We start from the raw sequence: 122,873 nt of genomic DNA on the forward strand, positions 1-122,873 counted from the left end.
TCTCTGGGGTGAAATGAATCGGAAAGAGGTCATGGACCAAAAACATTGCGCCGATGGGTCAGTGGTTCGTCCCGCCATCGGAGAACCATAAGTCCGCCTCGTGCGGCAGAAATACATATGTGGCCATTTCTTTACTCGAGCCACTTTTGCAGGTTGCAGTGTTCAATACTCGTTTTGCCCCCGAAAGGGCGCGGCGGGTTTTACGGAGCTTCCAACCGCACATCCCTGTGAGAGCCGGGTGCCGGGCTGGGGGACGCTGTACCCATTTTTACCGGTGGTTGTCTGACGGTGGGATTTGAACCAACCATCTCGAGCAGCCGAGACGGGTGCCCAAGCCACTAGGCCACTGCTGTGCAGCTCAAATGATATCATTACTTAGTGCGTTGCCACGAAACGTCTCGTATGCAAAAATCTCTGGTTTACCATAGTTAAAATGCGATAGCAACGGCGTTAGCTTCTTTTGCCTGCTACATTATTCCCCTATCACGCCCTATCAGTGTAAGGTGATACATTATTGGGGACACTTAAGCTCATCCTTTAAGAGTATGACGCGCGAGCATAAGATACCAGCCCACATATAAATGACAAGGGTTCAATGCTGCTGAACTGAATGTGAAGAGAAAGCATTAGCTGCCCTTGACCGAGCGTTCTTCTCCTTCCTCTTCGCGGCTGTTCAAGGTCCAACATCGCCCTTTCCGGTACGACGCAATGGGCCGAAACCTGACGCAGTATTGCTATCGCAATAAAAGCCATTATGTCCGTATAAAGCCCTTGGATAATAGTACTTAGCAGGTGACATGGCCAGACACTTTGGTCTGCGGGTTTTGTGACGTCACAACACCACATGACATGAGCTAGTCGTAGCTGACCACTAGGACAGTTCGTTCAGTCTGGAGGGAGAGATAAACCTCCGAGACCCCTGTATCCCAAGTCAGAGCGTCCCAACCGAGCACGTGACAAGGCCCTCCCCTCTTCTCTAGCAGCGAACGCCACGACTGCGGATGATGGACGAAAGGCCAGCAAAAGGAAACATTATCCTATAAACGACTTGGCTATGCATGGGTAGACTGTTGTTATGGCATACTAGTCAATGCCAACCTCAAGATCGTTGAGCCACAGCATTCTTGACTGAGTTTGAATGTGTAAAGTAATGCTATGGCTCTAAAATGGCAGGCATGCCTCTGGCCGTTGGTAGATGGCGGTGACATGACCGGGCACTTAATGGTGGACGGGTTGTGTGACGTCACAAGACAACGTGACATGGATGAGTTGACAAGAGCTACCAACTCGATATCTCTTGAGGCGGGAGGGTGAGGTAGGAATCTAATTCTTTGGGACATTTCCATTCACAGTCTAACACGCTAACTCTACGCCAGGCAGGTGCATTGCATTTGGCTTCGTTCCAATGGAGCTCTATATCTATGTCTGGTTGTCTTTCACTTATGTGACTATTTACAGCAGCATGCTGAAGAAAATCGTTTTGATAAAAGAGGTACAATTCAGTAGATTAGTGATTAAGCGAGTAGCAGAAAACACGTACTCGAACGAGTATCCGCAAGGGAGGCCGTAGACTTAAAAGGCGAAAAAGCTAAACAAAGATAAACAAAGCCAAACAAGATCAAAACATGCTAGTAAATGTAAGTCCTTTTAGAGTAGCTATAGTGGTTTAGAAGAATTATAGAGCACTGTAGCATAGCCATACAAATCGAGAACCATACTTCAAAGCAAAAGCTAAGCTCTCAGTAGCTTGGTCGGCGTGTTTAATATGGCCTTGAAGATGCCTAGCGGCACGCGGCCTTCATGCCACCAGCTTCTTCAAGCGTGTGGCGCGCGAAGCCGGTAGCCCCGTTTGCTTTTTCTTCTACTGCTACTTCGCTGCCTCTCCTACATCGCATACCTGCCTCTTCTTCGCAGACCTGGCAAACTTCATTCGTCCCGGTACGTACTCGTATCTCCACAAATATACAGCATTGCCTGACGCAATGCCACATAGCTTTCCAGTCACCTGTCTATCCTTTCCCTCCACCGCTGTCCATTTTGCTCGCCTCCTGGACCTCCCCCTTCGAAATTCCCTCGACACCTTAGGGTCGTCTAGAATTGTAAGGACAGCTTACTCAAGGCAAAAGTTCCGTTATATCCGCCCGTTAGTAGGCGTCGTTACCGCCTAGAGTGCCACTTTTGAACGATGTCGCTGAATTGGTCAATATATTACACATAGCCCCACCCTTCAAAATGCCCTCGACAGCTCAGTGTCGTCTAGAACTCGGTGTGGTGTCCGTGAGAAGTCGCGCGATTGTACCGACTGTGTTGCAAATCCAGGCTGTCATTTTCGCGTATTTCACGTGGTAGCTTTCGTTTTCTGCAGTCCTCATACTTGAAAAAAAAAAAGGAACCACACGTGCGTGACTCGTAGCAGAACAATATATGTGTTCAGGAAATTAAAAAATTTTGATGTCCACGAAAAGAAAATTGGACAAAAAAATAAGCTTTGCAAATACTTCACCTTTCTCAATTTCGATGGTGTAGTTCTCGTACGTTAACTCTTCGAGGTTGAAGTCCTGCATCTGGATTGGACGTTCCAGGTACACCGGGTCAATTTCCCTCCAAACAAACTCCACTTGACTCAGCGTGTTGATATCTGGTCGCTCAAACGAGTTGTTTCCGAGAGTGGAACGAAACAAGGAATTATTACGGAGGCTAGCATCTTCGAGCTTGCGAAAGAAAAGGGATATGAAATATCGACTTACATGGACGAAGCTGCGCGAAACACTTTTGCTGGTCAAAAGGGAAGTAGTAGAAGTACATCAGGCAGGAGAGCTTCAGGCTCAACCTGCGTAACACCACAGATATCTCGTAGTATAGTCAACTTAAAGTCAGCCCGAAGCATGTTCAGACTTCTATTCACTATTTTTGCTTTTGTATCACTGGCATAAATATGCGCCACTGTGCGTATCCTCCAGGCATCACAAATCATCGGCCCAATGCTGTAGTGTGATGACAATGTAGTGGTTTTATGCCGAGCCGGACACTGCCAACATATTTCAACATTGGGCTGACAATGTATACTGCCTGGACCAATGGCTGCGCACCTGATGCTGAGCAGCACGTCGCCGTCCGGGGAAAGCCGCAGCAGCTGGTTTGGCATGGTAACGCTGTGGGTGCGCACTTCCTTGGCGTTGACAAAGTACAGGTCGGGTTTCCACATTCGCCCCAGCAGCGCGGCACCATTCACCGTCAGGTTTTCGGTGTGGCCGAAGCGGCGCAGTGATATCCTCGGATCACGCCAGGCTTGACGAAAGTACATGTCCATTTCGTAGTCCTGCGCAGTATCGGAGTCACACACGCCCCCGCATAATTTATAAGCAAGAGATGTCATGTTTTTGCAATCGTTTTTGGTATTCACTTACCTTTTGTTATGTTAGAATGTGTTTCCACGAGATACCAGTAGCTTAGTTATGGACTTTGCTCGTAGTTAACAATGTACCAATATATCAGTAGCGTGGCTGTAGACTGTGTTCTAATACCTCGGAGGCACATTCTCTTTATGACTACTTTATTAATGCAAAAACATTTATTGGCTTATGAGTGCCATGGGCAGGATTTGAGGTATATGACGTGCCCGCACGAATTGTCAATAAGGAAAGAAACCTTGTCGTCGCTGGGTTTCGAAACCGCTCCAGAATGAACAGATCATGCTCAAGAGCACTATATACTATCGCCGCAGTCGACCACGCCTCCTCTTTTTTTATTTTCAGACATGGTATTTATTACACGCGGTTATGTACAGAAAGGGCTATGTACAAAGACCATGAAGTTCCATCTGCGCTGCTCTTTCATTTCCCGGTAAATTCGCCATACACATAAGCCATCTCGCCGAGTGCGGTCGAGGTTCGCTAGCGTAATATCGGGCGAATCCACTAAGCACCGTGCCAGAACTAGAATGGTTCCGCATTACTGCACCTAAACAGACTTAAGTGCACCCCTGGAATTTTAGTTTTCGCAGAGCCGTATAGTATTTCGAGAGAATGGGGAGCATAACAGCTAAAAAGTCAAGTAAAGAGCAAGCAAGCACGCAATAAAATCTGCAACCATTGAATAAGCGGCACCTTGGTTATAATGCATATCCCGTGAAAGCAAACAAATTACATACTTAGGAGTAACACTATAGCAATATCTTGGAGCATTAAATAAATTTGCTAATTTGCTATTTTTTACACAAAGATTAAAGTTCGGCTCGCACCTTATACTTTTGATTTTATATGCATGATCAACGCGGGGTGGGAGGTAGAACCTCATAGATGCATGCCTTGCTACGTAATATTCTCTGAGGAAATTCTAGCTTCAATGATTTCTGACAGTTCTGAAGTGGTTCCCATCCAAGTTTTTGATGTCCGCTGGATCAACTAAAATTTTAGGGACATGCATATGCATAGGAGCTGTGCTTAAATTTGTCGGTAAAGCAAATTCTACAGTAACCATCGTCACACAAAAACGCAAGCAAGGAAGCCTGTGTTGAATAGAATAAATACCTGTAAATGCGTGGGACATATGCTTTGAATTCGCTCGAAAACGCTAAATGATGTACTAAGAAAATCGCTTGGAGATGGGAGAACTTCTATTGGGGTAAAAAAAAGCATGCATGCAAAAGATGTTTTAGGTTTTACATTTTACAGCTGCTAACAATGTAGCAGCCATCATGCAGACCTCATTTGTGGCAACACAAAAGAGGCTTATGAAATATCACCTTTTAATTTTTGTTTCATTAGTGCGAAAGCATTGCTTCGCTATGTTCACATATCTCTGTCCGCAGACCGCGTTCGCAAACTGCGTCCGCAAATTCGTACCCATGGCAGTTGGTGTCAATCGATAGAGGGTGAAGTGATGTTGTGTCCAAAAAAATAATTATGCAAATAAGTTATTAGATAACTAATTACAGGCAGAAATGTAAACGTTGTCCGCAGCAGTTGAGTAATTGAGAAGTGGTAGAGGTTAATGAGTGGTGTCAATCGATAGAAAGTGACGTAATGTGTCCGAAAAATTAATTAGGCCAATAATCAATTAGGTGAATAACTAGAGCCATAAAAATTTTAAAGTAAAGGCGAAAATTGTCTCATTGCCCAATGGGTTGGCGTCACATTTGAAATGCTAAAATAGTTAATTAAGTTAGTCAATTAGGGTGACGTCAAAATGTATCAAATACTAAATAGTTAATTAAATCAGTCAATTAAGATGACGTCCAGGATGTGACGTCACGCAACCTGAATTCGAGCCAAAAAAGGGCGTAGGAAGGGATTGAGGCGCAATTTGAACGTACCAAAGACTAAAATGGGTAAACAAGAAGTGAATTAAGCAAATACAAACAACCAGAAGCAACCAACAGCAGCATCCGTGCTTTTGCATTACTCCAATGCTGATTCTGCAGTGCTCTATTTTTTTTACATCGAGGGCAAAGCATGGCTCGTTACTCATTGGTACTCATGCTAACAGAGGTAGATGATCACGTGAGCTATGTCCCCCAGAGTAGCGAGGAGAGCGGTAGTCTGCTTAAAATGCAGTCAACTGGCCTCAGGTTTTTGTGTGTGTGTGTGTGTGTGTGTGTGTGTGTGTGTGTGTGTGTGTGTGTGTGTGTGTGTGTGTGTGTGTGTGTGTGTGTGTGTGTGTGTGTGTGTGTGTGTGTGTGTGTGTGTGTGTGTGTGTGTGTGTGTGTGTGTGTGTGTGTGTGTGTGTGTGTGTGTGTGTGTGACTGAGTGAGTGAGTGAGTGAGTGATTATGTGCGAATATGTGTGTGTGTGTGTGTGCTTACGTGCGTGCGCGCGCGTGGGTGGGTGGGTCGATGGTTGGGAAAGTGTGTGCACGTATGCGCGTGTCGTCTGCATTAAATAATTCGAAGGATATCAAAGCTGAGTTCATACATGCCTACGTAGAACCAAAAAAAAAAATATGTCGGTAGCAGAAAAAACGCCTATAATAAGGAAAAGCTATAGCAACCAGAAGATTGTTTTTCAACATTGCATTGATGGGACTTTCATTTTTTAGTTCACTGTCTGACCGCAGAAAGAAGGGGAGGGGGAGTTTCAGGTAAGTGCTATTTTTCTAACTGCAACCGTATGACCCACCCCACGAAGTTTGGCTAAAAGGTTCGTTGCACCTCATTGATTTATTTCGTACCGCCAGGCTTCGCGAAGGCACGTGGATAAGTGTGGGTGCCACCTAATCTGTGCGGCACTGAAACACTTTTATGGAAGCGGGTGCCGCAGGCGGCCTGAGCCGACGTGGCAGTTCAGGTGTAGCTTAAATATTAAACAACAGTCATGCAGCTAGTACCTGCACAGGCGATGACCTTCAATGAGAGGTGGCAGCAGACAGCATGTCAAAAGGATGTTACAAAGTGCACGCGCAGATGTATCTTCAAACAAAAAACACATTATACGGGAAACTTAAGTAGAATGATTTACCCAAATCAGTAAAAGTGCAGTTTTCATAAGAAGAGACGGTTAGGGCAAAAAACGATCCTTCATAACGCAGAAACTGCTCATGAACTACCACGGCTAATTTGTACAGCGCGAAGCTGTTCTGGCCCGCTTCAGGCGTCGTCGGCGTCATACGTGTAACACATCACGTGATCAATGGCAGTTCACGCGACCATGAACCTGTCATATGATTTCTTCTGATTATGACGCCACCACTCAGGCTTCTAATCCTACGGCGACTGAAACGTCGCCAGTGTAACATCATCGGTCACGGGATTGTGAGCTATAGGGTTTCCAGGAAGATGCAGCCATCCGAGCGCCCTCTCCGCTCACTGATCATGCGAGTACACAATGCATGCTTCTCATCGCGAAATCTGTGACAAGTGCTAAACAATGAGTTGCCGTTAAATTATTCAACGAAACCTAACTGGCATTTCAAGAATTTTCGCGCTACGATATACACAGATACACAAGAAAGCAGGAACACACGTACACAGGACAAGCGCTTGTCCTGTGTACGTGGTTCCTGCTTTCTTGTGTATCTGTGTATATCGTAGCGCGAAAATTCTCCTGTGTACGTGTGTTCCTGCTTTCTTGTGTATCTGTGTATATCGTAGCGCGAAAATTCTTGAAATGGTAAACCAACTAGCCCCCATTGCTGCTTTGCTAACTGGCATGCAGGCCGAGATTTCTGGAGTGGAAGTCTTCGATCTGTATTCCGTGTTTGCGTCGTCTTCAAAAGTGTTGTTCCCGCCCTGACCTCGACTCATGTGTGATTGGCGGAAACGCCAGAACTGGTAGTGGCAACCGAACTGGCATCTGGTTCCGGCGTCTCCACCAATCAGATTACTCGAGGTCAGGGCGAAAAGACGCTTCTAAAAACGGCGCAAACTCGGAATACGGACCCTGTTTTGACGTTTCACGGGCGCGTGGCCACTCACAGGTCCATTTTGCCTCTCTGCATTTACGTGCTTATTGAGCCCTCTTCTTTTTTTTTTTTCTCGGCGGTGTATACGGTTGAGCGCGATCCCGGCACATATCACAAACTCCAGGCTTAAGCGCTGTCGTCACTGCGACGCCGCACTGTCACATTCCAGTGCAGAATTCATGGCAAACCGACTGCAACACGCCAATGAACCGATCGCTGCAACACGGTATCAAAGCAGGCCGCGGGCTCTCTGTCACGCCGGCTACAAATCGCTTCTTCGGTGCTGCGATAAGATGTCAAACACGTGACTGCACGGCATTTCACTCATGTTTCCACCTCCTAGTGATTCCTTCGTCCCACCATTCTGCCTCAGCGGCGCCGATGGCGCTTCTGCGCCACCATAACCATGGCAACAGTGCGCCGCCGAGGCGAGCTGACGGGAGGGCGTTATTTTGCGGCCCGTGAGTAACATAAGAAGCGAGACTATTACAGCTTTTCGCTGCAAAGAAAACAACCTACACGTACTACAGAGCAGAACACATAGATAGGCCGGTGCGTTCCACATGGTCCCGAAATATGCCCGAAACAGATACTTCTGAAGGCGGAAACTTGGGCGAGTGGGAAAGCATTCGACATCGTAATTCCTAGCCCTTATTAAGGCTTCTGTGTTTATATGTGTTCTTTCTGTCCCTTGTGCCCCTCTCGGGACTCTGAATGACAGCCCAGGGGCTTCGTCTGCGAAGGAGGAAATGTCAGGCAGCGCTGAAGAGAAAACAAAAAGGAAATGTGAGGAGAGGAAGAAGCTCGCCATGTTTTCATTAACGCAGCAGGCTAAGTTAGTGTCACACCCTGTAAATAAACTTTAGCAATATAACTCGTACCACACTAGCTGTTCAAATTCTTTGAATAACGCAACATGCATTACTTAGCTTATACTTCTTAGAATTTCAGTATTTTTTTTTTAATTTGTGCTACTTGGTAGCTCATTCCAAGCTGCTTTTTGAAGGAATGCACCGGTTAGAACAGCACGAATCATATATAGTTCTACAAATCCACGAGCTTTCACTGAAGTGCGTATGCTAAGAAGTTGAAAAGTGCTAAATAGTGCTGTCATGTAGAAATAGTATTTACCACGCGCAACGGCTACATTTATTCCAACACTCAGAACCAAGAAGCTTCTTTTTATTCGAACACTGAGAACCAAGAAGTTTCTTTTCCTAGATTGCATTTTTTTAATATAATGTTACGGTGCCAATTCCGCAATACCTGTTGACATAATAAAAGTTGAGATGTCAGAATAGTAATAATTATATTTCTGACCTAAAACACGCTAATTCACGAAGTGATTAGAGTGAGTTGTTAAGTATTTTTCGCCTCGGCATCTTAAAACGGCATGTGCTAGGAACTCACCATGTCTTCAGCGTTCATCGGACCCAAGGTGTTGATTCGCATGTACACCTCAACTTTTGTAGGTTCCCCTGCAAAAATTATCCAGGGCATAGCTCAGCTTAAACCGATTCAGATAGGTGAAAGCACTGTTTTACACAGTTTGGCATGGTATTGCTTGACGGTTTAGCGTTGAGAAACTGGCACGGAGTATGGTAAAGTCTTCACCATCTTTAGTTGTTTTGTTCTTTGAGAATGAAAAGGCACAATATCTGCCTTACTTCTCAGTGGACTCCTTGCCTTATAGGCAACCTGCAGTGGCCAGGCGGCGCTAGTGGAGCGCAGCGTTCAGCGCCGCCAACGGCGGCGCCGAGTAATCTGAGTAGGCCGGCGCGGTCGGGTTGCGTTCGCGTTGTACGGCTGGAAGCATCTCGGCTCTCATTTTCTGCGGTTTTAAGGCAGTCGAATGTCTTCAGAGCTACTTCCGAAAACCAATACTGGCGAAAGGACACCGCCTGTTCGAGAATGGTCATGTTTAAAATGTGAACGGATGTCGACGTCACCGCGAAGTGCGCGTCGCTCGCGACGGAACACCCGCGCGCACAGCTTTGAATTTCGCGTGAGTAGACGGAATTTTTTTTAACGAAATTTATTCTCTCAGGGCATCAGTCAGATATGTGATGATTAATTAAGAACTAATTAAATGAATGAAAAATGTTGTAAACGTAGCTTTTCATTTACCTATTGCGTTCACACCTCATACCCAAACATTGAAAGTGCAGAGAGAACCTGATAAGAGATTGATCGCCGTTTCTTCTTTTTTTTGTTCTTGTTGTTTGATTACAGCAGCATAATAATTTCCTCGCGGTTTTGCTTTACAATTTAATACCATGACGAACACTTTTGTTCGTGGTGCATCTTTCGACAGTGCCACGGAGGTTACAGGAGACATGGTGCGGTACCCGCTACGGATGTCGTGGCGATTGCAAGCACTGTGCGGTTGTAGCGTGCGTCATCAACGAAAACTGGGCGTTCCGGGGGCGGGGAGTAGGGGGCCTCCTACACCGTTGGAAAAATAAAGCTCTTAACAACAACAACTGGCATGCATTTTGTACCTCCGTACCTCAAGCTTGGGGAAAGCCGGCGGGGAATGCTGGCACTCAACGGCAAAGCTTTCGTAAAGGAGGTCGTTAAGAGTTACAATTTTTGCTGTTGCTACTAATGATGAAATAGTCTATCGTCTGGGACAAGAGACTCTTTAGTAGCTTGAGCAGTCGGTGAAGGAAATATTTGGCGCGGAACGATAGAATGAAGTTCCATTTTCAGCGTACACAGTATCACGGGCCTCTACACTCCGCCACTTCGACTTTTTCAGCACCTTAAGAACTAATTTACAGATAAATATGCTTATTGAAATCTGTAATTGGAAGTTTTGAAGATATCGATACGGGGCCTTCCACCCCGCACCTCCACCAAGATGATACGGGGCAGAAGGCTAGCACAGGAAACCACAGCAGGTGATGGGCAAGTGTTCACAGCACAGTAGAGCAGAACACAGCAAGTGTTCAGGCAAGTCCCAACGGTTTCTTCAGCTTCGTCTTCCTTTCGCGTCACTACTGTTCATCGTCCTTTTCAACATCCAGCGACGCAGGGCATATATGTAACAATATTTTGGCTTTGTGGTTCCGAATAGACACCGCATTAGAAATCCGGTTCACAGATCCACGAACATTTTTTTTTTTCGCCTCCGTTGAAATGCGGCTGGAATACGATGCTGCGGCTGCACGGCTTTGTTGCTTTTCTGGACGTGTGCCACTCGATCGTGCACAGCATATACTAGTACACGCCAGATTTTACAGCGCGGAGCGCGTACTTAGTAGTGTGCCCCAACCAGCGTGCGACTCCCCGAGTCAGAAGTTTATACAGTTTCCTCCGCTCACGGGCAATCGTCTTATTTTAGCTTCTTGGCGTCTGTACGCCAATGGCCCCATAACAAAACGAATTTCAGTTACATTACTATCTAGCAGCCAATATCTGCTTCTCTCATCATTCTCCCCAGGTTCTCCCAGCAAGCGGTACGCTTAGGCTTCCTTCGTGATTGTGGCAGTCTTTCTCGCCACCCTTGCGCTTATTATCATTATTGTTCACATCCGTAGTAGTCGACGCATCGCACGAGACCACTGAAGTCACTAAATGAGTAAATCACACTCACAGGGATAACAAAACGCGAACGCAGAAGGAACACAGCGGCCGCAGCATACACGGCGTCAGCTTCTGCGCCGCCTCAGTATTAGCTCCCGTCGGCCGCCAGGTGGCGCCACATGTCTCAGCAAACTCCATTGCAGGTTGCCTATAAATAGCGGCATTCGATTAAAAGTACACCCCAGTCAAAAAAAACTACAAAAAATTTTCTGATGTTACGACAGAATTTCTGTGCGGTTTTTGACGGGAAAGCTGTTGTGACAACAGCTGTAGTAACCTTATAAATTTCTGTAGTTACAACAAAAAAGTGCTACAGAGCTACAGACAACAGAAATATACTACAGAAAAACTACAAAACTGCAGAAAAGCACTACAGAACCACAGAAAAATCTGATGGTTACGACAGAACTACAGGATATTTTGTCGTATTTTTGACACAGTTCTGTAGTTTTTTTCGACTGGGACGTCTCGTCGCTTCGAATACCAAGCGAGAACTACAGCCTCCAGCTTAACTAATGTGAAGCGAAACGATATACATCTCTGGACACTGCGCAAAATATGAGTGTCACCATTTTGACAAGGACTCGTGGTATCTTTGTCAAAATGCAAGCGTTAGATGATTTTTTTTCTGGGCTCTTAACCCTCTTTTAGTTCACACTGATAATAGCTTCTTAATTATCCTATTACTGCACGTGAAGTTATGCAAACGACTGTACTCTCATTTTAGAGACCCCTGTCTGAAATGCCGACAGCAGCACCTTATTTTGCAACTGATAATCACGTTCAGGTGCACTGACTAAAAGGGAATCGAAGTCGGCGTTTGAGACAGGCCCTATTCTGTCCACTTCTGTGTAATATATGGCACGCGACTACTCATCCCCAGTGCGAAATGTGGCATAGGTGACATAAATAAAAGTTCTCTGACCCGTGCCATACGTAGGCCAAGCTCGCTTGTCGTATCCCTCGAATAGTTCTTCCAAGTCTGGCAAGTGATGGAATCTTGGAGAGTAGGGAAAATTCGGGACTGGCTTTGCGATGTTGGAAAACGCAGCAATGCTGAAAAAGAAAACTGAATAGCATGAAGCTTCTTCGCGGAAGTCCACTCAAGCACTCGGCTCACAATCAGGTGTGCCTTAGTTTTTGTCTGCGCGATGCTTGCATACTGAATATTTCAGGAAATCTTTCTAAACAAAAGATCTACTCAGTAAAATATGAGCACAAAACGACAGACGGCACAGGCGCTAACATAAACGGTTTATTACTTACCCCTATCGATAGGACGTTATCAAAGCTAACAATGCTAGCACGGATGATCCTCTTTCCGTCTGTGCCGCCTGTGAATGTTGTCCCCATGTGTTCCCAAACTAGCGCAATTGATTGGAAAGATTGGCCAACGGCCGACCACCAATTTTTCAAAGCAGGCTTCTCGGTGTAACAATATGATGTTTACGGCATAGTAATACCAGTGACTGGTCATAACAGAATAAGTGGATAACGTTCAGGTAGCTAGTTAACTATTTATCACTTCAAATACTTCTTAGCTTTATTTAAAACTATCAGAGATTTGCGGCGAGCTTGCAATGATAAATTTGTGATTGATCCCGGATAGTGACATCAATTTTCTGAATTTAGAAAACACAGATAATTTTGGCATTGTGATTCAACTAATTATGGCCATTTCTGGCATGTTGTGTATGCTAACCTAAGCACAGCCGCTTCAACACAGACCAGCAGGGGTCACCTACTGCCCACGACGACGCGCGGGTATGGGACCATAGCGCGAGCCAGTGAAACCTGAGCCGTACGGTTCCATGGAAGACGACCATTCCCCGAATTGTGAGTGCGACCAAGGCACCAGAAGCAGTGCTTCATAAGCGCTCACGTTTCTATATTCCTCTCCCTTCTCCTCTCTAGCAAACGTTGCAATGAACCCTAGTCTCTACCCAGCAACCGAGTTGAGAAGTTCGTCCATCTCGGGGCTCCCACACCCCGAATATAACATGACACAATTTGTAAACCGCGGACCAGTGAGCATAGTAGGCGACGTCCATAAAAGTCTGATCTGTATAGATGGAATTTACGAAATGCGCCCAAAATGGCTCAAATTGGTTGGGCCACAATGACAAGGGCGAATGCACTTTCGAAGATATATACACTTATTGAGCCATTAATAATAACCACCAAAACTTCTCTAATTGCAATTAGACGCGTATCTTTAACATGTAAAGAGGTAACTATTCAAATTCAGTTAACTATTTACATTATTCACGTGCTTCCTGAAGTCGATCAAAACTCGTGTCACAATCGCGCAAACGTCATCTTATTACACTCTTAATCAAAGCTCCGCTCCAACCAAGCCGTATGAACGATGCCTAGGGGCAACGAGAAGGCAAGGGTCTTCTGATTATGATATCACCCTCCCTTGTGAAAGGAGCGGCCCGAATTGGCAGCTCCTGCCATACGTAACTTCAGGCAAACCTCCGTCCAGTTAGCGCTCGACCATGTCAGCTTCCAGCTACCGCCTGGCAGCGCCATCGCCGTGATTTTTTGCTCACAAAGCCAGCGTCGCAGACAGCCAGCCGCCGACGCCGGCCGCAGATATCGGATTTTCGTGTGGACGGGACCATTAATGTTATCGTGCGAAAAAAAGTTTGTAATCGCACTTTATTGCGAAACTTTCTTGTTTAAAGCATTGCAGAGCTAGAGCGCAAAAAACCAACCACACAAAAACATGACTAACGACACACAGCACAAGAGCTCACTACAAACTGCATTATTGCCGGAAGGTAACACCTTATATGTGCCGAAAAGAGCATGAAAAGGGTAGGGAAAAGCAACATACCAAAAATTGATAACACTACCGAAAAAGTAGTACGCATGCGCAGGCAAGAAGCAAATCAAAAATCTTTTTCTTTCTCAACAATTAGCAGCTTCCAGATAGTGAAACTCAGCGTCAAAAGGAGTACGGACGGGGTGCTAATACACTCATTGTCAAGCTTCCTGGTGTGATAGGCTTCTAAACTAACACAGGCCGTCTGGTCTGAACTTCTGCCCAGAATCTTCTTCAGATCAAACCCTGCCACGCATCCTTTCCATGCAGTTACGGGAGCAACTAAATGTGCGTACCTGTCATCAAGTTTGTTTAGTTTTAGGACATGTTCTCCTAATCGATCATTGACGCAACGGCCGGTCTGGCCGACATAAAACTTTCTACAGAGCATTGTAGGCTACTATTTTCCTCGGGTCTTTTTCGCTCTGTTCCTTCTTTTGTATTTGTCATACTGCAAACATGAGATTGTATTAACATAGAGAAATCACCGCGCTGATCTTGCGCTATGCATCTTTAAGGTAAATACACATTCAACCTATACATAGTTCTTACTCAGCCTCGAAATCCTTCGAATAATCTCAAAACGTCATGGGCAATAACGTCCCAAAATGCTACTTGTAAGCTGTCGAAAATATTTTGTTGGCAGGCCGATCTTGCCCCTTGGTGCTACTTAACTACTGGCGAGTTAAATGTACTCAGGTATACGTACTCACCTGGTTCCGATAAAGAAAACGAGAATAAAAAATTGCAAAGGTTTGACTGACGAACATCTCATGTTGGGCTTAACAGTGTTCCAAGGTAAGAAAACAAGGATGATTGAAGTTTTTCTCACTGGTGTTAGCAAATGTGAACTGGCACACAACTGGCGTACGACTCGCGTTGACCGATTCGCGAACTTCTCGTTTCTCCATTGTGTTCACGCGATGGAATGAACCCTTTCCACCCCGCTGAAACCGACAGTGCGATGCGCCCTCGTTTGCTTTGAGCGGTGGAGCGTAGTAAAATCGGAAGTATTGTGAGATCGAAGCAGCGGTTGAAAAATGGCACAGCGGGATGTCATTGCGTTTGCGGTAGAGGGCGTGAACTCATTACGCAGACAGTCACATTGCGCCGTTCCCGTATACAGTATAGCATAATCGCAACCTTAAAGGTGCATTTCTGCGTCTGTAACTCACACCTTCCAGAAATTATGAAAGAACACTAACAAGAGGGGGAGCCAGCCTCAGTGTCGTAAGCCGAGTCAACGTTTCGACAAGTGGACTTTTCGTCTGGGCAGCCCGATTATCACTGCCATGTGCTTAAATACGTTTTTGCTTCCGAAGAAGAAAAACTAGGGAGAGGGAGGAGGATAGAGGATAAAAAGTAGGGAAAGGGCGCCACCATCCTCCCTCTCTCCATCCCTAGCTTTTCGTCTTCCGAAGAGTAATGATGGCACAGTCCAGACGTCCACTTGTCAAAACGTTGGTTCGGCTAGCGAACTGAGACTCTCCCCTTCAATTTTTTTTCGGTGCTATTCCATACTGTCTATAGCCATCTTCTTTCTGTCGCTCTACTCTGGACGTTCAAAAAAAAGTGCATGAATACCTGATTGCTCCCTTCATTAAGGGCGTCAGTTATAAAAATGGAAAGGGAGTAATTCTATTTACAGTGTAAAGTGCAGAAACGCAGTACAGCGTAGTAAGCTCCTCTCTTTTACGAGTATGGCTCAAGCAAGGCCTTGTAGAGCATACTCAGAGCGTGCTAGAGTTATGATGTTAAAACCTACATCACACCCGCTATGCCATTGATATTGTCATAAATGCACAGCACAATGCGCCGCTAATGAGCTATAGATATGTTTGTGAACAAATGTACACCCGTGAGCAAAAGTGGAGAGACCACGCGAACCGCTACGACTGCTCTTTTTTTTTTGTGTGTGTGCGAAAAATGACCCGAGACATAACTGCTTGTGTAAGATCGCAAGTATATTTAGGAGAGTATACCTTATGCCTACCTCAGAAATAACAGCTTCATCATGAGAAAAAGCTGGCATGCAGTTTTGTCAAAGCGCGTGATCTTTCCACTTCGAGGGACGCAGCAGTAGAAGGCTCCGGATAATTTCGACCATGAGGAGCTTCTTTGGCCCACAATGACATCGCGCAGTACACGGCGGCCTGGCGTTTCTCCTCCGTCAAAATGTGGCTGTCATTTTAGGTATTTAAACCGGTTCTCTCATCGTGCGCTCAAACGGAGTCATTGCAGCGAGACCTGTGAGTCTGTAAAAACAAAAAAGCAGGCGTAAGCAGTTTTTGCATTCAGACGTTGTCGTCATAATGTTCCCATTAAATTATAGGTGATTTTCAGGTCATCGACACCACACTGCGGCTGCGCCGTGATCCGATCGACGGAGAACTCAGAGAACAGATTCGCGCTGCGTGCTGCATATATTAACTACACTTTCCAAAGTATTCCAGGGAGCGTCGCGGCCAAAACGAAGCAGCGCTGCTAATGAATTTTTGCATGTGAACGAGATGTGAAAGTTGAGAGATTTTCTACTGCGGTTGCCAGCAGCGCAGATAGATTGCAGAGATGGGAAATTGCGCATTGGTAAACTAGTCGAAGCGCTGTTGATCGTGTGTTCACGTTATTTTCAGACAGGCAATTAACCTCTTAGTAGACTCTGTGCGATCGCGTTGTCTTCTTTTAAATAATCGACCTGGTCGATTTAATTGCACGCTCAACGCCACCATAACGCTCGCATAATTGCACCTCGTCGTAACTAAACTAAAGTGTAGTAAGTTTTTATGCGGTAGCGTTAAAAGCCCCATTAACAAAAAATCCGCCGTTGGCGACGACCATGGCGCTTGGCAGCCGGTAGCTGGCAGCTGACATGGCCGACAACTGACTGGACGTAGGGTTGCCCGACATTACGTTCGGCAAGGAGCTGCCCAATCAGGCCTCTCCTTTCATATGGGAGGGTGATATCAGAATCAGCCTGCTAGCTGGACCCTTGCATTCACGTTACCTCTATAGGCCACACAGGTAGGTCCATACGGCTTGGTTAAAGCGCGAGCTTTATACATTGGTTGGTAGCCTACGCTATCGAGTCATTCCCGTAAATGTGGAGCTTAAATGTCCCCCATAATTTTAATTTAATTATTTGCATTGGAAAGTATAAAACGTTTGCTTTTCGCAACGAAACATCGAAGTGAAGGGACCGGAGCAGCGATACACAAGCGCTTTTTACAGGTTCCTGCGGGCGGGCAGCAAGCAAAGGGGCGAGCGAAGTTTTGTTAACTCGCCGGCGAACAGTAAGTTTACACACCAGACCGCATTAGTAAGTTTCCTTTTAACTGTTTCAAGCCTAGAAATTGGATGACAGGCAACTGAAACCAGGAACAGAAGCAGCTAGAGTTCGGCGTTGCGATCTTTTTTGTTCTTGAGACTCGCATGCGGATGAGCCATATATGACACACCACCATGCCGAACCCCTCTTTAATCGACGAAGTCTCACTTCCGCGAGCAGTGTGCCCTCGCGCAGGGAGTCCACGAGCATATGTACAGGTTACAAGTTAGGTCAACGATTCAGCGGCACTTTAACATGCAACCTTTACTTTTATTGCTTGCCTTTAAAGACGTCGTCTGAAAGAGTAGTTTTTCGTTTCGAAGGCCTTATTTCAGGTTACAGTCACATAGAGCCTTATCACACTATGGACCACACGCGGTAGTGATGGCGACATAGAGGGTACCTTGCAAAGCGCCGCATCCCTTACACAAGAACACGCCTAGAGCATCGGACTCTCATGCTCCCCAGAGACGTCCGAGCTACTTATACTCCGCCCCACGACCCGCGGATGCCCCACCACACCGATGTCATCGAAGTCGATGGCCGTCCCGTCCCAGAGGTGAATACGCTCCGGGTTCTGGGATTTCACATCCAGAACAATGGCAAAAACACCTTAACTCTCAAGAAACTAAAGCGGGTGACAGGCGCGATATCGCACCTCATCCGACGAGTTTCGGGCCATCACAGAGGCATGAAGGAGAACGACCTATGTCGTCTAATTCACGCCTTCGTCCTCAGCCGTTTCTTATACACAGTCCCCTATCTCCGACTCAACAGGCAGGAAAGGGACGCCTTGGACGTCATGTTGCGCATGGCGTTCAAGACGGCCCTACATCTCCCAATTAATACTTCCACAGAACGCCTTCTACAGCTTGGCCTCCACAACACAATTGGGGAGCTTGTGGAGGCCCATCGCCAAGCCCAATACTTGCGTCTCACCAAAACCTCCACCGGTCTCCATATCCTGGAGACTTTAGACATTCGTGTCCCAGCGAATGACCCTACCCTCCTTCCCATACCTCGCCCCCTCCACCAAGACCTTCTCATCAAGCCTCTCCCTCGCAACATGCACCCCCAGTATCACGAGAAACGCCGCCGAGCCCGAGCAGCGGCGCTCAACAAATACTACGGCTCGAAACGGACGCCGTATGGGTGGACGCCGCATGCACGAATGAGGGAGCGGTATTGGCCGTCACAAATTCCTTCCTGCAGCCTGTTGCTACTGTTCCCCAACCCTCGGTCACCTTCTCGGAGGCAGCCGAGGAATCAGCCATCGCCTACGCGCTTGCACACACGGAAGCACGCTACATAATTTCAGACTCGAAAACTGCGCTACTAAATTTTGCGCGTGGTAGAGTTCACATTTCTGCGTTCAGCATACTGAGCTCGCCCGCCGCTAACCCACCCCGCTATGTGGAGCTGATATGGGTGCCTGCGCACTCCGGGAATCCCGGTAACGAGGCCGCCAATGCGTTAGCCCGAGGTTCTTTAAACCGGGCGCCGGCGGCCTCCGATCCGGGATTCACGCGCGATCGCATGCACTCCTTCAGTGAGCTAACGCAGGCCTATCGGGCCGAGCGACTACTCTATCCTCTACCTCACCCATCTTTAGACAACTACCACCAGACGCTCTGGCGACGACTACAAACGCGCAGCCTCCCGTCCCCTTATAGTGCGCCTCGCTACCACCACACCCTCACCAATCCCTCCTGCACCCTTTGCAACAACCCCATCGCCACCCTCGCCCACATCCTGTTCCAATGCCCGGCGGATCCTCCCCCGCGGGGTCTAGAGCACCTTACCACCTGGGAGGACTGGGAGACCCTGCTGCACTCTGAGGACCCGGTTCGGCAGAAGATCGCCACAGACTGGGCTGCCGACGTCATGAACCATAGGAACATGAGCGTTTGAGTGTAGTGGGGCCGTGCGGGGGACCAGGGGCATGCATGCCCCAAACTCCTCTGTTTTAATAAAGTTATTACCACCACCACCACGGTGGCCTTAGCTGTCTATGCGACAAATAAACCAACACAACACAACGCGTTTATAATAATTAAAAAGATCGTTTTGACTAAGCTTGGTAGGTAATAGCACAGTAGGTTTGCTTTTTTAGTCTTTTTTCCCCAATGAACCATTTTTTTTATCAAATGTTTGCCATTAGAGAGAGCAAGAAAATAATGAGGGGAGGGGGGGGGGGGGGGCAGAATGTGAGGGAAATAAAAGAGGTGTTAACTAGTGTTGCATAGAAATTAGCAAAAGTACCCGATGAAATGATTATTCATTGTCCACTTGCGATGGCCGCATGCGAGGTCCCACCGCAGCCCCAGTTTCCTGAGGAGGAATTGTCTCACAGAAGCCGTAATTGGTGAGAGGGCTTGTCAGTGAGTGGCAAACGTTTGTCACGCCACCATTGGCACACAGATAGGGTCAGAGCAACTTTTGCACGAATCCGATGCACAGGAACGTCCTACTCCCGAGTGAGACTACGGGGGAGAAGGTACGAACACGGAGAAATTGCAGCTTGTTTTTCCGAAACATGGGACAGGAATGGACCTATGGGAAGAGGAGAAGTTGTAGGTTGCTTGATGTGTCACGGGTTTGGAGCATTAGCTGTACCGCTTCTATTGCTTCTATTCATGAAGGTTGTCTGACACTTGGATTTGGCCTCAGGTGCGGCACGAGAAGCCGGCTTCGCTCGCTTCTTCTACTCCGCACATCTGCTGCCGCTTCTTCACACACACGGCAAACTTTATTCGTACCCGTAAATATATCCGAAAATCTACACCATTGCCTTACATAATGCGATCAGCGGCCCGGTTCGGAGGCGCCTGGCTGTTGCTTCACATGGCCACTTGCATCCAGTGCGTCGCCCGTGCTGTGTCCCCACCTTAATATTCTTCGACCGTGGTCCAATAAAGAGTGGCTTTCAGCGCTATTAAGATGTCCTATTTTTTTGCCTGCGGCCTTGTCACGTGACATATGGTGCTCGCCTTTGATCCCTGATCTACCCCTTCAAGCGAAGACCTTAGCCTTGTTCCTATCGCCCTGGGGGACCAGCCAACAAATCATCGAGCCAGTCACCGACTTCAAAGGCTCCAACCCGAATACGGTCTGCAGCCTGACCTTGTTCGACCCCAGAAGGCCCCAACATACGTAATGGCCCAGTCTATGGTACCAGTCGTGATCCAGCAGCCTCGACAGCCTCCCATTTTCAGTGGCACTGTGGGTCAAGCTCCCGAGGACTGGCTAGAGCAGTACGAGAGAGTTACCGCATTTCATGACGTCTTGGAGCTTCAAAACGTATTCTTTGCTCTTTACGGAACAGCGAGGACGTGGTATGAAAACCACGAGTCTTCGCTAACGACGTGGGAGAACTCACGACCTGTTGAAACAGTTCGCCAGCATGGTAAGGAAAGAAAGGGCATAACTACTTCTTCAGTCCAAAGCCCAGCTCCCTAGAGTCTGTCCTCACTTACCACGAGAAAATGAAGAGCTTTTTCCGGCGCGCTAACCCAAAGATGACAGATGATGAGAAAATTCAACCTCTAATGCCAGGTGTGAAAGAATCGCTTTTTTCAGGCCTTGCCAGAAGTCTGCTGACAACAGTGGCCGAATTCGAAAAAGAAGCCTCGTTCATCGAGAGGACTATGGAGGCTCGCATGCGCCAATACAGTCGACCACTTGAAGCGGTGTAGGCAAGCCCATACAACGGATCCCCTATGCGGAGGCAGCCTGCGAGACCTTATCCGGCAGGGCTGGGCAAGATACTTCAAAAATGTATCTTCCATACGATACTCGATACCCTGAAAAATTGTATTTTCGATGTCGATACAAGATGCAGAATCGAAATCGAGTTTCGGTACAGATACTCGATACTGTATCGTCGATACGTCACTGAAATCTCAAAATAATAAACGGGGTAATGCGATCCGCGACATCAGGAAATTTAACCGCGCTGCTGGAATCGTTATAGTATTTCTATATCGTAGCTTTTCTGAAAGGGCTTGAACGATCGAATACGCCAGCACAGAGTTATTGAAGCTCCTCTATTTGGGCAGCTGTCCTTGTCAGAACTTCACAATGAAGCCACAGTTGCAATGAAGCTATTGCTTCCACTAGCACCCTAGCGAAATATTTCTTTAAACTAATGCTGCTCATGCAAACCGACCTGTGAGCACTTGGCTATGCATACAAATACATCTGAATTTTTTTTCTTCTGATTATTCTGTTACTTTTCATTTCATACTATATATACGTTACTTACCCCGTGACCCCTGCGTAAATTTATTTGTGCTAAAAGATGCAACCTGCGTGCGTTTGGAGAACTTAGCAGTTATATTGCCATTAGTGCGATAACAAACTGTTGACGCTCCGCAGATTGTTAGAAGTTAGAATGAAAACAAGAAACATAAAATGGCTGAACGTTATTTAGTCCGGAAAGAACCCGATGAGGGCGCGCTAAAAGCGACGCAAATGAGAAAAGCTACATACGCACAGGAGCAGACTGCAATGCTGTATTGGATGAAGATGCCTTTTATGAGCGTGCAAGAGTGAACCATAGCCACGTTGACTCAAGCATCCTGGAGGTAGTTAGGAAACTCGAGGTTCACTAGCGTCGCTGGAAAACTACGGCTGGCTGTAGATAAAAGATAGAAGTTATTTTTTATCAGAAAATGGCTAATATGGTATCAATCAATTCGCACATTTCAAAAAGTTTTTTTAAGATAGAAATATCTATACAAGTTTTAATCAAGGTTTGCTGAAATGTTTTTCGCAAAAACAAAAGTTGTTTGACAACGCATAATTTGTTATTCGAACTGTGCTGCAAAATCGCATTCATAGCTTTCATGTCGTGCATTTCATAAAATTTTAGACGTAATATTTTTTCCAGAAAAAAATGTCTAGTGGAAGCCTCTTCCCTGTGCAGTTACAAAGAATTGTATTGTGATAGTCAGCACTTCAGCCATCGACATGCACCAGTGCGTTGTGCGACGAAGACAAAGAAGTACGCTGGGCTCGCCGTTGCAAGGTCCTCTCCTCACAGCTCTCCATCTGAGCGTCAATAAACGCCCTATTACAATTGGCGGAGGTGCCGGAAACGATCCCATCCAAACTGGAACTGCGAAGCCGTACGCTGCCCTCTACGACCGCCATGCAAGACGAGTCCACTTCGACGCTGCCGGCCGTTCCACCCACGATCATGTGTTCTGGCGTCGTGCGCCAGCGTGACCCTTGCCTCTTCAGTAGGACGGCCGATCAAGATGTCGACGACTGGCTGTCATCGTATGAAAGAGTAAGCAGCTACAACAAGTGGGATGACTCATACAAGCTCAGTAACGTCATATTCTATCTGACGGACGTGGCGAACCTCTGGTTTCGCAACCATGAGGCTAACCTGTCATCTTGGTCGGAATTTAAAAAGAATTTCGCGGAAGTGTTCGGCCGCCCGGCAGTGCGTAAGCTTCGTGCCGAACAACGTTTACACGATCGTGTTCAGCGCGCTGATGAGACCTTTACCAGCTACATAGAAGACATCGTTGATCTCTGCAAACGAGTCAACCCGGCCATGCCGGAAGCGAACAAAATCCGCTACATCCTCGAGGGCATTACTGAGGACGCCTTCCAGATGCTGGTAGCGAAAGATCCCACCAGCGTTAGTGAAATCATGAAGCTTTGCCAGAGCTACGACGAGCTCCGCAAGCGGCGCGCTTCTAGGCGCCGTTCCAGTGTGTGCGACGAAGGCGTATCCGCATTAGCCCTGGGTGGTTCGCCAACTTCTGAAGGGAGCCCGCTGAATCAATAGATCAAAGATTTTATTCGTGAAGAGGTCGCACGTCAACTCTCACTCCTTCCCCATTTTCAAGACTAGGGCCGCCTCGTTCCTGAACTGGCTCCATCTTTGGCCCCTACTATACGCCGTGTCGTGCAAGAACACGTCGCTGATGTCTTGCTGTCCAACCCCGTGCTGCCGCCTGTGACGGCACCTCTCACGTATGCCCAAGTAACGGCTAGGCCACCACCTTCGCCCACGTCTGGCTCCTATGTGCAGGTCCCTGCCTACCGTTCACCGCCGCATGCTGAGCCTTCGTTCCAAGCCCCACCTTCAAGGTTCCGCCCACATCCTATGCAACCTTGGCGTACTATGGACAACCTTCCGATTTGCTATGCCTGCGGTCGGCCGGGCCATGTTGCACGCCTTTGTCGCCAGCGCCTCCAACCTTCACAGCCTGACATTCGACTTTACCCGTACGATACCGACTCACGCTCGCAAATGATTCCGCCCGGTTCTCAATTTGTCTCACAAGATCGCCAAACCTATGCCACTCGTCGATCACATTCTCCTCGGCGCCGATCGCTTTCTCCAATGCTGCGACGTCCTACCAGCACCGTTGAGGGAAACTAACAGTCGCAGTTCCGGGGGCAAGAACTGCGCTTGCTTCGGATTCCTCAAGTCCTCCGTGTCGTCCCGCTAATGTTATCAAAGTTTCTGTAGAAGGCGCCACAGTTCTCGCTCTCGTCGATACCAGTGCAGCCGTCTCCGTCATCAGTGAAGCACTCTGCCTTCGAATTCGCAAAGTGACCACTCCGATTTCCGACTTTTCGCTCCGCACCGCCTCATCACAGCACATTTACCCCTCCGCATCTTGCACAGCCCGTGTGCTCATTCAAGACGTCTTGTACCCCATCGAGTTTATTGTTCTGCCGAACTGCTCGCATGATATCATCCTCGGATACGATTTTCTATCGACTCATCAGGCCGTTATTGACTGTGCTCGCGCGCAAATTGCCTTCGCCCCCCTCTGTGATGCCCCCTTCTGTGATACCCCTCCCCGCACTGCAAAACTTCTCGTCACCCATGACACCGACATTCCTCCGTTTTCTGTGCCCTCGTACCACTGTCTTGTGAGTGTGTAACTCCTTTGACTGCGATTTTTACACCTTCTGAGGCCGCCTCCCATCATCCCTGCCTCCTTTTTCCGCTCGCAGTTCTCGAAATTCATGACGGCAAGAGTGCACTTAACGCCTCGAACCCATTTTCTTGCCCAGCAGTCCTGCTCCGTGGCGAATGCATTGGACGTCTTGAAGAGCTTGATCCCGGTCATATCACCACTCTTGCTGACTCAACCCCCTCCTTCGACGTTAGTCTGTGCTCTTGCGATGTTGCGACCGCTTCGACGCCCTCCGACGTTTTCCAACATGCTATTGATGCTGATCTTCCACTTGCACAACGTCATCAACTTGTCGCCCTCTTGCAGAACTTCGCTTCTACATTCGACCTTCCTCAAACTGACTTAGGCCGCACGTCTGTCGTAGAGCACACCATCGACACCGGTAAAACCGCACCTTTGCGCCAGGGCCCCTATCGCGTGTCGGCTTCGGAGCGCCAAGTAATTGCTGATCATGTGGACGACATGCTCCATCGTGGTATCATTCGGCCATCCCACAGTCTCTGGGCGTCTCCAGTTGTGTTGGTACCTAAGAAAGATGGCTCCTTCCGGTTTTGTGTCGACTACCGCCGGCTCAACAAGATCACGCGCAAGGACGTCTATCCTCTGCCACGCATCGATGACGCACTGGACTGCTTGCAGGGCGCCGAGTTTTTCTCCTCGTTGCATTTAAGATCTGGCTACTAGCAGGTGCCAGTGGATGACGTTGACCGCTCTAAAACTGCCTTCATCACACCAGATGGATTATATGAATTCAACGTCATGCCCTTTGGGCTTCGCAACGCCCCGGCCACATTTGAACGCCTCATGGACACTGTGCTTCGTGGATTCAAGTGGCGAACCTGTCTTTGCTATCTCGATGATATCGTAGTCTTTTCTACCGATTTTCGATCCCACCTGCTCCGACTGAAGGACGTTCTCACTTGTCTCGCTACCGCCGGCCTCCAACTGAATCTGAAGAAGTGCCGCTTTGCTGCTCGCCGACTAACTATTCTAGGTCATGTCGTTTCTAAGGATGGCATTCTTCCCGATCCCACCAAACTTCGTGCAATTGCCGAATTCCCACGCCCAAAATCACTGAAGCAGCTACGAAGTTTCATCGGCCTGTGCTCCTACTTTCGCCGCTTCATCTTAAATTTCGCCTCTATTATTGCTCCTCTCATCCAGCTCCTCTCCGGCAGCTCCGACCTCTCCGCATGGGCACCTGCTTGCGATGACGCCTTCAACACTTTACGCCGTCTTTTGGTTTCGCCTCCCATCCTCCGCCACTTTGACCCGAATGCGCCAACTGATATTCACACTGACGCTAGCGGTATTGGGATAGGCGCCGTTCTCACCCAACGCAAACCTGGTATCCGAGACTATGTGGTGGCGTACGCAAGCCGCACCTTGACCAAGGCAGAGTCCAATTATTCTGTTACGGAAAGAGAATGCTTGGCCATTATTTGGGCCATCGGCAAATTCCGTCCGTATGTTTATGGCCGACCATTTTATGTGGTCACTCACCATCACGCTCTGTGCTGGCTGGCGTCCCTCAAGGACCCGTCCGGCCGCCTTGCTCGCTGGGCTCTTCGCCTCCAAGAGTATGACATTCGTGTCATATATCGCTCAGGCCTCAAGCATACTGACGCGGATGCTCTTTCGCGCTCACCGCTGCCTCCCTCTTCGTTGTCTGATGAGATCTGCGCCTACGATTTGTCTTCGCTTGCCACTATCGACATGGCCACGGAACAGCGGCGCGACCCGTGGATATCTACACTTCTGGACTTTCTTTCAAGTCACTCTCCAGGTCGTTTGTCTAGGGCGCTTGCCCGCTAAGCTCACCATTTTTCAATTCGTGACGGGCTGCTCTATCGCCGCAATTATCTTCACGACGGAAGGAAGTGGCTTTTAGTCATCCCCCGTCATCTCCGCGCCGAAATTTGTGTTGCTTTCCATACTGATCCCCAGTGCGCCCACGGCGGAGTGTTGAAAACCTACACGCGCTTGCGTCTACGCTTCTTCTGGCGTGGAATGTACCGCTTTGTCCGCCATTTTGTCCGCTCTTGCCAGTCTTGCCAACGCCGAAAAACTCCTCTCAAGTCTCCTGCTTCGTTGCAGCCGTTGCCCTGTCCTGCCCGTCCGTTTGATCGTGTCGGCATAGATCTATACGGACCCCTTCCTACAACTTCAGCTGGCAACCGCTGGATTATCGTGGCAGTGGATCATCTGATCCGCTACACTGAGACATCAGCATTGCCCTCTGCTTCCGCACGCGACGTGGCTGCCTTTATTCTGAAAACCTGGTTCTTCGCCATGGTGCCCCTCGCGAACTGCTCAGTGACCGCGGACGCGTTTTCTTATCAGACGCTCTGGAGGCTCTCCTGAAAGAATGCCGCATCATACACCGCACCGCTACCTCGTACCACCCTCAGACGAATGGACTGACAGAACGTTTCAACCGCACTCTCGGTGACATGCTGGCTATGTACGTGAACACCGACCATTCCAATTGGGACCAAGTTCTACCGTTTGTAACTTACGCATATAACACCGTGACACAGACCACTACTGGATTCTCTCCATTCTTTCTCCTTTACGGGCGCGAGCCACCCTGTACTATGGACACACTTTTTCCCTACCGCCCTGACGTTTCCGAATCTTCCACGCTATCCGATGCCGTCACGTACGCAGAAGAATGCCGTCAGCTCGCCCGCTCTCTCAACAGAAAATCAGTGGCAACAAAAATACCTCCGTGATACCGGCGAAGCTTCGTCATATCTCCCGAACTCTCTGGTGTGGCTCTGGGTGCCCTCCACAACCCCTGGCCTTTCAAAGAAGTTTCTTGCTCGCTACCACGGGCCATATAGGGTCCTCCAGCAAACATCTGCAGTCAACTACGTAGTTGAGCCCGTCACGCCCTCTGCGGACTTGCGTCGCCGTGGTCGTGAAACAGTTCACGTGAACCGATTGAAGCCATTCTATGACCCCGCTGTGCTTTCCGCGCCATAAGTCGCCAGGATGGCTCCTTTTTTACCCGGGGGAAAATGTACTGTGATAGTCAGCACTTCAGCCATCGACATGCACCAGCGCGTTGTGCGACGAAGACAAAGAAGTACGCTGGGCTCGCCGTTGCAAGGTCCTCTCCTCACAGCTCTCCATCTGAGCGTCAATAAACGCCCTATTACAGAATGGATTTGTTTTCAGTCAACCGCAGTAACTGCAAGAACGGCGCTTATCCGACTGCATCGTGGTGGACAGATGCCTTAGAAGCTTGTGTTCTTGCCGCTAAGTAGAGCCGGCACGCGTAGTCCAGGGGTTTCGGGAAGGGTCGTGCATAAGTAACTGCGTTTGACAGCACACTGAGGACGCTGCTTAACGAGAGTGAGATGCCGCAGAGGTAGACAGGGAGAATGGGGGGGGGGCAAAGGGGGGGGGAGATAGGTTAGGGGTACAGACGTGTGTGTGATTCCTACTTTCGCCTTGCGTTTCCGCTTTGTTCATATCTTTCTGTGTATCTGTTAAAGACTTAGCAGCTTCGTGGTACGCACTCGGTGCTCAAAAGTACAGCACCTCGTGAGTGCCTACTTACAATTGCCTCCTTCAGTCTTAAAGAAAGGGAATCTGGAAATGTGGTTGACGCTGAGGGGCCGGGGCATTTGTAGGGAACTCACGCGGTACTACAGGCCGAGCTGCCTCAGGGCCTGTACTACCGTCTGAGCGAGCGCCGTCAACCCGAACTCTCACAGCGGTTTCAATGTTTGAAGTTTTCTTTAGTATCGAGTATCTTTAAAATACACGATGCTTTAAAATGTATTTTCGATACCGATACTCCGATACTTTCATTTTCAGCACACATACCTAATACCGATACACAAACTGTATCTAAAGATAGTATCTTCGATGCATGTATCTTCGATTATCTTTAGATACAGTATCTTCGATACTGCCCATGACTGTTATCCGGGAGGTCATTCAGGAAGAGCTGCGCTGACTGCTGCCATCATTCCGACAGCCCCAGGCGGCCACGCTCGCGGACCTTGTCCGCGAAGTTCAGCAGGCTCTTGGTGCAATTCCTACAATGACTTCCGCTCCCGAACAACTACCGTCCGTGACCTACGTCGGCGTGCTACGTAGCTCGCCTCCATGACGTGCGACGCTAAGCCAACGTCGCTTCCATCTTGTTCCCGAACGCCTCCCCTTGGTTTCCGTCCGCCAAGTCTACAAGCAACGCCAAAGCACCAGGAAATATGATGCCTGGAGGACTTCCAACAACCGCCGACTATGCTCTCATTGCGGTGAGGCTGGACACATCTTCCGTCTCTGTCCGTACAAAAGTATCGGCCTGCGCGGTTTCGCCATCGACGCCCCACGACTCGTCCTGGCGAGCGACCACAGGAAATCGACGACTTCCTGCGGAGGGGAGAGCACGCATAGCTAAGTTGTCTATCACGCTCTCCATCACCGTTCAGGCCCCACTTTTGCGTCGCCGGGCAGAAGCTACGCTCAAGAAAGGTCTCCTGCCCACGCAGGGCAAACTAAATAGAGCAGCCTTTGGAGGTTAGGTTGCTTCACGGCGGAAACACGAGGATTTTCCACCGCCGAAGACGAGAGACGACGACGCCGCGCCGACGTTTCTTATGAAGACGTCCAAGACATTTACGAGCCCAGAAATCAGACTTCGGCTCACGGCGAAGCCTAGATCGAACACCGAAGCCTACATTCCAATACGAGGACACGAGCAAGTGACCTCGAAGTTGCTGTCGATGGTCGCATGGTTACCGCCTTAGTGGACACCGGAGCCGACTATTCTGTGATCAATGGAGCGCTCGCCGCCCCGGTCAAGAAAGTGACGACCACTTATGATGGCCCGCTAATCCGCACCGCTGGTTGTAACCTTATTACGCCATCCGACAGTGACAGTGAATGGGTGTGTACTTATCCTAAAAGCTTAGTAGTCCTACAGTACTGCTCGCGAGACGTTATCCTGGGTATGGATTTTCTCAGTGAACCCCGCGCAATCATCGACCTGCGCTCAAAGTTCTGGTAAGCATACAGCTTACCACGTCTTTGTTTTCTCCTCAAGCTTTGCAGATGATCTGAGAAAGCTTTGGACAGTGCTGGATGGAAGCAGTCAAATCATCAGGGCTATAACACTCAAACCAGAGAAATGCCACTTTGCCTACGAGGAGCCATATTGTAAGTAAAGGAGGAGTTCGCACAGACCCACAGAAAGCAAATTCGACCACCCAGTTTCCAAAGCCTGCCGAAAAAGGCTGTGCGCAGATTCTTTGGACTATGCGCTTGCTAAAAATAGGACAAGCTGTCGGGCTAGTTGGTGTAGGTCCATGGTTGACAGCGCTTAAACACGCGGACAGAGAAAGAGCACAGAAAAGACGACGACACAGGAGCTGCAACTTCAACTTTATTCTAGTACCGCCGTATCGGCGGTACTAGTGGCTGCTTATATAGCCACAAAAGTACCGAGTGGCGATTTTTGACACTCGTGGCAACAAACAGTAACATGACAAATTTGCCTTGCCGTAAGGCATATATCGGCCAAACAGGCCGATGCATCAATGAAAGGCTAATAATAGAGCATAAAAATGACTTCGCAGGCCCTTCCTCAATCTGCCAGTCCACTGTCGGAACTGTGGTCGAAAGAAGCTACGCCACCCAATCTTCGAAAAAAAAAAAAAAAAGCAGTGTTAAAAACGCATCAGATAAAGCTGACACATGAAATAATGGAAGCCGCCAGAATTTAGCGCCTCGGGGATGATTGTGCAAACACGCCCTCCGTTTCACTCTTGGAAAAAAAGATTGCATTTCTGGATTTGTTTTAACTAGCCTGGTTTTAGCTTTCATACTATCGTTGAATTCATTTGTTGATATTTTATCTCTCCTGGTCGATTTTATGCACCTCATTTTCATCATTTATCTATGTTAATTGTTGGCTTTATCCCCGTTGCTCGTGCGCGTTTCCTTCATTTTCTTTTAGTTTAGTGCTCATCTTCTGCGTTTAGCGATGTTAATATTTGGCTTCATCATTGCTGTTCATGCGCCTTTTGTTTTTAGTGCGCTTCATGTCACGCGCTTAACTGTGTTAATTGCGTCGTTCTTAAAAATGTTGGTTAATTGTTAGCTTCACCTATGTTACCCATTTTTTGTTCCCATTGCGCATCATTTGTCATGCAACTACGTATTGCTTTATTATACGTGCTTGATTTGTGTTTGCATGATTTTATTATATGTTCCCGGATCAGTTCATGAAAATTATTTCGTTCATATTACTGAACAGTTCCATGTACTGGCGGCTTAAAAATGACTTGCCTATTTTTTTCTCACCTTGTTCGGGTTTTGTTCCTTTCGGTTCTTTCTTTTGGTTTTTATTTGTCATGTTACTCTTTGTTGCCACGAGTGTCCAAAACCGCCACTAGTCGGCGCTTTTGTGGGTATTATCGGCGGTTCTAGAATAAAATTGAAGTTCAGCGCCTGTGTCATTTTCTCTGTCCGCGTGTTTAAGCGCTGTCAACCATGGATCATGCGCTTGCTAGCGGCGATTTGTCAGGAACTTTTCGCTCATCGCCGAACCGTTGATTTAACTTACAAAGGCTGACGTAGCTTTTAAATGGGAAGCGCCGCAAGCAGTATCCTTCAACGAGCTTAAACACCGCCTACAATCCCCTCCTGTCCTAGGCGACTTTGATAAAACGACGAGAGTGAAATTCACACCGACGCAAGTAGTGTGGGCCTAGGCGCAGTTCTCATTCAGATAACTGAAGGGCAGGAAAGAGTTACCGCGTACGCCAGCCGTTCGCTATCGAAAGCCGAAGCGAATTGCTAGACGACCGAGAAAGTGCCTCGCGATCATCTGGGCAACTTCAAAGTTCCGTCTATACTTATACGGCCGACCATTCAAGGTTGTGAGTGACCACCACGTGCTTTGTTGCTGGCCATTTTGAGACCCCTCCTGCCGCATTGCCCAATGGAGCTTGCGTCTTGACTAATTCGATATCACTGTGGTCTACAAGTCTGGTCGCAAGCGTTCCGACGCAGACTGCTTATTCCGAGCCCCCGTCGACGCTTCCCCGAGAGAAGGGGACGACGACGCCTTCTTGGGGCCGTTAAGAGCCAGCAATTTCGCAGAACAGCGAACAGACCCGTAGTTGAAAGCACTAGCCGATTACCTGGAAGGCAAGACCGCTTTCCCTCCTGCTTTGTTCGAGCGTCATTTGCCGTCGTTCGCGTTAAGCAATGACATCTTCGTGAAGAACTTCGCACCCAACAGGACTGCGCAGCTTCTTCTTGTGCCTAAATACCTCCGGCAGGAAATTCTGCAGGCATTACACGTTGAGCCGACAGCATGACATCTCAGGTTTGCGCGCACGTTGGAGTGAATTCAGAACTACTGGCCGCGGTTGCCTGCCGATGTTGTCCATTGCGTGAAAACATGCTGTGTCAGCGACACAAGACGCCCCCTATCAAACCTGCCGGGTTACTGATCCCCTTACCACCCACAAATAGGCCATTTCAGCTAATCGCGATAAATCTCCCCGGCCCATTTCACACTTCATTTGTGGGTATATACAAGTGGATCATCGTGGCCACTAATCTACCTTACCCGCTACGCCGAAACCAAAGCCCTGCCAATTGGTACCGCGGCAGGAGTCGCAAAGTTCTTCGTAGAACGCATTCTCTTGTGACACGGCGCCCCCGAAGTGCTCATCGCGGACAGGGAAACATCATTTGGGGCGGAGTTCACGCAAGACATCTTAATCTAGTCATACAAGCCATCGACGTACAACAGCGTACCATCCCCAGGTCAGTTAGTACTTACGGAGCGCCTTGACAAAACGATTGCGGATATGATTAATTGTTACGTAAACCGACGCCGAAGACCGAACCTGGGGCGCCATCCTGTCGTACGTGCTCTTCGCGTATAGGAACGTCCCCGTTCAAGCTTGTGACCGGCAAGGAGCGCACGACAACGCTCGATGCTCGGTGCCTCGATGTAGCGCGCCCGAAGCCCCCTACTGGATGAGATGCTGCCACACGTGACAGAAGACAACCTCGATGCAGAGGAAGCCCGACGACTCGCCCGGCTGCGCATTAAAGACCAACAACGCACCGACGCCTGACGATAACTTGCGACGATGCGACGCAGAGTACAAGCCGGGAAACCAAGTCTGAGTATGGACGCCGATTCGCCGTCGCTAAGTGAAACGTTGTTACATCGGTACTTTGCGCCATACAATATCCTTCGCCGCGTCGGACAACTGGACTATGAAGTCTTTCCCGACGGTGCGACAGCATCCCAACGGCGACGCGTGCGCCCAGAAGTCGTACATGTTGTACGTCTGAAGCCATATTACGCGCGTTGAAGAATCCGTGATGCTACACTTTCTAATGTTCACGTTTACCTTTTTCTGTTTATTTCTGGAACATCGAGGTGATGTTTTCAACTGGGGAGTAATGCCACATACCATTAAAAGCTGTTACAGCCGCTGGCATGCGGCCTTATCACTGTTACTGTAGCGCAGAGCTCTATTTTGTACTCTTTGTTCATGCTCATTGTCGCAAGACGCAGCTTTACTATTTTATTTGTCGCGCAAGATGTGCCGAGATGTGTTTCGAAGATTCCGGCCACCTGCGTGTGTTTCTACACTGCTCCAGGTTATGTTGTTAGCGGCTTTATCTAGGCTTCTTCGCCTCCTTTATATTGAGCGCTGACGAGTGAAACGGCCATTCTTGTTCGATAACCGACGAGCACATTTGGTGTTATCGCCGCAGAGTTGCCAAGTTCTTTTGCGGGTGCAAGTCAGCCCAAAGAGTGTTGATTTAAGCGCTAGGTATTGCAAAAACGCGCTCTCTTCTCTTTTGTGCCTGCGGCCTTGTCACTACCACGTGACAATATGGACGGCTCGAATTATGGAAATCTATCTCGGGAACAACTTTTCTCGTGCATTTACTCCTCGTTATTACTGAAATTTGCTGTTCAAAGATTGCACAAGGGAAAACATTCAGAGGCCGTTTAACGTGATAATCCTCGTTCTGGAGGAAATTTGGCATTGTGATCAGTGAGAAATCACAGACACGTGTAGTTGTAGGCATTTGTAGTAAGGCAAGCGGTAGTTGGCATGGTGACATGGTCAAGCATCTGAACCATCGATGGGTTCTGTCACGTAACGAGACCACAATATGACAGAGTTGGGAGGAGCTGCCAACTTCAGTTTCTCCTTTGAATTTGAGGATGGGACAGGAATCAACCTTCCACTACAGAGCTCTTGGATACACTACTCCCAAGCCATGCTAGCACATATGAATGTGGACTTCATATCTGTGTAGGGAAGTCGCAATTACTACCGGTAGCTCGGCAATGTAGTTCAGGACTCTGTGCATAAAATAGTTAAGGAAATGGTAATTGACGAGCATAAACATGTACCCGAACGAGAAACAGCAAGCAAAAGAAGCACCGCCCATAATTTCTATAGCGCAAATTCGAAAAATGAGAAAAAATCTCTACTGCCTTAACCGTGTTTTTTCCTCCGTATTTTCACTGCACTACAGTCAAACCTCGATATGACAAATACGCACATTACGAATGATTTGCTATATCGAACTGTCAAATATTTTGACAAATACATTGAATGTCTACTTTAAATATTGAGCGCGGTTCGGCACGAAATGGATGCATCGAACTCCCCCGCTAAGCGGTGCTCGCTCGTATCACAGGCGGCAAGCTTCGCCGCAGTACGCAAGTGACTGGTTGTCACAAACATCCGATTTTACGGTCAAAAGAGACGCGGGATTCCCTTTACGGTTACCCGTCGTCCCTCTATGAGGTTTGAGAACACATTTAAAAGTTAGGCCGGTCAACCCGTGAAGTACGTGTGTCGGTGTGTGATTGAGATATCAGTTCAAATAGGTCATTTTTTTTTACAAACGATGGAATGTTTATAAATAGTAGTACAAATTACACTGCATAATAATAGAGTACAATGAAAAAAAAAAAATAAAACGCCACGACAAGATACTGATAAAAGACGACTAGCTAAATGACAAGAGGAAAACCCGACAATGAACAAAATGCATAAAAGAAGACTATAAAGATAACAAAGCAAGTATTCTAGATATACGTATGGTCAAAAGTCACATAGAAAACACAGCGTAAAATATTGCTAAGTCAGGTAAAGGTTAACAAAAGCGAAAATAATGTTCGATTAAACAGTCTGTGGCAAAAGGGGTTCCCACGGCTTTCTTGTTAGTTGAGGCGTCGAAGGCTGAGTTGATCGGTAGCGGCGGCCGTACAGGTGAGAACGATGCGTCGATCGCGGGCCCGAGGAAACACAATACGCTTTCCATCGCTTTTACAAAGGATGGAATGTTTATAAATAGCAGTACAAATTACACTGCATAATAATAGAGTACAATGAAAAAAAAAAATAAAACGCCACGACAAGATACTGCTAAAGACGACTAGCTAAATGACAAGAGAAAAACCCGACAATGAACAAAATGCATAAAAGAAGACTATAAAGATAACAAAGCAAGTATTCTAGATATACGTATGGTCAAAAGTCACATAGAAAACACAGCGTAAAATATTGCTAAGTCAGGTAAAGGTTAACAAAAGCGAAAATAATGTTCGATTAAACAGTCTGTGGAAAAGGGGTTCCCACGGCTTTCTTGTTAGTTGAGGCGTCGAAGGCTGAGTTGATCGGTAGCGGCGGCCGTACAGGTGAGAACGATGCGTCGATCGCGGGCCCGAGGAAACACAATACGCTTTCCCGGAGCGGCCGCGAGAGTGGCCCGGAAGTCTGGATCTTGCCAGAGCGCACTGGCGCGGGCGTGTTGCTGTATGCGTTTTTATGCTCTCGGCTGTCAACGCAGCGCCCGTGTCAAGGACGCGCGGTGGCTGCCCCATCGGCTTGCCGAATCCTGCTCTGGGGAGCGGCGGGGTCCTGTCAGTTTCACTCTAAGGTAGACGGTCCCGCAGCTTCCGCTGTATAGGTGATGCAGCTTGTGACACTGGTGGTGGAGCGGCGAGCGGTTGTGCAAATGTTCGTGTTTTGTAGTGACATCCCGTATTTGCCAACAGCGCCGCGTAAGATCTCGGCATGGATAGTTGGCAACCCGGCTGTCGGCACACCTTTCGAAATCGTCTTCAGCACCACGGAAGCAGTGGTGTGGACGGTTGTAGCTTTGTAGCCATCATGCGTTTCGTAGGCTGTCACGGATGTGGCAAAAACGGCGACAGCTTACGCTCTGGCATGCCGTTTTCGCGACTGTGATGCAGAAAAGAAACCATACTTGGCACTTGACCTGTCGTACGATGGCTTCATTGCGGGTTAGCAGTGTTCGGTGTTGGGCGCGGAAGCCAAACAATCTGGCGCTCGGATTTCTGAGTCTCGCCGCGATGGTCCAGGAAAACGTTGGAAAGTTGGCAAAAAGACTTCCCATTTTTCTAGCAGCGGCTCCATGAGTTTCCATCCCTTAAGTGAGTAAATCGAGCTGCTTTCGAGCGCTTTAATTGCAAAATTTGGTATTACAAATTTCAGCTTTATAGAACTATTACAATTTTTTTTTTTTACTTTTTCGCTATAACGAGGCAAGAACACAATTAAGCAGCAAAATCACTGTGCGATGACTCTTTTATTTATGGTCTCATGTTTTACAGTGTAAAAGGCACTTTACGGTTTTCTAAACTCCATAAATGGCTATAAAGAAAACTCTCCTTGTAGCTTGGGCCATGTAGTAAGACAAATCCAGCAGCTTTTGGCCAAATGAGTGCTGATATGCAGCAGCAAGTCGTGGAATGTAAACAGGTTTAGTAGAAGTTAGACATTTATTCATGGCACCATTAAACCAGCAAATAAATGTTTGAGGTTGCATCAATTATTTCAAGCACAAAGATGCCCGAGATAAAAGGCTTGTAGCTCCAAAAAGTATGTGCAACTTCAATGGCAATGAGCACAAAAACACACCTTGCTCATGGCATTTTCCTTTTCGTAAATACACGTTTTTCACACTTCATCCTTACGAATGTCTCTCACTGTAGACAGCTTTGCTTGGGAACCATAGTGTTGACTTCAATGAGGCAAGACTCCATCACAAATGCAAAGCTAAAAAACCGTGCAAAAGGACGTTATGTTTCATTTAAAGGTAGTGGGTCCTCCTACAGAATCAGCGCGATCTGATATGGCAGCAGCAGTGTATTATTTATTTGCGGTACCTCAGAGCAAGAAAATATGTCCAGCATAAGCCACACTCAACTAGACATTCCACTTAGCGCACACTAATATTGATCTTGGATTAAGTTAAGTGACAAGGCACAAGATCAAAAGGCAAGATGCTAGTATAAAAATGCCTATCAAACATCCCAATCACGCAATAACAATACCGTCCTGAAGAATATGCACGGTTCAGCAAACACAAAAATTCAAATCTAAGCAGTAGCGTTGAAAAAGACAGTCACATTACTTCTGCACAAAACGTAGAAAGCAGATAGGTTTTCATGTTGCTTTCTGATGGTTATAGAACCCAGAAGTGAACAAGGACGAGATGCAAAAATATTCAAGGGACAATTAACCTCCTCCTTTAAGGTTATGATGCGACAGCGTTAATGGCTCCAGTTTCTGTCTTCCCTCAGGAAATAAGTTGGTTTACAGGAAAGGTAAGGCTCAGCAGTCTTCGTTCCATTGCATGCACTTTGCCACTCACTTAATCACCGGTGGCCTAATTTGTGCCTCTATTATCTCATGCATACTCACTAGCGTTCAATAGTAAACATTACTTTATGCAAAACGTCACTCGACATAAAGCAGTGCTATGACCAATCAGTATGAATGTGCCTGCGTGGCCGAGGCTGACTATTTCTGGCTCTTTATCCACGGGTTCTTGACAGTTCAATTTCCATATCGATCCCCGTTCTCACAGGAGAAGCCCGAGTTGTCAGCACGCCGTGTCATGTGATTTCATGACATTCCACTACTCGCCCACCAGCCAGTGCACGCCCATGTCACCAGCCAACCACTGTCTGCCATCCAGCTCACAATTTTGCGCTCACTACTCCAACACCATATTTTCTGGAGAATGGGGACCATCAACACGGTATGTAGAGTAAACAAGATACCTGATAAGCTAGGACGCCAATCTCAACTGCTCGGGATTGGTTTTGAAAACCTGCTACTCAACGTCTACCATAAATGCAGGGCACAGGTAGGCCTAACATTGTGTTTTCCACATACAGGTATCCAGGGGTGTGCGCTTGTAGTCAAGCTCGACTTACAAACGCAGCTTGGTTTTATGTAAATCTGGCTACAGCCAAATGAGCTCCTTCGAGACACAGCATAACGCCACAGTCTACACCTGCCTGAAATGGCAGGGGAAGAAAATACAAAACTACTGGGCTTCGGAACTGCAACACGCACTGCAACAGTTGTTTCCAAGCCACCACTGAGAACCTGCGAGGCCAAAATGTTGTATATTGGCCTTTTCTGTTTTATGCTTTTCATTTCAGATTCACATTGCTGTGCCAAATTTTTTGATGACCTAATCTACGAATTATTCTGATGTGATAAACAGTCAGTCATACCAAATGATCACTGGCTCTTTTGTGCACAATGCATGACTTGTCCAAGACTTCTTAACTTCGAGTGAGATTAAGATGCCTATTTTTCAAATACCAAGTCATAAAAGTTATTGACATTAACAAGTACTAAAATCTAACCAGAAACATGCTAACAGTGCTTTTTTTTCAGACGCTGCCAAATTTTTAACTAATACAGTACACCACATAACTTGCCCTACCTTCAATGTTAAATAAATATGCAATACCAAAGCAAGAAATAGTTTTATTCACACAATCATTGTCACGCATCGCTGGAGAACCTCGAGCCGAAAGAATGGACTAGGCGAGAGGTGTACCCACATAGATGCATATTTAATACACCCTACGCGACATGAACAGTAGCACACAAAACAGAACTAACACAAAACACAAAGAATGCCAATACACCCGACCCAAGAACACCCAGTCTACCAGCGTTCGGTGCTCGTGCTCACGGTTTGGCACTCATGAAGTGTTGCATGGGTCCAGTCAGTGGCATCCAGGCAGCAAGTGTCGAGGTAGAGTTCGAAGTACTCAGGCTGGCGTCACACGAGCTCCCGGTCCAAGTGTCCGTCAAGTTGATGCTGGCAATCTTGGCATTGTGGGCATCACTCGGATGAATGGGAACAGTGCTGGAGGCTCCCCTGGTTGTAGCAGGTGGTTGCGTCAGCCGTTGACTCCCCGGAACGGGCTCAGGAACGGCAGGAAGTCTACGGTGCGACAACGTAGAACTCGAGGTTACCAGAGATGTAGCCGGAGTTGTTCTCTTCCAGCCAATGTGTCCCTGACCGCCGGAACCTACACTTGTCCACCTCCCATCCTACACTTTTCTTCCCAGTGCATGTGGGCACCTCAGCAGTACCATCTGTCTCCTCTGTCACTACCGAGCATGTTATCTTGGGATCGTACCGTATGGGAACTCTTCGTATGTTTTCAACATATTTGCATGGAAGAACTTCTTGGTGTTATTTATCGATAATTCATAACCCATATCAATTTTCTTCTGCGTCAAAAAGTAAAGGTCCTTCCATTGCGTCAGTAACTTATTACAGTTCGTGGGTAGCAGGATGACAACTTTGTCACCTGGAGTCAGATTTCTGCAAGTGGGTTCCTTGTCATAGTAGCCCATATAGCATTCGCGCTCCCTTTCCAGGCCTTGATGTGTAAGCCAGCATGTTTTCTGCAACTTGTCCCGTAACTGAAGAACATATGTGTAGGTTGTCTTGAGATCTGATGCAATTTCTTTATTAGCCCACAGCTCCTTGAGTATTGTAAGTAGACCTCTAACGGTTCTCCCATACAATATCTCGAAGGGCAAGAGACCGACTCATATGCGGTACTTCGCGGTAAGCATACAAAAGAGCTGGGAGGTATCTATCCCAATCAGTAGGTCTCTCCTGCCACATTTTCCTGATCATAGTCTTGAGGGTGCCGTTGAACTGCTCTACAAGCCCATTACATATGGTATGGCATGGCATTGTTACTAACTGCTTTACTCAAAATTTCCCTCGGGAACTCATAACGCAAGAACATCTCCACAAGACCGTCCACCACTTGGATACTGTCAATAGTCTTTAATGGAATCGCGTCAGGATAACGAGTGGCCACGTCGACCAGGGTAAGCACATATCTAGTACCTCTGGCGGTTACTGGCCAGATTGGCCCCACAGTGCCAATAGCTACTCTTTGAAACGGTAGGTCGATGACTGGCATCTTGCCCAGAGGTATGGTACCAACTCTTCCCTTTGGGACTGCGCGCTGGCACACGTCACACGAGCAAAGCATTTAACGGCACTCTGGACACCTTGCCAGAACTCGGTGATTCTACACACTGTTCTGTGAACACCCCGATGTCCGGCCATAATGGCGTCATGTCCTAAGCACAACACTGTTTTTCGCATATCTTTCGGTAACACCACTTGTTGGACCAGCCTTCCCGAGCGAAATATGTATTCCCTGTGCAGAAGACCGTTTACCAATTGATATTCGAATGATGTGCTACCTTTTTTTTTTCACCCTAACTCTTTAAAAGCAGGCTTTCAAGCTCGGGTCTTCTCTTTGCCTAATTACAATTTTGCCCGGTGTTACGCTCAGACACATTGTAACGGGAGTACAGAACGGACGCTGCGTTGCTCAGGCTATCACTTGAGCGCCTGTCTCCACTGCCGACGAGAAGCTGACTGCCCCATCAACCCCCTAAGGTGTTGTGGGCCTTTCCTCTTTTGGGTGTTCCTCGACATCGAGCATCCTACACTCGGTTGGGGTCCTCGACACTTCTTGGCACCCGTAATGCTTCCCAAGATGAGATCGTAGATTGGCTGTTCTGCGCATTTTACCACTACCTGTACAGTATAATATGGCGTGGACGCTAGAATCCTGGCATCAGGAAGGTACCTGACTGCTGTCTACAAGAGTGACAGCCGGTGCTTCCCATTTAAGATCTTCGTCCTTCACCAGGCTTCTCCGAACCAAAACTGTATTGACTCCGCTGTCTCTAAGCACCAATATAGGATGGTCCCCTATTTTCCCAACCACCACCAGCATTGTTGTCTTCGACTTGGGAGTTCCACTCACCGCCTCATTTTCCAGCGGCGTTTGCTCTCCTTTTAGCTGTGGAACTTCAAGTGGTGTGATAAGCTCTACACGAGAGTCGACAACGCATGCAGCTGAGTCCTGCATTCTATATCGGCATTCATCCACAGTATGTTCTCTCCTCTTACAACCCTGACACACAACCTGTGTCTTTTGGGCAATGCTACTTGTCCGACAGTCAACTGCACCGTTTCCCACCTAGCAGCAAAGAAAACATCTTACTGGCGCCTTAGATGCACCGCCATAGGCTCTTGTTGCTGCATCTGTCTCTAGGACCCTTTGGGTTTCCTCCTTTGCCTTACTCGTATTTCTCAGCACTTGAGCCTCAAGGAATTGGTGCAGTGTCGGCAAACCCTTCCAATGAACAACTTTCTTTCAGGAATCGTGCTTGCTTTGGACTGCAACATGCTAAAAACTCCTCTATCACCATTTTGTCACGTACCCCTTCAAAACTCTTTTGGTGTTTGACATATTAAGCCACATGTCGAAATAGTTGATCAACCTGCAGGAAAACTGCTGAGCAGTTTCAGATTCCTCAGGTTTTGCGGTGCAAAATCTCTTTCGTTAAAACCCTCTGTCGTAAGCCTGAATCTCTAGAGCAGTGCCTTTTTGACTTTCTCATAGTCCATGGAATCAGCAGCAGGCATCTTCCCAAACACATTCAGCACCTCTCTAACTAAACACATGCTCAACACCGTGGCCCATTCACTGCACTCTAAGCCTTACTCCAAAGCTATCCGCTTGAATCGTTGCAGATGAGTCCAAATCCTCTTTTGCCATCAAAAAGAGCCATAAGCTTTCTTGGACAAACTCTGGCCGGTCTAAAAGATTCTGAACTCGCTAAGGAACGCTGATCATCATCCGTGATCTCCTCATGTCCTCCCGCGGCATGCGCCCGTTACCACAAAATAAACTCCTTCTCTCGTTCTATCCTTTTCTCCCGTTCTGCCTCGCGAGCTCTTTTAGCTTCCTGCTCTTCTTCCTTGTGAGTGTCTGCGCGTGCTTGTACCCTTTCCTCTCTCTGCCTGTTTGCCTCCTTGTCATAGAGACGCATCGCCTCTTTCTTGCTTAGAGCTAGCATGAGAGTCAGTTCTAACCTTTTTGCCAAATCCATACTTTTTGCCGTCGAGAGATCGGAAAGATCCGAGACAGAACAAAAAGAAACAAGGAAATAAACTCCTGACACAGGTTCACCACTTAACTTTGTCACGGACCCCCGGAGAATGCTCGGGCCGAAAGAATGGACTAAGCGACAGGTGTACCCACACAGACACATTTAACACACGCTACGCGACACAAACACTAGCACACAAAACTAACACAAAACACAGACTACCAATACACCCGATCCGACAACACCCAGTCTACTAGCGTTGGGCATTCATGCTCACAGTTCGGCGCTCATGAAACGCTGCATGGATCCAGTCAGTGGCATCCAGGTAGTAGGCGTCGAGGTGTCGTTCGAAGTGCTCAGGCTGGCGTCGTACGAGCTCCCAGTCCAAGTGCCTGTGAAGGCGATGCTGGCGATGTTGGCGTTGTGGGCACCATCTGTCAGGTGGTTGCGTCAGCCGTTGACTCCCCAGAACGGGCTCAAGAACGGCAGGAAGTCTACGGCGCAACGCCGTAGAACTCAAGATCACTGGAGCAGTAGCCGCGTGTCGCTATCTTCCAGCCGAGGTGTCCCTGACCCGCTAGAACCTCCGCTTCTCTGTGGTTCAGGCACTAGACTGCTGCACTATGGTCTAATGCCTAAACAAGAACTGAGGCAGGGGCACATTCTAAAAACGCAACTTACATTTCTCTATTGCCTCTGCACAAATTGTGTTCTCAAACTCAACCCTTTTGATATAGCACCAATTCATAACCCACATCATAAAGGCGACATTAGGGAGACCAGTCACAAACATTTAAATCTGAACTTTAAAAAAATATTTGTTGCAAGATGTAATGCACCATCAGGACCGTGCTCTAACATGCCATGTACAGGGCATGCTATAGGTCATAGCTTTTTGCTCCGCAAAGACAATTACAAGTCCTCCTTTGCCACAGTAATCGCAAGACACAAGCCCATCAGGCAATGCAGCCAAGAATGGATATTCTGAGTAACTCTGCAAGTTAGAGGTAATGCAATCAAAGTTCATGTGCATCCCCGACATAAGAAATGTAATCCTTCTGAGCAATATGCTCTTTGGATTGGCCCATTCTCTTGCTCAAGTGGAAAAATTGTTTATTTTTCGAACAAATGCTTTTAACAAGGGTGGTTGACAGTGAAGTGCAGCAAGCAGAATGCCCATTCGATGCAGTCCCCCTGCTCTGAATGCAAACCAAGTCACTTTTTCTTGTTTCTTTGTTGTCGCTTCCACTGCACGGCAGACCTGCACAATGGTTATACCATACGGTCATGTAAACTCAAGTTTTTACTGCAGCACATGAACTTAAATTCTCAGTTGCATCTGGTACAGCAGAATTGTGTAGCAAGTTGCTGCACGGCACAAAGCTCACTCAAACTTTCATCTTTATGGCCTCCTCATAGTGTAGGCGTCAGCAGTACTTTGAATGTCCATACTCTACCTTCACAAACCTAATCGATCTGTTCTAAGAATTTGCTGTTTTTAACTTTGTTTTACCATAACTTTACCACACATCATACTGAAAAAAAAAAAAAAAAAAAAAAAAAAAACGTGCTTGACATACAGTTTGTCTAGCAGCATTAGGGTGATTCCATGCAAGATCGAACAAAGGATGGTCGGTGGACCTTTTAGATCCATTTCAAAATTTTATATATTGTTGCCTGATGACTGGAAAGAAGAGATCTGCAATTGGTTTTGCTGCGGAAAACTTTTTCGACAAATAGGGAATTATTAATGATGTAGAGGTGGAGTGCCGTGCTTGCCTCCTCTGCTGTTTTGGCCAACTTTGTTATGAATTACACAAAATATATTAAGTTAGGTAGCTGAAAATTCTCTGACTAAACATACGCATATTTTTGTTTGTATTCACTTGCTTTTGCCTTTTCTAGGTAGAGCGGATGCTTTTATAAAATGTCTCAAACTCGGCCTAGGAGACGAAATTTCACCTATTTTGCGCACCTTTATATATATCGAGGTTTGTGGCAGAGCGGCAATAATTCTGTACTACGTTCGCAGCATACTTACCTATCAAACTACCGAAACTTATATTTATGTAACGTTTCAATATAAAGATATGATTGCACTAATTTCAAGAATACTGCGAAGAATGAAAATTTCTGGAGACAAAAAAAAATGTCTAATATTTCTTAAACTTCGCCCACCTGTTCTCCTCTACTTCAGCTTTCAAATCATTAAAAACATATTGCATAATATTGTTACAAGCGAGGTTTCAGTCAACGCAAGACGAGCGTCGAAGACCCAGCTGTGTCCACTTGTGAGTCCCAGCACGAGCCGCTTCTTTGTCGACCACATCTTCTCATGTCTCTATTTCTGGGCGTCACACTTCCCCCGATGCAGCTGAAGCCCGCTGGGCGACTTAAACATTGTCGCGTGATCGATACTGCTTTAAACGAACGACGTGCGCGACTTCACTTTTTGCAGAGCGACGGCCGCTTTGGTGAGGCGAGCGATGCAATAATTCAGCTTGCTAAGTTGGGCAAAAACAACAAATGGTCCATTGTAGTCGCACAATATTTTTGCACTAGTAACTACGACCACTTCAATAAGGCACTTGCGGAAGGCTCAACGCGTCAGGCAGGTCTGAAGATTCTATGACATTTGTGAAACACTTATTTTTCAATTTTGACACAATACTACATCTAGTCATTTATGTCTCGACGTTGCAAATTAGCTGTCACACACCATAGTGAATGATTCGCAATCAGTTTTGGAAACGTGGAGTTCCTAACATGTTGTGGTGTCGAGCAGCACGCAGACATTTTTTGCGTCTCAGCTTCACGAAAATGCGGATTATAAAAAAAGATGATAAAGTCAATGAGAACGCAACATATTTCAAATAATTTGTAGCGAAATAAAAGAAATTGTGAAGGTCATGGAGAACTGCCTCATTAAAACACAATCTTCGTGGGCTGCAATCGTTTATTCGACAACTTCTATTGCCTTCATTTCTGTACACACAGTTTCTTCTACGCAGTCCCAGCTCCGCGTGCCACATACAATACAGAAGACTCTTCTTTTGACTTGACGGCTGCCATACATGCCGTGACTGAATGACATGGAAAGGGCGCACTGTCATCCACTCTTCCTTTTTCAACTCACGGAAGGCAACAACTTGTTTTTCATCAAGATGCAGCAGATGCACATCTTTCAGTTTTTCTGATAAAATAGTCACAAAGTTGCTGGCTGCTTGTATTGTACTTTCAGGGTTTGTTCTCAAGTTGTTCAGTACTGCCTGATGCTTTATGAGTCTCCAACTTCGTTGCACGCATTTTGCCATGTCCAGTTGCTGAGAATATCCATTAGGTATTGGGACAGTCGCTTTTTCCCAAAATGGAAAAGCTGGTATCTATTTTTGAAGTGACTGGCAGCTCCATCACTCACACATGTCACCTTGGAGTACACTGGCAAGTTATCGTCTACACATCCTCTCACTTTCTTTAGAGCAAAGCAGGCGTAAGCGGAGTCGTGGCTCAAGTCATCACTAACAGTAGTGAAACTGTTGATTTTCTTGTTGTGACCACGCATGTAAAAGCGCACACCTGCTGCTGTTGCCAAGTGGTATGCTTAAATATTGTCAGGAAGAGCGACAATCCAGTTCTTGGCAAAATCAAAGGAATAAAATGCTCCCACGATGCGTGCATTGCGTTTCCTCGTAAGCAGCTTTATCTTGTGTTCTCCAAATGTGGTTGTGCACGATCTATTTTGTTATCAACACCCAAAAATGATTTTTAAAAAATTGTCGGCACACAAAACTTTTTTCACAAAGTTGCCCGACTCCCACATGGCTAGCAATATTTCTTCGTCTTCTGGGGTTATTAAGTTCCTCCACTGTCAGAGACCCGCCTTTTAAACGCTGATTGCATTTGCCAAAAGGCACTGTGCTGAAGACTGAATGCAAATGAATGTTGATTGAAGATCATCAGCATCGATTCTGTTACCTGCAGTGTTCTCAAGAGAGACAAGGCAAAGTTTATATTATGTTAAAACAGCACTAGAAACACGCACAGATAGAAAGACATACACACATTGCACTGAACTGAACAGTTGAGCGCAATGTGTGTTTGTCTTTCTATCTGTGCATGTTTCTAGCGCTGTTTTAACACAATGTCCAACCAACCCGCCCAACAAGCCACTTTGCAAAGTCTATAGTCACGCATAATTTTGACAGGCCAATACCAGAATCAAGATGGTCATTTTTTTTATAAGCGGAATGCTTCTCTAATGGATCTTTTCATGAAACGCTTTGTTACAAATGTTTTTTCTCCATCGATCGTAACTGACAGGACATCCTTTCTGTAAGGACTTTGCCTGGAACATTCCAACTCGTGCTTCGTGTAGTACTCATGCGCTGCAGATATGCACTCAGAGCTCACTTTGTTGTGTTGTGTTGTGTTTTTTGGCGCATAAGCAACTAAGGCTATCATGCGCCACGAGCAAGGTGAAAGTTTTGTTTTGCAAGAAATGGGAAAATGAGTGTGTTGAAAACTAATTTGTTTAAAAAATCTCCTGATAAAAACTTGGGTTGTTTTAGATCCAATGGCGCTTAAGCTGCCAACACCATGATGTGAGCACAAGGTTTCAGATTCTCTTAGTGACGTATGTTTCATTTTTTCCTACAGTTTGTGTAAAACATTTGCTTCCCTTATGAAACTAAAAACACAAGATAAATCAACAAGTCCATCATCATCTAAAATCAGTTTAGGGTGAAAAGGAATGTATTCTTTGTAAAATTTTGCAAAAAATTTTTTTCTTATCCTTTCAAGACTTGCGCATGTGAATAAAATGTGGTTAATAGTTAGTTCCTCTCCGCATTTTTCGCATCGTGGTTTCTCTTCTTTTTTCAACAAAAAATTGTGTGTCAGGTGCGTGTGTCCAATGCGGAGACGGCATAGGATCACTTCTATAAAACGCTCCTTATGCCGGCACGACATCCATTCTCCCAAAATGGGCTTTACCAAGTGTAGTTTATTTCCCACTTCACTGTCCCAGGCAGACTGCCATTTTTCTTTTAATTTGAGATGTACAAGTTTCGTACAGTCTTTGTAAGGTATGCTTATGCTCTTTATTTGCTTGTCGCGGGCTTCAGCAGCACATGTGTCTGCTCTGTCATTGCCTTTAATGCCCACGTGACTCGGGACCCAGCAGAATTTTACGTTGTATCCTCGAGCTATGGCTGTTGTTATATTGTGTATTATGTTTCCAAGTAAAGGAGCAGCTGCATTTCTGGAATTTAGAGCTGTGAGAACACTTAGAGAGTCTGTAAATATAATGCTGTTTATGACATTCTCTTTTAATATTTTCTCTACGGCAAGAGAAATGGCATAGGATTCAGCAGTGAAAATAGACGCACAGTGTGGAAGTCTTATGATTTCCACAGAATCTCCTTGCACAACTGCACTTCCAGTGTACACAGCAGTTTTAGATCCATCGGTATAAATGTCTGTGAAGTTTTTGTACTTTTCCTGCAAATTTAGGAATTCCTGAATAATGTGCTCTTGTGGGGTTTTGGTTTTTGGAAACTGTGTGAGAGTGAGGTCACAGATTTCAGGAAGACTGTACCATGGAGGTAGAGGGCTGTTGTTTTGTGCGACATCAGGCAAGGTGTCCAGGATCTGCAGCTCACTGCACATGCCTTCGAATCGCATGATCAGTGGCCTTGTTGCTTTGGGTTTATTTGTGAAAATTAATTTGTGAATTTAATTTGGCTCACTTTGTGACTGGTGAAAATATCTGGTCGCTACCATAAGCTGAGATCTTTCAATTTCCTTGACTTGTTGATCTCATAAATCGATGCTTCAGGAATAAGCTTCTTGATCTCACTTTTTGTTAGTGTTGATTGCAGGAAAGTGAAGAGGTGTTGTTGATGCTGCATAGGCTTGCCAAAAGCTTACGGTCCACAGCGCGCACAAGGAGCCCTTTCAGTCGGCAGAAGTACCCGGTGCATCACCTTCATTGTACTCCCGGTGTTCCTTGCGGCGAATGTCATCGGCTACTGCCTTCTGCACTTCCCAGTTTTCTCTTGATGTAAGCAAGCCTATCCTGTCTTTTCACTGGGCCAGGAGGTTCCAAAGGGGACACACCACTAGTCACAATGCTCTAGCTGATGACATTGATTTCTTCTTCAGGGGGTGGTCGTAGTGAAACCTTTATTTCTTCAGGGAGCACAAAAATGTCATCAGTCAACTGCGTGTTCCATGAAGATATTTCACTGCAAAGGTAGTAAAAGCATAGGTAGCACAAGAAGTCCGTCGCATTCATAGTCACTGATCTTCCAGATGTTAGAATTTGCTTCGAAACATTGATGTTTAGGTAGGTAACACTGCGCAAATTTCGCTTCTTTGCACTGAGCTTCTTGTGCTTTGAAAGGTAGTCAGCACAATACACTCGCTCAGAGCTGTACTTTGTTACCATGAGACGCACAGGAATAGTAGAGAAAGAGCGAAGCGCGAACACTATCGGTGTCGAATGAACAGTGAACAGCAGATTGAACATGCGGCAAAGGCCCATTTCAGTCTGGCTGCTATCATCCTAGATAGCTGCGTGCATCCGGTTACTCATAGTTTTGCTTTTCTTTTTAATGCGAAAGCGTTACTTCACTGTTCACAGGTTTCTGTCTGCAGACTGCGTCAGCAAAATCGTGTCCGTCGCAGTTGTAATTGAGAAGTGATAGAGGTTAATGAGTGGTGTCAATCGATAGAGGGTGACGTAATGTTGTATCAGAAGAAATAATTAGGCCAATAAGATGATTAGGCAATTATTTAGAGGCAAAAATGTCAAAGTAAAGGCAAAAATGGTCTCATTGGCTAATGGCTTGGCACCGCATTTGAGTGTATCAAATACTAAAATAGTTAATAAATCAGTCAGTTAAGGTGACGTCAAGGATATGATGTTACGCAGCCTGAAGTAGAGCTACAAAAGGACACAGGAAAGGATTGGCGCACAATTTGAAAGTACCAATGACTAAAGTAGTTAATTAAGGCAGACAATTAGGGTAACGTCAAGGATGTGACGTTACGCAACCGGTAATAGAGCCGTAAAAGGGCATAGGGAGGGATTGGCGCACACTTTGAGAGTACCAAAGATTGAAATGCGTAAACAAGAAGTGAATTAATGTGACGTCAGGGCTTGACATCACGCAACCAGAAGTAGAGCCGAAAAATGGTATAGGAAGGGATTGGCGTGCAATTTGAAAGTACCAAAGACTAAAATGGTTAAACAAGAAGTGAATTAAGCACCTAGAAGCAACCGAAAGCAACCAACAGCAGTATCTGTGCTTTCGCATTACTCCAATGCAGATTCTGCAGTGCTCTTTAATTTTTCTTTTTTTTTTGGGGGGGGGGGTTCGAAACATCCCTTTGCCACTGTAGAGCCACGATCATGCTTGCCAGGGATCGTATCTAGCGCAGCACAGTTTCTCATGCCACAGCAGCATACGCCGATGCGGATGAAGCGGGCACTCAAAGCTCCCCGATATAGTGCTATGATCTTGCTTCCTTCACTGCCGTGTTATCGGCGTCTGCGTGCAGTGCAAACGAAGGCTGAATAGAATAGCTCCAGCGCAAATGCGTTAAACAGCTACCTTAGATTTCAAACTCTATCGGTCCGAGAACACGAAAACGAGCTCTCACTGCACCACCTCTTAAAACGAGCGTCAGGGGTGTACATGCGCCTGATTATATACCCCCCGCACAGAGTTATTGCCGCACGGCCATAAACTTTATTTATATAAAGGCCTGCAATGTAGGTAAAATGTCGTCTCCTAGGTCGATTATGAGAAATATTATAAAAGCATCTATACTACCCAGAAAAGGCAAAAAGCAACTGAATACAGATAAAAATATGAGTATGTCTAGTCAGAGAATTTTCAGCTACCTAACTTTGTTATGTTTCAGGTCATTCATAACCAGACTTGGCCAAAACAACAGAGAAGACAAATGCGGCACCTCCACCTCTTCATTATTAATAATTCCCTGTTCGTGAAAAGAATTCTTCACAGCAATACCAATTGGAGATCTCTTGTTTCCAGTCATCAGGTAGAAATATAAAACATTTTGAAATAAACCGAAAAGGTCGACACACTATCTTTTGTTCGATCTTATTGGAATCACCCAATACTTTTAACGCGATAGCGTTAAGGGCTCCGTGTCGCTGAAAAGTCGGTGTCGTCGGCGGTGGCCGCCGTCCTGCATCGTCCGCCGTTGGCCGTGAGCGAAAATTCCCAGAAGCATTAATAAATAAAAACAAGTGGGAAAAATTGCCGACCTGAGGAATCGAACGTGGGCCTTCGGGTAACCACTCCGCCACGCCAGCTAGATGGTTTGAAATGGACAAAGGCGCGTCTATTGATTGCGGTGTTGTCTCAGAAATGTCCCTTAGAGAAGTGTATTGTGGCGTATAATAATAATTATGAGCATGAAAATTACAGAATTACACAACACGCAGTTAAGCGAGTGGCAAATTATTTTCCCGCTGTACTTCCCCTTCGCTTGGCGTGCACGTAGAGCCATCATGCGTGTGGCACACGGAATAAAATAGACAGGGCATGGCCTCCGAGATCTTCATCGTGCCGGCTCGGATCGGCAACGATGTTGCCGACGAACTACGACTGCAACTTGAGGTTCACGCGCTTCGGCAAGGTGGCTGGCAGCGCTTCTACGTCCCGGAAGGATTAATATATAATGTGTGGTGAGTGAGCGAGATTATGAATGCGCGTGACCTCTAAACAAACAGAGGAGCAAGAAAATCTGCAGTACGCAGAACACAATACAAAATTGTATAATGTCAGAATCACGTTTCGGAACAAGTAATTACCAAACAGTCATGCTTTCGACAAGTTAACGAGTGTTGTATCATGTGAACTACGTCTTTGTGTCACTCAAAAGCGTGACAAGCAAATGAGTAGACGGTGCAAACGGGGCGCGCTGCTATTGTGTTCCATTCTTAAAGGCGAAGCTTAAACGTCCTCCACATTTTTTCATGACGCATTTGTACGTCTTTATTACTCAACGAATTTATAATTGAATATGCGTGCTAGCAAAATCAAACATGCTCAGCTTTTAACTTCCTCCACACCTCTGTCCCCTCCTCTCTTTAATGGTTCATCTTAACTATTAAAATACTGATAGCTTCCTTATATGAACTGCAGGAAGCACGTATGCAGCCAGCTTTTATTTAGTGTGTGTGTTCTGCTTTGCTAAAAAATCTAGATACAGTGTAAACAAACAGCAGGTGCACAATACACAAGAAGGGTGAGAAAGGCACTGCCGAACTTACGCCATGGTAGCATTGCGGCCTTCTTCAATTACCTCCTCCTTTCCTAGCAGACTGTCTCTTTTCAAGCCCCTTAGAAGAGCTGGCGGGCACTTTTGTAACAGCAGCAAGGAACCGGTCAGCATAACCAGGAGTCACTGAAAGGATGGCTGCTCTTGGCTCCGCTTTACTGACAGCTTCAAGAAATGTAGCCCACTCCTTCTCCGTAGGCTCCTTGACGGCCTTGCGCCTTTCACTGCGTGGGCTTCGAGTGGCACGGCGTTTGTTCTTCAACTTACCAGATGTAAAGTCAATTTCTGAGATTGGTACATAGAGCATGTTCTCAATGTGTGGTGGAAGCCAGGTGTCGTCACCATTACGACAGGCTTCGCGTTTGTAGAACGCAGCAGTGGCTTGTAGATAAAACAGCACCGCTGCAATGTGTGAGCAAGCCTCTCCAAGGCCTGCTATGCATGCGCAGTGTGCCAACTTCACAAGGCCATCGTGCCGGATAACGAGCCACGATTCCAATGGCTGTGCAGACAGCATCTGGCCGTGATCGACCTGGACAAGAAGCATACGTATTTAAATGCTGAATGAAGTCCACCTCATAACTTATGCTAAGGCATCGCTTCATCTCTAAATACAGGTACGGCACAGCAGTAACAGGGTTAGCGCAAAACACTCGGGATCTTGAAATTCAAGCATTGCAAGATTTCAAGGATACGAAAGGCATTATAATTAAGGAAGGAAAGAAGTAACTTTTTGGATCATACAAACTGACAACCCTTTGACTCTCGCTTAGCTCCAGTTTCCCTCTTCGTGTCTACCACTTCTGCTTTTATTTCTCTGGCCTTTCAGCAAAAACTGTTAGCCTTGACAAACAGTTACAGTACTTTCGCAAATTTAAGCGCCCCCACTTTTGCAAGAAAGAGAGCATATCCAAAGCTACTAAATGCACTTGCTCACTCTGTCGTCGAGCTGGAGCTATCAGAGTAATGAGGTGGTACGGCATCAGCAGCGTTCTCTCTAGCTTCATGTGTTGCTGTGTCCCAACACTACGTGACAGACGGCAATAGACACCGAAGAGTCAACTTGTTAACTACATTAATGTGTTGTTACTTGGGCCTGGTATCGACAGTGCTTGGCAGCTTTCACAGGGATTGCAGGCACGCATTGCTTGGTTTGCAGGCATGCATTGCTTGGTTTGCTGTCAGTTGTTTGAGAACTATAATGGAAGTCCGACCGAGTTTGTGGAGGGCTGCCTAAAGCTTCAAGTTTAAGGTTTTGCCGAAGATGTTTACAAAGTTTGTTTGCCAAATAAATTGTATAGTTTCTTGCACCAGTGTCGTCGAGACATCTCTGCGTGAAGCAAGGAGGGGGGGGGGGCACAGTGCATCCTTGAACAGAATAACAGTAACTATCACACAAATATCAGCATTATTTTGCAAATGTTCATTTTCATGCAGGTTCTCAAGCTCCAGCTTCACTGACTTCCTTTCAGACGTACTTGCTGACTTTTAGCTTCTAATGCATTGTCACTATCTTGCACAAGCTATTCTTTTCCAGCACACTTTAAATTTTGAAAAGCACAGGTGCTTTTTGATGCCACTGACAAGAGATGCCTAGTTCTTTAGGTTACTTTCTAGTGCAGATTCAACTACAGTCACCATGAAAATCTCCTTTGCAGCAACATGCACTTTGATTTATGTAGATCACTCAATCCTACTGTCATCAATTGCCATAACACACACATTCAAGCAAGTCAGACGGGATGCACTTGCACTTTCTACCTAGCATGACGTTCTAATTCGCATTGCAGGCCCCAAAAGCAAAAAAAGACAACATGATGTTGTGACGTTGGCTGTGCATGATGGCTTTAAACCCGACATCAGTGGCGCTCAAATGAGGAGGCCACTCCTCAGAGAGAAAAGTGGAAAACGGGGAGAAGACCAGAAAAATCAGCCTTCCAAAAGATTGTCAAAGGAACAATGGGCTCTTGAGGGTTCCACCTCGAGATAGATTTACTTACATTTGCTTGCAAAAGAGGTGTAAAGCTTAGGGATACAAGGTAACCCAAGCCGAAAAAAAGTTCAGCAGAGACCCTTAAAAATACTTATTTATGAGAATGTGAAAATATATGGTACTTCAACAAACAGAGTCATGCTATGTTGCCCCATAATGTTGCACCCAAATATTGCAATGAGGACAATATGTGGGGTAAGAAGGAAAACTTCTCCACCCCTCCAATAGGTGGTATGCACTGACGCTGAGCAAGAAACTGGATCTCAAATAAGCACCACTTAGGATGGGCACCTGCCCTGCTTGAGCCGAGGTCGAGAAACAGGTCCGACGACGCCGTGGACTGACTCGAAACGCAGATGATGGTCAAGGGCAGCAGCGCTTCTGTGAAATCGGAGTAGCAATTTGGAAGCGTTATTGTTGCCACACTTGAGAAATGTTTTTTTTATACAAAGTTGTTATCCACTGTCATAATTAATGGAGATCATTAAGGCACCAAACTGAGCTAAGTGCATGGTGATGGTTACTTTTTGGACTGTGCGCTGTGCGTGTTAACAGAAGTCGACATGCGAGTGTGCAGCCGATACTCGGTAGTTCGCGCTTCATCCCTGTCGTCTCTGTCTTTCACGTGTAAATCAGTAAACATAGTACTCGTACAGTCCAGTGATCGAGCTAAACTGGCTGGTTGCTGAGCTTGTATTATCGTCCTGAAGCAAGCATAGATTCCTAGCATGTGTACAAGAAAAAAAAGCAATCGTCAGGGTGGCCAGGACACCCCCTGGAAACAGCGCATATGCCCCAAGGACGGATCATTTCAAGGTCCGAAAAAGGACGAGGTCACATATTTCAAACGTACAGCTTTTGGGAAAACATAATTGGTGCCATCCTGTGCTTATCCGGGATGCACCTCATCCAAAGCCTTCGCAGGTAACCCCCAGGGTAAACTCTGAAGCATTATGTCTCTGTCACATATGCAGAACAGATCGAAATCAAGGGTCGCAGATACATCATCTAGAATAATGCCAGATCCCCGTACACCCGTCGCAGAACGACATGATGCTTTCCGGATTCACGGAACTGATGTTGTCACCCTTGTCCGAGCTTTCTTTCCGGAATAGAGGGAAACCTAATCTTACGAACAACGTTTGTCGCTGCGCCCTTCTCACGCACCTCGACTTGAGCAGCGCTAACCAATGCATGTGTCCACCATGAGTGGCATTTGTTAAGACGCATTTTCGCGCAGCTATCGAGTGCGACAATTAAAGGCCCGATTTCCGATGCATGCAGAGCTTAAGTGACAACATGAATGTAGCACGCGAGCCACCGTAACGCGACGAAAGCACGCTTTTGGAGCAGTACTGGCAGGAGTTCGTTTGCTACGTGCACCGCAAAAATGGCCGCCGCCGGCATAGTTGGGCACCATGTGGGCGCAGTGCATACCACGTATAGTTACATCACTACCTTCTCTCACTTTGGGAGAACGAAAGATAAAGTCCATGTCACATTGCGTTAGGAAATGTACCTTGTAATCTCACGTGAAAATTAATGACTGCATTTGTGTCCTGTGTCGTAATTAACCCTAATGACAATGTATTACTATTGCACAAATCCCATTATTTGCACTTTGTTTTGTATTTAGTGCAGTTAAAATGAACTTTTGAGCATATTCCAGTAAATGCATTATGGCCGTGGCTAGGGATAGCCAACACGGAGGAGGGCGGGCCCACATGCACATCAGTCCTGGGCATCCAATAGTCATAATCCGACCCTTGTTAAGCCCATCTTGTCTTCCATCTGTCTGTCTGTCTGAGAGGCGTTTCTAGTCACCATGTAAATCAACTCAATTCTAATTTCTCAGGAAATTTAGAGCGTTGAGTCGAAAATGCTTTATTAGCTAGATAGGAACGCTAATGACCACTTACAGGGGTAATTTGGAGTAGAAGGCAGTCTTCAGCGTTTGTAGGGTCGTGACTTATCTCATATTGTGAGCCAATATTTTTGAGATTAAAATTTTTTTTTTTGGCACCCACGGGTATTCAAGAATTTCAAGGTCCTGATGGATGGATAAAACTTTATTTAAGCAAAGGGGTTTGGGACTCGCAGATCCCTGGGCCCCCGCACGGCCCCACTGCACTCAAGCGTTCATGCCCCGAAGGTCCATTATGCTGGTAGCCCGGCTTGTGACAGTTTCCTGTTCAGCCGGGTCCGTAGAGCGCAGCAGGGCCTCCCAGTCCTCCTAGGTGATAAGGTGCTCCAGGCCCCGCTGGGGAGGGTCCGCCGGGCAGAGTGTTAAGGTGTGAAGGACGTTAGCGTGTGATTCGCGACAGAGGGTGCATGCGGGTGTAGGATAGAGGGGATGATAGTAAGAAAGGGATTGAGGGGATGGGAAGGTGTGCGTTTGGAGACGTCTCCAAAGCGTGGCACGTCTATTGCCTAGGAATGAGTGAGGCAGAGGGTATAGCTGCCGAGTAGCTCTGTAGGCCTCGGTCAGCTCGCTGAAAGTGTGCATGCGCTCCCTCGTGAATCCCAGGTCGGAGGCTTCCTGTGCCTGGTGTATGGTACCTCAGGCTTTTTTTAAAAAGTCGGCAGCCTCGTTGCCGGGGTTCCTGGAGTGCACCGGCACCCACATCAGCTCCACTTGGAGGGATGAGTTTTGCGCAGCAGACGAGCTTAGAATGTGAAAGGCTGGACTATGGACTCTGCCTCGCGCAAAATTTTGAATGGCAGTTTTGGAGTCGCTGAGAATGTAATTTGCTTTCGTATATGCTATGGCGGCAGCTATTGCAGCTTTCTCGGCTTCTTCGGAGTCGAGGTTTGGTAGAAGTGGCAGCTTAAAAGGTGGGGAGAGATAGGAGTTTACTGCGGCAGCCACGCGCTTATGCCTGTGCATGCTGCATCCACCCATGCGGTTTCGGAGTCGGAGCCGTACTGTCGGTGGAGTGCCTTAGCACGGGCTATACGGCGCTGTTCGTGGAGATGGGGATGCATATTTCGGGGAAGGGGCTTAATAATAAGCTCCTTGTGGATATGCTTGGGGATAGGGAAGAGGTCTGGGTCATTGGCGGGTATTCTGACTCCAAAATGAGAGAGTATGTGGCGACCCGTTGATGTGCGTGTGAGTCGTATGTATTGGGCATGTTTGTGGGCTTCAATGAGCTCCTCAATGCTATTGTGTATGCCTAGGGCTGCAAAGCGTTTGTTAGGCGTGTTGCAGGGTAGTTTGAGTGCGGTCTTATAGGCTTTGCGAATGAGTATATTTAGAGCGTCGATGTCGTGTTTTGCAAGTGGGAGGTAGCGAGTTGTGTAGAGCACCCGACTAAGGACAAAGGCTTGAACGAGGCGCACAAGTCGCATTCTTTCATTGCCCTGTGCCTTACTGTTACTCTCATAATGAAGTGCGATATGGTACCAGCAATCTGCTGGAGTTGATGGTGTTTTTCTCATTGGATTGGATGTGGAGTCTTAGTATTCTGAGGTTGGGAACCTCAGGGACAAGCCGGTCTTCAATGGAGACTGAAATCGGGGCACACGGAGAGTTTCGTGGACGGATGATGAGGAGCTCTGACTTCTCCGCGGAGCATGATAGCCCTATGCTGCTTGCGTGAGTTTGGGAGGTGGTAGCTGCTGTTTGTAGGGCTTCCTCTCTTTCCCTGCCGTTGCCATGTGTGGTCCATATGGTTATGTTGTCAGCATATAGTGTGTAGCGTAGGTGTGGGATGGTGTTAAATTTGCTAGCAAGAGGTATGAGGGTGATATTGAAGAGAGGCTAGTACAGACCCCTTCAGGGTGCTTACACTTTTGAGGGTGAATTTCTCTGAGGTTAGGGGGCCAAAATGGATTTCAGCTGTTCGATCTGATAAGGCCTTAATGTCTGAGTACGTGCGTTCGCCAACATTGACGGAGAAGAGTGCACTAACAATCGCTAAGAGGTGGATGCGATCAAAGGCTTTGGAGAAATCCAAAGCGAGGACTGCTTTGGTGTGTCCTGGTTTGAGGGGGTTGTAAATGTCGTTTGTTAACTGCAGCATGGTGTCCTGAGCCGACAGGTGCGGACGAAAGCCGACCATGCTGTGTGGATACAATTCGTTGTCAGCCATATGGCGGGCAAGTCTGTTTTGAATAACATGCTCGAAGAGCTTTCCGAGGTATGATATCAGGGAAATTGGGCGAAGGTTCTGTAGCGTGAGTGGTTTGTTTGGCTTGGGAATGAAGATGATTTTGGCATGCCGCCATGATTGGGGCAGAGTGCCTTCATTCCAGCATTTGTTGAAGTAATCCGTAATCGGCACGATGGAATTATCGTCCAAGTTACGGAGAAGGGAGTTTGTGATTTGATCTGCGCCTGGAGCAGAATTTGTTCGTAGCACAAGAAGTGCCGCTCGGACTTCTGCCTCCGTGATTTCTTCGTCTAATGTTGGGTTCGGGCATCTATTGTAACATGGGAGAGCAGTAGAAGTGCCTGGAGACGTGTATGTGATTTTGAGGGTGTCGATTAGGGTGTCTGTGTCATCTATGTTTTTATGAATGAGGCGAGTGACATGGTGTTGCACGGCAGATTTTGTTCGTGTTGGATCTATGAGGTGGCGAAGGAGTTGCTAGGCTTTTTTAGAGGATAGTTTGCAGGACTTGCTGTCACAGATCTGGTTCCAATTGGAGCGGCAGAGGTCTTCCGAGTGCTGTTGGATTTGTGCTTGAAGTGTTGAGAGACGCTTCTTTAGCATTCTGTTCAGTTTTTGGCTTTTCCATCGCTCTAAGAGGCTATGGTGAGCTTCCCAGAGGTGAGCGAGGTGGCTGTCAAGGGTAGGAATCTCCCTTTTGTCTCAATGTATCGGATGTGGGTCTGGAGATCTTGTGTGAGCGAGTTCATCCAGGCCTCTATGTCAGTGATGGGCTCTGATTCACGTGATTTCCGGGTAGCCCTGAAATGGTCCCAGTTGATGAGTTTGTGTGTGGTGTAGGCTTTGCGCTTTTGTTATAAGGAGATGGAGGCGAGAATGATGCAGTGGTCGCTGCCTAATGTATGCTGGGTTCTGTCCCATGTCACCTTTATTAAACAGCGGCTGAAGACGAGGTCGGGGCTGGTGTCGACGCATACACTATTGCCAATTCGCGTGGGTGTGTTGAAGTTGTTGCGGACGGAAAAATTAAGGTTTTTAAGAAGGGTCCATAATCTGCGGCCTCTGCGTGTGGTTTTGATATAGCCCCAGTCTGTGTGGGGACTGTTAAATTCCCCCCCAATGAGTAGAGGGTGCCTACCCACCAATTTATATATACTCTTTAGGAGAGATTCTAGCGAGGCAATGGGTAATGAGTGTGAATGGTATATGTTGGTGACATAGATCGATGGAAGAGAATAGGTGGAGTGTATGATTTCTGTAACTACGCATGGGGCATCTGCCGCGACCTGGTGTGTAATATAGGCGAGACTACCGTGTATAAATGTGGCAGCGTGCAGTGCGTCTGTGGAGTCTGAATATATAGGAGTGTAGCCGGGGATGTGGGATTTCTTTCCGGCTTCTTGTAAGAGGAGAATTTGAGGGATGGGGAGGAAAGTAGGGAGAAGAAGCTGAAATGATGCTCGCTTGCCGCAAAAACCACGGCAGTTCCATGTCAAAATGTTCAGGGAATCAAGTCGGACCCGCCCCACCATGTTGAAGCGTTGGGGGTTTTAAAACAGGAACAGCAGAGGCGTCTTCTGGCCGAGCAGCCTCTCCTATCTGAGGTGGGGGTAGGGGAGCTGCATGAAGTGCGGTGGTCTGCATGACTACCGGTTTCTGAAACATAGCCTCCATATGGGCTTCCATGCGCCTTTCTAGGGCAGCGGCACATTTGGCAAACTTTGCTGAAAAAGTTTGATACTGGCTCTCAAATTGAGAGTTAAGGGTTTGAAGCTTTTTGTCGAATTGTTCGACTAGTTTCTGAATTTGTTTGTCGAGTTGTTCGGCCGGGACGGAACCGGTTTGTGTTTCTGGGTTGGGGGTAATGCGTTGCTTTATTGCTGGGGGGCTGGAGCTGGTTTCTTTAGGTTTATCTTCCACTGGGCTTTGATTCGTCTTCATTGCGGCATCTGGCGGGGGTGGGGGTGGCACTGGGGCAGGGGTTAGGTGTTGTGGAGTAGGAAGGGTGGGGCTGTTATGGAGTAGAGCGGTTAGTTGACTTACCTCCGCCCTCAGGGCCCGAAGCTCCTCCTGTCCAGATTCACGGGCCTCTGGATGGATTGTGGCTGGCGTTTCTTTGGTTCGGTCTGCCCACGTTAGTCCTTTCTGTACGTTAGGCTTTTTTTCACTGGATGGTGAACGGGAATTCGTCCCGGAGTGGCTGTTGTTCCGTGTTGACTGGCGGGAATGGTTTTCAGACCTGGGCTGGTGGCCTTGCGTTGACTGGATCGGGGGTCTTCGTGGTCGTACGTACCGGTGCTGGCATAAGATGTTGCCAGTGTGATGGTTTCCACCGCACACAATACACTTGGGCATGCAAGTAGGGGGGTCGGATAGTGTGTGTTGTTCGCCACAATTGTAGCATCGGTCCACTATTTGCTAGGGGACACCCGTCACGTCGGTGGCCGGCTTCTTGGCAGTTGTAACAGGCCTCTACTTTGGGTTTATGTTGATAGCACACATGTACGCCTCCCCAATAGCAGATGGAATCTGGAATTAGTCCTTTGGCGAAGGTGATTAGGACTGATCCCTTTCGTCCGAAGGGGCGTGCATCAACAATTGGTGAAGGGGATCAGTCCTTCTAGGAGTTCTGAGTGTGGCGTAGGCCATGTGTATGACACCTCTTACCACTTCATCAGGCGGTGCAAGGTGCGCTGTCACTGTGACTTCTTGGCCCCCTATGCTGATGGCCGAGAGCTAGGGTTGTTAATAGGGTGCAGCCGCACCTTGTCCTGATGGAAGGCTTCTTGGGGGGGTATCTTGGCAGCGTTGCAGGACGCTAGAAGTATAGATTTCAGGATAGCGGTGGTGATGTTCCATCCTCCTCGCGGGCGCACAACAATCTTTAAGTCGTCTTGCGGCAGTCGTGGCAGTGGAGTGCGTCGCCAGCGTGGTAGCGGCAGCGACACAGCTTTTTGTGTGGTAGGTGGTGTTCCGTTTCGCCCATCACCTTCGATAGATGCGTTGGTGCCTTTTTTCGGTGGTCGGTGGCGGTTCCGGAGAGCAATGACGGTTTCCCAGTCATCACTTTGGGTTTCAGCCGGAGTGATAGTTTCCCCAGGCACCTGGTACTGCATCGCAGCCCCGGTGTTCTCCTCGGTGTCGAGAGCCTTGGTTGCTAGGCCTGCCAGGCCCAGCTCCAAACGTAGCCAGCGGTGGCGAAGAGCCGGCAGCGCGAGGTGGCCCAGAAGCTTTTCCGGGAATCGAGCCGGGCGGCTTGGGACGGCGGATCGAGCTTCGCAACGACGAGCGCGGGAGGTGCTGAAAACGCGTCCGCTCTCGCTGCGGGTTCGGAGAGAACCTCTTCAAGGTCCTGAACGAATCGTGAACACACACCAGTCAACTACCCCCGGCCCCGTTTGGCATTGTTTTCGCTCCTCTTTCACTCTAGGCTGCTTCCTGCGCAGCCGTTACCGACCACAACAAAAACAGTACGCATTTTCACACTGCGAACATGAAAGAGCATTGAAGGACTCTAATGAAAGTATGGAACGGTTACTAACCTTTGCAACCACAATGACATGATCAGCAAGCTTCTTCAGTTTTGGCTCTTGCACAAATCCACTAGTGAGGTAAGTGTACGCTTCAAGTGACTTCACAGCTTTAAATTGATCATGCGTTAAGTAGCTTGTTGTGTGCACGAGGTAGTCCTTAATATCAGAACTTTCAACATTTGGCACAAGACTTTCGCAGAGTGAAATCAACGAGAGTTCAGCGTCCGTTAACAACAAAGGGTCGGTACCACCGCACTCGCCAACCTTACACTCGTAGCGCCGGCGGGCCTCTTCGTCAAGGGCCTGCGCATACTGACTTAGACGTAGCGATGACACGTCGCCCATACTGACCGGTGGCGTCTTCTGTATAAAGAAAACTTGTTGCGGGCACAGGGGCACAGCGGTTATCGCACGTGGTCAAGTGCGTTTGCAACTTCTGCAAGCGCGCCAAGTCAAACGAGCACTAGGTTGGATTGGATTGGATTGAATTGAATCGGAAGCCTCTTGACTCGACTGCATTATGGCTATCGGTACCGCTGGTCCGCTACATGAATTTATTTTACATAACGTGCATGATGCACCGTGTGAAGGATCTGGGAGAGCTCATAGGAGAGAAGGTACTGATTGGTGCAAACCATGGAGGAAGAAAGAAAAGTTTTTTTCTTCCTCCATGGTGCAAACCTTGTATTAACCCTACGGTGCTTTGTGATCAGCATGAATGCTAGTCACGATCGAAGGATCCTCGTAATTAAAATGCGGTTTTCTCAGTTATTCAGAGTAAGAAATGTATACTCATTTCTCCACTGAGATCATGAAACCACTTCTTTCGAAGATGCACGTGATGTCGGAAATTCATTAGCCAAAAACTGTACTTGCGGAGAACTTTCTCTGGCTACGCTGCGGGGAAGGCCATGAAATGGTCTATATACATCTCTGTAAGGAGATAACAGATAAAGTTACTTAGCTTAAGCTTCCTAAAGCTTATTTCATCGTGTCCGTCATCAATACGAGCATAATTAAGATAACTCGCCCGAATAATGGAGAAGTGTCCCCAAGCAATAGTGTCCCACGAATGCTGTGCGAAAGTAATTTCCAGCTGGAAACACGATCTCAGATCGTCAAGACCAATGGCAGAGAAAACACAGCTTTTTTTTTGGCCAATTCGTTTCAGTTGGAAAAATTCCAACTATGGCTACTGCTTCTCTTTTTTTTTTTTTTTTTTTTTTTACTGGTAGAGGGGTCGAAGGGCATAAAAGAAATCGTGATGGTAAAGATATGGTGCAGGGGCACTATTGCCGAGACAGGTCACCTACAGAGGACAATGATCGACAAAGGCCACTTCCTTCCCTTTCCTGCCTAGCATCTCTGCACAGTCGCACAAAGTTACATGTATAGTTGGCCTAAAAACACCATATTTTAAATGTAGGAATGTAAATTTTCTTGAACTAATGAACTAATGAGGAGTGCATTCCCAGTAAAAGCGGCAGCTCTACTACGATACACATTAAAGGGCTAGTGCCTATAAATAGCACTCAACAAAGCATTTATTGCACCTGGCCGCCACAGTACCTGGGGTCATTTCAGATGTCATGTAACAAAACTATTGTACCACGAGCAGAGAGGATGGCTTGAAGGCATGCAGCGGATATTCTTGCATAGTAGGAGTAGTGTGGTGCTCCTTTGGTACTACATAGTAGTGTTAAAGGCCCTTTGCAGTTTGGTAAATGCTCTTTGGTATTAAAACGATAACGTTAAAGACCCAGCCCAAAATCTGCCATAAGTGTTGTGAGCAAAAAATCAAGGACATGCTTCTGGCCACCAGTAGTTGGCAGGTGACATGGCCAGCTGACACTGATCGGTCAGCTGCCTGTGTGACGTCATGAGGCCCCATGACATTGAGTTGGCAGGAACCACCAACTCAGGCTCCATGTACCTCACTGAAATGAGAGATTGAAATTTAGGAATCAAAACAAACAGGACCCTTACATCTCAAGTAAGACTGACTGCTCCCAGGCCACACAGGCGATGGCATGTAGTGATTAAAGCGGGCATTTATGTCTGCTTCAAGTCGGTCTTTTGCATAATGTGGTAGCTCATGACTGCATGCTAATGATCGAGTAGTTGCAAAATAATAGAGGTGTAAAATAAGAATCCGCAAGAGATTTGTAAGCAAGGACTCGCAAGGACTCTGGCAGATGGAAACTTAACACTGACGTCATATGCTTAAAGATGGAGCTAAATGTTACCAGAGCTTTCTGTAATATGCATTATTTTTTGCTTTAAGAGCACCAAGAAAAGAAGCATGAGAAAGGGACCGAGATGACTGAATAAGTGCTTATACAGTTGAATTGTTACTAATTCTCCCAATTCAGTTCAGTTCAGTTTATTACCTTAAGGACCCCCGTGGGGGTATTACATAAGGGGTGGATTATACAAAAAAAAATAAGTACAATGGTTGCCATGTGGGTTCAACATACAATATGATCTGTTAGTGCTTTGGAAAAGTTGGATGGGCAGGTGATAGCGGCGATGCTGTGGGAAAGGCCGTTCCAATCTAATGCTGCTCGGGGGAAGAAGGAGGCAGCGAACGTGGTCGTATGGGTCCGAGGCCGGGCAACTTGAAGAATGTGACCAGTGCGATGCGATATGCGAGCTGGTGATGTGATATAGCCTGCGTAACCGTGGGTGCTGTAAAAGAACTTATGAAACAGGTTTAGGCTGGCAATGCGGCGACGAATAACAAGGGTTGATAAGGCGGATTCTGCTTTTAAAGACGACACGCTGGCTTGGTATGAATAGGTATTGTGGATGAATCTAGCGGCACGGTTCTGGACGGATTCGAGGGCATTTATGAGGTATATTTGATGTGGATTCCATATGGGGGATGCATATTCTAGTTTCGGTCTGATTAGCGATTGGTAAGCCAGGAGTTTAACTTGTTGGGGAGCGTGACGTAAGTGGCGTTTCAAAAAGCCTAGTGTTTTATTCGCGGATGATATTACATTAGAAATATGTGTGCGCCAAGATAAATCATGAGATAGCGTGACTCCTAAGTACTTAAATGACTTAACTGCTTCTATTGGGATTTGAGCTATATTGTAAGAAAAAATAAATGGTTTAGTGCGACGGGTGAAGGATACAATCTTGCATTTCTGAGGGTTAAGTGTCATCATCCACAGGTCGCTCCATTTCTGAACGTTAGTTAGGTAAGTCTGGAGGGCTTCGTGGTGGGAAGAGTTATTAATAGTACGATAAATGACGCAATCATCTGCGAACATACGAATGTGACATGATACGTGAAGGGGCAAGTCATTAATGTATATTAAGAATAATAACGGTCCGAGCACTGATCCTTGGGGGACGCCTGAGGTTACTGGAATGTAATCAGAAAATTCGTTATTAACTATGACTAATTGGGTTCGATTTGTTAAAAATTCCTTAATCCAGTTTAGAATGCTAGGGTGAATATTTAGGTAAGAGAGCTTAAGTAGTAATCTCTGGTGTGGTACTTTGTCAAAGGCTTTTGCGTAATCTAAAAAAAATAGCATCAGTCTGTTGGTTGCAGTCAAGGTTGGCATGTAAGTCATGAACAAATGTAGCCAGTTGTGTCTCACAGGAAAGGTTTTTACGGAAGCCACGTTGTGATGAATGAAAGAAATTGTTGGAATCGAGAAAGTTCATGACTTGAGAATAAATTACATGCTCCATGATTTTACAAGGAATGCTTGTTAGGGAAATGGGTCGATAATTTAAGGGCGAGTTTTTATTACCGGACTTGAAGATTGGGACGACCTTTCCCACTTTCCAGTCATGCGGTATGTTACCTGAAGAGAGAGACTGAGAGTACAATAGTGATAAGTAGGCCGCGGAAATGTGCTTAGTATTTTTCAGAAATTTCGAGTTAATTTCATCGATCCCGGCTGATGACGTTAGCTTGATGTTTTCGATACGAGATGATATACCATCTGCGAAGAAAGAAACTGGATCCATGGTTGACGCTGTGAAGGAACTTATGAAGGCGTTAGCAGGTAAATCACACTCTTTCGCAAAAACAGTTGAAAAGGCTCTATTGAAAATGTCAGCACATTCACAATCGCTGATGGTTTGACCCATATCGTTAGTAAGAACAATTGTACGTGTATCCTTCGGGTTTACTACGTGCCAGAATTTTTTAGGGTTGTTTATTAGCATTTTTGGCAAGTCAGAGTGGAAAAAAGTGTGTTTTGCGTTGCGGATAGCAGCAAGGTAATCAGCTTCGGCAGTGTAGTACTTTTCCCATGATGCTTGGCTTGGGTTCCGCTTTGCTGCCCGATAGTGACGCTTTTTCTTGTTTTCCAGGCGTTTCAGGGCCGTAGTAAACCACGGTTTTTGCTGGTTAGCACGGAAACAAGCTACCGGAATGTACTTGTTCGTTAGTTCGTGAACTTTGTCCCTGAAAATCGTCCAATTTTCGTTAAGAGACTTTGTGTGGAAATCGGTTTCATAAGTTGTAAAAAAAGCAGTTAGTTCTTCATTTATTGCTTGAAAATCACCTCTTTCATAAAGACGAATTGTTTTCCTGGAAACTTGACGAAGCATGGGTGTAAAACTGAAGGTAGCATGAATGACTTTATGATCACTTATTTCCCTTAGGTATGTAATACTTGTTGCGCTATCAGGGCTGTTGGTTAATATCAGATCTAGAGTGTTGGCGGAATTCTGCGCAATGCGCGTTGGCTCTAATATTAGCTGGTTAAGGTTGAAGTTAAGACAGACCTCGACAAAATTTTTTGCTTCTGAAGAATTTGTCATGGAGGTGTAGTTACGCCAGTCAATAGTGGGAAAATTGAAATCACCAAAAAGAACAATATCTGCGTTAGGATACGATGATGTCGGTTCACTCAGCACATTGTTTAGTTTGTAGGAAAAGTCCGGATCATTTTGCGGTGGCCTGTAACAGACTCCTACCAGCACAGTTCGGGGGGCAGCGTGGCAGAGCAGCCATAGCAGTTCTAAGTTAGAATCTACATTGATTAAGGATGCTGAAAACTGCTGATGTACGGCTATGAGCACGCCACCGCCACGGGCTATTTCCCGGTCTTTACGGTAAACTTTAAAGTTGGGCAGCGCAGCTAAAATTTCAGTATCACTGATATTGTCTGTTAACCACGTTTCTGTAAGAATGAGAAGGGTGCTGTTGGTTGATAAGACAAGACTAGATACGATTTCCCGTTTCGGTAAAAAGCTTCGTATGTTAGTAAATACTGCAGATAAGGTAAGATTAGTTCGGGGGGTGTGCTGTCGAGGAGTTGCTTTAGAGCGAGCAGAGTGTGATTGCTATGGCACTTCTTTTACCGTTTCCGTCAAGTCGTCGAATATATACTGCTTGGGGCCTATGTACAGTGTTTTAAAGCGCAGTGCGTACTTATCAGATGTTTCTTTCGCGAAAGGTAGTAAATGTTTGCGTGCCTTACGGACAGAATGTGAAAAGTCTTCTCCTATGCTGTAGTCGGTGTCTTTTAGTTTCCGGGCGTTTTTTAGGATGGATTCTTTTGTCTTATGGAAAGTGAATTTAACAATAATGGGTCGACATCGTTCACTTGAGTGACGGCCAAGACGATGTGCTCTTTCTATTTCTTTTGGGTCTATGGTGATGTCCAAATTTTCACTGCAAAGGCGGGTGACCAGTTCTTCAGACTCAGAGGACGTTTCCTTTGAGCTAGTATCAGGTAAGCCATAAAATAGCAGGTTGTTACGGCGCGACCGGTTTTCGGCATCGTCTACTCTGGATTCGAGGTTACTGATTTGGCTCGCCGACGTGGCGGCATCAGTCTTAATGGATTCAACTTCTGTTTTAAGTGATGCGAGGTCCTGATAGTGGGTTTCTAATTCGGTAATGCGCTTACTTAATTCGGTGATCGATTTGTCTGTCGCTACTAACCTGCTGCTGAGGTCTTTTACTTCGCTGATTAACGTGCTTTGGCCCGATGTTAGTTTCTGTAGTTCTGCAAGTATGGCGGCAGTGTCAGGACCAGGGTTACTTTCTATGTCACCGGATTGCATAAGCAACGAATGGACAACAGCAAAGCATTCAACGACAATACAAGTACAACACTGCGGGCTCGGCTGCTGAATTAAGAAGTAGTTGCTCGATTTCTTTGCAAAAAGAGAGTATGATTTTCTAACCTGCATGGCGAAGACAAGAGGGTTACTCGTCCGCGCAATGGCACAGCTGCCGAGCCCACAAGGCGCCGCGGTCCACGGGCGATCTTTTATAGGTGGCGAAAAACATGATGTCTGCGGCGATTGTATTTCCCACGACGAACGGATGGTCCCAGAGCCAGGTGGTGGCGAAATCCAGGTAAACGTGACGTCAGCCGCTGTTACGGAATTGGTATCAGCTTCATGACTGCCGTAGTGATGACGATAACGTAGCCGCACGTCAACGCAGGCAGCAGCCAGAACAGGCAACAGCACATGTGTGAACACAGGAAGGAGCACCTGCATGGCGAAGACAAGAGGGTTACTCGTCCGCGCAATGGCACAGCTGCCGAGCCCACAAGGCGCCGCGGTCCACGGGCGATCTTTTATAGGTGGCGAAAAACATGATGTCTGCGGCGATTGTATTTCCCACGACGAACGGATGGTCCCAGAGCCAGGTGGTGGCGAAATCCAGGTAAACGTGACGTCAGCCGCTGTTACGGAATTGGTATCAGCTTCATGACTGCCGTAGTGATGACGATAACGTAGCCGCACGTCAACGCAGGCAGCAGCCAGAACAGGCAACAGCACATGTGTGAACACAGGAAGGAGCACCTGCATGGCGAAGACAAGAGGGTTACTCGTCCGCGCAATGGCACAGCTGCCGAGCCCACAAGGCGCCGCGGTCCACGGGCGATCTTTTATAGGTGGCGAAAAACATGATGTCTGCGGCGATTGTATTTCCCACGACGAACGGATGGTCCCAGAGCCAGGTGGTGGCGAAATCCAGGTAAACGTGACGTCAGCCGCTGTTACGGAATTGGTATCAGCTTCATGACTGCCGTAGTGATGACGATAACGTAGCCGCACGTCAACGCAGGCAGCAGCCAGAACAGGCAACAGCACATGTGTGAACACAGGAAGGAGCACCTGCATGGCGAAGACAAGAGGGTTACTCGTCCGCGCAATGGCACAGCTGCCGAGCCCACCTAGTAATAACTTCAGTTACATTACTACAATAAGTGCAGATTTGCTTTGGTGTTCAATCTTTCAAATACAAACAGCACACTAACACACCAGGGACCATAAAACAATGATGTCTTAAGCAAAAGGTCAGTGTATAAGCTTTCAGCCCTGAACATGCCAAAACACCATAGAAAACTTCAAAGCATGGGCAGCACAGGTGAGCGAGCCCTTCTCTAATTTCTTGGCCTTCTGTTGCAAAGTCCCGAAGATTTGATACCTCTGTGTGCACAGATGGCACTAAGGTAGATGACCTGACCAGCAAAGCCCTCTCATGATGCTGCAACAGAGAAAAGTCTAGTAGACAGATTACGTACCAGTCTCTATACATAACCAATAGGAGTGGGCAATTTTGGGCATTTTGAGACTGGTATTGAGAGAGGCAATCTGGCCTCAGGTCTGTGCATGTCTTCCTATGGTGTTACTTGATTTACATGCATTCACTTTGCACACATTTCAAGTAGCAAAGCCTGCTATCAGTTGCGTGTACGAAAGAGTGTTCATGCTAAAAATGTTCTTTCTCAATTTTGATGACATTGCTCACATATAGAAATTTAGGCTCTGCACAACAGAGTGCGTGCTTGGAGAAACAGCAAGCTGCAGCCAAAGTAAATGCAGCTAGATGTAAGATTAGGATGCAAGACTCCATGGAAGACGAGGTAATGACAGTAACATGATGCATAGAAGCACTATCACGTGATGCTACAATGATGCTACAATTCTAAAGTTCACAAATGCCTTCCAGAAGTGTTACTTGCGAGGCATGCTATCATTTTGCAAAGCTCACCAGCAGCAAAAGCTTTTATCGCTCTTATATACTGAGATGTATTCATGTTAGGAATCCTCTTTCCGAGTTCTAATGCAGGCTCTATCACAGAGTGCCTCATTCAAACAAAAGCAAGCTGCATGTCGGTATATCTACCAATGAAATGCAGTAGGCTGGCATGCAAGAGCCCATGGAAAGTAACGCCCATCATGCATGGCACAGCACTGCCTTGCAACGCTGCAACAGGAAGAGATCCAGACTGGCAAGTCTTTTAGCAGTGTACCTGTAAAACATGCAGACACTCTGCACATGCTTCAAATACAGCAAAATTTTGGGGGACACTTTAAATTCAGTCTTTGAGGAAATGACGCTGCTCCCCTGTGGATCCCTTTTTACGTGGATCAAATTTGCTACTCGCTGCCAGCAAAAGAGGTCATATTAGGTTAGCACTGCTGTACGCAAAGGCCATGGGCACAGCAGAAGAGAGATTGTCATTATATCGTACATGTAAACGTGGCAAGTCACTCATCTCAATGAAGAATAAGAATCAGTTCCTGACATGCACTGTCCAAAAGTGTTGAGTTTTATGTTGGTTGATTATCAATGCAGATGACAGCAGCTCATGGTGAACCACAGTCATGCTACAGGTGCACATACCTGGCATGACAGGTGTTATGCTCTAGATGTTTGAATGATGGCTGCAGAGCTATATTCTTGAATATCTTTGGCAGCAGACATGCAGATGCTGGCCTGGAAAGGTGCCGGTCTCAGCTTAGCAAGCAGCAAGGCCTGAATGAAGAATAAGAAACGGGTTCTTAATTGAGATCTGCATTGTTCCAGTGCCTTTGGCATGGCCGCACTAATCCCTTCATGAATCATCAATTTCTCAATTTGTACTTTTTCTTTCACATATAGTCGATATCATAGAATTATAAGCTACCACATTACTTTCAAAACCTCGAGACACAGACATAAAATGCCAAATTTTCTGGAGAATGGCCTTTGATGCTGCGATATTGTTACCACTTTTGTATGCTGAAAAATGTTCATGCTGGTCTTTCTCAATTCTGATGGCATTTTACATATTTACACATGCAGTCTCTTCTCTCCTGAGTGCCTGCTCCAAGCAACAAACTACCACATATACAGCTTAACCTGCAGTAGATGCATTCCAGTGTAAGCCACTGGAACTAACATTGACGTCATTTTTATGTAATGGAAATAGCCACTCGAGTTTTCTTTTTTTTTACCTTGGACTGGACACGCAGGATACCCGTACCTAAACTGCGAGCACGGTCTGCTACATCGATGGCTTGGCAGCAGACAACATGGCGCTCCGCAACAGAGTGCAGGAAGTGAAGAGGATGCATTGCAGCAGGAAAAATGCATGTAAATTTCTTCACAGGCCTTCACAGATATATATATGCTTTAACAGCTCACATTACTATTGTTTATGGAAGGCACATGTTCCACATAGATAAACTAACTGACACAGTTTAAAAAAAGTTAATTTTGGTAATTTTGAGATTAGAGTGCCTCTCAGGGCCTCCCATACACTGCAGGTTTGGGGCAAGTATGACGGAAGCAGACAGTGGAGTGGAAAATTGTGTGATTTGGCAGGCACTTTAAGACTGTGCGTACCAGCTTACATGCACCTGTCAAAAGCCTGCTTGTTACTCACCTATGGAGCTGAAATATGCGGAGGCCAATGAAAAACCTGGAAATAAACTTAGGATATTCAGCATGCTATTGAAAGAAAATAGAGACCAGATTAATAAACAGTGAGAGAACAGTGAAGCTAAAGAAAGTTAATGACAGCTGATGGAAATAACTAACAAAATAATGCACCTGGACGAGCAGGATATAGTGGATTGATGGTCTGTTTATTTCTGAGGATTCCAAGGGAAGGAAAATTAAATGGAATTGACCAAAAGCTAAAGCTTGATTAGTTAAGATGTCCACATCTGGCACAAAACAAAAGTAATAAGCTAAGGTTTTTGTCCACCAGTAAACAGTTTCTCAGACGGTCGAGATGATGATACATTAAGAAAATAATACATTTGAGTGTTTTATCAACTTCAACTTTCCTTTCTCAGGTAAATGTTGCAGCAACCTTCATCATGGAACGCTGGCTTATGGCAATGCACACGCTTCGCTGGGATGGTGCAGTGGCAGAGTGGGAGAAACTTCAGAAAACAATTCCTGCGGCCTCTCCCAAGGCATTTGGAAATAATGTCAATGTGAACCCTAACCTAGCCCATTGGGCTTCATGCGGCGCCAGCTAGTCAACATTTTAGTTATATATATACAAAACGTGCCCACACTAACCCCGGTCATCACAAGAGTGTTCTGAAATTTGTCAAATGGGCTTCAACTGTGCTTTACAGGGCTCAGACTTTTTCACATTGCAAAGTGTTTCATTGGGATTGTACCACATGGTGTAACAACTTTTATTTCTCAATGCTGGGGAAGCCCGGCAAGTGATGGCTTAGAGAACGAACGCATCAATTAGCATAAGCATAGTGATGCGTCAAGTCGCTGAACTGCCCGGTGAAGCAGTGCTGGGTGACAAGGGATTCACAATTGGCGATTCCGTAAGTGGGTACTCATTGCAATTAAGGCTGCTAATACCAGCGTTCACGGGAAACTGTGGATGTCGGCCTGGGACGTCGAGAAGACTCACCACATTGCGAATGTTCGCACACATGTCGGGCACTGTCAGGTTGGTGTGATGAAAGTACTGCATTAGGTAATCGATCACCCTTATATCACTCATGACAGGACATCATGAGACAGCCTTACACAGCTTGACACGATCGTGGTTGTATGTGCAGCAGTGAAACATGTGATAGGTTCAGTTCCACCATTTGTATGAGCCTGAAATTCATTTTGGGAAGAGCAGTGCATGTCCGGACAGGGAAAAAGGAAATGAACACAAGTACAGGTAGTGTGCGAACGTACGTAAGGCAGCACCTACCCTTGTATGTCTTCCCTTTTGTCCCTGTACAAGTATACACTGCTCCTCCAAATTCCGTACCGACGCTATTCGCATATGAATTTGTTCATGAATCTTTGTTAAAATTAGGAAGTAAGTACACTTCCTACATGCACTAGGAAGAAATGCTAGAACAGTTGCTAGCCGGTCAAAACACAATGCAATCAGCTATTCAGGACATACAAACCCCACATAAATATGTAATAAAATAACCTCCTTAATCGAATGTGTCGATATCCCGGAACGCCAGGTTAACACTTTAGCCTGGTAACTGCTCAAGTCAAAGACATGGAGGAAAGAAAATATGAACGGAATTGAATCTGCCCTAGCGTCCCTAACAAGCAAAATCGACAACTTGGAACATTTCAGTCATAGGAATAATCTAATTATTTATGAAATAAAAGAACCCACCAGCAAAACACCCCAAGAACTCATGAAAACAGTGAATGTGCTTTTTGAAACTAAGCTAGAGATAAAAGGAACAAGCACTGAAAGATGCCACCGGCTTAGGCGAAAAAGAAAATGAAAAAACAATGAAAACTAAAACCAGCCCATAATTTTGAAATTCCTGAAAAGATGTCGGTATTAATGACTGCGCACAAGCTGAAAGGCTATCATGAGTCTCTTTCAAAGAATCTCCCGCTTCAAATTCGTGAAAAAGGCACAAACCTCTGGAACAGTTCTCAAATAGAGAGGGAAGATAAAGCAAAACTCATTTACGACAAGCTCAGTGTAAATGATATGCTGTATTACTGTGATGATGTAATGGGCGTGTGAGTCAAAGTAAAAAAGAATGACAGTCGACGAATATGCGTGATACTGATATTGAATATTCCGATTGTGAATTGCAAGGGTGTTGTTAATAAATCTACAGAATTAGAAAGACTCTTGGAAACCTGCGACCCTGATATTGCTATACTATTAACAGAGACATGGTTCAGCAAAATTTAAGATAGTGAATTTGTGCCACCCGGTTACTACAGTCGTGCCTTGTTAATATGGACACTTTGGTTTCCGACCAAAACTGTCCATAAAGCGAGTCACTCATAATAACGAGTCATGAATAAAAATAAAGACTTTATTGAGAAAAAAGCATTGCAATTAATGACTGTTTTTGTACATAGCTGTGCGCACTGGACTCAAAATTTGACAGAACACCGGCAATTTCAAGTGCATTATCCTTGTCATTGTTGTCTTCGAAAAATTGTAGTGCAGTCTGAAGCGACTCGCGTACCATGACACGTATGATGGTGGGCTTTGCGCAAGTCGAACTTTTCAGCATGAACTCCTCACAGGCTGATGAATCAGCGTACAATTCTCTACTCGCCGCCACTTACAAAATGGCCTCGTCACTGAGCAAAGTAGCCGCTAAGTAGCTGCTTGAGATTCTCCTGAGGCGAGAAACAGCCGAGCTGTCAATACTAGTCCTTCATGGCTTGGATTGACTGAGATGGCTTTTGCCGCTTGTATTCACAGATTTCTTGCTTCACGCTTACACTCAGCTCAGACTGCAGTTGAGGGTTACAGGCTCCTGATGCTTTGCACTTTTTTGCCTAGCCTTTCTGCCTTTCCGTTCTTCTGGTTCTCTCCTTTTTGTGTTGTACTGTTTCCGTAAGGAAGCGAGGTAGTCAAGTTGGCAAGCTGCTATGCAGAGTTGTATCGAACATCCCATCTTCTTTGCGTCGTTTCTATGTGTTCCTATAAAACAAACACTGCAAGCTGAAGTACAGTTTAGAATGATGGCTAACTGACTACAAAGAGCTCAGACCTTGTCAAGGCCCCATCGTTGACTCAAAGCGAAGCCGGCATGTGCAAAATGTGGCAGTTGTGGCAAAATGCGGCATGTGCAAAGCCAGGAGCATGAGAGGGAAGTGCGTCCAGGACGGGACGCCCGGTCTCGGTTGCGAGCTCGTACGTCGCCTTTCTTTAGTCGCTCTACTTTGCGAGTGTGTCTTAACTCTCACCGAAAAGTGTTAACTGCTTCATGGAACACACATTGTGCTTTGGGAAAGAAAACTTCAGTTCCCAACGCCACTGTAGGCACTTGTCTTTCTTGCTGTCATTTTTCTTACACTTTTACCGGCCTCTCTGTTCACGTTCAGACTTTTTTGCAACCCCATGTTGCTGTTTTCCTGACTGCGGCGGCACTTCCGCTGCACCCAGAAATCTCCTGGTTCCCCCCTTTCAGGGTCTTTCTTATGCTAACCCTCGGTTTGGTGTGTACGTTCCTCTCCGCTCTTGCGCTCCCCCCCGCGCACGGCGAAACGCCTGCTTTGGTTCTTTCCAACCCCACAGGACTCGTTCAGGCATCTGGCCATATCAGCTGTCGCGTAGGTTCGCGGGCGGCGCGCCCTTCTTTACCTTCCGTTCGGACTCTTTTTTTTTCAAGCACTGTCCATATTAACGAGACAAAAATACATGGACCCAAGTGGGCCGTGTGTATTCTTCCCCTGTTCACTGTCCAGACAGAGTTTCCATACTAACGAGGCATAAATACATTGAAAAAGTTTCGTCACCAGAAAAACTGTCCATAATTTGGGTTGTCCATATTAATGGGGGTCATTAATGGGGCACAACTGTATGTCCATAGAAAAAGATCGTGGTAGCAAAGGGCCGGGATAGGCGTCCTTTTCAAAGCCTCCCAAACGACGATAAGAATGGCCGATATACAAAATGTAGAGAAAATATTTGCAAGGCCTATCATTTGATAACATTAGGTATATTATAGGCGCAATTTATCGGCCACCTACCTCTTCCTATTAATTGATGACCTTAGAAACCATCTAATTGAACATGTGAAGCCCGGTGATTGGATTATTTTGGACAAAGGTTTTAACGTACTATACATAGATTGGCTTTCCTTATCACAGAATATTCCAGCAGATAGATGTGGCAAAATATCGATAGACTGCATTTGAGTTTGACCTGCTTCAAGTTGTTGAAAATTTCACGAGAATTACAGATGACGCCAGATCAGTAATCGATCTATTTTTTGTAAGCGGATCAACTGATCTATAAGTGGATCAGTTGCAAAATTCTCCCCTGAACGCTTTTCAATGGCTCATTTCATAAGCAGACAATCTGGCCCTCTGCAAGCTCCCCACCTCTGCTTCCGGCCAGACGACCTCACAATGGACACTCTCGGGTTCCCTTAGCGACGAAAGAAAACACCCTGCAAGCTGCCATGGATGTCACTCAGCATTACCTAGCCCAGGGAAATCTCCAGTGCTCAGCCACAAAGTCTCAACTTCTCATTCTGCAACCCTACTGCCTACACCAAAGTACCATCTTCTCCTAGTATCAGCCTCTTTGGATGGGAAAAACGTTCCACGAATGGCTTTGGTCCGTGTGCTGGGCCTCATCCTTCAGAAGAATGGCCTCCCACATACCTCCAACGTCACCTTCAGTAGACACGGGCTCACTGAGCATAACATCTGCTTGATCCAGGCCCTCATTCCTTACTTATGGCCCCTTATCTTCCCTTAACTCATACCCAATGTGACCAACTGGACTGCTTCTTCGAAAAGCATATAAGCAAGTACACGCCCACATGATTGCTGGGTGTGGAGGTCCACGCCTTTCAAGAGCCTGGCCTGAAAGTTGATGTTTTGCCGGACCCGGGCTGAGCTCAGGCTTGAAATTGCGGGCCTCGGCCGGGCTAGAGCTAGCGGTGTACAGTCTTTCGGAAATGAACGAATCCTGACACTAAGCACATTTGTTGATGCCAAACGAGAGAAAGCTCGCTCATTTTTAGACGAGTTTAAACAGTGGCCCTCAGTGGTTTGTCCAAGTAACTTTGTGCGCGTACGCTTGGCGCTGTTCAACAGCCCAAGTGAAAAAGCTAAAAAGAAGTGCAAAATCCTGCAGTACGTTTTACTATACAGTGCAGGTCTTGTGGAGCACTGCAACGCATGACACAAGCCTTCACGAGGCAATGCGGGGTAAAGAGCACACGCCTACACAAGTACACAGCACTGTTAGCTTGGGATTTTTCAACAATTGGCGAGCACTGCATCACTCCTTTGGATATGCAATATTCGGCTAGATATCTAGACGAAGGCACTCTTACCTTGTGTTACCACTATCGGCTGGACATTTGAAGCCCCATAAGAGCCACCGGAGAGGGACCACCTGCTCAAAGGTAGTCAGTGTACGATTTAAGCAGTAAAATATGTATGTTAACAACACTACCAGTCCTATCAAGGACAGAAAATCAGGCCTGTGCAGTGCTCTAGCTCCCATTCTCCGAAACATGCACCTATTTCTACAATCTGGGTGTGCTCGCCACATCCATAAGACTTACAGATGCAACGACTGTCCGCTATTGTGATACTGTTTCCTATCTGAATCACTCCGCAACTTCAATGTCCCTTCGATCCTATAGAGTATGCCATCACACTCACACATGGCCTTTCACTGTTACCAAACAAGTCTCGTCACCCCTCAAACCCTCCCCCATCACAAAAGCCCCAATATACAAGTAAAGCTCCTGTGGGCACCTGGACCCAGTCTGGTGACTGCAATCAGCATGCCTGCAAATGCATCAACCGGCAGCCTGCAGGCTGTCTCAGACGGCCCAACCCTCTCACCTCTGTCATCACTGCCAACCTTCTCCTCCACTACCGTGCCTGGAAGACTTGCCTCCCCTTCACCGCACAGAAGCTGCAGCACCAGCTACAAGTGGAGTCTATCCCAACCTCACGCACTTGCACTGCTTCTGCCCTCTCAGTTCTGTCCCATGTCCCCACCGATGCCTACCCCTCCCTGTACCACATCACAGGCTTCCCACGCCATCACCTCCCTCCCACCTATAATAGACCCTGACACAGCTGCATGGGACACAGCCCTCCCGTCAATACATCTAATCGACAAGCAATCACTGCTGGCCAGATCCCAGGCGGCGGTGACTGGAGATCGCGACCGAGAGGCTCACATGTGCAAGAGCTGTAAAATTGTTTTCTCTTTCTACCGAGTCAGCCACCGTATGTGCCACAGCTTTCCAGAAGACTTTGCAAATTACTTTTCAATAAGCTCTGTATGCTGTCACTGCGTGCTGAAGGCTCCCAGGCAATGTGAAGTATACCACAACCCTTGCCTATGAGGTTCCTCACAGCCAGAATTACATTAAGCAGGGGTGGAAGCAGGCTGGAGTATTTTGGAGAATGTTTTTAGGATGGAATGCTTTCAATAATTGCAATTTTCTGTTAGACATACAAAAAATCAAATTTGATTAGTCCTCCACTACGGCGTCTCTGTGGTGACGTTAAACCCCACAAGCCAACCAAACCAACCAACCAATCTTTTTTTCGAAGTTCAATGCTCGGCTTGACTGTGCATGCATTTCTGACAAGGCAAGACAAAACATGTACAGATGCTTAAAATATCAGCTGACCTGAGCAAAAATTTGAAACACTAACCAATAGAATGCTTTTTTTCTATGCTTCAAGTCTTGAAAATGAAGTCTGATTGAAAGAAGCTTTTTACCACTTGATAGATTCAAACATGGAGTTTACCAAAGTACTATGATGCACTCAAGTACTAGTTTGAAATTCACATCAATGAGCAGTGCATTTATGCAGTCTTGTACGCATCCTTTTCCATCCTGTGCTTGCGTCTATAAATTCCAGAGCACTGGTCAGTGCTGCCTGCAAGGACTGACAGCACTCATGGGTAGCCTTTTCTCTTCAGATTTACTTTGCAAGCTCCTGCCAGTGGGTCCTCATGCTTCCGCTTTACTGAGGCTCCCTAAAGTTCAACAGGTTAGCATAATGCCCTGTATGGCTTTCCAACAATTAAAAAAATTAGTCATTTGCACCTTCGTGGCATCACCCTATAACGCTTCAGCTTTTGACTCATGTAGGTTTGGCACATTAAAAAAAATGGTGAAGTATGGGCTTGTTTTCACAGCAAAATCATAACTTATGTAGTTCATTGCAGACAAAGGTTTCCTAGGTTCATCATCAGCCTGACTATGCCCACTGCAGAGCAAAGGCCTCTCCCATATTTCTCCAATTAACCCGGTTCTGTGCTAGCTGCATCCACTTGACCCCTGCGAACTTAACCTCATCCACTTACCTAACTTTCTGCCGCCCCCTGCTATGCTTTCCTTCCCTTTGAATCCAGTTTGTTACCATAAGAGACCATCGGTTATCCTCTCTTCACACTACATGTCCTGCCCATGCCATTTCTTTTTCTCGATTTCCACTAGAATGTTCGTAACTCAAGTTATTCCTCTGACCCACTCTGCACGCTTTCTATCTCTTAATGTTACCCCTACCATTTTTCGTTCCATAGCCCTCTGCGTTGTCCTGAACTTAAGTAGAACCTCCTTGGTTAGCCTCCGCATTTCAGCCCCACTGAGCGATAAAGCCAGTTTTGGAGCAGAATGGAGCAGCGCTTCTACCCCCGATTAAAGGACGGGGGTTTCATGTTCCAAAGCAACAAAAGCAGGCATATTTGAGTATCCCAGACCGCAGACAGCCTAGACAACTCTTCGTAGGCTACAACAATATCAAACTAAGAAGCAAGACAGACCATTTACAAGCAATTATAAAAGATAAATTCTTTATTTTGGCAGGTCACGTGTTAATCCGATCACAAAGACCTTTAAGGGATATGGTCATCACTTGAGCCAATAAACCAATCTGAGGCCAATCACCTTCCAGCCATATTGCATAAGTAAACCCCAAGTAAGAGGGAGGGTAAAAGAATTGCCGCGGCCTTCTTTTTACCATTGTGCGCGTCATCAAAACGATGGCATGCCACCAATGAAAATGGCTTCAACTAATTTCAATGAGCACTCGACAATCTCGAGAGTCCCTCCACTTGGCAGTAAAAAAAAAATAATCTCGAAATTTGTTTTGGCCTAGCGTTCCGAATCGTACAAGTGTGCCAGCAAGGAAGCATGGAGCTTGGCTGTGAGTAACCCCGGGAGGCCAAAGAACCCGAGGCTTGGGTTAATTTTGGCACCCACAGCAATGCCAGATGATGCATGGGACAGAGGAAGTTTCTGGTTAGCAGGGCAACTGGTTTAGGCCGAAACTGAGCACCGGCCGGTCATAAGTGCTTCGAGAGTCCCAAAAAACCATGCACCATTTGGCGTCCATGCTTCCTGCAGGCTACGGCACTTCGCAAGTCCGCCATGGTGAACTTGTTTGGACAGCAGAACATCGAAAGAGGAGTGAAAGGCGGGACAGAGAGATCAGAAACTGAAGAGAGTGGGGAGGCTGCAAAGGGAACATAGAAGGGGAACAACTTGGCCAGGAAACCAAACAAAAGAACAGAAAAAGGAAGACTAGAAAAGGGAGGGGGGGGGCAAACACACTGCTACACCCAAGTAACAAAGAAAGAATGGGGGAAAAAAAAGGGAGGGGGCAGTGATTGGAGTCCCCAAGCAAACCCCAGACTGGCATACTCCCAACAACTGCCATCGCAGCAGCAGGCGCAAGGAAGCCACCATCTACGTGGCCGTGCAGTAACCCATGGCACCGGCTAAAAGAGTGGTGCCAAGCAACAGTTTCATGCATACGCTGGCCAACTCGACCCGTCGGGGTTAGAGTGCAGAAACGAGTCATTTGACAGACGTCGAGCTAACCATCCGGTTGTTTAAACAAAAATGTACAAAATTTACACCTTATATATACAGGATATGTGGGCTTTCCCACGCTGCTGCTGCAAGGGCAGTGCCTTAATAACTGGACGATTACCAAGGTCGCCTACAAGTGGGGTGCTTTGATGCAAAAGTGGATTTTGGTTTCAAAAACCAGGTTCCAGCGAGGGAAAACAAATAATCTCTCGTTCTTGCTCTGGTCTGTCATTTACCTCGATGCAAGGAACTTCCACACACATAGTCAACATGAATGGAAGTGAAAGCGCTCTGAAAGGAGCAACGTTTTTACGACAGCCAGCAACTGCACTAAAGCAAAACACAAACAGATCAGTCCACAAACACTACAATTACATCAATGTCAGCTCAGTGGACTGCCAATTTAAACAGTGTAGCGAAATTTCATTGTTGCAGCAAGTCATAAAACCAATTTTTTTTTGTTCCCTCTACTCAAAGCTGACAATCGTTTGCTGGCCCTGGCAAATGTTAACCAAGTCTCAGACTGCTGTGCTATGCTGCAGAAAAAAAAAAGCGCCAGCCTATAAATGCATGGCCATCGCCGAAATAGTCTGTCGCCTTCTCCACAATGCATAGGCCCTGCCTTATTCTTTCAACTCTTAGAATCCGCACAGGTGTATAAAAAGTCCACAACGCACAGACACTCAACACACACACACTGCACTTGATGTGGATAGAGGACAATTCCTCCTCTTGTGCCTCCCAGCAAAGGGGGAGGAGGGGCATAGAGGCTTTCAGTAGACTTTGTGCGAGGGCTCGATTTTTCGGCCTTTGTCCCCCTTCTTCGAAAACTGGATTCCACCGCTGCAGCCATCTGACGCGGCAGCACACGCATGTCCCACTGCCATCCCGACGTGCCCTGCGCCACTCCAATGTTCTGTACACATGTCGCAAGGGCAGCCAGAGCAGCACCACGTTGCAGCAGCCAGGAAAAGTACTTGTTCTTTCTTCTTCACAGATGCGCGCAAGACATCCGCAAAACCGATTTTGTGGAACCAAGAAAAAAGTTAGAAAAAAAAATTCAAAACATCCCACTGCTCTTCTTGATCCAAGTAACGTCTCTTGAACACGGGCATCCCGCAAATTTTTCGCGTAAAAAAAAAGCGCTTATGTATAAGTTATGGTGTAAGACGGCACTTCCAGAAAGGTAATAAATACTTGTTCACATCACCAGGCATTCGATGAATTTCTTCCCCTTGCAGTAGTCTCAGAGTTCTTTTTTTAGTTTTTTTCTTCTCTCAACATGCGCACAACACTCACGCACACACACACTTGCACATTTTTCCTTCTGTACAGTATGCAACATAATCTTCTGGAAGTGACGTACAAAACCTGGAACAAATAAAAGAAGCAATGAATGAACAGGACACCTATTTAGGAAACTTTGCGAACGCTCCTGCTAGCACATGTACAGGTGCCGCCAAAAGTGAATATACGGCATTATATTAGGCAAGCACTTGCTCATTTCATGCATCCTTGCAATACAGCAAAATCTAATATTTCAGCCCTGCCAATTCGAAATCCCAGACAATTCAGCAAATATTTTAATTCCTGCAATTGCCACTCAACTTCGACTAAATTCAAAGCAAAATCATTAGAACTCATGTAGTTCATTGCAGACAAAAAAGACCCCCCCCCCCCCCCTTAATCAGGGGTGGAAGCACTGCTCCAAAACTGGCTTTACCGCTGAGTGGATCCGTAATTTAACTTATTCGAGGCGTGCAAGGTCGCTTTGGAAAAGCAGTGGGAAATGTATGCAGCTGTTCCCAGTAGGATGCATGGCGTCACCCATGAAACAAAGGAGCAGTCAAGGGGGAGATGTGATTGGTGGTCAAATCGCCATATCAATTTTCAAAATGAGCTTTTTGGCAACTACAACACTAATTCTATCTTGTAATGAATTATTTCAAAGTGCTCCATATAAATATACAAACATATAAATGTACCTAGGCAATGTATGCGCTAGCCTAGGAATTTAAGGGAGGATGTGGGTCTTAAAATTTTTTTTTTCTTCTTGGTCCAATCTGAATAAAATTTCACAGCCTTGTTCAGTTTTTCACACTGATTTCAAATCTGTAATTAGATTTGTGATAGCTGCACTGGTTCAAGAAATTCTGAGGTTTAAAAGGAAACAATAGTGGTAATTTCTTATGGGACTTTTTGACAATTTTGCCTTTTAAAATGCAAAAAGCAAGTATGTGGCTGCAATGCCAAAGACATGCTCTAGGGGGTGATGCTATTTTTGTTCATTTTAATGCAATTTATAGGCAGAAAACCAACATTTACAGTGAATAATTTTGTTTAAATTTCCTCTCATTACTATCCTAATTTGTAATTAGCAGAGTAATGCTACAATGATATAAATAGCATCACCCCCTAGCATTTTTCCTCATGATTACAGTGATACCATATTTATTATTGTCACTCAATGACAACATAGAAAAAAGGCCCGTAAGATTGAGTGCGGTGTCCAAAAACATCGAACTGAGAAAAACGCATTTGAAGTTTTAGACAACTGTAACTTTTGCTAGAAGCAGGTACAACAATTTAAATAGCATCATTGTGTAGCCCTGCTTTTCAGAAAGAAGGCCATACTAAATATGTAACTGTAGCTTCTCATAAAATTGGCAAATCCCAGCCATAAAGCCATGTACGTACCCCTAGACCAGCATGAGAAACTGAATTTAGCATTTGAGGTGCCCGTTTCAGTGCCCTCCAAGATAAATAAATGCTCAAATTGTGTAAGAAAACAGCCCTGCCATAGACAGACAAACTTGCAAGAAGTTTAGGTTGAAACATGGTGGCATGTTTATTCAAACGGCTGGTCACTGTCCCAGAATAACTGTTCTATAGCAGACCAGGGCTATATGCAGGATCCCTTGCTGGCTTGTGTCGCTTAGCAAACCTTGCCTTGGCAGCACTGTTCTCCTGGTGTTCTTTCCAAGACTTCTGTAGCCTGTTTCTATCCTTCTCACGGCTGCGGCGCACCAAGCAATTTCCAGCACTGTAACCGAGCTTCTCGGCAATTTGTGTGCTGCTTTTGACGGCTCCCTGGTTGAAGCGGCTGATAGCCTCAGCCACTGCTCTTTCAGTGCTGCGCAGTGAGGCATGCTGACTTTTTGGGACCTGATCCCAGATCATGGCATGGAGACTCATTTGAGTTCTGTGTGATCCCATCACTGCACCGCTTCAACAGGGCATCGTCACTCAGCCTCCTAAACACAGGCTCCAATGCCTCGCAAGCGAAGCCAGGCAGGCTGTTTTTGTGTGGTGGCGGCTCCTCATTCATAGCCACGGCCCTGTTATATCTGCACCAAGACTCCGGGCCTTCAGGGCAGAATTCGTGTCTTGGTGCCTCATCCGTTGAAGACATGTGGTGCAATGTAGCCTGGACTGCTTTCTGCATGCCCGGCACATCGTTTCTGTGGCTCCGTAAGGCATAGCAATAATAACTCGTGATTTTTTTAATCTTTTCTTGAGTGAGCCTTCCTTTCCCACCAAGTGGCTGACCTCGGGCTTTTTTTTTGTCGACAAGGGTGCGCAGGGCAGCTCCCATGCGTTTGTGAACGTGGTTTATACAGTCCTTTTTATCCACTTTTATGTACCCATATACTTCATCTTCAGTCAGGGCATGGTACGTCCGGCTATCCCCATCAGACAGCATTGTTGTGTATCGCAGCTTGTGTTTTACAAGCGACCGCCGAAACAAGCACAGGGCTGCTTCAACTTCCATCTGGCCAGCCTTGCAGTCAACGTTTTTTTGGCAAAGTGGGGCATGCTGGACCAGCCAGGCTGCATGTCCTTCATTTTCTTTAGGGCCTTTTGTGCAGCCGAGGCAAAAGTTTGATAAAACAACATGGTCTATTACAAGACCAGTATACATCTCAACGATGCACCCCACACATGTGGGAACTGTGTCCACGAGTCAGACAGGTGCCGTCATACACTACGTCGATGTTTCCTGGCGCGTTGCCGAACTCCGTATATAATTCCTTGATGCGAGCAACGCTAGCGGCCTCGCACTCTGTAGCGGTCGCAGTGCAGGCTTCTTGCATCATCTTCATGTGGCCCTGATAAGTTTTGTGATGCAAGCCGCGGTGTGATATATTCATCACTGCGAAAAAGTCGGACAGGGCTGTCGCTCCCTTGCCGATGCTGTGAATAGCTTTCATAGCACGCACATTCACCTCAAAAGCAGTTATCTTGGCATCAGTCGCACCGGCCACCCTCGGAGATGAGAAACGCTCCTCGCGCAAGTCGCAGGTGCTACAGGACAGCACGAGCTTTGCACACAGCCCATACTCTGGGCCCGACTTCGATAAAGTCACGCTTTGCGTGCCACACTCAGGGCAAAGCACAAGCCCAAGGAACGTGTTCACCGCGGCTAAGTCCACGATGACGAATTCCGTACAGTTTTCCTTGTCGCTGTCGCTCGCCTGCAGATCGATGTCTAGAAGCTTGAACTTGCGTTCTGTTGCGCTCTGCGACGCCAGATGCTCTTTCACGTCCGCAGCATTTCTCGCGCACTCGGCAGACTCACCAGCAGAATAAAATACTGTGTCGATGCGGTCTTTGATGCCTCCAGAAGCATCCGTTGACGGTTCAGTAACTCCAAATGTACTGCAGCTGGGCTGGCTAAGCAGAGAACAGGCCGGTTCAGATGCAACAGGCAATCGTGGTAGCGCGCCGTCGTCCGGGGCAGCTGGCGTCAAGGCAACGCCGTCGTCCTTCGGCCGCGCGTTCCATGGACGCTTTTGTTTCTTCCCGTACGCTTGACGCATCTTCTTTAGACGAGCGTCTCCAGCCATTCCGGCACAAAACAGAAATGTACTGTGTCGAGAAACACGATCGGAAACCAAGACGCGCAAAGCGGCAGTCACGGCGGCGAACGTAGAAAAAAAGAAGAAAAAGGCATGACGTGCCGGTCGCGCCAGCCAATCGGAGGCGCGGAACGGGACGCTTGAAACGCGCGCGCCCCACGAGCCAATCAGCGGCCCGGAAGTTTCCCTCAGAAAACCGGCTAGGGCGGCCGTTCTGTTTGAGCGACGCCATTTTGAAAGGCCGCAAAATGCGCACAAAGAAACCAGCTTCGAAACAAGCCCAAAATGGCGCCGATCGGCCGGCTGCTTTGCTCGTGACGCGCGCGGGAAGTTCGAACAAATTTTGTCCTTTCTCGGTCATTTCGGGGCTCCCTTGGTGTTTTGAAAACAGATTTTAGCGCATTTCCCGATCAAATTCAGCGTTAATAATTTAATGGCAGGTGCTTGAAGGTACAAACAATCCGAAAATGAGTTTTCCTCAAAATAGATTTTTTGGCTATTTTTGACCGTTCTAAGACCCGCGTCCCCCCTTAAGGCTTTTCTCGAAGCTGCTTTGAGCATATCACCTTTTTCGTGGAAAGCAATAGATGCAGTTTTGAATGCAGTTTGTTCTGCTGTAACTGCTGACATATGCTGTGCATCTCAAATTTACCATCCAGAGTCACATTCTTTTAATTAATGAGTAATTAGGCCATGATTGATTCTAAACATTAAGAGAAGGTGCACACTGCATCCTTTAGAAAAACAGCAGGGAAAATAATGTCTTGGTTTAGACCACATTATTACATATTAAGTTCATTTACAGACCCACAGGCAATGTCGTGCTAGCCTTTCCATGAGAGCAAGCAAGGTGTGAACAGCATGCAAACTGAGGAAAAAAATTAAAAACTACTGATATCAGTTATACTTTATATCTGGCTGCTTGATGCTATTTGATGCCTGCATTGATTTGCATCACTAAGCAAAAAAAAAAAAAAAAAAATCTGAAAGGTTCCTCAGATCCCCTTATCCCGCCTTGATTTGTGTGCAAATTGACTAGGCTATTATCAAATCGCAAATCATTCTTTAACATTTGGTGCAGTCTACCCTACACGAGGCAAAATCATCTGCACCATGACCTCACCGCATATCTGTCAGTGTTGGTCCCTTCAAAAAGCCAGCACTTACAATGAAGTATGCTGATGAGAAAAAATACATGATGATTGGCTCCTATTTGCTGGCATTCGCTTCAGGATCCTCAATCTGCAGGTCCGCCACATAGAGGTTCTTGTCGATGACCTGGACCAGGCAAAAGAGGAGAGAACAATAGGATCAATCGATAGTATGTGCCCATAGAAAGAGACTGCAAAAAGCTACAAAGTTAAAATCAGAGACATACATGTCTTCATGCTACCATCAGCAGCAGAACTGACTTATGTGGACTCATCATAGCAGACAGAACAGGAACTCGAACGAAGCAGCCGGTAGACTCAACCTTTTTTTTTTTTGGGGGGGGGGGGGGGGGGGGGGGGGGGGGGGCAGTGAGATCTGCTCTATGTATAATTTAAGGGGCATTTTTCATATGTCATACCTAATTCCAATTCTAAACATAGCTAAACAAATGAGCGAGAAACCAATGAAGAGCTTCTGCTGTGGCATTCCCAGCAACAAAACATCAGGTCTCCTCGATCATTGTAATAAAGGAATAGGCCTATGTCCAGCAATAATTTTGTCCACATTATCAAAGGCCGAAAATGTGGAAAGGCAGCAGTTTGTTACCCCATGCATTCCTTCAAGTTTCCAGTTTGGCACAGAAAGGAGAACAGGTGCTAGGGATTAAAAAGGGGAAACAAACCTTGGGGATGGGCTTGATTTCTGTGCCGAGCTCCTGCTCAATGCGGTGCAGTGAGAAGCGGTCATCGTAGGTGATCAGGTTGATGGCAATGCCCAGGTGGCCAAAGCGCCCCGATCGGCCAATGCGGTGCAGATATGTTTCTGCCATCTTGGGGAAGTCGAAGTTGATCACCACGTTGACAGCCTGAATGTCGATGCCCCTGGTGAAGAGGTCTGCAAGCACAGCACGTGGTGAGAAAATCTACTCTGCTGCAATGGCACTAGTTACCCCACAACTTCCAGCAGTTATGGCCAATTTTAATCCAACAGAGACTTAAGCACTGGTGTAGGGTGTCAGTGCACATTTCAAGAGCATTCCAGAGACTTTTCACCCAGCACAAGAAGGTCCTCTTTGTCAGTAATAGCTGCTAGAAACAGCAGCAACAGCCTTCCCAGAAGAAGAGGTGCACAAAATACCAATAGGGGTTGTGTCCAACAAAACAATTGCCAACTGCTTTGCGGCTTGCAGTTTTGTGGCAACCACTAAAGAAAATGCTGCTAATCCATGGGGGAAGTGCAAACAAGCAAGTATGACAGCACGGGTTCTGGTGCTCTCTGTGATATCAGTTTTCAAAATGTCTCCATGGACAGCATGATCGAAACACGCCATGTGCTGACAGCAAGGCTCTGCAGATTGTCCCAATTGTCCCAGACTGAAAACTTTTTGCATATTCAAAATCGGCAGAAAAAAACGGAAGTTTCATCAAATTTGGTTGGTAGATAGCAATTCTAAGTGGCAAGTCTTGAGTTCATGCAGAACAGGATGGAAGCAGCCATCACATAGATCATGGCACAGATTTGGCCTGCCCGATTCCTTCCTCACTCTCCACTGCAGAGATTACTTTGGCCTTTCTCTCTGGCCAAGCGTCGGGACCAGACTACCCCATGAGAGAACAGACTCATTCATATTGGCCTCAAGATCGAGCAGAGTCGCCACCTTGCGGCTCAGGGGCGAAACCTACTCAGTGTGGATGTGTTTTTGCGTCGCGTGCCAGCCCGCAGTGATTTATGCGCGCGCATGCGGCGTGTACAGGAGTGTTTTTGCTTGTTTCGCAGTTCCTGTGGGCTTTTGCTTACCTATATGCCTCTTGCAAAATAAATATGAAGTCTACAACCCCACGCTTTATTAAAAAAAATATATACTTGTCCGTATCGAGCATGTCATGCTTGGACAAGGACATCCATCGCGGTCTGGCGCTTGAGATCCTTTGACATGCAATGTCTCAAACGAAGTGCTACTGTTGTTACCGCCGTGTCAAAGCAAAACAGGTCATTGCCGTCAATAAAAGTTAATGCAAACGCCCAGAAATCGCATACTCCCGTTTCTGTTTGGAATACCGCAGCTACTAAAACATATGCCACCGCAGACTGCTTCATATAGCAGAATGCAGTTTGAACAGACCACTCTATGCCTACTATGTCTTCTGTATTCACGATAGAGTTGTGCGAGTACTTTTTTTTTTGCTTTTAAACCTCTGTTGCGGTGTCTCAATGGTAAGGGCGCTCGACTGCTGATTTCGAGAATGGGGGATTCAATTGTGGGATTTGACTAATAAACAATCCCACGTGGTAAATGTGGTGTTAATAATGAAAAAAATAAATAAATTAATAAACAAAATAAAAACGACTCCAAAACCAGCCTCTGCAATCCTCCGTCATAGCCGATGCAGCTTTCATGCGTTAAACCCGGGCCAATATGCATTTTTTTTTTTTTTTTGTTGAAGGCTTCTGTGCATCCGTAAAGTTTTAGTGAACACATTTGGCTTTATAGAAATGCTCGAATGTTTGAGAAACATATTCCCTGCACCTAATTGTTACCCTAAATATTACATAATACACCTAGATCAATGTACCTTACTGGTAGCCTATTATAATCATTAAATCCCTTTTCGTCCAAGTGCTTTCTTCCGAGCAAACTCGTCGTTTCTGACAAGGGGAGTAAAACAGCTTTATGCGGGCTTAAATATCAGTGTTTAGTTCGGGAATAAATACATCTTTATAGTCGCATGATAAGATGACCTCCATTTCTTTTGGAATAGTTTTATATCCGCCATCTGTTTTGGAAGCAACCCTAATATTTTACTTCGCATAAGATTTAGTCACTGCTAAATAATTAGTGATAAAGAAATTTTCAGCCTGTAAAATTGCTTCCCAGAACATGACAGTGCCCATGCGCAGTTTATAACGATGTCTTCGCAGAGAGTAATTCGTAGCTTGCACTTCAACGTTACTGAAAATTAATCGTAATCATTGCAAATTCTGTCAAGTGTGTAAAAGTTCTCTCACACGGTGAAATTTATTTGCATTGCAAAACAATAATTACACTACTAATTAACCTTTATATATTAACATCACACACATCAGAAATCCCTTATACTTTCCTCGGTTTCAGGAAATCATTTACAGTTAGTGGCGCATGCATTAATACACTATCACATTCTATGACAGTAGCCGCCAAAAAGCATCTCTACAAATTCAATCCACTCAGCGCTGTACACGTGACCAATCAGCTTTCCTGTGCGGCAAGGTTTCCTGTATAGTGTCGGCGTGATCTCATTTTTGGGGAATACTTGTGCGTGGTTGTCTGGGCCAGAATTGATGTGCCCTAAGTCTAAAGCAACTCGCCATGCAGTGCGCTGCCAATGCTACATTTAACCTGCTTAATCCTCGAGTCAAGTGCGATATAATGAACTAGGCTTTCTCGATTCAATCTAAATTACTGCAGGTCAGAGCACGAACCTTGTATCTGCATGGGCTTGACACTAAATTCGCCGGTCTCACTCTCATGTGACACGCGCAAACTGTTTTAAAAGTCTGTAAGAAAAATAAAGCTGTCATTAGGCAGGCCCAAGCATTAGGCGCGTGAGCGCGGTACAGCGCAAGAAACGTGCAAAGTAAATGTAGAAGATGCATGGTGGTTGCGTGCTTTGTTTTCCTAGAATCCGCTCTTATGCTGCATTGGCAAAATCCTTGGATTTTTTTCTGCAATATTGCAGAAATACTGCAGAACACACGTTTTCATCGCCAACAAACCCGCCACAAACTCTGAAGGAGACCTACGCAGCGTGCGTTTCTGCGAGCGCTGCCGGCTGCCGATCCACACTACCGGAGTGACGGTGGCACCACCTCTAGGTCGATCTCGCGGCGAATAGTTTTTACACGGACGACAAAGCAGCTTGACTGGTCCAAGTCTTACCATTACAACAACCAAAAAATTTAAATAATTAAAATTTGAAAACAGCTTCCATGAACATTCGAAGCCATTAGATGTTTGCACAAATGTACTGCAAGCACACAGTGAAGGAAGTACCCAATATAACTGGCTTGGTTTGGCTTATGGGGTTTAAGGGGGGGACGGCTTCTGTGAGCAAAAAAAATCGCGAAAAAATCGATTTTTCAGAACTAGAATTTTTGAAATCTCCACCTCTTTTTCTACTGGTTTATGAATTTTCAGAGCGCTGGAGTCAATATTTCGGTTGTAATACGATTAAAAAATAAATATCCGCGCACACTCGGGGCAGATATTGACGCGAAAACCACGCTCTTTCCGCGATGCGCAGTTGTCATTCCCCGGTAGTGACTGCCACCATCTTGGTCTCGTTTGAAAGAGCAGCTTTTCATCTTCAATTTCGCGCCATTGCTGCGCGTTTACGACTATTCGGGAGGTGTACTCCGAGCTGAATTTCGGTCACCTCGGAAGTGTTGCAGTTTCGTTTGACGGCTCGTGGATGACACGCGGGCATTCACCTCACATCGGAATTGGAACTGTTATAGAGATTTTCAGCGGACTTGTGCTCGATTACGTCGTGCTGAGCAATTTTTGCGCCGCGTGTGAACGAGGCCCAAAAGAGGATGACCCGGCGTGGAAACAAGGCCACAAATGCCAGAAAAACACCACCAAGAAGGCTGGTGAAATGGAAGTCGAGGCTGCGCTTATTTTATTCCAGCGGTCCCTACAACAGCACAACCTCCGCTACACGACCATGTTCTCTGATGGGGACAGCCGAACCTTCTTTGCTTTGCAAGAAGCAAAAGTATATGGCTACATAGCAGTTACAAAGGAAGACTGCATAAACCATGTGCAGAAGCGCATGGGAACTGCTCTGCGCAATGTGATCACGAAATAGAGAGGTTCTGGTGGAGAATCCCTTGGTGGCAAAGGAAGGCTTACAGGAGATCTAATTTCCAAGTTGAGCTCCTACTATGCATGGGCTTTGAAGTCACACACTGGTGATGTGGAGGCCACACAGAAGGCTGTGATGGCCACCTACCATCATGTTACATCTAATGATGTAACCTACAATCACAGCTTCTGCCCAACAGGCCCCGAGTCTTGGTGTAAGCAGAATGCTGCAGAGGCCAGAGGTGAGACCATGCCACATCACCGACACAACCTGCCTCTTCATGTTTGTGAAGCTTTGCTGCCAGTCTATGAAAGGCTTTCTGACAAGAGGCTTCTGGAGCGCGTACAACGAGGCAAAACACAGAACAATAATGAATGTTTGCATTCAATGATTTGGGCACTGGCACGTAAGGAACGCCATGCTTCACTCTTCACGGTCCAGGCAGCTGTGGCTGAGGCTGTGATAAGCTTAATGCAGGAAGTGAAAGAACTGCAAAAAACATTCTGAAAGAGCTGCACCTGACTGCCAGCCCCCAGACAACAAAACGCATGCAGGAGAAAGACAAGCAAAGGAAGAGTGCATGTGCACAGAAGCACAAGTCCTCAGAAAATGTGCGGCGCACTCTAAAAAAACGCCATTTAAATGCTAATAAGCAGGCTGACTACATTCCAGGAGGCTATTGGTGACATTCCAAGGTGGCTGGATGGATAATTTAGTACTTGTCCTCAATAAACATCACTCTGCTTGTTTTTCTCATTTTTCTCAGAATGCAAATTTTGGACTCGGAGTGACTTTCAAAGTAGCATATCTCGGCATCTATAGCTGAGAGAACCACAATTCTTTTTTTAGCATGTAGCTAGGTTACCCAAGCATGCAATGTTGGGAGCAGATGTTTAAATTAAGACTCATAAATTTTTTTAATGATCTAGTTCATCTAGTTCTAACCATGTGCAATTTGTGAGCTTTTATTGTTTACTTTTCTCTCTATTGTTCTTGTGAACAATAGAGGGCTAATTAATTGTACCTTGAGAACCAATAGTCCTATCAAAAAACTAATCACATTTTTGAAATCAGCATGAGAAATTAGATAAGGATATGCAATTTCCTTGAGTTTGGCGAAGAAATAGAAAAAATTTCTCCAGAAGCAGTCTCCCCCCTTAAAGTGCGAAAGAGACTCTGGCTATGACACTCAGTGAAGGAGGGCTCCAAAAATTCCTGCCACCTGGAGTTGCACAGACATTGCTCAGCACCCGAGTACCTTGGTTTTAGCCTCATCGAGCAGCTGCGGCCACGATGCAATCCCACATCCTTGGGCACAGCATTTGCGTGCCCTGACCACTGCACCACCACGACGGGCAGAGGAGACAGACCCAAGAGCAGAGAAATGCCAACTCACCAGAGCAGACCAGGTTCCTGCAGAGGCCAGCGCGAAAATCGTGGAACACACGGTTGCGATGCTGTTGAGACATCTTGGCATGGATGTAGTAGCACGAGTAGCCTAGCTCCGTTATCTTCTTGGCCAAGAGCTCCACCCGCTGAGTGGAGTTGCAGAAGATGATCGACTGGTTGATTTGCAGCTGCATTCACCACAAGCAACATGCGCCAACTCAGATCTTCACTGCATCAGCAGAGGCATTTAAACTTGCAAAAGAAAAACCCCAAAATACTCTAAAATACCCAATACTGCAGCCTGCTCCCTTGAAACTCGTCCGAGCCCCAGTTTCTTCCAAGGGGACACTCAAGAGGACAAAGTCACCAACAACTGAAACTTCACTGTTATGTTGAGAGGGCTTCCCGCAGCATCACGGCCCCAAGAATACAACTGTACGTTCTCATAAACTGCCGCCCCTCTACACTACAATATATGCACGGAAATAAGAGCAGAGTAATTTGCTTGCAGGCAGAGAGACACTATGCACATGCACAGAGCTTCACAGTTTTGAAAAAGGCTTCCTTCATGCTACAAGCTGAACCGTGCAGTTCATCTGCAAACATGGTCATTCTAGTCAGACGAACTAATAAAAGCCCGGTTCAAGGCACGCTAAACATGGCTACAGAAGAACCTTGATATGACATTACGGGCAATCCAAACTTCATATTGATATGAACTTTGCAAGTGCCCTGAACAGCCTACATTGCACAGAATGTCACAATTTAGGATTATATGTTTTTCAAGTGTGCGCGAATGACAGGAATGACACAAGCACTCGCACATCTAGCATTGGAAGGCAGAAATCCTCTTCCTCATGCTTGGGACTTACATTCCCAAGCAATATCAAGTTCGCTCGTGGAAGCACTTCAAAAAACATTATGCACCGCCAACTAGGCCGGCGGCCTGCGCGCGTTGTGCGCGTCGCTGGATTCGAAGTTTGTGTATTTGCAGCTGGAAACAGAAGCATCAGAAGAGTCTCCGGCATAGAGAACCATGTCGCCGAAACCCAAGCGGAACCTCGCCGAGTGTGAAGGGCTAGATCATTCACTGCCAACGTATCTCTGAGGCAGAAGCACTTTCGAGCAGAAATTGAACGAAAAGCCTTGAAGTAAATTTGTATACGGCAAACGAGCTAGGCCTAGCACCTTCCAACAGTATACACTACAGTCATCGACTACTTTTTCGGACATGCGTGATTATTCGGAGTTTTTCCCGACCCCAGGACATACCTTATAAAACCTATGTACTACTATGCGGCTCAAAATTTCGAACACTAGGGAGGGCTGTTCAATTTTTCGGACATTCCGAGTCAGCCGGGCCAACTACCACACACTGAGCGGTGTCGCCGCCATCTTGTTTACTTTTTCCTTCTCTAGCCTTGAAACTGGTGCCAGCCTTGCATGCCGCTCCTCTGCTAAACTGACGCTGGATTGAGGTTACATTATTTGCCTAGCAACTTCTGCTTCCACAATGTCGCTGCTAGAGCGTTTTTCTTTTAGCTTTGTTTCGACTGCCTGTTCCTCTGCATGTTCGCCATGTGTTTCACGTGCGTTGCCGAGCAGAGAGTAGGCCTAGCCGCGGTCGTGCTGATGCGAGAACTACGTTCTGTCGCTACTATGGCTTGCATTTAATTGAATCTGCTTCAGTTCATGCTGCTGTTTCCGGATTTTATAAGGAGCTTTTTTTTTTGCGTGCAACGCGGCAGCGAAAAGGTACTCAATGGAGTCGTGATCCAGTGGTTGGTGGTGATGGTGTGCCTTGACAGTAGGAAAACCTACTCAGTCGATTTGCTTGGAGCACTTAGTGTATGTTTGCCGATGCATGGAAGTCTGTGGCACCCACAACACAGCGCAATTGCTTCCGCCATGCTGGATTTGTGCTGAATGATGAGTCAGTTAACTTGAACGAGGAGAGCGTCATCGAGCAGCTCATTCACGACCTTCGCACTGCTGGTGTCGAAATCCCATTGACAGTCTTGTTTTCAGAGTTCACAGACGTGGACCACGAGTTGGAACTGTGCGCTGGGCTCATAGATGCAAGAAATTACAGTAAAACCTCTTTAATTCGAACTGACGCTCGGGTCCCGGCATGGCCCTATATTTCAATAGGAGAAAACGCCCGATAATTCGAACATGCTAGTATCCACGACGGTTAATTCGAACTAGGAGCCCGTGGCTCACACAGCTCCTCGCAGACAGTCTGCCCGTACCGTGTACAACGTGCAGAAAGATTACTAAAGACGCAAAAAAACTAAATCTTTCAAATTTGCCCGCGCGCGCAAGACAAGGTGCGCACTCGACAGTCACAGCGAGCATTCCGGTGCATGCCGTAGCAGGTTTTCGCTGCCGGGTGCCGCCAGGCTCCATCACACCAACGGTCCAGCGCAAGCCGTTGCAGGTTTTGGCTGCACCGCGGTTGCTGGGTGCGCTTTTGACAAGCCTGTTTTCTTTTCGTCTTGCAGTCACGTTGTGTGCACAACGCAGTTGTCGGTGTCGTGCATTTGTTCGTGCCGCGGTGGTCCAAGTTTTACCGCTTCCGTTGCCTCACCACTTCGGCAGCGACGACTCATCGATTGTGACAGCCATGGCAAACAGCGGTAAATACACGGCAAAGGACCTCAAGAAGAAAATGGAGATTTTGAGTGAGGTGGAACGTGGTGTCCTATCCAAGACGAATACAGCCAAAAAGTAAGACATCAAGAACAGCACGCTGTCAACGTATCTCAGGAACAAGGAATCGATCAGTGCTGCCTTTCGTAAATACTTTATGGAGCCATCTCGCAAAAGGCTACACGTCGGCCCATCCCGAAGTGGAGAGTGCCGTAATGGCATGGATAAAAGAAGTTCGCAGCCAGAACATTCCGTTAAGGGGGGAGGCTACCTTTGAATACCAACTTTGTTATTTCTTGAGATAATTGCAGTTACAGTTGAATCTCGCCACAACGAATACCGCCACAACGAAATTTCCGCGACAACGAATAATTTTTTATTCCCCGCGAGTATCCTATAAGAATTAATGGCCTAAATTTCTCTGCACAACGAACCATTTTTGCAGAGCGTTTCCGCTTCAACGAAATTTTCGCGTTCAAAATCGAAACCGAAACTAGTTTTATTGGCGAGAAGTCCAAGTCAAATCCAAAGCCACATTAAGCATGAAATCACGTGATTGCAGTTCCGCCATTTTGGCTTTGTGTCGTGTGGTCGCGTTGTTCACTCGCTGCCTTTCTCTTCGACAACGACGAGTTTTCATCCGCAGGACACGATGGCAACGCAAGTGAAAAAACGCAAAACTCTTTCCCTTGAGCAAAAAGCTCAAATAATCGCCCAAGCAGAAAGCGGAAGGAAGAAAGCGGCAATTGCTGAAGACTTCGGAATTCCTGCAAGTTCGCTGTCAACGATTCTAGGCAATAAGGACAGCGTGAGAATGGCACTTGCTTCAGGCACATCCTCGAAGCACAAAAAGGTGACGCGGCCCTTCCATGAAGAGTTGGACAAAGCAGTGCATGCGTGGTTTGTGGAAGCACGAGCCAGCAACGTCCCCCTGTCCGGAAGCATCGTCCAGCAGAAAGCCTTGAACTATGCATGCCTACTTGGCATTGATGATTTTAAAGCCAGCATTGGCTGGCTAAACCGTTTCAAGGCCCGCCATAACATCGTTGGAAAAGTGTTGTGCGGCGAGTCAATGTCAGCAGACGTGGACGGAGCAGCTGCTTGGAAGGCGAGTAACATGGCCGGAATTTTAAGCAACTTCGCGCCTGCAGACATTTACAACGCCGACGAGACCGGGCTATTCTACGAGATGTTGCCGGCTAGGACGCTCGACTTCAAGGGGCAGCGCTGTCACGGCGGCAAACACTGCAAAAAACGCATCACAGTGCTGCTTTGCACAAACATGGATGGCTCGGACAAGCGTCCGCCGTTAGTCATAGGCAAAAGTGCCAAGCCGCGCTGTTTTAAGGGAACTCGTAGCCTACCTGTGCAGTACAAGGCGAACAACAAGTCATGGATGACCCGCGCTATTTTCACCGAGTGGATGATGGCATTCGACCGCGACATGAAGCGGCAGGGCCGTAAAGTTTGCTTGCTTTTGGACAATTGTTCAGCGCATCACTCCGACGAAGTCAAGCTCACTAACACGGAGCCGAGGTTTTTCCCTCCCAATTGCACGTCTGTCTTACAGCCTCTCGATCAGGGCGTGATCCTTAGCCTGAAGCGCGCTTACCGCGGGAGGTTAATTCAGCGGCTGCTTTTTAACACTGAAACCGGCCGAGACACGAAGGTGGACTTGTACGTGGCACTGCAGATTATGTCTGCTGCCTGGAGCACACTGGGGCGCTCAGTAATTGTGAACTGTTTCAGGCACGCCGGATTTGCCGAAGGTCGACCCGTACACTCTGCTGGCCTAACACCAGGCGTTACAGACGACGACGAAGAGGCGTCACCGGCTCCGGGGATCGCGGCCGCCTGGAAAACGCTGGGAGAAATAGGAACCGTGCCGCCTAATCTCGAGCTCGATGAATACATCGGCGCTGACGCTTGTGTTGTTGTTCACGAAGAGATGAGTGATGAGCAGATCATAAAAGCTGCCCGGAATGATAAGGACTCTTCCGATGAAGAAGACGACGACGTACAGGAAGCGCCGGCTGCGGCAACCGCCGTACAGGTGATGGACGCTTTTGATGTCATCAGGAATTTCGTTGCTGTCCGAGACGACGATGTTGCAATGGGTTTGCTGACCGAGTGCGAAAATCGCGTGACGGCGTTGCTCGCCGTGAAGCGTAAGCAAACCAAGCTTACAGATTTTTGGCATTAAACGCCTTTGCTGCTGCTTGGGCAATTCTTTCTGCGTTTCACGTCAAATTTTTGCGATAACGAAGTTCCGCGAGAACGAATTTTTTTTCGTGCACCGTGAATTTCGTTATAGCGGGATTCAACTGTATTCAAATGGCTGTGCCAAAAGTCTACCCTGAAAATTTCAAAGTTTCATGGAGCTGCACACATTGGTACTCATGTTAGAGATGGGTTCCTTGTACCATGCCTGGTGAATTTGCAAAATGTGTTGGCACTAAGAAATTCATTATGATAGGTACCACAGGGCAAGACAGAGCCCTTTTTTTTAATTTTCCTGCCGAAAAATTTTAGCAGCACAATGAGGTTAGTGCCACTAATTGGACTTGCATTAGCCTAATTTAGATTGTTTATTATAAATTCCAGACTCAATAATTTGAAAAAAAAAAAAAAAAAAGAGCTTGTCTTGCCCTAGGAAATGTATTCAGGCACACAATAAAACAAAAAACAGGTGGGAATAAGATTAGCGGTTCCAGAAATACTGCGGGAATAAGCAACCATACCATGAAAAAAATTCATTCTGAGAAAATGGCCCTTGAAGTTTAAAACAGCATTTTCAAGTCTAAAGTTTGATTTTCACTGCAGCACGTTGTGCCTCCACCTCCCAGATTCCCTCGGAAAGTGCATTTTCATGCAAACAGCGGACGACGCGTTATCGCTTGCGATGACTGACGCAATACGGGAGGCAGAGATCGCAGAGGTTGATATGGTCTGTACAGCAGGCACGCTTCAAAACTCCGGCTCCTTGAGTTGACGCGAAAGATACGCAGTTGGAAGTGGCAGCGCAGTCGGTCTAGTAGTGAAGTAGCTAAGACTCTCGCTGAAATTCAGGCAGACCTGTTAGCACGGAAGCGAAGCGTGGTGCAGAAAAGCATTCGCGACTTTTTACAGCCTCAAAGTAAGTAATAGACAATAAATTGAGCTTTTTGGTGCACATTTGTTTTTTCGGACTGCCCGATTTTTTGGACATTTTCGCGGTCCGCAAGAGTGCGAAAAATCGGTCATCGACTATTGTTGGGTGTAGCTCGCTTGTTTGAGGTAGAAGTGCTGGGCATTCTTTGGGATAACGTCCTGCTGCCCATCTACCGACGGTTTTGAGAGGTGCCTGCAGCAAGTATGAATGTGGACGACACAGTGTTATGGAAACAGGACAATGACATAGCACTTTAGAATCTCTCCAAGCATTCAGAGGGCAGTATCAATTGTAGAGGCGGCACCATAAATGCCAGCAGTGCAAGCGATAAAACTGGGGTACAGTTTTATCAGGATCACATGAATTGGGGATAACTTTTTTCGGGGTCCTGAAGAATTTATACAGGTCCTTTTGTATTTCAGCAAAATCCTAAATTTAGACCAGCCGCAGAGGCGAGGAACTGTTGCAGTCAGCAAGTGGAGAAAGGTGTAGTGCATGTGTCAGCAGAACATTTCTCAGAATCATTCTTGGCTCATCAGTGCAACAGTACCCTGCTCTGCACAGAAATGACATCCAGGGAAAAGCATGAGAGGGACGAGGTAGGGCTCACCTTCGAGAAGAGTGTGTTAAGGCAGTGAACTTTCTGCCTTTCCTGGACAAATGCGTAGTACTGCGTCACACCCTTCAGGGTCAGCTCATCCATCAGGTTAATTTCGTACGGGTTGTGCAAGTGCTTCTTCTGGATGCCAGAGGTAAGAAGAAAACGCGGTGGCTTTTGTAGACAAAATATTGGCAAAAGGTGAAATTTTCACAAAATACACGTGACATAATATAGAAAGGGACACATATCAGAAAAAAAAAATGCAATCCTTTACAAAACAGGCGACCCATGTTGTCTAGTGGTACATTTCTGCCAAAATGACCTAAAACTCAGTTCCATGCAAAAATGGTCCTCCTCGTGGTTCCTTTGTATTTTTGCAATTTCTTGTTTACTTTTTCGCAACACGTGAATACTTGGGTATTGTTTCTCAGCAAGTGGAGAAGGGTATATTATGTCCAATGTCAGCAGCAGTGAGTAAGCAGCGATTGGACAATGCTTTCATCACCGAAACAATCCCAAACAGGAACACGTGCAACTTGCAACAAGGCCCTGAATACCATGCTATATCATCAACACCTGCAGAGACTATTTTGTACAGTGGGCTTCATACTATGAGAGAACGTAAGAAATTGTTAACTGCTCCACCATAAAGCAGCAAGAAGGAGATTCCAGCTCCTGCCTGGGCTCTACACATTTCTTGCTTAAACACAGTTCCCTTGCAAGTACGACTAAACTATACATAGCCACATTTGTCTACCTCAGGCCCCTCAGTTCTGGACTGTTAGTTATTCAAGTCAACCAGAAAGGGTGCTTAACCCAGGTTCACTCCCCAAACTAAGCTATGAAAATTGCCGATAAATTTTGGCCAAGACTTGTGTGCACAGGCATTAATGCAACCTTTCCATGTCAGGATAAAATTAACAAAATACTGGCTCGACAGTGATCCATCACAACCATCACCAAGGGGCTCTCAATCACTGTAGTCCTGGGGATCAGAGAAGACTGAAAACTGTACGTTTTTAATTTCTTCACTTCCTGCCTAAAGGTGGAGTCACACGGCGGACCAAATCGCAAAGCACTTTGTGATCCGGCGTGACACGACAGTCTGACTTCCGTTGCTCCGCTTCAGGCTGCGAGCATCAATTCAAGATGTGGCCTAGATACCTTTTACCAGTTAGGATCTTTCACAAACGGCTTTTCCTTTATTCGCCTAGCAGGAGGCTCCTTAGCCATACTCCCGGTGCCAAAGCATGCACAACATATCACACTGCACTAGAGACGCTCGAGGAAAACGAGAACGAGAACCAGCTTTACTGGACTGCCTTATAATCTGGCCACAAAGCACACTGACAGACATCGCACTGCTCTGCATCCCAAGCAAATTAGCCTCAACGCTTGTAATATGTGCAGAGGTAAGCCTGTTACCCGCAGTCACAGAAAAAGATACCAGGAGCTCATTACTAGGATGCAACAGTTATTTCTGTTCTGCAGCCAAACTAGTCAGTAGTTTAAATTTTATTGCCTTCATGCAATGTCTCCAGTACCATGACAGCCTCTTGAACTACGCAATACCAAATGCAGAACCATTGCAGCTGCACAGGACAGTCACTTGAAAGTATTTGTCGCTGTTCTCTAGCATTCTAGCGAGCTTATATTTATGCTGCATAAGTTTTGGCTTTTGGCACGTACTAGAGCATAGGGGGCAGCAGACCGAATAGTTCGCTTTTAAAAGGTTAAAAGTAACGCAATCACCTACACCGCACAGAATCTGCATATTATAGCACATCGAGTGAGACTCGGCACAGCGAGTTTGGCAAAACGGCAGGAACTGCACAGTGCCTCCACGAATGCATAATGTAAGCTACCCTGGACAACAGTGCTCTAGTCACAACCGTTCACAACTGCTCACAATCGGTCCGTCATGTGAACACACCTTAATACGAGTGACAAAAGCATGCAGACGCTATGCCCCTTAAAAGTTCCCAAATGCAGTCCCACAACATAAGACTCACCATGAACTGCTCGACTGTGAGGGGGAACGTGGCCGAGTAGAGCAGGATCTGCCGGTCCTGGGGAAGGAAGCTGATCACCTTGTCCAGCAGGCCCTTGAAGTCTTGCGAGAGCAGCTTGTCCGCCTGCACAACAGAGTAGGCTTAGGCCTACTACACTTCCCCAGGCGGCCAAAGCACCAGCTCATGCAATGCAGCTGCACAATACGGCATGTGCTAGCAAAAAATAGCTCTCTAAAGTGAACATGAAAATGCACAGAGCAAGGTTTGAGGCGGAGTCATTTCGCAAGCCGAGCAAACGTTCGACAAGAGGACTTATCTCTTTGCGGCTTCCCCTAGACCCTTGTTCTGTGCTCTTTCATACTATGTAGACATCTTTCTCATTCTATCCTGGACCCTCTTAAATGAATGAAGCCATTCAAGCTAGCAAGAAATTATATATTATATTTAAGACTGTGTAGCTTTAAAGATGCTGCAATGAGATGGCAATTCACTACACACAACATGCCAGTTTACAAAGGAAGCTCACTATTTTCCTTGCTTTATTTGTTTTTAATTCCCCCTTTTCATTGTCATTTATGTCTTATGAATGCAACGTGTGTGTACGAACATAATGCTCAACGCAGTAATTATAAAAAGGTTAGTTTAGAGGTTTAATGTCCCTAAGCGATTCAAGCTGTGAAGGACACCATAGTGGAGGGCGCCAGAAATTTCAATCTCCCAGCGGTTCTTCAACGTGCGCCGCAATCTCGACACAGACACCTTGCTTTTCGCCTCCATCGAAAGCTACCGCCGCGACTGGGATTCGACACCGCATCCTAAGGTTCAGCAGTCGAGCACCTTAACCACCGAGCCACCACAGCAGGGCATGGTTAGACAAATCAAAATATTGGGTGCACTAGCATCATCCACAGTGCCCCCCCCCCCCCCCCCCCTTATAAGAGAGCATGAAAACTAACCGCCCAAGCAAAAAGCTCACCTCGTCCAAGATGAGCATATTGCACCTGTCCATCTGTGCCACTCTTTTCTCCATGAGATCCAAAATTCGGCCAGGTGTGGCAATGATCACGTGAACTGAAAGAAAACAGTAATGTCCACCTTTTTCAAGAGCGCACAAAAATAATGATTCGACTGCTACACTTTACCATAAAAACCACTAGCTAGGCTCATTACTCTGTTCCTGATCTCCAGGCAGGTGACACAGCCCTGCACCTAAGTCACATAAGCAGGTGGTGTGTGTTAACAGTTACATTGTGTCAGATCCATGGCTGGTAAAACGCGAAAGGAAACTAACGACCCAGATGCGGTCCGAAATGTTTTCTGTGCGTCGTCCACATTTTCTTTTAGAGTTGTACCAGCAACGCACCTCAACTAACTTACCCGACTTCCTGCCCATCATGTCTGACAACTAACATTCCCACTGTCATCTGGCATAGCATTTCAACAGGATAGTGTTGAACGCCCCCCTCCAAAGAAAATATATATCAACGCTGTAAGAGAAAATATTGACAAAGAATCTTATCGCAAATTTTTTGCTATCACTTTCACACAATCAGTGTTGCATTGAGAAAAAACCACATTTGGATAAATGCAATGTGGCTTGAAAAATAAGGGAAGTACTTCAATGTGGAAACCAAATCTGAATGTGGCATCATCTTTCACGGCCTACATTATTGAAGATGGGAAGAGTGTCAAAACTTTCACATAAAACAAGTTCATGTGCATTGGTGTACTATGCTATCGTGCTTAACATGCCACTGGTATCTCTTGACACATACATAACAAGTACACAATAAAGGTAAAACTCATTGCAATTATCAGGAGTTGAGATACAGTATTTTCAAGTTACAATTCGCCGCTCTCGAATTCCTGTTCCTAACAAAATGCCAAAACCATGTAAAGCAATACAGTCGAACCCGGATATATCAAACTAAGGGGATCGCGAAATAGTTTGATATATCAATTCGATATACAGAAATCGGACGCCACTTGGGATCGTGAAAAATGATACGGTATTTGTTGCGTAATCAACCTGGTTCGATTTATGACGCCGTGCTTGTCATTGGAAAGCATGATAGCTGCAAATGCCGTTTGGAGGAATTAATGCTTAAAGGTAAGTGTCATGATCGCAGCTGACCGCATGCTTTCATTGATTCATAGATGTAGGAATGGACGACTCTAGCAAAAAAAAAGAACGGTCTGCAGCCACCATGCCTTACGCTGTCACACGTTCAGCACGACAATATTATGTACAGCGCGAAAAACGAAAACAGGGGAAGAAACACTCAAACAAACAAGCCCAACTCGCCCACCAACCCGCCCAGTTTTCTGTTCTGCTGACGACAATTTTAAGGACTCTCGCAAAAGAAAAAAAAAAAGATTGCGGCTTCCCAACGTCCACAGCAGTCATAGCATACGCTCACCACGACGGCGTTCACAACACACTGGCGAAAGAGTCTGCCATGGGCTGAGCTAGCTTGTCCGCGTGTGCGTAGTGCATGCTGCTGCAAACAAAGACCGGGAAAGAGGAAGGGGAGAAATAAAGCTTTGCAGAAGAGTGGGCACATCCTTGCGCTTCGCTCTATCACGTTTTCCCCTCTCCTGAACACCACTGATGCATTGGCTCTCTCGTTCCTTCACGCACATGGCTTGCAACCGTCACATGCTGGTGCGTGACATCACCCAGGTGCCTTTGGAGAAAGGGCGCGACGCCGAACTGTGCCCTCTCATTCCTTCCGTGCGTGGCTTGAAAACGTCACGAGGCAAACGGCCTATGATGCAATAGTCCTTGAGGAAGGGGCACCGTCCTATGCGTGGTGCGGAGTTTGATACGACCAGTGAAATCAAGTTCGATATACGTCGCAGCTTTCCCATACTTTTACATGGAATTTTCAAGGGGATATTCCATGAGATCGATATAACCAAAATTCAAAACATCCGGGTTCGACTGTATTATGTCAACAGGAGCGATAGTTTTACCTTTGTTGCATTCTTTGAACTCCTAAGTAAACCAATGATATTCACTGAGCCAGTGCTCAGCAGTAAAGTTTCTAAAATACTTCGAACTACGTTGCACAAACATTGCACATTGGAATAAGAACGTTTTTACACATCAAGCGACATTAGGGAAAGGCATGCAAAAATACATGTTCCCTTAAGATTCCGTATGACTTCATTACAAGCAACTTCTTAAGGACCCTCTCGACCCCTTTAGAGGCAAGTTGAAGCATAGCAAAACTGGCCACACTTTAACCGCCTGCAGCAGTGCCGTCGTACCTACACTTCTTGCCGCCACCACCTTGAGATTGGCATTGCACGAACGTCCATCCTTCCCTTCACTGCATTTTTCTCTACATTCCCAGTTGATATTCTGGGTTTATAGCCAGCTTTATTTTTAACATGAATGGCGCGCACTTAGTCGACAGCTCCAAGGCCAAATAAGTTATTTTTGCTCACACAGCTCTGCTGCATTTGTATGAATATCGACAAAGAAAACAGGCTCAGAAATGCACTCTACTGGTTGGCAAGAAGTCTAGGCACGCTAGCTATCAATTTAAAAATTAAAAAGAAAAGACTGGCAATCATATTTTGAGTATGATGACATCAATTCTATTAAAACTCCTTTAACAAAGCAACCAGAAACAAGTTTTTCTGCCCCGCCTCATAGCTGGCAAAACTGGGAAAGACATCAGCTCCCATTTCCAGCAAAAAGACTGCATATCAGTGCTGTGGTGTACTATCGTCAGCCAATATTCTGTAGCAGAACTGGATGAAGCTCATCATTTATGCAGTCACAAGAGGAAATGACACCCCCCCCCCCCCCTGTCCCCAAATATGCAAATTAACTTATTAATTCATTAAACACATTCATGACAATGCCAGTGTAGCAACGGTACCCGAATGCAGTGCGCGAGACACTAGGAGTGGCCATCCTCTTACCGTTCTCGTAGATCCGCATAATGTCATCCTTGAGGTTTGTGCCGCCTGTGGTGACCATGACGCGAGCCTTGAGGTGCTTGGACAGCTCAATACAGATCTGACTTGTCTGGAGGGCCAGCTCACGCGTAGGGACTATGGCCATAGCTGAAACGCAAGCAGGCCACAAGCATGAGCTGAGGACCGTCACGCCCACTTCCCAAGGTGGCTCAGGTAAGTGGGACAAGGGTGCACACCGTCAGAATGTGGTAAAGAGTCGTCAGTCAATGGGTTCTGTAGCAGAACTGGTTAAGTAGCTCATCATGTGTGCAGAGCCAAACCCACCGCACCTAAAATGGGGATCACGAGAGGTAAGAGCCAGTTTTTGCCTCATCTGTGATGTGCTAGGTACTGTATGCGTGAATAATGCAACCACAGATATAATTGGCACTGAGTGGGTGATATGATGTGATCTACGATGAAAACTGATGCACTGGTTTGCTCAAGCCAACCATTGCCAAGGCTCCTCTATAAGCCCATAAATATGGTCACTAGAAAGTCAATGCTCTATAACCACAAAGAATGAACTTTGCAGTAAGTTGCTGTGGCCTAAGTGGTTGTGATGGTTTCCTGTGAAAACCATTAGGCAACATGGCTCAAGAGAGCAGGAAAAAAAACAAAAGTCTAGGAATGAATGTTTGGAAATATCCACCGCTTTAAAAATTAAGGCAATTCATCAATGTCAACGCGACAATGTCCACCAGGGTTTCACAGTGCATCGCAAGCAGACCACGTTTAACTACCGTATTTACTCGCATAATGATCGCACTTTTTTTAAAATACTGACGCAAATTTCGGGGTGCGATCATTACGCGGGGTAAATTTTCTACAAAAAATTTTTGAGCACCGAAAACGCAAACAAGTTGCAGGTCAGACGTCTTAGAACATTTATCTCGATTACAACCAAAAATAAAAGCTGAGTAAGGCTTACCTTCGCAATAAACACGCACATTAAGCATCACATGGAGTGCACAATGCCCATTTATTTTTTTTTGTCAGTACTCTAATCAAAGTCTGAATCCTCGCCATCCTCGCTTTCACTGCTGCACGACTCATCGGAAACGGCAGTGTCGTCGCTGGGAGCATCTTCACAATCCCACAGGAAGTCATCTTCCATTCCATCCAAAGCGTTAGATATGCCTGTCTTCTTAAAACTCTTAGCCACTACCTCGTCGGGGATACTGCTCCACGCTTCTGTGATCCACGAGCACAGCATCTCCACGGATGGCCTTCTAATCTTTCCGCTCGGCGTCAAATCATGCTGGCCCATCGCCATCCACTTAGCATAAAGTCGTCGAACGTTGTCCTTGAACGGTTTGTTCAAAGACACATTAAGAGGCTGCAGCAGCGAAGTCAGGCCGCCAGGAATGACTGCAATGTCCGTGCGCAGCTCTTTCAGCTTGGCACGCACGCTGTCCACAAGGTGACCCCTAAAACTGTCCAAAACCAGAAGCGAGGGAAGCAGAAATACTCCTGGTCTTCTTCCCCAAACAGTCTTGATCCAGTCGACCATCAGGTCTGCAGTCATCCACCCTTTCATCTGTGCACGTATATGGATGCCACGGGGAAAGTTTCCCTTCGGAATAGTCTTCCGTTTCAAGATCACGTATGGTGGCAGCTTCCGCCCGTCGGCCGTCACAGCAAGCATGACTGTGCATCGCTGTTTTTCTGCGCCAGACGTCTTCACGAGGACGCTCCGAGCACCCTTCTCGTTCACAGTTGTATTCCGGGGCATGTCGAACGTCAGTGGAGTTTGATCGGCGTTTCCAATTTGCGACATGAGGTAACCGCATTTTTCGCGAAGTCTAGTGACGAAGTGATGGAAGTCTATCACTTTGCTTTCATACGCGGCTCCGCGGCTGGGAGCCACTGGCACAACGACGTCCGCCGCCCCAGGAAAAGTCCATTCCGTCGCATAAAGAGAGTCGTCCAACCGGAGCTAGCGCAGAAATCCTTTGCGGCGATTCCCAGCTTCCTGGCAGTAGTGCGCGCCTGCGTCTATCATTTCTAATGACACTGCACAACCATCCTTGCGCAGGTCCCTCACGTATTCTAGGACCGCCTCCTCAACCCGAGGGAACTTGCCCGTTCACGGCCGGTCTGGAGGGAGAGAGCGCGCGCTCTTTCTTACGGCCTTCTCAATCGCCGCGTGAACAATGGGAACTTTTCTCCTTGAGTCACGCTCTCCGCCGCCGCAAGGGGCGCGACCTGCTCACTGTTCTGCTCCGCATCTGCTTCAGTGGCGGCGGTGGCTTTTGCCTGGTTTCGCGCTGTCGCCCGCGGGTTTCGTGGTGAGTGCAGCCCCTAAATGAAAAATTACAGAAGGTAGATGCTGCAGCGGCATCTTGTCAGCGTGCTACGCACGTGAATGGAGTCTTTATATTAAAAAACACTGTCGCTCAGCAAACGCTCGACAAACATATGACATGTATTGCGGCATGGTATCTACTTTTGTTCATTTTAATCTTAATTTTTTCCCAAGCCTGTACAAGAAGATGAATAAAAAAAGTGAATGAGCAGTGATCACATCGAAGCTTCTTCAAGGCAAACATAACAGCAACAATGGCAAAACTGTCTTTCAGCGCTAGATGAGAAACCATCGAGGTAACACCGAAGATGAAAATAATTTTATAAAAATGCTTACATGACATAAAGTATTAGTATAACGTCAGAGTACACGCTTTTAAGTTTTGTTTTCAATTTTGCTACAATTTATAGACCAGCAAATGTTTTATGTTGTATTATAAACATTATTTTAATTTTGCAAATAAACGTTGGTTTAATGAAATGTTTACATGATATGATTATTTCATTAAAAAGACAGGAAATCTATTTCAAGCACTAATTCCAGCTATATTTTCTTTCTTTTTCTAGTATGTTTTTGAACTAATAGTTCCTTGTAACTATTTGTGCAGTAATGCCTGCCTTAGAGAGCAATCGCTGCCCATTATTTTGGCAGAATTCTTTGCTTACTACACATTCGCCACTGTTACTCAAGGGACACTCCTCAATAATGGATATAAAAGCTTTTCACTGTGCTATTTATTCAGAGGTGACTATAGGAGTTGCATGTCGCGCTGTATTGCGCGCCTAGGCACCCAGTGTCGACACCGACGAAATCATTTCAGCTCTGCCGCAATCAGGACTGAGGAACTGAAAGAAGTGATAGTATCTCCTGTCATCCCATTACCCACTGTCACGTATTCTGGTATAGCTTACGTCGCTGGATACATTGTGAAGTTAATCAGTGACTTCGGGTGTGACGCTTGTGCTATCCTTCTTGAAACCAGCGAAAGAAGCAGCCCCATGTACACTATTCTGCGAGGACAAGATTCTAGCTGACCGTATTATCCGAAACCAGAGTTTATAGCCCTCTTGCACAAGGTTGTATCGCTTTTTGAAAAAGCTGTCGTGCACCTACAATACACAAATGTCCTTGAAGTCCTTCAAATTTTAATCCAGCCAGCACTTGAGAACTCACCTTTGCTGAGTTGCCCGGAAGGCATTGACAATAGCCATGCTACAAGGTCCGCTTCGTTAATATGTGAGAAATTTCTCAGAATCCTTGTCAATTATGCTAAGAAGGTGACAGACAGGAACGAAAGGCCAGCTCCTTATGTGCACAAACCGTCCAGAAAGATTTTGAGACTTCAATTTTCTAGCCGCACGTACCGTTTTGATGAATGAGTGCAATGTGTTAACTTTGAAGGACATTTTTTTTATTGCTTGCTGTTCTTTTCAATTATGCATATCTGTTTATGCCTATTTCCTTGATTACATGTTTTTTATCACTGTATTAAACTGACTGCGACTGTCTACATGTGCGTCAGTCGCGAGACTACGTATACATCTGCTGTCTTTCAACCTACTGATTTGTTTTAAACGAAGCTAGAACAGCCCACTTCACTAGACAACTGAAATTTTAACTGTATGCGTAAATTTTTGTTCCTTACTCTGAATCTGAGACGTGCTATGAATTTTCGTCAGTGCCCTTTTGCTCTAAACGAAAACGGCAGCGGTTGACAGAATATCCACCGAACAGTTTGCCATGCACTAGCGTCAGGTCGCGCTATACCTGCTTACAGCTTTCAAAGGCACACTGCATAAAATGGTACATATAGTTTTGTGAAAAATTTAGGGGCAAAAAGTGTTTATGTAAGTGCACCCGAAACTTCATTCGACCGTGCGCGACAGCACTGACGAAGACGGGCGCGCACGCGCATTATTGACTATTTTATTGCTCATACACAATAAATCAGACGCTGATTACGGCTTCTTCCTATAAGCCATAAGGGGTGAAATATCAGGACCTGCGGGTTGCAACCGATGCGGGCGGAGCGAAGAGCGAGCGCGCGTTTCCCTTGCGCGTGAACGGCTGTAGCGGAGGAGCAGCAGTGGGGCGGTGGCGACCTCACCGAGGCGCGGTGGGCGGTGGAAACAAACCCCATTGGAGAGGCCGTAAGAGAAGAGAGAAACTCGCTCTCCCTCGAGACCGGCCGTGGCCCGTTTTGGGTCCACGGAAAGCCCGCCGTGTCTTTGTTCGTAGCCATCAGCTTCTCGCGCTGCTTCTTCCAATAGCGTATCCTCATTTCGTCCACGCCGAAATGCCTACCATCAGCGCGGTTGCCATGCTCCAGTGCATAGTCGACAGCCTTGAGCTTGAACGCGGCGGTGTAACTGGCATACCGCCCCATGGTGAAATGGCGTAGACTCGCACAAAAACATAAAGCACTCTACGACGCTGCCGAATTGCAAAATGGCGAACGCCGCAAAGCATGGAATCATGGGAACTCCAACGTTACTAGACTACGTTGGGAACTCGTCTGAATGCATTCGCTGCGGGATGACTGCAGATCAACCGCCAGGCGACTCCATGTTCGGGGTGCGATCATTACGCGGGGAATTTAAAAAATGAATTTTGACCTCAAAATTCATGCACACAGAGCCCGTATGCTGTTGTGGGCATGCTGACATTTCTCAAGTGCCACGGTAGATTTTCCTCGCCAAACCTAGCAAAAGATGGACCGTACAAAGCCTTACCCAATCAGAATGCGGCTGAAGAGCATTAGACAACCTGGAAAGCCCACCCAGCCTATCAGTGTCCTTTACTGCCCAGAAGAGTCTATACAATTCTAAGCATCTACACTAGGAGCATTTCTTGCATAGACTAAATGCCTGCTAGCACAATATGGAGTACCAGAACTCCCGCCGTGTGACAAGTGCCTTTGGAGTTTCGAGCTCGCACCAAAGCTGCAGTTGAAGGTGCTTTTGCAATCCCCGCTGCCAGTCACAAGAGATTAACTGCCTTTTGTGCAAACATTTTGTGCCACCACGCAGGAGGAGCTAGGAAACAAATGTGGATGGTTGCCCAGCAGACGACGCTCTGAGCACATCACGCTAACCCTACCTAACCTACTCCTGGTGCAAAAAAAAAAAAAAAAAAAAAAGTACCGTGGAAGACTAACGCAGGCCATTTGAGCGACAAATGGGCATTTTGCGAAAGTATGCGATAAGAAAAAAACTGCATGATAGCAGTGTCACATTAAGAACAAGGCATGCAAGACTCAAGGCCGCAGTCCAACAAATTCAATGTTCACCTCATCACAGAGTTTTACAGCATTGCAAGAGATTGTCAGCTCGATGTAAGCAACAAGATATATCTGGCTTTGAAATATCCAGGGTCAACTATCTATAAAAAATAGTCTGCTAATTATCGGCAATCCCATAGCAAAGACGTCAAGAAGCTCGTTAAAGGGGACTGCCCTAGCGAACAACCCAGAGCAATACTATACTGCGAGAAGACACTTTGCATGCCCACACCCCGCAAGGCAAAAAAAGTGCAGCCACCCACCCTGGATGTGATCCTTTGTGACGTCTATCCTCTGCAGCATGGGGATGATGTAGGCCCCAGTCTTGCCTGTGCCATTCTTGGCCCTGGCCAGGATGTCTCGGCCCAGCAGTGCGATGGGGATGCTGGCTTCCTGAATGGGGGACGGCTTCTCCCAACCCTTCTCGAAGATTCCCATCAGCAGCTCCCGCTTGAGACAGAAGTCCTCAAACTCATTGCCCTTGGTGTCTGTCACATCCTGCACGAGCCAGAGAGGTAGCGTGAAAACCCTTCCAACTAGACCCCACTGTAACTCTTCAAAGCATTAAATGCCATCAGGCCAAACTAACTTCAGGAAATGATGGCAGTCTTTGGCTCTTGACAATCGTAACAAGCAAAGCTGCTCAAAGTGGGGTCATATCCAGCTGGTATTTGTCATTCACTGAGGGACATATAGAAGACGTTGACTCAAGAAAGCCCAAATAAAATGTGACCATACACGTGCCAACCGCCTTGATTTGATGCTGGTACAATCCCAGAACTGCAGAACTAAGCCACGGGACAGGAAATTCCAGGCAGAGCTTGGCTAGGATGTCTACTTCCACAATGCACTTCTAGGTTTAACAATTGCGTCAACAAGGCCTTTGAGAGACAATTGAGGCATCTCATAGTCCAAGTCACTTTGGGAATTTTTAATTTTCCCATCATTTTAAGTTATCAGTTGCATTACATTTCTCTGTGTATCCAAACTCTTAACAAAATTTTTCCAGCTGCTTTAAAAAATAAACTGCAAATCGAAACAAACTGGTTTCATGGCCCCAAACGATGTTCTGGTTGATGAACCGGTGACGTCACATACAGTATTAGAAAAACATTCATGAACGCGTTGGGTGATGGAAAGGAAGACTGGAAATCATGACAGTACATGAAGTGTCTGAGATAGTCTAATACAGACCTCAAAATTTCTATACAACACAGAGCGGGCAATAACGTGCATGTAATGTTTGCGACATCACAAGCATAACTGCCACAGAAATACTCCATGTTGATGGTTGGTTTGGTTTGTGGGGTTTAACGTCCCAAAGAGACTAAGGCTATGAGAGACGCCGTAGTGGAGGACTCTGGAAATTTCGCAAGTTGAGGCCACGAAGACTACACATTTAAAATCTAGTTAAAAATCGCTAACAAGGGCAGAAAGGTAAGTGTTTACCAGAATAGGCAAATGTCGATAAACCTCCGGTGTTCCCCTTTAAACCCCGTAAACCAAACTAAAGCAAAGCAAAAGAGCCCCATTTCACCATCGTTGACAATCATACTCAATGCCCTATGGTTTCCAGGTTGCACAGTCAGAGTGGGTATAAAATCGTCAGCTTCTGGGTTCTGTAGCAGAACTGGATGAGACTCATCATGCATGCAACCTGGAATTGTGCAGACAATGTACAAATGCCAAAAGCCCCATGCTTTGTGGAATGAGATGTAAACCTGAACCCAATTGTGACCAGTCACTCAAAATGTTCCTTCAGCCTGCACCAAATCGTAGTGCTCCCAAAGACAGGATCCCAGACTCTGCCCTCCAAGCTATAAGAGATTCCCCAATGGAGGACTACATTTCAAGCAACAGCACATCTTTAATATCATCTGACCTTTGTTTTATTGAACACTGTAGAACCAAGTGCAATCGATTAGAGTCTGCTCATGAGGTAGCAGACAAGCTGGGACAAACAAGCTGTCTGCAATCTTAAAGGAAAATGTTGCAACGCATATCAAAAGTCTTAAAACAGATCTAAGTTATGCTCCTCCACAAATGCAAACAGCTTGCAGAAGGGCTACTTACAGAAGTTTTCTTTCTTAAATCGCGAGGAGGTATAACCAGCTTTGCCTTCCAGCCACCTTCGTCAACATCCCTGGAAGGAAATGCAGAGAAATGCACTCAGCAAGGTCTGAAACGGTGTTGAACTGGTGCTTTGTTCATGGGTGCACATGTGAAGAAATGTCACATGCTGCTTTCTTAGTCTAACGAGCACACACAACCTATGATGAGTAAAGCCCACAGATCTCCCATCAAGCTGTCAAGTCTAGCTGAATGCACTACCAAGTTGAACGATTGAGTCAACCAAGCTTTGAGAGACAATTAAGGCATCTCATAGACCAAGCCACTCAGTTAAACCCCATAAACTGAACTAAACCAAATCAAAAGAGGCCCGGTTGCACCATTTACAATCATGCCCACCAATGCCCCACAGCTTCCAGGTTGCACAGTCAGAGTGGGTATAGAATCGTCAGCTTCTGGGTTCTGTAGCAGAACTGGATGAGACTCATCATGCATGAAGCCACCTGGAATTGTGCAGACGTAAGCGTGACCTTGCGATTGCCATCACTAAAATGGTGCCCTTAAGCCCCAGATTTTCTTTTTTTTATGAATTGTATTTACAGTTGACGCTTTGGACATGAGAAGTACAGTGTGCTTTTGCATTTAGAACAAACATTCTTAATCCCACATTTGTTCTGTACCAAGTTTGGTCATAGGCAATTTATTCTACAGCTGAAAACGAGTGGATAATCTGAACAGTAATCTGAACCCATGGTGTTTTCAGAAGGAACACAGCAAGCACCTAATGTTGTTGGTATGGTTGACAGGCTTCTCAGGGGAATGGCACCCGGAGTTTTCAGCTATTGTGGTCATTGTGGACTGCTTCAGTGCTCCGCGACTAGCGTCGAAGGCCCTGAAAAGAAAAAGCAAAAAAAAAAAAAGTCACTTATCTTGTCAACTCTGTCGTAAGTAATATCTCGGGTGCAACGTTTTTAATTACCACACTTATCCAAAGCAAGGCCAGCAACCAGAAAAAGATATCCAAGCAGTCCGTTCCTAGCCAAATGTGTAACCCGCCAAAACCTGATGCCCAACGGTTTTGCAAACATTCCTCGTAGCGCAACGCCTGTAGCGGTGCAAGTACAAGTTGGAAGGTAAGCACCGATAGTAGACTGCCTCCCGATATTTTCGCACAAGAAAAAAAAAAAAAAAAAAACGGGGAACGGCTGTCGCCGCTAACTACGCCCGCTTCAAACAACGAGGTCCGAAGTTCAACGTCGAAAGATAATGACCGGGCATGCGATACAATGCACGGCTAGCACTGAAGCGGCTCGGGCAAGCGAAGCAATTTTGTTCAAAAAACGGACAGGTGTTAGAAACGGTGCGAAAACTGCGAGTCACCAGCACAAGCCGCCACGGCGATACCGGCCAAACCGGAGCGCTCTCCCTCCCCTACCTCCCCGCACTGGACGTGCTCAACGGCTGAACACGACACACACAGGACAACGAACCGCGGTTTTCCGTAACCAGCAGTGCCGCGCATTTACGGCGAGCCTGCCAGCTCGCCATGAGAAGGTAGCAAAAGAACAGAAACAAGCACTCTGCTGTGTCACGAGACCGCTGGGAACAGCAACACAATGACCACAGCCCTTGAGGAAACTGGTAGGGGTGAAAAACATCGAAAATAAACTAAACGACTGCCACGCGCTACTCGAGGCATACTCACGTACGCACAACTTGCGAAGCAATACACTATCACGTCCTATGCGGCGCAGTTAAGGGCGAAATAGTCAAAAGTGGGGCGCCGAGGTGAGCACCGAAGAGCTATTTACACCACAATTTTAGGCTTACAAGCAGTTTTCGTCGCCGAACCGGAACAAAACCGGAGTACGTTTAATAACGAAGATAGTACTAAACAGCGGGAAAAGTTACTCCTACACGCTTCCTAGTCAGCAAACGTGAAGGTCGTGTGGTACTACATAACTTAACGCGTGCTGCAAACTCTATTTGATGAGCCGCCCAACTCTCAGCGCCCAGTAATCACAACTAAAACTTGTTCTTGCTTGGACAAGTAACAATAAAATAGACTTACGGTGTTAAAGCGCAAGAACCGTAGACTCAGGCGGGCAGCATTGACTGTGCTTCCAGCAAAAGCACTTAACGATGCACAACGATTTATTCACAGCGCTCACACTCACCGCGTTACACATCAACTGATGTCTAGCAAGATGGCCGACCACTTATTTAAAAAAAAGTCCGGCACAAAGGGATTATGGGAAAAACATGAAAACTAAAGAAATGGTAACATTTATCAATTCAGTTGTTATTTTCCAGTCATATTTATGGCTGCAATAAAAGTAAATATCCCTAAAAGCTCGCAGTTCTTAGTGTGTACAGATTGTGATGTGTTTTTTATGGTTGTTTGGCTGCCAAAGAAACAGCAAGTTTCGGTTTCTGTTTCTTTAGTTTCTGTGCATTACTTTGTTATAAACCAACGTTAGTAGAACAAACTTTTGTTGTAGTTCTGTTTGTTCTAGTAACGTTCTTATAAACACACTGCGTATTACAAAATTTAGGATTGATGCCCATACATAACTATCTGTCAGGCTGGACAAAAAAATATTTATGTTCCCTACAGCTGAGAGAATAATTTCTTTTCTAATGCAATTAAAAACCTTAAATAATATTTTATGCACTTACGCCACTATAGCTCAACGATTATTTTAGGCAGTCATTATGAAAATAAAATGCTTAGGAACTTGTCAAATATATCGTGTACCTCGTGTCAGAAGAGAGGCGAAAGCTACGCTACGCATCCTAGCGCGTATGATGATGATGATGATGCTGTGGCTTTCCCCTTTGCATCGAATGGGCGCAAAAATTTGTACCCTGGCCGTTATTTGGAAGAAAAGATCTGAAGGAAGAAGAAATTGGAGGCATGGAGAATGATGATAGAACTGAGATGAAGAAATGAGGGAGGGAGGCGGACGAATGTAACACTGTCGGCACAGGTCACTGAGCGCCCTGCGGAACAGCCTCGCTACAGTGAACTAGAATATTGGGTAGTGTGCTCACTCCGCGGCGGCTCTACGGGGAGCGGAGGCCCCGCGTACGTCGACAGGCGTCTGCTTCGCGGCGCCGGCACCAGGTGGCGTCACGGTAGACTTCACGGTAGGATTTTGCTCCGCCCGTCGCTGTCAGCCGGTTCAATTTGTCACTGTGTTGTGTGCATTTGTGGTTTCGTTATTGCTCTGCTGTGCGCATGTTTTATAGCGCTTATCGGAGGTCAATTCAAGCGTTTGTTCACTAAAGGCCAGTCCAGGCTCTTGTTTAAGCTCCCGTCGAAAGTGAGTGTTGACTACACCGTCCGTCGGTTTTTTGCGTTATCAGAACTCTTCGTGCTTTTCTTTCGCACATGATGGGGTAAGCGGACAAGTGGCCTGTACTAACCGGTTACTTCACTGGGACAGACTGCTAATAATAATAATAATAGCAATCTTTATTTAGGATAGTTAGAACAACATACACACACGGAAGCGCCGAAGCCACAAAAGGGCTTGTGCGGCGACAACCGGCAGCCGCTGCAATCTTCGCGCCACATCGGAACTCCATCAGAGACAAAAAAAAAAGAGAAACATTTGGCACAACACACTATCAAAAATGCACCGATAACATCAGTACATATTATATGTTCTCTAACGCTCGAACAGCAACTCTCAATGTTTTGCGGGTGGTCAAAGAAAATGTGGTCTGATGTTCGTGATATAATACAAGAAGTTGCTACTAAGGTAGTTCCAAAGCAAAAGAAATGCAAGAAAGCAAACTGGTTATCTGAAGAGGCTTTGCAAATAGCTGAGGAAAGGAGGATGGCAAAAGTTATGGGGGAAAAAGAAAGATACAAGGTTCTCAATGCGGATTTTCAGAAAATAGCAAGGATAGATAAGAATGCCTTCTTGAACATACAGTGCCAAGCAGTTGAGGACAACAGCCAATTAAGGAACACAAGAGCTCTGTATAAGACAATCAAAGATATCAAAGGAAACTTCTGTGCTAAGATGGGCGTGATAAAGGACAAACGAGGCAAGGACCTCACTGAAGCCGCAGAGATAAAGAAGAGGTGGCAGGAATACACAGAAGAACTGTACAAGAAGGACTCGAATGTGCAAACCCAACATAAGACGGTTGTGATAACTGATCTTGAGCCGGGCATCCTGAAGAGTGAAGTTGAATGGGCCTTAGCCAGCCTTGCTAAGAACAAAGCTAGCGGAATTGATAGCATTCCAGCTGAGTTGCTTCAAAACCTCAACCATGACGCTGTTAACATTCTGCATACATTATGTCAGAAGATTTGGACAACCCTGCAGTGGCCACAGGATTGGAGGAGGTCAGTTTACATCCCCATTCCAAAGAAAGGCAGTGCCAAGGATTGTTCCAACTACCGCACGATCGCGCTTATTTCGCATGCTAGCAAGGTGATGTTGAAAATCCTCCAAGGTAGGCTGCAGCAGTATGTGGATCGGGAGCTTCCGGACGTGCAAGCTGGGTTTCGCAAGGGCAGAGGAACTAGAGACCAAGTTGCCAACCTTCGCTGGATCATGGAAAAAGCAAGAGAGTTCCAGAAACCCATCTACTTCTGCTTTATTGATTATGCGAAAGCGTTTGACTGCGTAGATCACAGCAGATTGTGGCAAGCTCTCCAAGAGATGGGAGTTCCAATTCACCTCATCTGTCTCCTCAGGAACCTGTATGAAGGGCAAGAGGCCACAGTCAGAACTGGGCATGGTCTTACTGATTGGTTTCCGATTGAGAAAGGAGTGAGGCAAGGCTGCATACTGTCGCCCTGCCTATTTAACCTATATGCAGAGTGCATCATGAGGAAGGCCGGTCTGGACGAGTCTTCAGCTGGAGTGAAGATTGCTGGAAAACGTATCAACAACCTTAGATATGCGGATGATACCACTTTAATTGCAGAAAGTGAAGCGGAACTCAAGAGACTTCTGATGCGCGTACAAGAAGAGAGTGAGAAGTTTGGGCTTAAACTGAACATTAAAAAGACAAAGATCATGGCGTCTTGCCCTATCAAGTCCTGGAGCATCAAGGGACAAGAAGTGGAAGCAGTGACAGATTTTCTCTTCTTGGGCTCCAAGATTACCTCGGAAGGAGACTGCAGCCATGAAATTAGGAGACGCCTGCTTCTGGGAAAGAGAGCAATGGTTAGCCTTGACCGCCTAGTAAAGAGCAGAGACATTAGTCTGCCAACCAAGATCCGTATAACTCGTGCTATGGTCTTTCCAGTTGTGATGTATGGATGCGAGAGTTGGACTGTGAAAAAGGCTGACCGCCGAAGAATTGACGCGTTTGAATTGTGGTGCTGGCGAAGACTCTTGAGAGTTCCTTGGACTGCCAGAAGATCAAATAAGTCAATATTGTCGACCATAAACCCTGACTGCTCATTGGAGGGTCAAATTCTAAAGTTAAAGCTCAGCTACTTTGGTCATCTGATGAGAAGAGAGGAGTCGCTGGAGAAAGATTTGATGTTGGGAAAGGTTGAGGGTTGCCGGAGAAGGGGTAGGCAGCGAACGCGATGGTTAGATGGCATCCTCGAGGCACTGCTATGGTGGCTAGAAGGGGGAGGTGACGCCAACGGCGGACGGAAGCCGCTCCTCCATTTCAAGCCGGGTGTAGGTGGCGCTGTTGGCCGTAGTGCGATGTGCGATGCATGGTACGCGCCGCTCGCCTTCAGCCACGGTACTTGAACATACGTATGCCCGCCGTGCGTGCAACGCGTCGGCCTTTCAGTGATGTTGCAGGTAATGGTTTAGCTCATTAAACTCCTGTCGAACCTGATTACGGCTGACAGAATTCAATTTTAAGCCATGGTGGTGCAGTGGTTAGGGCGTTCGACTGTTGTGCCCAAGGACGAGGGATCGCATCCCGGCCACGGCGACCGCTTTTCTCTGGAGGCGAAAAGCAAGGCGAAGAACTCCAGGTGGTCGAAATTCCGGAGTCCTCCACTACGGTGTCTCTCATAGCCCGAGTAATTTTGGCACATGAAACCCAACAAACAAAACGATTAAAATCGATCGGTTGGTACTCCAATACTTCTGGTGCGTAGAATACGGGCGTATCTATCCTTTCAGTTCCAGGAATTGGAGGGTCTTGAATGAGTCCCGTCGGATCGAGATAGTGCATGTCGAAAGTAGAAGACAGACCAAGATAATGAGTCTTCAAGGTATACTGCGCACACACAAAACAAAGACGAGAAATTTGGTACACAACAAGCGCAACACCTGCGCTTAATTGTTGTGTACCTTTCTCCTCCTTGTTTTGTGTGCGCGCAGTATACCTTGAAGATATGTCTGACCGACTCGCCCAACAACGCACTCTTTCAAAAGAATGAGGATGGAAGAATGTTTCGGCTCCGTGCGGTCGCATTTTTTTCCCACAACGTTGTTTGCCCCAAGGCATAAAATAATATGTAAGAAGAAAATTAAAAGGGGTAATAAATGAAAGAAAAAAGGTTGGCTGTTCTTTGGTCGATGTTTTCCACCTCCTTCAGTTTCAAGGATACGAAGCATCAGCATTACGCTTAAAAAATGTGATTGGGGATCCAAACAAGCAAAACAAAGCATAGCAAGCATTTATTGCATATCGTAGTAATAGCAATGTACTGCTCATAATAACATTCAGGGTAATTCAAAATAACAGATACATTTACACATGCTTCTGTGTAATTAGAAAGAAAAAAAAACATTAAACATTGATTATCAACACTGCATGCATCGCTTAATTGGCACTAAGAAATGGGGAGCAAGGATATCTCTTCCCGCTAAATAAAAAAAAAATACTACATTCGACCTTGAATAAATATGCAACTTAGAGCACCCTCTTAAGTTTCGGCACTTTCATTCTTCCCTGCTTAGCGTTGCGCTTACAGTTCTGCGCCTTAACATAGAAGTGCTGCCTGGTAAGAACATAAAATTTGATAATTTTGCTTGGGAGGGACATACTGTGATTTTTTTTTTTTTTTTTTTTGCGCTGGAGTTCATCATCTGTTCGGCGAAGTTAGGCCCTCATATTAAAATGTCAGCAGCGCAACACATCTGGCCATAAACGAGAGATCATGCTGGCAGCCGCGAACAAACAGGAACGCTGCCGCACCGTCCATACACCGCGCGCGAACCTGCACACGCGCGCGATCGCGTGACTGCATTGCCAAGCTGATCGCAGCGCCACCGCGGCCTTCGCGGCAGCGCATGAACCAGAGGATCGCGCTTTCTGGGCGGATGCGCCGGCGCTGGCGCCACCTCTCCCTTCTAGCCACCCTAGCACTGCAGATGAAGTTATGTGATGTTAGGAAGATAGTGAGAGACCGGAAAGCGTGGCGTGACATGGTCAATAGGGTCACGAAGAGTCGGACACGACTGAACGACTGAACTGAACTGAACTGAAAGAAAATACGTCGTCCGGTAGTTCGTTGAAGATGGCTGGAACATAATAGCGTCTTGTTGCTTTATCGTAATGAATGCGGACTGTCGGTTTAAGATAACGAGGAACATGTCTCAACGGTACCAGTTTCGTGTTTATGTGCCTGTATGCACTGCTCCAAAAATATTTAGTTCTACAATTTGTTTAAAATGATTGTCTAAAGAAGGCAAACCGGCTGTTCTAAAGACACTGCTAGGCAAATTCTCCTGTGGCATGTAGAGAACGCTTGTTGCGATGTTTTTCAAAATCCTATTAACTCCATGTGAAAGAGCAGTTAAAAAAACAACACATACCGTATCTTTAAACACTCCCAGAGTTTTCTATGACGCTCTAAGGAAGCAGTGGGAGATCAACCTCTGTCACTCGGACAAGCGGCTGGATAAGAGCTGTGTAGCTGTGCTGTTTGTGAGCTTCATTTCGAACCTCGTTTCGTTCTACGGGGCTATGTTCATATTGTGAACGGAGAAGAAGTCCGCATCCCTCGTGGGATAGTGGGAAGCCAGAATTATCCCCCGATGCCGCACCGACGCTATTGCCGAATCTGCCGGCCTATCTTTCGAAAAAGATACCGAAAGAAAGACAACAAAGAAAGAGGAAACTCACTGGTGTTGTAACTCATGGGCCCAAGAAAACAAAAAAGTCTGCCCGATATACCTGTAACAACAGAAGAGTAGGAATCGGCCCCAAACGAACAGATTCTGAAAGTATTCTTGATATTTTGGAAGTGGTTAGAAATAGACTGCACAAAGAAGTTGGTTGCCCCGTTCACGCAGAAGGCCCATCTGAAGAAGTAATAAGGTTTTATTTAGTCACATGCAGACTGCACTTCTATGTGAAAGGGGTTAATTAAAAAAGACAGAAAAACGAGAGCGGGTGAAACACCTGAAACTAAGCCATTGCTAAAGCTGCTGTGAAGTGCTGGAGCAAGTGAAGGAAATAAGCGGCAAAATGCGTGAACATAAATATATGCAGCGGTGACAAATCTGGTCATATTGACACGCGCATTAGAGCTAAAGGAATAAGGAGCGAAATGGGACGAAGCAGAGGACGTTGAAGTGCCCGCGTTCCTGATTCAGCTCTCTCGGTGCCCTCGTTCGGCGGTACAGCAATTTAACCAATAAGTTACAATATGTTTCATAAAGCAGTGACTTTATGTCTCTCCAAATAACTATGCCGTAGCTGTTAATGCTGTTTGAAAACCTTGTGGTGCGCCTCCTGCTCTGCGAAAAACGCGAATTGTAAATAATGCATCTTCGTTTTTACTTTGTCAGAATTACATGCATTCATATTCTACCTGTCATCTCCATGTCCCTTTGTTGCAGCCTGGGTGTTTGCGAATATAAACAGTTGTTGCGGCCGACACTCCTTCATTCCTCGTTTATCCCTGGCATGAATCCCATGCTATTACTATTGACGTTAAGCATTAATGGAAAAAGCTGTATAACCCCCGAATATGCAGAGCATTATAATTTCTTTCCAGCGAAACAATGCAGGCATGAGTGTCATACACTACGTGAACGTCCCAACGAGCCAATTAAGTGCATTGATTAACGTTGTTTGAACATGTGCACAGCACAGATGTAAAGTTCAATTCAAGGCCCGCTTAGCCATTTCAGCAAAACTCACGCAAATGTCGCGGTAATATTTCAATTTGTCGGCGCTGCTACTGCGACGACGGCCGAGCGCGGCACTGGCTTTTACCCGTGGAGCGCGCGCGCTTCGAGGCACCTACCGTAAAGTACCGTAAAGACGCGCGCAGCGCCACCGCGCGCCGCCGCGCACCGCCGCTCCCCGTCGACACCAGCGGGGACACCTCGAGCGGCGCCTGTGAGCACACTACCCAATATTCTAGTTCACTGTAGCCTCGCTATTGTCCACGCTGTCATCTCTCACCTCCAGCGTCTCTTGGGCTTGGTTGTAGAGCTATATAGTAGAGCCATCCACCACCACTGACGTAGACGTTTTTTTGGCAAACTCCAACGCCTGTGAGAGGACGTAGTGCCCTCTCGGGGCACTGGCTACAAGCCAGCACGCTCGGTAACAATGTGCGCCGCGCACTCCTGAGCTTCTCCGCAAGCTCGGCAGATGACAATTTGCATAGCCGGGAAAAGACAGATGTTCTTATATTAAAATTTAGTGCATAAAAATCAGGAGTCATGGCTTTTAATGATGAGTCCGGCACAATTACGTTACAGAACTTAGAGTTACCTTGAGTTAAAGAGTACAAATACCTTGGTATATATTAGGATAAACGATGACACAGACTACTTGTGGGATCACAGAGACGAAATTGTAAAGAAAGCGAAAAGAAACGCTGCGGCCATGAAAAATTGCTGGCTCTGGGGATATAACAAATATGAAGTTATTAGAGGAATCTGAAAAGGCGTACCAGGCTTGACGTTTGCAAACGATGTGCTGTGCTTGGGATCTGTCAAAACTTCAGAGCTTGAAATAAAGAAGAGGACAGTCGGCAGACTTGCTTTGGGAGCACATGGAGCCACTACTATAGTGAGGCTGTTCAAGGTGATATGGGATGGTCGACATTCGAAGCGCGGGAGGCGAAGGTGCACTATGAAGAACAGGTAAGACAAATGAATCAGAAAAGCTGGGCGGCAAAGATTTTCAGGCACCTGTACCGGTGCAATATTGATAAGACACGGAGGAGAAGAACTAGATGGCTTGTAAATAAATACAAATGTCTTGAGGAATAAAACGATATAAAAATCACTTTGAAACAAGAAGGTAGATCCTCAGAAAATTCCCATTGGTAAAAGAGAATGCTGGAAAAACCAACGATAGAAATTTATAAGGCGGCCAAGACCGAAACTCAACAGGAAAGTTTTTTTTTTTTTTTTTTTTTTTTTTTACAATTACATAGGTAGGGTCTGAGGCTAAAAACAGCACTAACAGGGACACGACGCGGGGCAGCGTCGTATCCCTCTCTCTGCTTCGTCTCTGTTAGCGCTGTTTTTAGCTTCAGATCGTGCACCAACCAGCCCAAATTTCCACCCTTTTGACATAGGTAGGGGTTTACTTTTTGATGATAGGGCTGGGTGCTTGAGGACGAAATACGACCGGCAAAAATTTGACGGCACAGATTAATTACATTTGCTGTTGTTGCTGCTGCTTCTGCATGCGTGCAAAGCAGGGAAACGATTGAACATATTATTATATGATGTAAAGCACTTCAACCACCAGTGCATGACATCGACTCAGGGATTCGAGAAGTACTGATGTTTCGGGACATCCATGACAGGCTAAATTATGTAACAGTGAAATCAAGCAAGAGGCGACTTGGGGTTGGTGGGAAAAGGTCAAGGGAGCTAGTAGTGCTGGACTGTGCAGCGGAAATAATCAAGTAACCTAAAAAAATTATTTATCACTTGCGCAGAAGCTCGAAAAAGTAGAAAACGTACATCACACAATCTACGCTGACGATATCATGATCTGGGTCAACCATGGCAGCGACGGCCAACTCGAATCTTTGCTGCAGGAAGCGATAAATGTCGTAGAAAAATACCCGAGTAATACGGCACTCCGCTGCTCACCCAAGAAGTCCGAGCGCCTGCTGTACCGCCCCACGTAGAAGGGGCGACCACCCAGTAGATCAAAGAAGGCAGAATATGAAGAAATCAGGTTAAACACGAGTGACGGCGGAACTATCCCCATCGTGAAAAAAATCAAAGTTCTAGGCATGATCATTGACTCCAACGGCGTAAATGGTAGGACAGTCAGTAAGCTTATACACAAGACTGCCAATGCAATGAGATTACTAAAGACAGTCACCAATAGGAGAAGTGGCATGAGGGAGGAGAGCCTGATACGACTCGTACACTCTTTTGTCATATGCCACATGTGGCTGCCTTTCACAATTGGTACAAGGCGGAGAAGAACAAAATAGGCGTAATTATAAGCAGGGTATACAAGATGGCGCTTGGACTGCCAGATTCGACTAGCACCGAGCTCCTACTGCAATTAGGTATCCACAACACATTGGACGAACAGCTAGAAAGACTGACGACCACCGCAGCTGGATGACACATACTCGAGCGACTTGGCATTGGCTACCACCGTCAACACGGGGAGAAACAAGTAATCCCGCGGAACGTCAGGAACCGCATCCGATGTCGCACAATTGGTCCAAGAAACGTACACCCGACGTATACTCAAGGGGCCCTGCTGCGGAACTACGGAAAAGCGAGGGAAGCGCGCTTTGTGGACTCTGT

The 122,873-nt window shown here is 46.4% G+C and overlaps 5 protein-coding genes and 1 pseudogene across 9 annotated transcripts in view; all 6 read right to left on the reverse strand.

Annotated features, from left to right (window-relative positions):
• Positions 1–8,850, reverse strand: part of LOC146186963 (glycine receptor subunit alpha-2-like) — a 20,019-nt gene extending 11,169 nt beyond the window's left edge. The window contains exons 1-4 of the mRNA XM_084605747.1: positions 8,809–8,850; positions 3,090–3,319; positions 2,748–2,830; positions 2,504–2,638 (exon numbers count right to left, since the gene is read on the reverse strand). Of these exons, the coding sequence (XP_084461873.1) occupies positions 2,504–2,638; positions 2,748–2,830; positions 3,090–3,319; positions 8,809–8,850 (490 nt within the window). The remainder of the gene's footprint in view (positions 1–2,503; positions 2,639–2,747; positions 2,831–3,089; positions 3,320–8,808) is intronic.
• Positions 8,851–39,809: 30,959 nt separating this feature from the next.
• On the reverse strand, positions 39,810–41,855 carry LOC146186964 (uncharacterized; annotated as a pseudogene).
• A 330-nt stretch (positions 41,856–42,185) lies between these two features.
• On the reverse strand, positions 42,186–61,072 carry LOC146186965 (uncharacterized). Its single transcript, XM_084607520.1, has 3 exons — positions 60,351–61,072; positions 50,693–51,232; positions 42,186–42,643 (listed from the first exon to the last, which is right to left on the reverse strand). Exons 1-2 carry the CDS (start codon positions 60,684–60,686, stop codon positions 50,717–50,719), a joined length of 852 nt encoding a protein of 283 aa, XP_084463646.1. The 5' UTR covers positions 60,687–61,072; the 3' UTR covers positions 42,186–42,643; positions 50,693–50,716.
• On the reverse strand, positions 54,788–60,372 carry LOC146186966 (uncharacterized). The gene is made up of 2 exons (XM_084607521.1): positions 58,852–60,372; positions 54,788–54,953 (listed from the first exon to the last, which is right to left on the reverse strand). The coding sequence occupies exons 1-2, from the start codon at positions 59,161–59,163 to the stop codon at positions 54,927–54,929; spliced, it is 339 nt and encodes a 112-aa protein (XP_084463647.1). The 5' UTR covers positions 59,164–60,372; the 3' UTR covers positions 54,788–54,926.
• A 4,562-nt stretch (positions 61,073–65,634) lies between the features above and the next one.
• On the reverse strand, positions 65,635–67,500 carry LOC146186967 (uncharacterized). Its single transcript, XM_084607519.1, has one exon. The coding sequence runs from the start codon at positions 67,455–67,457 to the stop codon at positions 65,658–65,660; it is 1,800 nt and encodes a 599-aa protein (XP_084463645.1). The 5' UTR covers positions 67,458–67,500; the 3' UTR covers positions 65,635–65,657.
• An 11,932-nt stretch (positions 67,501–79,432) lies between these two features.
• Positions 79,433–113,409, reverse strand: LOC146186968 (ATP-dependent RNA helicase me31b-like). Of its 5 annotated transcripts, none has more exons than XM_084607525.1 (12): positions 113,252–113,409; positions 111,962–112,072; positions 111,184–111,253; positions 109,374–109,608; positions 103,487–103,630; positions 100,527–100,621; positions 99,551–99,673; positions 97,548–97,673; positions 91,142–91,322; positions 85,584–85,795; positions 84,917–85,027; positions 79,433–80,261 (listed from the first exon to the last, which is right to left on the reverse strand). In XM_084607525.1, the coding sequence occupies exons 2-11, from the start codon at positions 112,030–112,032 to the stop codon at positions 84,959–84,961; spliced, it is 1,326 nt and encodes a 441-aa protein (XP_084463651.1). In that variant the 5' UTR covers positions 112,033–112,072; positions 113,252–113,409; the 3' UTR covers positions 79,433–80,261; positions 84,917–84,958. The 5 variants fall into 5 exon arrangements, with proteins under 5 accessions (XP_084463651.1, XP_084463648.1, XP_084463649.1 ...); XM_084607522.1 differs by having other exon boundaries at positions 97,548–97,676; XM_084607523.1 differs by lacking the exon at positions 113,252–113,409 and adding an exon at positions 112,886–112,996 and having other exon boundaries at positions 97,548–97,676.
• Positions 113,410–122,873: the final 9,464 nt, after the last annotated feature.

This window comes from Amblyomma maculatum, chromosome 6, assembly GCF_055883805.1.
Source record: "Amblyomma maculatum isolate TAMU_Amacu chromosome 6, ASM5588380v1, whole genome shotgun sequence".
NCBI lineage: Eukaryota > Metazoa > Arthropoda > Arachnida > Ixodida > Ixodidae > Amblyomma > Amblyomma maculatum.

Bases quoted from the DNA above. Each gene is read 5' to 3' on its own strand.
- LOC146186967 (XM_084607519.1), bottom strand. From the start codon at position 67,457: ATGCAGGTGCTCCTTCCTGTGTTCACACATGTGCTGTTGCCTGTTCTG.
- LOC146186965 (XM_084607520.1), bottom strand. From the start codon at position 60,686: ATGGGCGACGTGTCATCGCTACGTCTAAGTCAGTATGCGCAGGCCCTT. The intron at 51,233-60,350 runs GTTAGTAACCGT...CTTCTTGTCCAG, and splicing joins ATGTCATTGTGGTTGCAAAG to GTCGATCACGGCCAGATGCT.
- LOC146186966 (XM_084607521.1), bottom strand. From the start codon at position 59,163: ATGCCCAAGTGTATTGTGTGCGGTGGAAACCATCACACTGGCAACATC. The intron at 54,954-58,851 runs GTAAGTCAACTA...GACCCTCCCCAG, and splicing joins TTCGGGCCCTGAGGGCGGAG to CGGGGCCTGGAGCACCTTAT.
- LOC146186968 (XM_084607522.1), bottom strand. From the start codon at position 112,032: ATGACCACAATAGCTGAAAACTCCGGGTGCCATTCCCCTGAGAAGCCT. The intron at 91,323-97,547 runs GTGAGCCCTACC...TGGTGAATGCAG, and splicing joins TTAACACACTCTTCTCGAAG to CTGCAAATCAACCAGTCGAT. The intron at 85,028-85,583 runs GTTTGTTTCCCC...TGCCTGGTCCAG, and splicing joins AAATCAAGCCCATCCCCAAG to GTCATCGACAAGAACCTCTA.